The following is a 144,179-nucleotide window of genomic DNA, read 5'->3' on the forward strand; positions in this document are numbered from 1 at the left end:
ATCTTGAAGTTTATGAATTTTATTTAGTTTGTAGAAGCTTTATTTAAATTTGGTTTCTATTAGCATACTAACATTGCTCATATACACTTAGAACTCCTATAATCTCAGCTAGAGCACAAATATGAGGCCTCCTAGATAAGGCATCTACAACCACATTCTTCTTACCTTTGACAAACTCAATGTCAAAGTCATAAGCCTGCAACTTTTTTATCCACTTCTGTTCTCTATCATTCAAATCACGTTGATTCATGAAGTATTTGATGCTATTGTGATCTGTTTTGATAACAAAATTTCCCCCAACTAGGTAGGACCTAAACTTAGCCAATGCATGCATTATAGCCAACATCTCCTGATCATATATGAAATAGCTTCTCTCCACTCCACAGAGCTTCTTGCTCTCAAAAACAATGGGATGCTTCTCCTGCATCAATACTGCTCTGATCCCATCCCCTAATGCATCACAATGAAGCTCAAATGGCTTTGTGAAATTTGGTAGAGCTAGTACTGGACATGATGACATCACCTTCTTGAAATGATCAAAGCTTCTCTAAGCTGCCTCTGTCCATGTGAAGGCCCCTTTCCTAGTAAGGTCTGTTAAGGGTGTAGCGAGATGTGAAAATCTTTTAAAAAATCTCCTATAAAATCCACATAGACCAAGGAATCCTTTAAGCTGTGTAAGATTTTTTGGAGTAGGCCAATCAACAATAGCCCTAATCTTTTCAGGATCTACGTGAACTCCCTTTGCACTAATAATATGTCCAAGATATAGTAGCTCGGTCATCCCAAACTTGCACTTAGATTCCTTGGCATACAATGATTCTTTTTCCAAGGTAGACAACACCATCTCAAGATGTTGTAAATGGTCCTCCCAAGTCTTACTAAAAACTAAAATGTCATCAAAGAAAATCAAAACAAATCTCCCAAGCTGCTCCCTAAATACCTGATTCATACAACTTTGGAATGTAGTAGGGGCATTGGTTAACCCAAATGGCATAACCAAAAACTTAAAGTGGCCATAGTGACACCGAAAAGCTGTCTTCTCAATGTCCTCCTCCCTCATCTTGATCTGATGATACCCTGACTGTAGATCAATCTTTGCAAAAAAGCATGCATCATGTAACTCATCAATTAGCTCATCTATTCGTGGGATGGGATATCTGTTCTTAATGGTCTTCATGTTTAATTCCCTATAATCAATGCACATGCACATTGTCCCATCCTTCTTCTTTACCAACACTACTGCTGAAGCAAAGGCTCTCTTACTAGGCCTAATATGCCCTATTTCCAACAACTCCTTAATTGCCTTCTCTATCTCATCCTTATGTTTCTTAGGACGATGATAGGGAGTAATCATGACTAGTTTGGCTCCCTCTTCAAGCTCAATAACATGTTCTATCCCTCTGTTAGGAGGAATCCCGTGCGAAATCTTGCAAAATACCTTAGTGTGCCTGTCAAGTATCTCTTGAATCTCTAGTGGATGACTCTTCACCTGTGGCTCTTGTGAAGTTGGCATAGTGAAGCATTCTTTTGCCCACTCTATGTTACTATGCCAAAAAAAAAAATTGCATTCTCTTCAGGGAAACTACTCCGCAACTCCCATTTGAAAGTCCTCTAAGTACCACAGTTCTTCCCTCATGCTGAAACTTCATGTCCAATTTTGCTAGGTTAAGTGTGAACTCTACTAGCAAGGCCATCCATACCATGCCAGGGATGATATCATAGTCTCCCATGTCTACCACATAGAACTCATCTTCCAACTCATAGCCATCTCCAAACTTGATGTGAAGATTAGACATCTTCTAAGTGCGTAATAGTTTGTCACCATTAGCTACCATAACTCTAAATCTGACATGCTCCTCAATCTATAGGCCTCTCTTGGCTACAAATTGTGCATCTATAAAGTTATGTGTAGCCCCAGTGTCAATGAGTGAGATCACTTTTTGCCCTTGGATAGTACCTCTGACCTTAAATGTGATTGCCTTCTGAGCCCCTGTTAATCATGCTAATGACTTCTCATCCTCAGGAATGTTGCTCTCCTCTGTAGTGCTATCATCATCTGAATTTGAGTGTTGATCCTCTCTCTCTGACTGTGACTCTTCTACTGAGAAATATTCCATTTGATTTGCCTTAGCCTTGAGTGGAAACTTATGAGATAAATCCCAAGGCTCTCTACAATGAAAACATAACTTTTTCTTTCTTAAATCATTCAAGGTGTCATTATCCAACTTATCTCTTTTCGACTGAGCATCCTTGTGAAAAGGTTTTTTGCCCTTCTCCTTGTCCTTTTTCATATAAGAATCCTTTTACTGAAATCTGCTCCTAAATGAAGAAGGTGCTAAGTCAAGAGAATTTTTAGTGGCCTCCTGCAACGTACTTGGGTCATGTCCCTTGACCCAACCTCGCAAGGGTTTTGAGAGTCCATCCATAAACAAAACTACTAACCTCCTCTCTGAAATATCTGTGACCAACACAACTAACCTCTAAAACTCACTGATATATGTTTCAACTGATCCCCACTGCTTGAGTTGTGTCAGCTCCTTAAACTATAATTTAGGATCCCTAGTATCAAATCTCTCTATGAGCTTCTCAGTGAACACCTCATAAGATGTAATTTGATTATGTCCCAAGTTTATCATGCCATGGTGCCACCACTCATATGTTGGTCCATCCAAGTGAATAGCTGCATACTTTATAGCCTCCTTTTCAGGCATATGATTCAGCTGCAAGTATGTATCCATCTTCTGCACCCAAGCTCGTGCGGTCATCTTCCCTAAAGCATCATAATAAGGTAAAGAAAGTTTCCCCACTTTCTTTCTCAACTCAAAGTTTTGACTTCGTCCTCCTGATCTGGACATGTGTCTCCTCCTCAAGTCCAAGTAATCTCTAAGAGAGATATCTACCTGAAACTCTGGCCCACCGGCCTCCTAATCCCTCCTAAACTGATCCTGTAACTCTACAATCTGTGGTTCATTAATCGGTCGAACTGGTTCTCTGGGTGGAAAGGTCAGTAGAAGAGGTCTCGAGCTAGTTGTTCAAGTTTGTCGTGCAACATGTCTAAAGTTATCAGCCTCATTTCCATTGTTGTCATGTCCATTATTACCATTAATGTTGTCTCGACCTCCATTATCATTACCCCTATTATTGTTGTTTCCATTGTTGACATCACCTGGATTAATATTGATGACCATATGTCTAGCCATTAGCTATAACATCATATCCGTTTGCCTATTTTGCTCATGTTGCATCATATTCTGCTCCCATTGCATTCGTTCCCCCTCCTCTAATGTACTCAGTAACCTGAATATGACATTTTCTTGGTTGGATCTGGTATTTCTATCATCTTGGTCACCCATGCTATTGTCTCGTTCAAAGTATGTCTCCTCTATGTCTGTATGACTGGATTGTATGTCCCTCTGTAGAAACAAACTATCCTATTTGTTAAGTGAGTCTAAAATCCTACTTTGTCTTGCTCTAGTATTGAGAAAATTATAAAGCCCTTATCGCATGCTCAAACATAACTATTGAAGATCTCCATAGGATGGTAGGACTTATAGCTCTGATACCACTGTAATGGACACCTAGGAATACCCAAAAGCTGAATCAATTGCTAAAATTAGATTAATTCTAAAAATGTTGCAATCAAGTACAAAGAGATGTATTCCAAAGGCCAAACCCTAAGGGAATGACGTCTAGAATGTTACAATAGAGAATGAATGTCCTCTATTGCCAAAAAAGGAGTGTTATTCACACATCCAAGCTCTTATCAAATGCAAATCATAATCATCCAATGATCAGCAATGAGACTTTTAGCCCTATTTATCCTTTTCTTCATCCTTATGGAAGGAACTAAAACATTAATTAATTGCAAGAGCTAGAAGCTTCCTCCTTCCAATAATTAATGCATACCCTAGAAATTCCTCCCTGGAAATAATTAATTAAATCACGAGAGGCTTCCGTCCTTCTAATAATTAATACATACCCTAGAAACTATTAATACAAAGTCACCTTTTAAATTCAATTGGACTTTGGAGAACATGAAGGCATGAAGGCTAAAACATGGGAACATTACAGAACTCTAATGTGACGTTAAAATCAAGGATAAATGAGAAAATCTCTTATAATTTCAACTATCACATTCTGATTTATTTATTTTATAGTAAAATACAGTTGATTTTTCTATTTATAAAATGAACAGTCCTTTGTAAGGTGGCTAATGGTGATGGACTTCTCTACTTGGTAATTAAGTTATGCATTCTGAATATCACATGTTTGATTATTGTCTTTAATCATTAATCACACTTTTATAAAATGAACAAAGTATATAATTAAAAAATAATAGCTTCTACAATCTTTATATCATTATTATCAATGTTGTTCATCAATTGTTTTAAATTGAAGATTAATATAAATTTACAAAATGTTAAACATTTAAATTCAATTATACTCATTCTTCATTTATCAAGTTTCAGTCTATCCTATCCACCAGATAGCTAAATTCAATTTTGAGTCTCGAGTTCTTTTATATTCAAAATTAAAAGAAATCAAAAGTGAGGGTTGATCCACATAAACAAAATGTTGCAGAACAAATACAATTCATATTAACATTTTAACCAACCTTCGTTCTTAATTTCAAAAACTCTACATCAGAGTGTCCCAAAATCTAACCATCATCAAAATACTACAAACAGTCTAAACTATAATATAAACATAAACCATAATAAAAGAGAGTCCAAAGAAGCACCATAAACATAGTGCAGAGGGAATGAGTATAAAGATAACTATCATAACAAAATACTAAAACTAAAATCAGGAAGAGAGCTAACTCTAATTGCTTTTATCTTTCCCTTCTAACTTATCCTTGTAAAAGCAAAACCAATCATGTGCAAGGAACCTGTAAACGAAGCCCGTGGTGTCTACTCAGCAGAAAAAGTGAGCCCTTCTTTCTTTGCATGCAAGAGGCAAAGAGTCGACCCAACTATGTGCACCATGCCCTGACTACAAACCTAGTATTATCATCAAATCTTTGCGCAAGAATCCCATGCCTCTCATTGAGCTTCTTGAAGCTCCTGTTAATGCCCATCATCCCATCCACATTTTTTTTTTGGTTCTCACCTGGAGATGCCAGTGGGTCCTCATCAAGTGTTTGCATTCCTTTTCCTTGCTGTTAGTCTTACCTTTTTCACATCCTGTTTGTCTCAGGATTGTGTTTGCCACTACCAGTGGAGTCCAAGCTGGAGGGAGGGCTACAAAGTTCTATTATTATAATTTTTTTTATTTTTTATTTTTAATGCTTGACTGCATGACAACTTTTTTTGATGTAACATGTATGATAAATATAATTAGCACATCCAGTTTCAACACATGTCATTATTAGTCATGAATCTAGAGTTATGCCATAGAAAATAGCCCACACAACCTAGAAGAAATATGACAAATTTATGTGAATTGACAGCATGAGCAGAGTGCTGGGTAATTCGGATGTGGAAAATGAGGTGAAGCTAGTATTGCTCGATTTGAAGGATGCTGAGAAGGATATGGAGGATGGTGGTCCAGTATATGTACTCAATTAATACAAAGAAGACGAAGAAAGGGATTCAGATAGACCAAAAGGATGTCAAATAGATCATAGATAATATCAAAGCCATTCAACATAAGCGGAAAGATAAGGGGGAAGAGCTTAATTTTTCAAATTTACAAATTATTTCAATGATTCAAAATTTTGTGGATTTCATAAAACATTCAAATGATTTTCAATAATTTTAATAAAATTTTATATGTAAATACAAAAATACAATTTTATTCCCACTACAATAAGTTTGGTTGGTTAAATATATTTTAATAAATTAAAAAATACAATTTAAAATAAAATAAAATTTAATAGATTTAGAAGAACTAAATATTAAAATCCTATAAGACAAAGGCTTAGGTTATCTTTTGATATTTATTATTGCTGGTGCATTTTACATTTTGAAGATAGAGTTTTTCAAGTGTTGAACAAAATATCAGATGATCAAATTAAAAAATCGGAATGAGAAATTATGAATATTAAAAATCTATTTTCCTTTCATAATAAAAAGATTTTATTTTAGCTCCAAATTATCCAAAGCTTTACCAAAACTATTTGTGAATAATCTATTTTCTATAGATAATACCTCCAATTTTAGGCCCATCCAATCGATACACCCTATATCAGATCTTGAAAATAATCCAATATGAATTGTTTTGAGGGAGCTATGTATCTTTATTTCTGAATTAGATAGAGTTGATTTTATACTTTGTCGAGGTAATAATACGTGTTGTTTAACTTCCTTTCAGGTTCCCGTCTTTTCTAATCATCATATCTATTCATTCGCGACTTTTAACTTATGTGTATGATATATAAAGAATGGAGCACCCCGTTTGGTTGCTGGAAGATGAGGGTTAAAATCGGGTTATCAGGGGCAAAACCAGGGTTTGCAAAAAAACTTCGGTGTTTGGTTGGTTAAAATTATAACCTGGTTTTCAATTTCATCTTCCAATTTTGGTCAAAAATTGGAAGAAGTTTCTTCCAATAAAAAGATGGAATTCGAAATTAAAACCAGGTTTTGAATTTTATGATAGGTTTTTAAATAATATTGTGGGGTCCACAGTATATTCATCTTCCGAGTCAACCAAACGGACCATTGATTTTCCAAATCGCAAAACCAGGTTTTCGAAAACCTGATTATAAGATAACCTGGTTATGTCAAAAATTCATCTTCCCCAACCAAATGGCAGATCAAGGAGAAACAGATCATATGGAAACTAATGTGAGAGATGTTCTCAGGTGCCGTTTAGCTGATACAAACCATCGGATTTTGGATTTGCATACTGAAATTTTAAGACAAAAGTCTGCTTGTGAAGTAGTTTCAGATAATCAAGCTGATAAGTTTGCATATCATTTAAAAGCCTGTACAAAGGCTCTCAATTTATTAGATGTGGAGCTTAACTGTTATGAAAGTGGTCTTCGACATTTCATATGCAACATGGTTAACCTTGAATGTAGAGGAAACTGCCCCGCACTGCGTGTGGTCAATCAGAATTCGTATCGTGTGAGACGATTGATTTGGAATAGCTGGTTAAACGATCTGAAAGAACGAGAGGCAATAAAAGTGGTACAAGATCTACCTGTTTTACAAGTAACTGAGAATCATTTGAAGAAAAATGCAAAATGTGAGCTTTGTTTTCATCATCGTTTTAAAATTGCAGAGAAGGCATGTCATTTGCCCTGCAATGAAGGCCGCTTATTTCATAGGAATTGCGTTGAATATGCGTTTAAAGATAATGCCCACATATTTGATCAAGCTTGTGATTTGAGAGATGAAATTATTAGAAGGAAGGCTGCCTATGAAGCAGACAGCGACAATCAAGCTGATAACTTCGTATCTCAACTTAAAATGTTTCAAAGAATTCTCGAATATCTGGAGGCTGTCGTTATACATTACGAAGATGATATTAATACCTGTATATGTGAAAATTCGAGCCCGTTATGCAAGAGATACGATACTGTGATGCAACGAACAGTGCGGATCTTATTGTTGATGAGTTAACAATTTTGATTGAGAAAAGTTGGACAAGCGATCTAAGAGAAAGAGCGGAGAATGCTGTAGAAAGCCTTCCCGCGGTCAAAATTACAGAGAATCGTATCAATGAAGATGTTGTCTGTTCCATTTGCTTGTCTGGTCCTGAAGTTGCAAAGGGGCATATATGCCATTTGCCTTGCCATAAAGGCCACATATTTCACAGAAATTGCATTCAACAATGGTTAAATAAGAAAACCCATTGTCCCATGTGCAGGAAGCCAACATATTTGTATAGCTTAGGAAGCGAAATATATTTGTATGGTTGGAGAGAGGCTTTGATTCAATGATATAGGCTACATTTGCATGATAATAATTCATGCTGGAGTCAGTTTAGATTGGGAGAAAATGATATGTAGATATTGTGCATTTGAAAAACAAAACTTTTTAAACATAAAATCTTAATATTAAAGATTATTTTTATCTAATATATTTTAATATTTTTGAAAATATTAGTTGGCTATTTCTAGCTGATTGTTGGACTTTGATTTGAGTGGTTGAGGCTTGCCTCCTCCCCTATTTTGATACTTTACCTCTTTTTTGTTCTCTCGATTATTTAATTTTAAAACAAATATTACTTTTAAGTATTAATTAAAAAACAAGGGTTCTGAATGCCTATCAACCAATCTACCATGGTTCTATCTTAAATGCATGCAAAATACAGTGGAATTTGGTCATTGTTTGGATAATTACCATGAGTAGCAAGGACGTGTGGGTATAAAAATGCAGCTATTTGTGGATCTGTATAGTTAAGAGGAGAATATCTTTTCACATATTTTAGTGGAAAATAATGAGGGAAACATTCCCTCTTCATTGTTTCTTTGGGCACAAAGCCATGTACTTGCTACAGTGAAAAAATTGAAGAGACCTCGTGTCTCTTATTGTAGAGGAGAATCTATATAGTATGTGCAGAATATGGAGAGTATCATGAATCTCATCTCTAATATATGTGATGCTCCATAAGATGCTCTGACATGTACTACTATACGCACTACAGCATGTGCCACTAGACACATATAATACATGTAAACATGAAAGGAACATAACATACAATACTACATATGTGTTTTGTATATCCTAAATTAAAATATGATAGTTAATAAAATAAAAATTTATTGTACTTGATCACATTTAAGAAACTAGAATTTCATAAACATGAAATTAAATAATTTAGCTATTTAAATGTGAAAGAAACATATGTTATGTACATGTACATAGGCTTTTGTAAACATGAAATGAACATAACATGTTCATGTGTACATTGTGTATGTGTAGCAACTTCATAAAATAGTTTCAATTAAGTCTAGATAGATTCTAGCTCACATGGGTGGACTACTTGACACTTAACTAGGTTAAGTATAGAACTAGATTCACCATATAATTTAATAGGTATATTGTCATGACCATGGCTAAGGTTACTAAAGAAATAAGTAGGACTATGGTTATAGTTAGGGCCAGTGTTAGGTTTAGAGATAATTTTATGGTTGGCCTTAAAGTTAAAACATTAGAGTTAGGTTAAGACTTATTATTAGGGTTACAGTTAGGTTTAGAGTTATAAAATTAGTAGTATATGTTGTTCTTGTTGTATAAGCGTCGTAGCATAAATTAATTTGATTAGGGTTGGAATTCAAGGTTAATGTTATATCATGATTATGGTTTATATTATGGTTCTAGGGTTAATTTTAGGGTTAGGGTTTAGCATTAAGATTGAGTTTAGGGTCATTATTAGGGTTTAGTCATGGTAAATTTTTATTAAGTTAGGGTTAGGAAAATATTTAGGACTAGGGTTAGGAGTGTGTTCAGATATAGTGTTCTATGTTGAGTAAGCTATTATGGTTAGACTTAAGGTTAGTGTTATAATTATGTTTATATAGTTATATCATTAATGTTTAATATCAGTGTGAGACTTATGTTAGCATTACAAGTAGAATTATGATTAGGTTTAGGATTTTGCATTAAATGCTTAGCAATTTAATATAATTAGGGTTATGATTTAGTATTAGTATTAAGGTTTATGTTATGGTTATAGTTACATAGTTAGGCTTAGAGTTAGGATTGAAGTTAGTATTTAGAGCTATATCATTACAATCATGATCAATGTTAGAGTTAATATAATGTTTAGGGATCTTTAGCATTAAATGTTTAAGGTTAGTGTAAATCTAGAGTAAAGATTTTAGTTAGGATTCATATTAGGGTTTATTAGGGTTCAGAAGTGAGGATCATATCACAGCATGGTTAGGTTTAGGGATAACTTTTGGGTTAAATTATATAACTTTAAGTTGAATACCTATAACTATCAAAGTAGGCTATTTATTTTTGAAGTTTATAAAATATTCCAAATATTCAAAAAAAAATTGTGGACTTCAAAAAACATTTAAATGATTCTCAATTATTTTAATGAAAGTTTTTATTTAAATACAAAAAAATATAAATTTTATCCTACTTTAGTATATTCCATTGGTTAAATATATTTCTTTAACAAATTTTAAAGTATAATTTTAATTTTTTAAATATATTTTATTGATTAAAAAGAACTTAACATTACAATCCTATAAGATAAGAGCTTAGGTTATCTCTACCTTCTAACTCTTATTATTGCTTGTGCATTTTACATTTTATAGAATGGGCCTTTCCAAGTGTTGAATAAAATATCAAATGATCAAATTAAAAGAATCAAAGTGAAAACTTATGAATATTAAAATTTGGTTTTATTTTAGTTCCAAATTAGCTCCAAATTATCCAAAGCTTTACCAAAAATATTTGTCAATAACCTAATGTCTATAGTTAAAACCTCCAAATTTAGGCCCATCCAATTCATACACCTTGATATTAGATCCTGAAAAAAATCCAATGCGAATTGTTTCAAGGGAGATATGTATCCTTATTTTTAACTTAGATGAGTTTATTTTATCCCTTGTCAAGGTAATAATTCATGTTGTTTAACTTCCTTTTAGGTTCTTGTCTTTTTTTATCACCATGTCTATTCATTCATGACATTTTTTTTTGATGAATAGTCCCTTACTTATATTTAAAAAAATACAATAAAGTTACATATTCACAAAAAAAGGGGCTGGGGGAAACATGATCACCCCATGAGTTCATATGGTCGTAGGCTAGAAATCAATTATTCATCAAAAAAGACTTATAGAAAACATCAGAAAATAAAGAAATCCTCATGTCACCAGCACATCACCAGCTAAGGAAGGAGGATCCTTAACATTAGAGCCGCACCTGAGGGTGGGGTGAGTAGATAGCTCAAGGGGATCTCATCTGTCATTAGTAGCAGTAGAATTATCTTCATCTTTCTCTCTCATAGGCCTAGGAAGAGAAATGGCTAAGTCTAGCTTGATAAATACTCACTTGGGGTTTGAGTGAGTAGAAGGCTAATCGATAGCAAGAGCAGAAAACTAAGCCATTGGGGACCACCTCAAACTAGACCTCCAAGGAGGCAAGGCAGAGTGGTGCTGACCACCAAAACCTCTAGAAGAGAAACATCGACCAAAAGTAGGACCACTAGGACAGCAATGTGGATAAGAGCGAGGCATGTGTGAGCAACAAGTATAATTGCTATGTCCTCAATAGAGACTGCGAGGAGGAGTATGGTTGCTAGAGGCCAAATCTTACAGAGCACAAGCAACTATAAAGGGGGCATATCCCCAATGAGCCAAAAGTTTCTGTAAGTGAGCCACCTCCAAAGCCACTTTATCCATTTGTACTTGAATCTACATCATGAAATTGTTATAAATACATGCTTTAGCATGCATAGCCACATTGATGTGAAGTGTTTTTTTAGCATAAATGATTGCATTGCATTCTTTCCAAATGATAAATAAGATCTCCAATCTGAAAGCATGCCATATCTTTGTGTATTTGAAGGGTATCAGAGTATTATCACCTAGAAGAAACATATGCCAAGAAAAAAGTTCTGGGTAGAAGGGGTGAAAGAGATCATGGATCCATTGCTAGTAACACTAAACCCATCTATAGAACTAAAAAATGTGCAAAAAAGACTATGGTTGATCATAGAAAGGGCAATAGGGGTCAGCACCTCCTAGGTGTTGTATTTGGGGGCCCAAAGGAAAGCCTTGGAGAAGAATACACCAGACATAATGCACAAGTTTGGGTTTAGTAATGGCATGCCACATAGTGGAGAACCTCTGACTCCAAGTGTGATCCAATTATTGCAAATGCCAATGTTGGTCAAGAACATCAACCATTGGCAGGTGAGGAACCATGGGTAGGTGAGGAACTAGCCATTAGTATCCCAACCTAGGTTTATAGCTAGTTACCATGGTGTCTAGATATCACTTCCAATCCTTCCACCAAGGGTGAGAAGACTAGATGCCCACTTTATGTAACAAATGTGAAGGCACCACAAAAGCTAGAAGATCAAAAGTTTTTGAATCTGGATGAGTGAGCCAAAATTGCACTCTCATGTCCTCCCACAGTTTTAAGCTCATAGTAACTTTGGAAAAAGGATATTTAGGGGTCCTTATACGACATTAAAAAATACAGAGCACTAGTGCACCTTAGCTAGGCGAACACCTTGGATAGAAAATAAAGGTGACCGCCAAAGATTATGTTGGTTCATGGACAACCCATCTCTAAACCCATTTCCAACCTAATGAAGCAAGGGCTTAACTACTTCACATGCTTTGCAAATACTCTAGGCAACAAAAGTATCCTGAATTTGGATAGGTTCAAAGGTAACAAGAAGGGTTTGAAGCCTAATCCCCTTCCAAGCTAGCCAGTGAATGGAAAAGCTTGAGGAAATGCAATGTATTAAAAAAATCTTATAGGCTTCACTACCAAAAAGAGCTCAAATCACCCATTTAGCACATAAAGCATTACCTTTCTTCTGGGTGAACAACAAGCCTAGGCCTCTAGACTCCTTGGGGAGATACTAGAAATCTCGGGCAACTCTATGAAAGCCTTGGTGAGAAGTGCCTGACACCCAGAGGAAGTCATGTAAAAGGTTCTCAAGTTTGAGGTAAGAGGCCTTTAAAGAAGCCCAATATGAACAATAATAATCATGGTTGGTGGCCAACACTTTGGAGCAAATCTGGAATTTTTGCACTAGGGAGAGGGGTTTGGTGATCCAATACTCTTGCTTCTTCTCTATTCTAGCAAGAATTGCATTCCAGAGCTCAATAAATGAGGCTTAGAAGGTGAAGGGGATACCTAGAAAATGAAAGACTTTTCTATGTTGAACCCATTTCCATTGATATTACTCAAGCCAAGTAGGAAGAGGAACATAAGACTACCTATAAGAAAGGGTTTTGTGCCACTGAATGGCAGACCCTAAAGTAAGATAGAATGTGTCAAGACATTGCAAAGTAGAGGCAATATTCTCTTCATCCTCTATGAGAGCGAGGAAGGATTCATCTATGAAATGACCATTCACAAGTTGATCAAGGGAATCTAGGAGGGAAATACCCTAGGCCCTTCTTTGGGAGATAGCATTTGCAAGCAAATACCCAAAACCTTTTGCTGCCAATACATATAAAGAAGGTGCTAGTAGGAATCTCTGGTGAATTGACTGATAAAGACCAAATTCTTGAGATTGATGGCCATTAATGGAAATGTAAGTAGAGGCATCTCTAAAAAGCATTTTGACTTATTGTGAAAAATTAGGGCCAAACCCAAGAGCCTGAAGCATTGCAAGAATGAAAGGCCACTCAATCCTATCATAAGCTTTGGCAAAATCAATTTTGAGAAAGATGGCCTATTGCTTTAAATGTCAAGCCCATTCCATCCCTTTCCACACATCAATTATATTCTCCAAGATAAAACAAGACTTGATAAAACCCATTTGTTCACAGTGAATGATCTTAGTAAGAAGATGATAGATTTTAAGAGAGAGCCTTGGCAGTGATCTTAAAGGAGACATTCAATAATGTAATAGGCCTCCAATTTTAGATATCTTTAGGGTTACTACCTTAGGTATGAACTTGATATTCCATTTGTTAATATTATTGCACAGAGAAGGGGAATTGTAGGCCTCAATATAAACCTTATGTAGGTCTAGACCAATCTCATCCCAAAATGCTTTGTAACATTCACAAGGGAAGCCATAACAGCCAGGGGCCTCATCAGCTGGCATGGAGAAAATAACTTCCTTGAGGTCCTCTAGAGTGATCTTTTTCTCATAGAGCACATATTGTTTTGGAGTGAGTCTTTTAGGTGTGATAGCTAAACAAGCCTACAAGGCTTGGTCTGAGGCCATCAAGGGACCTTGCACTATGAAAACTTTTTCATAGTGGTAAATTAAAGCTTGGAGAATTTCAAGAAGCTCACATAGGGTGTGTTGACCCTACCAAATGCATTCAATCCCCACCAAAGAGTGGTGCACCCTCAACACATTGAGGAATTCCTTGGAAGCTTGATCACCAACCTCTAGCTAGTGAAAGTGGGCTTTGAGTTGAGCTCCTCATGCAGTATAATTATCTACAACTTGCTTCTGATGGCAAAGATTGGCAAGCCAAACCTAGAGATATGTATCAAACAGATTCATGGCAAGAGCTTCATTGTTCATATAGAGATCTTTGATAATGGCCTCATAGGATCTCTTATGGTACATGACCAATTGCCTCCAATAAATGTGAAGAAACCTCATAGCACGGTTGATGGAATCATTCCACCACTAAATCCACCCAAAGGAAGAGTTGTACCTAGGTTCAAGGTTCCAAGTTTGTAAAATATGAGTGGCAATGGGAAAATGGGACAGCACTAAAGTATTAAAGTAAAAACTAGGTTTTACAATTATGAGGTGGGGTAGAATGCTAGGTAATGGAGAACTAGATCAAAAAATGATCTAAAAGAGTCATGTCAGGGAGTGGAGTGATAGGTAGCAGACTCGTATGAGAAAATGAAAAAATGGATCAAGTAGAAATCATAGCATAGTCCAACCTTTTAAGGAACCTATCAGTTCCATCTTGAAAGTTGGACTGTGTGCACCAGACATCGTCAGTTTGATGAAAATGAACATTGGGATAAAAAATATCCAACTTGTTCCACATGTAGAACCAAGCTTCTAACTCATCGTCTAACCATCAAAAAGGAGAAAAGCCTACTTTCTCAACAACCAACTCAACCATATTAAAATCCCCATACAATATCTAGGTGGCAGGCAACAAAGAATCAACTAGCGAAAAGAATAATTTTGACAATGTGAAAAAAATAATTTTGAAAAGACAAAAAATGTAAACTACTCTCTCAATTGGGTCAGAACCATGGGAAATAACAAAAGGAAAAAGTGGAGGGGAGAGGAGAGTGACTATACTACCTTGACTAGCTTCATGCCAAGAAACAAAGCTAACATCATCTGACCATATCACATAGCAAGCTGAGTTGAGAAGGAACCTAGAGACTTTGAATTTTTACAAGCATAGAATATCAATATTGTCAAGCCTACACTTGGTATCATGAACAAAACACTTTCTAGGGAGGTCTATTAGCTTCGAGAAAATTCATCATAAACCAACTTACATATTCACCTCATCCTCAAGAGAGGAAAAATTGTTGTGCAAGAAAGTGAAGGATTCAAATGAGGGTGATGGCTTTTTGTTTATCCCCAGTAATAGTGACTATGTTTTTTGACCTTCAGGGCTGCAAGAGTAATGTAGATATGGAGAGGAAATCATAGAGCTGCTTGAGGTGCATGAACCCAAGAAACTTGTACCTCTAGCTTAGTTGTCCCTTGTGACATAGGGTTTGAAATGGGTGGCGACACAACCATAGGAGCCTCTAGTGCCAAGCAAACAAGAGGAGCCATACTAGAGCTAGGATGGATGGGTTCTTAAGAAATAGGGTTTGGCTTAGTAGTGCCCTTACACTTCTTGACAATTGTTATCCACTCATCTTTTCTAATGGCCAGAGCTGGCTTGGATTCCTACACCGAATAACGATTGTTCTCAAGAAGAGGACAATTATTTGTCTTGTTACTAGTAGATTAATAGTGAAAACAAGTATTTAGGAGATTCAGGTAAAGCACCCTTTGGGTAAAGGTGGTAGCACCAATCTAAATTTCCATGGACTCTTTAAGGTCCCTAGAGAGGTCAACCTCAACACAGACCCTCCGTTGAGGATGGGCATTAAAAGAATTTTCCAATTCCATGAAAATTACTTTGCCCATAGTTTGGGAAATTTTAGTGAGAAAAATCCAGCAAGGGATGGGCAGCCTAGGGAACTCTACCCAAACTAGAACCCTAAGTTTGCAGTCATCTAAGATGCAAACCTTTCAAGACCATCTTTGGAAAACAAGCTGACATGAGTGAACTTCCCATGACCCATGGCTGAAAGTACTCATAACCTGGGAGGGGTTACCAAAACAAAACTGGAAAAAAATCTTGGTAAGGTTTTGAATCCCTTCAAGGCAAATCCCCTAGGGGGACTAGGCCTTGGATACCCATTCACATAGTGTGTTTTCTGATGGAGTGCAATCCACAATATACCTAATAAGGGTTTGGGTTTGTAGCTATTGATAAGCATATTTAAAAGTAGAATTATTTAGAACCAAGTTAGGAGAGGAATTACCTCATGAAATACCTTGGGCACAAATTTGCACAGGCATTTGCTTGGTGGAGCAATTTTTGCATGCAGTAACAACTACAACACCAACAATAAATGCTAGGCTAGAGAGGGCCAAGACCATTATAATTTAAAAAAAATGATATTCTTTTATTTAATAGAATTTTCATTTTATGAAATATCAACATAGATAATATTCTTTCAATAGCCATAACTAGCTTATGTAAATATTCTATATATAAAATAAGCCAAGAGACATCCTTTGAATATATATGAGCTAGTAGCTTTTTTGATGCAATGTGTTTAGCACAATAAATTCATTTGACACTAAAACAATTTGTATCTTGTATATAGGACAAATAATTTAGAAATATCATGCAATGGAAAAATTTAAAAATATCTTATTTTCCTATAAGCTTTTTAAGATCTTCTGTAAACTTTTTAAAACTAAGATATTGAAAAATAATAAGTTGTTATATATTTTTTATTTATGTATTTACTGAAAGATTTTTTTTTTAAAATATTCGCATTAGAAAAAGAGAAAGTTTTTCACTACTTTAGAAACATTTTCAATTTCAATTTAAAAAGTAAGAAGTTTTGTTATCTATGTATCTTTCTTTATTAGTTCTAGCAAGTGACTCTTCAATATTTTTAGTTACACAATTAAATGCAAGAAAACATCCTTCTTTATAGCTATATGGACAAATGGATAGACTATAAATTATTACTAACTCTCAAAATATAAATAAGTGTGACCTGTCAACTCATCATTCTACTAGCTCACCATTTTATAAAACATTCATGTAAATATCAAATTTTATTAAAACAACAAAATGTTTACATTGATGAATGCTTCTACTATAGAAAGCCTCTCGGGGTAATTAGTTGGATTATATATCTTGTTTGGAGCATCAAGTTTAAATTTTCAATTATAGATACTGGGGGTTTTTGCTTAGCCAGGGTTTCATGCATTTTCGAAGTTTTCTTTCATATGACTCTTTGTCTGAGCTCAAAACATATTTAGTGCAAGAGTTTTTAGGCTAGGTTGTAATGACCTAGGTTAGCAATAGCCGATTTATTGCTATTGGTGTTTAGGTTGTTGCTTTATAAAGCCATGACACCTCCATTGAACAAAAATCCTCACAAATTCATCTTGAACGTCTTTCATGAGGTAATTTTAATATTGTCCATCCTTTTCAAGAATTTGATGTTGCTTGAAATTGGTTAGAACAACATACCTTGATAGGGTATTTTGTGGGTAGGACTCCTCCTAAAGCTATACATCGAGAATGGGTGAACAAGAGCTAGACTCCTCATGGTGTCCACCTTGATGCTATGCAAAACCTTAACAAAGGTTTTTTTATTTCATTTTTTCCAACTCATCTTAGGAAGACACCATTTTTTAAAATGGCCCTTGGTTAGTGCATTCCTCCCTAGTTTTTCAAACATGGTTGAGAGACTTCACTATCTCTAATGAAAAAAGCTTAGGGATCCTATCGGGGTTCTCAGATTTACCCTTGCCATGTTGGCCTTTTATTGAGTCCATTACCAATACTCTTGGAAAAGTTATTACCAAGGAACATGAAATTTTTTTCAATTCTCATCCTTAGAATTGTGTGTGGATTGATTTTGATCTCTCCAAGGATCTCAATGATTCTATGGAGATATAGATCGGTTCTCAATCCTTCTCTTAGAAGGTGCTCTATTTGAACCTACCCAAAACTTGTTATAGGTTCTAGCTAGGGGAACACAAGATTAGGTATTTCCCTTTTGTCATGCCCAGTGTTAAACCCCTTCCTAAGGAGGCCCCTATCAAACCAGTAGAAGGGAAACAAAAAGAAGAATGGACTACTATTGGGGAAAAGGGCAAGACTCCCTTAACTCCTAAATATTCATATGTGGCTATCATTTTGGTTCCTCCTATTTCAATAGGAGTGAAAATCATAGCCACTGCAGTGTTGATGATAGTTTTTTCAAAATGAAACCCTAGTGTTTCTTAGGTTTCAAACCCTAGTAGTTCATAGGGGATCAATGCAACTACAACTATCACTTCTATTATGGTTCACACTCCTTTTGTTGCTTCCTCCATTGTGCCTTAAAATGTGCAATGTTATTGCAATCCTCCTACGTGTGTTGAGAAAGTAGAGGAGTTTCCTTTTGGCTTTAACTAAGTTTCAACTTTCTTGCAAAATAGTTACTCCTCTCTCAAGGGTGAGGAAGATATGAAGAATTTTCATGAAGTTTTTATCATGGAATGTGCAAGGTCTTACAGACCTCTCCAGAAAGTACTTTGTTATGGATACCTATCATAGACTTGGTAATTTAGATTTTCATTGCATGCAAGAGGTTAAAATTTTGGGTTTCATGCTTTTCTCTACATGACATGTCATTTGGTCGAATGTCATTATGTTTTCTTCTCAGCATGAAACTAGTAGATGTGGTGTAGTTACTCTTTTGTCACCTCATTTTCATTCTGTTATTATTTCACATGGTTTTGACCCCATGCATAGAATAATTTGGCTTTTTCTCTATATTAACAATCATTCCTTTGGTGTAGTCAATGTTTATTCTTCCAATGATCTTGTGGAAAGATCTCAACTATGAGGTTGGATGGCTAACAACTTGCCTCCATCTATTTGAATTATGTGTTGTGACTTAATTATTGTTGTGTTGACCTCTAACAAAGATGACATTTTTCCTTTTCTCTGGATAGTTGGGGAAATGGAAGCTAGGTATTACATGCATAATAGATGGGGCCTTTATGATCCCACTACTAACCACCTCTAGTTTAGTGGGGTGTGGCACACTTGGTCTAACTTTTGAGCTAGCTCTTACCACATTTTAAAATGTCTCAATTGTGTCATGGTTATTGCATAATCTTTTTTCTCCTTTTCTAATAAGCAAGATTTATCTATCATTCCTTTGCTATATGTAATATTATCAAACCACTATCCCATTTATTTTTCCATTTCTTGGCACATAGTTGTCTAGTGAGTTGTCATGACATAGTTTTTCCTTAGTACATCACTGTTGATACATGCTTCCACTATTGGTCATATCTTACATGCATGAAATTTGGAGCCACATCCGCATTCTTAGAAAAGTTGAATTTAGTGGTGGAATTGTGTTGTTACTAGAAGTGCTAGATTTATGCACATCTATGGGTGGCAGTTGGTGGTTTTCAAATGATTTTCTTATGTATCCACTACTACAACTCTCAAGAAAGCTTCTGAAGCTCTCACCCTTAACCCTTTTGATTTTGATTTATAAATTCAATTTTCCAAGCTTCATCATGACATATAGGTTGTGGATAATTATGCTATTGAAGGGAGCCAAATAAAAGCTTGCCTACATTGGTTGGAGGTTGGTGATAAGGCTTCTAAAGAATTCTTCTAGACTCTTAGAGCCTATCATACCAATCTTGGGATTAAAAAGATCAGGTAGGATAGTTTTTTTCTCGCCAGTCTCCTTGACATCCTGAAAGCTTTTGTTCACCACTATAGAAATGTGTTTTCTTTGTAGGGAAATTCGATAGCTTGGGAGGAAGCTCTTAAAAAAAGTATTTTTGTTAGTCCAAACCACCTAGTAGTCAAGCAATGTGATTTCTATGAGCAACTTTTCACAATCTAAGACCTCGAGAAGGCAATCTTTTCCATGGTTGACGAAAAAGCCCCCAAGTGTGATGGATTTCCCGTGAGTTTTACAAACACCTTTGGAAGTCTATTGGTCCCAAACTGCAAAAACTTTATCTTAATATCATTGTAACATTCTAGGATTTATTATCAACAAAGGAAACATCAAATTCATACCTAAAGCTGGCGATCCCAAGGATATCTAGAACTGGAAACCCATTACTTTTCTTAATGTCTTATAAGATTATTGCTAAGGAAACTTTTCTTCAAATTTTCCATCTCCTACCTTTAATTTTGCAGCCAAAGAAAACTAGATTTATTAAGTAAAGGTATATTCTTGACAACATCATTGTTGTTTAGGAAGGCATGGAATTGGACTCCCAAATCCAATAAGCTACCTATGTTTTAGAAATTGATTTTGCTAAAGGTTATGACTAGATTGAATGGCCTTTCATCTTTGCTATGCTTCAAGCTCTTGGTTTCGGTCCCAATATTCATTAGTCTATGGAGATGTTTTTTGGAGATGTTAATGCTTGTATTACTATCAATAGCTCTCAATCTAAAGCATTTGGGCTCTTTTGCTATATCCTCTAGGGTTTCCCTCTTGCTCTAACTTGATATGTTCATGTTACTGAAGGGTTTGGTTACTTGCTAGCCCACTCCATTTCTTCTAGTTTGTTATGTGGCATTTCCTTTCCATATTCCTCCTCTTTGTTGGTCAATGGGCACTTTGCTAATGATTCCTTTCTCACTCTTTTGGAGGATGAGAAAAAAATCACTAATTCCTTGTAATGCCTAGACACCTTTTGTCAAGCCTTTGGCTTAGCTATTCAATGTCACAAAATGCTCTATTATTGAAAATCTTTTCTTGTAGCTCCATGATTACTTGACCAGTTTGAATCGAAATGGGTCATGCATGGGGAGATCTTTCACTTTCTAGGCATCCCATTTGCCTTTGATGCTTTGTTAGTTGATTTTTGGAATGTTGTGCTTATCAGGATTGAAAAGAAGCTTGACTGTTGGCTCCTGGCAGCTATGCATGTTTATTATTCTTCTTATTGGGCTCTTTTCAAAGCCTCTTATCTCAAATTAGAGAAAATTTTTTGTGACTTTATTTGGACTTCTTGTTCTAACTATCATGGCTTTCACAGAGTAGCTTGGGATTTTTACTATCTCCCTAAAGAGTCTAGAGGCCTTGGCCTTCTTTCCATGTAGAAGCAAGGCCTTTCTCTTTGTGCCAAATGGATTATACATTCCATTACTAGAGATGAAGCATGGAAAGTTTTGGTTTGGCATTACATTTATTGTGGGTTTCCTATTAATATGCTTGCATGGAAGGAGATTGGCTTTCAAACCCTTCTCATCATACGGGAATCTATTCACATATAGGGCTCTTTTTTCATCAAGAGCATATAGAAATCTTAGGAATCTAACAAGTCGTGGCTTCGCTGGTTTGCTGATGGGTTCTCTGATGGGCTCTCTTTGAATCAACAAAACATTTGGTGGCCTCTGTTATTTTCCATCTAGGTTGTTCCTTTGGACAAGACTCAAGGTGCCAGTGCTCTGAATTTTTCAAACATGGCATGAAGGCACCTAAGGACCTCTTTTCTATGGTCTCTATGAGTGTCAAATCTTAAAAGGTATGCAAGTCCAGTTTCATCTTACCTATTTAGATTGATAGACTTTTGATACATTACTTTCTACAATTCCAAATCACTTAAATAACAAGGTGTGTATTTAGTCTATTTGACCATTGTGGACACACTAGAAGTGGTATTTGACCACTCCCTTCACCAACTACAAACCATGTTTTTGGTATCAATGGCTTTCTCCCCATTTGTCAATGGTAGATACCCTAAACCATGTTGACATTTGTAGTCTTCCCTATCTCAATGGAGAAAGTGTTTCAAAACTATTTGGAGTGCCATTATAGAGCCCAAGATTGCACATTTTTCTTGGCTCCTCATTTTTTAAGGTCTTCCCTTTGGGCCTCGACTCAAGCATATTGGGGTTTTGGATGCTCGATGTCCATTTTGTGGGTAGCCAGACTCTTTTCTGCATTTTTTTTTCTTCTGTAGACATGCTCAAGACTATTGATCTGAATTAAATCTCCAGATTATAATACCTGGTGTGAAACCTGCGGTATTGAAATAATAATAATAAACAAAAAGATTGCCAACCAAAAACTGAACTCCATTCTATTCGAAATATGAGTTTATACAAAGATGGAGGATCTCAAGGGTCACTAAAATCCCCTTAGAAAACGAAAATGAAGAGTCATTAAATGTTTAATACAAAGATGGAGGATCTCAAGGGTCACTAAAATCCCCTTAGAGAATGAAAATGAAGAGTCATTAAATGTTTAATATAATTAAACTTATTCAAACAATCAAAATTATCAAAAAACTATATAAAAATTTAGGTCTACTTGGACAATGCATAACTTTCTAGTCCTAGCTCCGATTTGTAAACCGCTTACTTCGTTGGAAAGCTGGTCAAAAACTCTAGAACCAGGATGTCCCCGAGGAAGATTGTCCCAGAAATGCTCCGAAGGCCTTCAAAAATGCAATTTACTGAGACATAGAAAAAACCGAAGAATTTTATTATTTTTCTATCTTTTTACTGCCAACCTGATCACTCCTCCCCCCTTGAGAGGCAATGGGCCCCATTGCATTAATCTGCTGCAACAAGTGAGGAAATTGTGCTTCAATTTGCTCCTTCGTCACCCACTTGCCTTGATGAGGATGCTGACCAGCTCGAACCATGCGATATAGAGGAATATCTTGATTTCGCAGAGTCTTTAAAATGACTTCAGTAATATGGTCACACTGGGCTGGAACAGTAGCAGATAAGTCTGTGACTTGAATATGTTTAGTAGCTTGGGAAATGTCCAACAAAGGAGCAAAATAGGGTCTCAACAATTCCACATTGAAAACTGGGTGCAGTCCCAAAAATGATGGTAAATTAAGTTCAAAAGCATTCTCACCAACTTGCTTGATAATAGTATATGGGCCATAACGAAGAGGACGAAGTTTCTTGTTTGGTCCATGAAGGCGCTCTTTCTGAAGATGTAACCATACCTTGTCACCAATCTAAAACTGATGAGGAGTGCGATGTTTATCGTGCCTCTCTTTATACTTATGATTACTCCGCTCCAATATCTCATAAACTTGTTGCTGTAGGTGCCTAATGTTGTTAATGAATTTTTTTGCTCTATCTACCTCCTTGTCACTATTCAGTAGGCTTTCAGACTGTAGAACTGGTAGTGCAACATCCATTGGTGCCAATGGCTGATATCCAAGACAAACCTCAAATGGACTATGCCCTGTAGTACTATGTAGTGCACGGTTGTAGCTGTGTTGCACGTAGGGTAAGCTTGCATCCCATGTGCGAGGATGTTTTGAATGATACATCCGTAAGATATGAATGATCATTCGATTCACTACTTCTGTCTGCCCATCTGTTTGGGGGTGGAATGCTGTAGACTTTGTCAACTTTGTGTCCATTTTATCCCATAGTGTGGACCAAAATTTGCTGATGAATCTGCTATCCCTATCAGAAATAATGCTTTTGGGTAGCCCAAAATGAACCCAAACATGTTCAAAAAATAACTTCGCAGTCTCTTCTGCAGTAATCATCTTTCTACATGCCACCATAATAGCCATTTTAGAAAACCTGTCTACCACAACATATACACAATCATGTCCCTGCCTGGTGGTTGAAAGCCCTGACATAAAATCCATTGAAACAGATTGCCATGGTTTATCAGGGATAGGTAATGGTAAGTATAGACCCAACTTATGGTTTGTTGGCTTTGCAATTGCACAGGCTGCACAAGCTTGTATATATGAAATGATGTCCTGCTTCATTTTTGGCCAATAGAAATGTTTCTGAAGGATAGAAGTAGTCTTACTAATGCCAAAATGTCCTGCAACACGACTATAGTGGGCTTCCCATATCATTTTCTTTCGTTCCTCAGTGGGTACACATATATGACCAACATGGAAAAGCAACCCATCCTGCAAGTAAAAATCATGGATATGCTTTCCTTCAACCAAACTATTATAAGTATTAGAAAAATCAGGGTCAACACCATAGAGTTGTTCCCATGTGGATGATTGATGACCACACAAATCCAACACCATTGTCAAACCTGCAATTGGAGGCCTACTCAAGCAATCTGCCACTTTGTTACTGCTTCCTTTTTTATGACGGATGTTGAGGTGAAATTGTTGTAGATAAGTTGACCATCTTTGATGCCTGTCATTCTGCAACTTCCCTTGTGTCTGCAAGAATTGAAGAGGTTTATGGTCTGTATGTATAATTGTCTCCTTTCCTAGTATGTAGTGTTTCCATTGTTTGCAAGCCTGAACAACAGCATACAACTCCTTGTCATAAGTGGGGTACCTATGTATTGTATCAGAAAAAGTTTCACTGTGATAGGCAATAGGATGCCCATGTTGCATGAGCACTGCACCGAGAGCATAATCAGACGCATCAGTTTCTATCTCAAATGATTGTTGTAGATCTGGAAGGGCCAATACTGGTGCTGAACATAATCTTTTCTTTAACTCCTCAAATGCTTGTTGTTTTTCCTCTGTCCACTGAAATTTTGCTTGTACTCCACCCCTTAATGATTGATTGAGAGACCATGATATATGTGAAAAATTAAACACAAATCTACGATAGAAGTTTGCTAAGCCCAAGAAGCTGCGAAGTTCTGTTAAATTTTTAGGAGATGGCCAATCTCGGATTATCTGAATTTTTACTGGGTCCACATGAACACCCTCAGTATCAATTATATATCCTAAGTATTGAATACTCTGTACACCAAAAGAGCACTTCTCCATGTTGGCATAAAGTTTTTGTTGTTGCAGAGTTGAAAGGACTTGTTCAACATGCTGCAGATGCTCAGACCAAGTCTTGCTGAAAATAAGTATGTCATCCAAATAAACTACTACAAAGGAATCAATAAATGGTCTAAGCACATCATTCATCAACCTCATAAATGTGGCTGGGGCATTTGTTAGACCAAAAGGCATAACCAACCATTCGAACAAACCTTCCTTAGATTTGAATGCAATCTTCCATATATCTGTTGGATCAATTGGGACTTGGTGATATCCAGATTTCAAATCAATTTTTGTAAAAAATTTAGCCCCCCTAAGTTGGTCCAATAGATCATCAATTCGAGGGATTGGATATCTATTTTTCACAGTGATTTTATTCAATGCCCTATAATCAATACAAAGTCTCCAAGTTCCATCTTTCTTTCTAGCAAGGACAATTGGACTACCACAAGGTGAAGCACTTGGACGAATGTGTCCTTTTTGAATTAACTCTTGAATCTGTCTCTTGATCTCATCATTTTCTAGAACTGATCTCCTATATATTGGCTCATGTGGTAGTGGTGTGCCTGGGATTAAATCAATAGAGTGCTTGACTTGACAGTGTGTTGGGACTCCCACTGGTGATTTAAATACACTATGATATTCTTTCAACATCTTTTCCAGCTGATTCTGTTGGTTTTCTATTATGGTTACCTTAGCATGTGTATTAAGGACCACTGACTTTGTTTGTTCAGAACGAACCATGAGAAGAACAAAAGCCCCAGTTTGAGCAATCAAACGTTTGCATTGTTTAGCACTAACTAAAGAAGCAGTTTGTTTTGGACATACCTCTGGTATTCGATACCTCTTCTCGCCAAGCTTGATTGTAACACTTCGTGGCCTAGATTCATATATTCCATGCCTTTGATACATGTAAGGCTGCCCCAATAATATGTCACATACATCCAGTGGTGCTACATCACATATCACTTCATCCTTGAAAGGCTTGATTGAATATGACAGATGACATTGTTGAGTTATTTGAATATCTTGTCCTTCATTTACCCACCCCATAGAGTATGGTTGTGGGTGTCTGGTCACTTTCAAATTCATTCGTTTGACTGTCTCCCTGGATATCAAATTCTTTTGGCTCCCACTATCAACAATAAAATGCAGAGGTTTCCCATCAACCCACATCTGTGAATGAAAAAGTCTCTCTTCATCTTCACGATGCATTACTTTAGCAGTTCCAACTATGGCATATGGGTCTGCTTCTATGATGGAGTCATTATTCTTTTGTTCAGAATTATCTGTTGGTGATGCTTCAGCTTCAGGTTCAGCTTGCTCTCTTCTTATTTCTATAATAAGATTTTTAATATTTCGACAATCCTTTGTATTATGGGTTGGAGATTTATGCATCTCACACCACATGCCTGCATTATTCTGTGTCTTTTTTGCAGCCCACCATGTGTTCTTAGAAGAGTTTGAGTGAGGTTCCTTAGTCACATATTTTCCCCCAGATTTATTGTCACCTTCAATCTTTGGCTTATTATTTGCAAAGTAATCCTTCTTTCCTTTATTCTTCAATTTCTCCTCAATTTTTGTAGCATATTTATAAGCAGTTGCCAATGTTTCAATATTCAAAAATTCCATCTCTGTTTGAATATACCTGTGAAGTCCACTACGATATTTCAGAATTCGATGCTTCTCTGAATCCTTAATACCAAGCCTTGCTGAAAGTGCATGAAATGTATTGGTGTAGTCTTGTACAGATTGGTCCCTCTTCTGTCGAAGTAATTGCCATTCTATGTATTTCTGTTCATACTCATCCTCGGGAAGATATGCTTCTTTTATGTATTCTATGAATTCTCCCCATGTGGGTTTCTCGTCAACATATATTTCACCAGAAAATTCCCGTTGTTTATTTGCTAATTTAGTTTCCCAGGCCAATTTCACATGGGTTTCAGCTTTCAAGAGAGAAAATGTAATTTTTTCTATATCTGAGAAGTTGTGTATAGAAAAATACCTTTCTAATTTCGATAACCAATTGTCAACAGCTTCAGCATCAATTTTTCCTTCAAAATTTGGGATGTCAAAATTGACCTGTACTTTGAAAGGAGTAGTTCCATGAAATGGTGTTTCTGATCCAGAGGATTGTTGGTTCTGGAGCATGAGTGTGAATTGACTCATCATCTCCTCTCGTTGCTTATTCAAAGCCTCTTCCAACAGCTTCATTGTATCGTCTGACATCTTCGGTCGTGTACGTCTCAAAGGTGGATATATTGACAAATCCTGTGTCTGCAATCCTAATCTTTGGTAGGATGTCCTTGTGTTAATTGGCATAAAAGGAGCGTTCCTGCTCTGATACCACTGATCTGAATTAAATCTCCAGATTATAATACCTGGTGTGAAACCTGCGGTATTGAAATAATAATAATAAACAACAAGATTGCCAACCAAAAACTGAACTCCATTCTATTCGAAATATGAGTTTATACAAAGATGGAGGATCTCAAGGGTCACTAAAATCCCCTTAGAAAACGAAAATGAAGAGTCATTAAATGTTTAATACAAAGATGGAGGATCTCAAGGGTCACTAAAATCCCCTTAGAGAATGAAAATGAAGAGTCATTAAATGTTTAATATAATTAAACTTATTCAAACAATCAAAATTATCAAAAAAACTATATAAAAATTTAGGTCTACTTGGACAATGCATAACTTTCTAGTCCTAGCTCCGATTTGTAAACCGCTTACTTCGTTGGAAAGCTGGTCAAAAACTCTAGAACCAGGATGTCCTCGAGGAAGATTGTCCCAGAAATGCTCTGAAGGCCTTCAAAAATGCAATTTACTGAGACATAGAAAAAACCGAAGAATTTTATTATTTTTCTATCTTTTTACTGCCAACCTGATCAACTATTCACACTAGATTCATTTTTTTTCAAGGTGTTTTCACCTAAACATTTCTCTTAGCATATGGTTATTTTGGGTCATTCCCCTAGGTTCCCTATACAATTTACCCAGATCTGGCATACTTTTAGGATGGAAATTTTGTTTACTTTGTGGAAATGTAGGAATTGTGTTCTTTTCGCTCATAATTTTCTTGATATAAATATTTCTATGTACACTAAAGCATGCATTTGTAATAATGTAATGATGTAGATTCAAGTCCTAGCCAATAAGGTGGCCCTAGAGGTGGCTCACCTTCAGGAGCTACTCAATCATTGGGTAATGCTCCTTGTATGATTGCCAAAGTGCCTCTTGACATGTCTGCAAATCACACTCCACCCAGGGGCTACCGGCAGGGGCACAACTCATCTGCCTATTGCTCTCACACACCATGCTTGCAAGCTTTGCACCATTGCTCTCCTAGTGGTGGAGATGGTGGTTGGAATCATCACTTGGCTTCTCTACCTTATCATGGCCTTATTTATTTACTCATACAACCATATTCATTATTTTCTTCTTTATTGTTATTCTATATGAGCAATGTTAGTATGCTAATAGAAACCAAATTTAAATAAAGCTTCTACAAACTAAACAAAATTCATAAACTTCAAGATAGACTAAGATGAGCTCTCAATTGAGAATATGAGCCATTAATGGACTCTCTCAATAAGAAGCTCTCTTGTTGAGTAGCTTTATCTAAATGGATAGGATGTATGCTCAATATGCTTCCAAAGGCTTCAATAGATGATTGTGGATTTTTGGTGTGGATAGATGGCTTTAGTATGGATTTGGCTCTCAAAATAGCATTATAACTTTACTTCATGGATTGTGTTATTTTGCAAAGGGGAAGGATCCAATTTATAGGCAAGAGGATTGAGGGATTGAGGGCTAAGATGCAAGGATGGGAAAAAGCTCATGGAGGGCTTAGATTACATGAGAGGAGAGCACATGGATTGTGCTTCCTTACAACCAATCAAGGAGTGACACATGTCACATGGTGAGAGGATGGAGGAAAGGGGAAGGATGAGTCAACAAAGGAGGCTCAAGGGATAAAATCTTCATAAAGACCCTTCATAAGTGCTTTGTAAGAACATTTATGACTTTGTGGGCTTTATAAAGTTTTGTGGTTGAAGATATTTGTGAGAGATACCATGAAATTCGAATTTGAGGGTTTAGGGAGGTTTTAAGCTTGCTTAGGGTTGTAAAAATGATTAGAGGAAGGGTTAGAGATGGCTTAGGACTAGACAAGTGGATGGAAAGTGGATTGCAATTAATGAGGGTGGGTGAAGGAGGAGATATTTGTTAACTTTGCCTTGAGTTAGCAAGTCTTAACCCATGTTTAGGGAATGTGACAAGGTTAGGAGGGGATTAGGATTAGGGTTAAAGAAATCTTCTAGAAGAGTCTAGGCTTTGGATGAGGATGAAGACTTTCTAGAAGAGTCTAGAACTTCCTAGGATAAGATTTTATGAAATAAATAAAGTTTTATTTATTTCAAGGGTTTGGGTTGAGGAGATATTTATTAAAATATTTTTAATAAACATGAGGATTAATATTTAATCTTGATTAAATATTTTGAGTTGGGATTAGGGGTAGGAAATGATGAGATTAGCCTTTAATCGAAATTAAAGAAAGATTAGAAGATTTTGGAAGAGGTTATTGGTCTTAAGGAAATTGACCAACTTTTGGGAAAAAAATAAATAAATTATTTATTTTGGGATTTTTGGTCAATTTATTAATTAAATAATTAATAAATAAGGAAATAATGTTTAAATAAGATTTAAACATTTTTGGGAGGGATTCCTTAATTAAATATTTTTAATTAAGATAAAGGGATTTAATGGCATAAAAATTAATTAATTAATTAATTAATGATGATGTCATCAGAGATTTTTTCAGAAAATAAAAATACTTTATTTTCTAAAGGTTTTTAGGTGTCTACAGTTATCAGTAAATGACCAAAGTCTTTGTATTATATTATATGAATAAATAATAAATTATAGATTACTCCATTCAAATGAGCACTAGTAAGAAAGAACAAAGAAAGAAAACCTACAGTCTATCCTGGGACCAAAGTCTTATATTATATAGATTTAAAAGGGGCTTTCCCTAATATATATGAAGCTCTCTTCATCAGATTTATACATGGGGTTAAAACCATTGATTACAAAGAAAATTCTATTAAAAAGTAAAACTAGTACTTGCAAGGTCAAGGTTTCAAGCATGCTCACTTGAAGTGCCGCAAGGAAAAAATATTGTACTGAGTATTTGCATTACAAAAAAAAACCACTAACTTCCAGTAGGAGATTAGTAATCAAAACTGTGAGAAAGGGAATAGAGGGAAGGATTAATACAAAACAACTAATTATAAAACTCTTCATAACAAAGCTCTTAGTAAATGATTATTATACGAACCTAGTTTAATTTAACCACTTTTCCAAGCATATTTCAAAGCTAAAACATTAAGCATATACAGGTAAATTTCATATAGTCCCAATCATCAGTTTACTAAACATTAGTAAATAAGTTTTATCATCTATTCCAAGATTTAATAGGGTATCATGATATTATGTTGTAACAATATTCTTATCCTCAACCTTCTCAGATCGTTGTTTTACCATTACAATGTATTCAAAATTTAGAGTCTATACTTAGCTTAACTAAGGATGTAATCTTAGTAAAATTAACTAGATTAATAGGCTAAAATACCCATTATTTCATTTTTTCTTTATCAACTAAAGTTACAATGAAAGAAAAATAGTAACCTATCAAAATTCCTAGAAACCACATGGGCATTAAAAGAGCTTCTCATTTTGGATGTATTTCTAATAATTGCTTCTTAAAATGAAACAATATTTTTTCTTAAGACTATACTTTAATTTGAGCCTAAATATTAACCTATCATAATTTGTTTCAATTCTATTATGAGTATAAAGTTATTGCCTTCCATTCCTTGATTCACCAACTAATACTATCAATATATCATAGGTAAGCCCAATGATCATTTGCAAGGAAATTCCTAAATGTTAAACCAATACAATGTCTCAGAACCATCAATACCTTTACTGGCAAGATCATTCACTAAGGTGTTTCCTTCCCTATATATGTGGTTAATAGTGATCCTTTCAAGTTTTGAAATAAGGTCCAAGCCAAGGTTAAGAAAGCTACTCAACTTCCAATTAGGGTTAGATCTATTATGCAAGGCATTGATAAATATTGCATAGTCTCCTTCAATGGCCACATTTTTTAAATTGAGTTGGGAACAAAGTGAGAAGCTATCTATTAAATCTTTCAATTATGCAACATTGTTTATGGTCAACTCGATTTTCATCGATCTTTACACTAATGTTCTTCCTAAACTATTCCTAATGTAGCAACTAATTCTAGCTAGACTGGGATTGCCTCTAGAGGCCCCATCAAAATTAAGTTTAACCCACCCATCATTCGGGGGGGGGGGGGGGGGGGTCCAAACACAAGTTCTTCTTAATATTTGACTAGAATTGCCACCTTTTCCATTAAAGGGAAGGATCTTGAAGCCTATCCAACTATTTCTCATAGATCAATCCTATGATGTCATACTATCACTAGTTTCATTTAATTTGCTATTCAAAGTTTCAATTATTTAAGTTCAATTTTAAGGATAACTATATCAGTTGACATAGCCTAATTCTTAAAAATTCATCTATTTCTCTCTTTCCATATTTACCAAAATGTGATTGAAGGTGAGATTATCCAAAATCCTTTGAAAATATTATTGTAGTGGAATTTTGACCATGTTAAGAAGTGTTTTAAGATAGATTCATGTAGAACCATAGATAAGTTTTTTTTTTTAATAAAACCAAGTCAAGATGGCATGGGAGAAATTGCAATGTAAGAGGACATTGTTAGGATCCTCTTTGGCCATATTGCATAATGGAAATTTAGATGGTCCTTCAGAAACCATCCTTTTTAATTTATTAGCAGTAAGAATTTTATTTTGTATTTCTAGCCATGAAAAGGTTCTTGCTTTAAGTAGGCATAAAGAATTCTAGCATAGATCTGTTGGTAAGAGTTTCAAGGTATTTGATTTGATTTTGGATAAATACTTGTATCCATATTTAGATTTATATTCTCCTATATAAGATTTGGTACATACAAGTTTATCCTTGGATGATGAAAGGGTAAAGGATCTCAGTGATAAGGGAGCTTTTAAAATGGAGAGTTCTTCAATTAGAATGTCATAAATGTCCAAGTTATTACATTTTCATCCTTTAGTTATGGATAAATCTTCTTCCCAATAATCTACTAAGAAGATTTCAATTGTTTGTAATAGAAGAGTTATAGCCTTGGTTAATTTTTCAATTTTTCATAGGGGTTGAAATCCTTCCCAAGAATCTATCCAAAATCTAACCTCCTTATGATTTTTTACTTCCCATGTTACTTTGTTGAAAATAATATGTTAGTATTTCAACATGAAATTCCATACAATTGAGCCTTGAGAGGGGGGTATAGTTCTAAGGATACTTAGAGGGTCAGAGGAGTTCAAATATTTGTCTGAGAGAGACCTCACCCAAGAAAGTTTAGGGTTTTAGATCATCCTTCAAATCAATTTAGCTCCTAAACCAAGAGCTTGGAGTTTTATATTTTGAATTCCAAAGCCAGCTTCCTCCTTATCTTGGAAAATTTTATTCCAAGCCATTAGGTTGAATTTCTTTTTGTTATTAGCTACTTGTGAGAAACAATCTTTAAGGGATTTGTTCAATAAATTTTCTAAGTAGGTAGGGGGGTTTTGTAGTGATAATTGATAAATAGGTATGCTAGATAGTACTAATTTTAGCATAGTAATTCTTTCTTCTAGAGATTCATTTCCCTTTCCATGATTGAATCTTCTTTTTAATTTTACCTAATAAGAGTTCCCATAATTTAGCTTTATTACAGGAATCACTTAATTAGAAACCTAGATATTTGTAAGGAAGGGAGCTCATTGAAATATTAAGGATGGACCTAATCCTCTTTTGAGTTACTTCCTCTGCATTAAAAAAGAAAATTTTAGATTGCACTCTATTGATTTCTTTTCCAGATACCTTTGTATAATCTATAAGTGTAGAATTAATTATATCAAACTCCTTTTCACTTGCTTCACTGTAGAGTAAGGTGTCATGAAATTTTTTTTGATGAGTTTTTGACTTCTTACTATTGGCAATCTTGAGCCCTTTAAGGGAAGATTCCAACATTTTTTTGTTTAAGAGACCTAACAAGTGTTTCTGAAAGTAAAACAAAAAGAAAGGGGGAGATAGGATCCCCCTATCTAATTACACTAGAAGGAGAGAAGAAGCCCTCTAGGGTAGCGCTATTGGGAACCAAGAATTTTGGTTTAGAAATACATTCAAAACTTAAGTTAATCCTAGACTTTGTAAACCCAAAGGCCTAAAGGCATTTACACAAAAATCTCTAGTTTACTTTCTCATAAGCCTTACTAATGTCAAGTTTGATAAGCATTCCTAGCTTTTTACTTAATTTTAGCAAGTGATTTGTTTCTTGGGAAATGATCATACCATCACAGATCAATCTACCTTGGACAAGTCTAGATTGTTTCTCATTTATGAGCAAAGGGAGGATCATTTAGAGTCTTGATGCTAAAGTTTTGGTTAAGATTTTGTAGAGGGTATTGTAGAGGTCAATAGGTCTAAAGTCACTAAAGTCCTTACAATGGTGAAATTTTGGAATGAGCACTAGGAAGGTATGGTTGATTTCTTTGATTATACCTCCATAATTCCTCATACTTTCTAAAGCCTCTATGATTTCCTCCCCCATGAAATGCCAACATTTCTAAAAAATGAAAGTTGAAAAGCCATCTGGTCTTGGGACTTTGTCTAGATTCATATTAAAAAGGACCTTTGTTACTTCATCTTCAGAGATTTTATTCATTAGAAACTTTTTTTCCTTATCACTTATAATCTTGGGAATGGTTTTCAGAAATTTTGATCGGTCTTTATAAGATGAGTATTCATTTAAAATGATTTTAAAATAATCAAGGGTTTCTCTAGATATTTCCTCTTTTGCCTCCAAGAATTGGCCCCCTTTTGAATGGATTTTGGTTATACTACTGATCGATCTTTTGACCTTGGTGTAGTTATGAAAAAATTTGGTATTCTTGTCCCCTTCTCTAATCCAATCTTTGCTTGATTTTTGTCATTAGTATATTTTGTCTTTTTCCAAAATATCTTCCAATTTTAGTCTTATGTTTATTTCTTGGGTATATATATTTCATCCATACCATTTTTCATTACTTCCTGGTTGATGTTTTCTAAATATTCTTCAGTATCTCATTTTAGTTCAAAGATGTTTCCAAAATGATGTTTGTTCCATTGTATTAAGTTAAGTTTGATCATTTTAAGTTTTTTGACTACTTTAAACATCCTAGATCCCTCAACTTTAGTATTGTTCCACCAAAGTTCTAATTGGTCCAAAATATTTTCATCTTTGAACCATATTTGTTCCACTCTAAAAGGAATCATTTTAGGTGTATCTCCATATTCCAATCTTAGGAAAATAGGGACGTGATTAGAACTTGAAAAAGGGATGCTTTTCAAGGTTATTTTGGAGATATTTGTTGAAGGTGGCCACTATAGAAGAATCTATCAAGTTTTTATGCTACTTGGTAACATTCTTGTCTTTTGTTGTTCTAGGTCAATGCATTATCTTTAGATGGGATTTCAATCAATGCATTGGTTTGGATCTAATAATTGAAGTCAGTTGCTACTTGTGCTGGTTTACGCTGTTGGAAATAATCAAGACTAGCTAGGTTACTCAGATGAGAAGGGTGAATTAGTAACCTCAAAAACTTTAAATCAATTCAGTACTTAATCCATTCATCATTCATTCATCTAATCTACTATATGCATGAGAAAGATAAACATTTATAACACATGAACACAAAATTTTGGTGACCCAGAAACCTTCCAAATTGAAAGTAAAACTGGGGTGGGGATGATACACACAAAAAATTGCTGCTACAATATAAGGTGGGCCTATTAGGGCTTACATTGATCACTTCTAATGATTTTCCCTATTAAGAGAAAATAGGACTGCTAGGTCCACTTTGTTAGAAGATTTATAAACATTCAATGAAGTATGCACTCTGTTAGGAGATTTATACATAGACTGTTAAGTCTACCCTGTTAAAGGATTTACAAAATTGATTCACCTATTAGGATGAAATAGTGGATCTACTTACAACTTGATTTTTTATTAGATCCTTGGAGTAAAGATAACCTCTTATGGCTAATGAATCTTTACTACTCCTTGTAGACCTTGTTGAATACTCTACTCTACTGCTAATTTGCATTTACTCTTCTTCAAAGCATAACATGTCCATTTCTTGGTACACACACATTGAAAATTATATAATACATTACATATATACCATTCCAATAATTATAATGACAAGGTTAGCCAAAACACAAGTGAACAAAATATTACTAAGTTAGCCAAATAGTAGAAAACTCAAGTTCTTCAAGTTGACTTGGTGACCTTCTGATACTCAAGATCCACTACATTACTTGACATCATCATGCACTTGGTATAAGTAGAAGCTCGGTCCATAATAATCACACAATGTAGCTCGGAACTTAGTAACCATTGGAGACTCAGTAGATACAGTGTCACTTGGTAAAAAAATGAATCCTTCATTTACCTTGATTTCACTTGGTAAACACTACACATCCATCACTTGGTAAACACTGGCTTCCATCACATAAAATGATGACTTGGTAGACACTGTGAAGCTTGGTGAACATTTTAGGCTCGGTAGACACTGCTGGACTACACACTCACTCGGTAGCTTCACGAATGCTCAGTGTGAACTACTTAAGTGATGAACCTACAAGGTAACCATTGAGTGCTTGATATACAATGTAGACTGAGTGCTGAGCTCAGTAATCATTTAGAATTGAATAAGTATTTTCACTAATGACAAATACAATATAATGCCAACAATCTCCTCCTTTGGCATTAGTGAAAAAAGCACTTATTAGCCATAACTTATGTACACTGACATGCTGATATTGATTTTTGATTTTTTTTTTTCAAAATTTTTCTTTGTAGATCTATTGTGAATACATTTGTACAAATCTCCCCCATACAATGTACATATCATATTACGCATAATAACATACTGAGTGTATATAGAAATATTACATGTCTTTCTCATAGATATCTCTATCTCCTCCTTTTTGACAATAATGCCAATGGTAATCATACTTATACAAATACACCAAAATGTGAGAGAAACTCATAATGTACCTTAAGAATAAGAGGTAATGTCTTATCCTAGTTCTTTTGCAAAATTATACAGATATGAAGTGCAACCTGGACTTCTATTGAGAGTTCAATCTTATGATCTGCAACTGCAAAATTGTTATCATGGATCAATGTTTTGGAATAAGCAATGTGCTTCTGCATTGTGTCCATGATAGGAAGGATCATGCTCTGGATGTCTGTTAGTGTAGACCGGATCCTTGCTTCCTCTCTAAATAGTTCTGACTACATGTCTAATAGGAATCTGATCTTTATGTGATGTGCAGAGCTTGAAATAGTTTCAAGTTGCAACTTTTGAGCACTGGCCTTCAGATCCTCATCAATTTTATTCAATTTTACCTTTGTTTCCTTTTTTTACTCGGTAACATCACATAGCTTGGTAAAAATGGATGTTACATTTGTAAAAGAATTTTCAAGATTAGCCAAAATTGTAGAAAGTTCTATCTACTTAATGGCTATTTGCTAAGCAATATGCTCAAGCACTTTATTGTCAAACTTTTTCTTTGACTTTTCTATAAGCTTCTCTTGGCCAGAAGTGTCCTCATTGAACTTATGTATGACCTCTTCTAATTGTAAAAAAATGTGTTGAGATGAATCCACATCAACACCTATTGCCTTAGCAATTATATTTTTAGCACTTTCAATTATAGTGAATTCTCTATCTCTCTCATCTTTGAGTTGTTTCTACCTTGCTCTTTGCTCTAAAAGTTGACTGACTAGTCTCATTTCATCAACTATGGTAGTATCTAGATCTATCTTAGGTATAAAAATTTCCTTGTCCAAGTCTATATCCTCATCAATTGCCTTGCCTATAAGAAGAAGTTTTAGTGGAGTCTTTGGTTTTACTTTAGTGCTTACTTCATTGGATTTAGAAACAAAAATAATAGTTGATGAAGTTGGACTAGCAGAAAAAACTTGAACTAGTCAAACTAGAGAAAAACTAAGAGAGGTGCTAACTATATCCAAAATTGATGTGCCTCCCAAAAATGATGTACCAATAGGTAATGTACAAGCTGGAATATTTACAATTGAAGAACTAGCTAGAACAAAAATTGATTCAATTGGAGCTACAGAAGAAAAGATTGTAGAACATGCTAATGATGTAGGAGTAGAGGGAGCTAACTCAGGAGCTGAAGAGGTAATAGACAGCTCGGTAGATGAAGTGCTTGATACTTCTATTGTAGATACCTTGAGCTAGGAGGAGACTGGTGAAGATTGAGTAATTGATGTTGCTATTGTGCTTACAATCTCACTAGTAGAAGCTATCTCCGCAGATGTGACAGTATTTGGTGGAGAGTGAGGAAGAGATGCAATTGCTTCTACTACTATCCTAACTAGATCATCCTCATCCTTTTCTTCCTCCACTGATTCTTCCTCCTTCTCCTCTTCTTCCTTATCCTTCATCAATTCTTGCATATCTTCATTAGTTACTGTGACCAAGGGAGTATTATCATCTTCCTCATCCTCTTTGTCACTTTCATCATCCTTAATTTCTACAAGATCATCACTGGGCTTATGCAGATGATAAATTCCCTTCCACATGTTTGTTGCAACATTAACAACATGCTCAATATCTTTGATTAAAATCAAACATGTATGGAATCTAATCATCATTCTTCCTTCATTGATCTTCATTACTGCCTTTACTTCTGTATCTGTAAGATTTGGCAATAACTTCTTCAAAGTTTGTTCATAAATATCTTTAGTTATTTGTACAAATGATTCCCATCTTGGTTTCAATCTTTCTAATAGTTCTTTTGAAATCTGAGGGACTATCTAGTCTGGAGAATACTTCCATTTTCCCATTTTGTTGAGTACAAGTTCCTCAATCTGCATCTTCTCGACATCAATTCTAGTTTAATACTTTAAAGCCTTCAAGTTTGAGATGCCTACACCTTCTTCCATTTGTTTCAATCTGTCTTGGAAGGTGAGAGGGGGCTTACTGAATATAACTTAACTACCTCCTTTCTTCTTTGATCTTCTAGTAAACATAGCTATGGAGGCTTTGGGTGGCTTGGTAATGATTACCTTGCCCTACTTCTTGACTGGATCTACCTCTTTCTCATATTTATCTTCATTTTCTAATTCTTCTTCATCTTCTCTTTTTCCTTGGGTAAGCATGAGAAGGCCAGTTGCAGTTTTCAATTTGGCTACCTTCCTCTTGCCTTTGTTGATAGCCTGAGGTAGCTTGATTTCAAGGTCAATTCTAGCCTTTGACTCATCATAAGTTCAAAAAGTGGATTGCTTTGGATCTACTAGCTCATTCACCAGTGCTTCAATAATATCCCTAGTTTCATCAATATTGACTTCATAGGGAAGAGGTTTCACCCATGCAACTTGGGGCCTGACTGCCTGAATGTATACTCTATCATAGTCAACCATAAAGAATACATCATCTTTGTAGTCTTCAACCAATTTTGGTGGAATTTGAAACCTATTATTCATCCTTTCCTTGAAATCTTCAAAATAATTATCCATGATACTATCAAAGTTTACACCCATTTTTGCTACAAACTCATTTATCTGATATATAGAATAGGAATATCTTTTCTCCACATAATGGATCCTTTGGATGGAAAGACTTTTTGTACATAGAAGAAAAGACATGTTAATAAAGAACCAAATTTTCAAGGGTTTTCTTTGATGTCCTAATGCTTTCCATATTCTCATTCAGTTGTTTTAACAATAACTTGGATAGATAAAATTCCAAATTTTTCTTCACAATCTTGAATGCCAAATCCACGGCCTCACAAGGCACACTATTTAAATGACTAGAGCTATAAATATTGTGAGCAATGATGTGAATGCAAAGCCTTAATTCAATGTTAGAAATAGTTCTAACCTTGAAACCTCTACTATCCCATTCGGCTAGGGTTTTGGTAGTTTTTTCTTTACTTAGCATGGGGAGACCAGTAATCTTATGAATCATCTTCTTGGTGATTAATATTGGCTGCTCTAACCATAGTTAACCATTGTGTACATGAATGAGGATGTACCTAATCCACTTAATCTATAAATTCCTTGGCATATGCGAGATATGGGTTGATCCTTTGGTCTCTAGATGCTTATGCTCAAGTTTTAGTGAACCATCAACACACATTTCTTCTATGGCATTGTCCATCTCTAGGTTTCCAATCTCTTGAACGTAACATTTGAAATTTTTATGAATATCATTGATAAAGAGTACTTTTGGTGGAATTTTTGATTGAGCTCCATTGGGGTTGAGTAACTCTGTAATTGTTGGAACTAGCTTGAAATTTGGTGCTTTCCACTCCACACCCTTAACCAACATTTTTGAGCCTCTTTTCTCCTTGCTACTACTACTACTCCTAGATGCCATTGATGCTCAGTAGAAGATAGAAATCTTTTGAACAAATCCTTCACTCTAAAATTGCTTGAAATCACCTAGATGCACCTAAAATCACTTAGCTCTAAGAATTTTGAAAATGCGGTGAGAAATGAAATCAAATTCTGCCCTTTTTGATGAAAGTTCTACCATTAATGCTTGGTACAAAAGTAGTTGTGATGACATAGTGCTTGACAGGCTATCATTCACTCACTTGCTCAGTAGAAACTTATGACTCAGTGATCAAACAAAACTTTTGTTACTCTAGATCTAGCTCGGTTGAGTCTATGATTGATCTTGCTCAGTACGACCTGATTTCTTATGACCCTTTGTATCTGAAATACTGATTGGATCTTTTTCTTTCTTTCATTTGGAACTACTCTAGATATAGCTTGATGATACAATTCCAGATCCTCCTTCATGAATCTAATTGGAAATGGTGGAGTCACCCATTTCTTGAGTGACATGGCCATCATTTGAACTGTTCTGCTTGGTAGATTTAGAAATCCACTATTGTCTCATCTACTTTTGAATGTTATCAACTTTAGCTTTCTTTTCATCTTCAATTCTTCATATATTCATGCAATTCTTGGTGATATGACCAAGTTTAGTGCATGTATAACATCTTATAGTTGTATCTATTTTTCTCAAGTGATGCCTTGAGCAGTCTTTGCCAATGTGTCCATATTCTCCACAATAATAACATTTGCACCATGTATTGTAATCCCATCCAAATATTGCTTTAACAAGTTGTTCAACTGGATTGAATGATTTGGATCTACATTGGAATTCCTTGTAACCATGCTTCTTTCATTTGTGACATTTACCTTCAAATTTTGGTTTTTCCTTGCATTCATTAGCTTTGCGACCATGCTAGTTGTAGTTGTAGTATTTTCCATTGAATATTGCTTTTCCATTGCTCCAACATTTGTTTGATGTATGACCTAACTTACCACAGTGATTGCAAGTAGGTCTTTGATTCCTTTGGGCACCTTGTTTTGAAGATTCACCTTCTTCATTATATCCAAGTCCTGCTTTACCTTTTTGTCTATGAAGATTCTGCTCATTTTGTTCATATAATTGATTCATATCTTGTTGAGACTTCATCATTCTCTCATTGATTCTCTTTTCAGCATTTAGGTCATTTTCTAAACTTTCACTAGTTTGTCTTTCAGTGATTGAATCAATCTTTAGGCTTTCATTTTCAGATCTTAGATTCATGATTTCTTCATTTGCATTGGATAGTTGATTGATAAGACTTTGATTTTCATAGATCCTTTCATTTGTCTCATTGTCCAATTTGTTTCTTTGTTCCAAGATTTCACATAGCCTTGCTAACTGAATTTCTTGTTCTCTTCTTAGCATTTTTACTTCTTTTTATAGAGATCCATTCTTTTCTAGGAGTTCTTTGATGACTTTTTTTGCTTCATTTCATCTGCATGAGGGGGAAAAGTCTTCAATCTTTTCTTCAACATACTTGAGATCATTCATCTGATTTGCAAGTTTCTTTCTTCTTTTTAGGGATTGTGAAAAGTGTTCCTTTGCTTCCTTGAGTTGAACTATGGTCATCTCCAGATCTAGCTTTTCATTTTGAATTGCTTTGTCAAGTTTGAATCTCTCCATTTTCCTTTGGATCTTTACTCAGGCTGTCAAACTTTATCCTAAGAACTACAATGCTCTAATACCAATTTTTGGAAATAATCAAGACTAGCTAGGTTATTGAGAGGGGAGGGGTGAATTAGTAACCTCAAAAACTTTAAATCAATTCAGTACTTAATCCATTCATCATTCATTCATCTAATCTACTGTATGCATGAGAAAGATAAACATTTATAACACATGAACATAGAATTTTGGTAACCCAAAAACCTTCCAAATAGAAAGTAAAAATGGGGTGGGGATGATACCCACAAAACTTTACTACTGCAGTATAAAGTTGGCCTATTAGGGCTTACATTGATCACTTCTGATGATCTACCCTGTTAGGAGCAAATAGGACTGCTAGGTCCACCTTGTTAGAGGATTTACAAACATGCAATGAAGTATGCACTCAGTTAGAAGATTTATACAGAGACTGTTAAGTCTACCCTATTAAAGGATTCACAAAACTGATTCACTTGTTATGATGAAATAGTGGATCTACTTACAACTTGATTATTGATTAGATCCTTGAAGTACAGATCACCTCTTGTGATTGATGAATCTTTAATACTCCTTGTAGACCTTGTTGAATACTCTGCTCTGCTACTAATTTTCATTTACTCTTCTTCAAAGCATAACATGTCCATTTCTTGATACACACACATTGAAAATGATATAATACATTACATATGTACCATTCCAATAATTACAATTACAAGGTTAGCCAAAAAACAAGTGAAAAAAATAATACTGAGTTAGCCAAATAGTAGAAAACTCAGGTTCATCAAGCTAACTTGGTGACCTTCTGATACTCGACATCCACTACATTACTCAACATCATCATGCACTCAGTAGAAGTAGAAGCTTGGTCCATACTAATCGCACAATGTAGCTTGGGACTCAGTAACCATTGGGGATTTACTAGATATAGTGTCACTCGATAAAAAATGAATTCTTCATTTACCTTGATTTCACTTGGTAAACATTGGCTTCCATCACACAAACTGATGACTTGGTAGACATTGTGAAGTTAAGTGAACATTGTAGGCTTAGTAGACACTGCTAGACTGAACACTCACTCAGTAGCTTTAGGAATGATCATTTTGAACTACTAGACTGCACACTCACTTGGTAGCTTTAGGAATGATTGTTTTGAATTGCTAGAATACACACTCACTTGGTAGCTTCAGGAATGCTCGGTGTGAACTGCTTAAGTGATGAACCTACAAGGTAACCACTAAATGCTCGGTATACACTATAGACTGAGTGATGAGCTCAGTAATCATTTAGAATCGAATAAGTGTTGTCACTAATGACAAATAAAATATAATACCAACATACCCAACCCTATTATTTTCTCTTTTAGGGATGTAATAGCATTGAAGTCACCTCCTAGAAAGTAGAAGGTTCTATCTTGCTAAATATGCAGACTAATGTCATCCCATACCATTTTCTTTTCAAAATTAGTTATAGGGTCATAGATATTAACTAGTTTAAAGGTCAAAGAATTATTCCAATCAACTACTTTAAGACTTAACCAATTATTTTCATTCCTTAAGGTTTCAACTTGTTAAGATTTTGAGTTCCAAATGATAGCTAACCCTCTGGAGGCCCCTTCTGAAGAAACAACTTTTAATTTCCCATAGCCAAATTTTTCTTTGAACTTATCTAATTCTAAGTTACTTAATTTATTCTCTTGGATAAATGAAAAATTAGGTTTATATTTATTAATACATTTTAAAAAAATTTGTTGCTTGCTAGAGGCATTAAGGTCCCTAACATTTCAGGATAGAATCTTCATACCTGTTTGGGAAGGATCTTCCCCTTCCCAGCATTGAAAATGTTAGTAAGCTTTGTTTGCTCCTCTAGTGTTGCACTCTATTTTGAATTTCCTTGTGTAATTTTCTCTCTCTAAATTCTTATGGATCTTTGTAATATTTGGGATATTAAGGGCCGAATATGATTGTCCTATGTCTCAAGTATTTGATTCTAGATTGAAAGCATCAACATTTCTTCTAATGTCCTCAAAGGTGTAGTTCTCACCCCCAGGGTCTAAAAGTTTTGTCCTAGCACTGCTTTGTGTTCTTTCATTCCTTCCTTAGTTATTTCCTCATAGAGTGCTTCATTGATTTCTTTTGTCTATTGTTCTAAGTATTCCATCTTATCTTTTGCTTTCTCTAAGATCTCATCTTCCTGTGGATAGACATCTCTTGCTACCTCCATCAACTCATTTTCCTTCCAAATATTATTGTTGTCCTCTATTATTCTTTCCTTTAATGTCCTCTACTATTGTGTTTGCCAATTTTTTTAAAAGTTTTTTTTATCTTCTTTTGTTGGGATTACCTCATCCTTATTAACCTCTACCACTGTTGGTTCTTTATTTAGACTCTTGTTTAGTAACCACTTTTCATTAACTTCTAGAACTACTACTGAATAAAGTCTTGCACTCTCAATTTCTTCAATAGTGGTTACTAATGCCTCAATGTTATTTTGAGTAATTTTTGTCTTGGTTTTCAAATCCTAATTGCATGAGATAACAAGATGGATACTCTCCTTATGATTCTTTTTCTTTTTATGGCATTTTTTTTTGATGGATATCTTCCTTGGGTTTGTTAGTTTTATTCTTTTCTTGAGTTTTCTGATGAGCTAATACTATTTGGTCAATAGTATCACTAAGTTTTAGTTTTATTTCCTCATTTAGAAATTTAATACTTGATATGTTCTTTGTAATTTCCAATATCTCTTGAGCTATTTCCATATTACCTTCTTTTAAGAGTGAGGCTTGTTGATCCAGGACCTTCAAGAATTATATATCTTCATTTTATCTTATCTAGATGAATTGGTTAAAATCAACTATATGTGTGATTTCTGGCCACTTCCTCATATTTTTGTGATAACTATGTAGGATTGCAAATTCAATCACTCCTCCTTCCTCTGGTGCTTCCTTAATAATAGTTGAACTTAGGGATCTTGTAGTTTCTTTCTTTGGAAATTCTTCAAACCTTCTATGGGATGGTGCTTGTTCTTCAGTTATCATTTCTAAATATTGTTTCTCCATTTTAGTATCCACATCAACTTCTTTGAAGTGAGAGGTGTTAATTGCTTCTATCTATCTCTCTTTAATGAGCATTATCTTTCTAGTTATTCCTTTGTAGATTGAATAATTAACTCTATAAAAAGATTTGTTAGAAATAACTTTCATTACCTTTTGATAATATAGATTTGGTTTGAGACAAACTGGGAGCTTTATTGTATTAGTTTCATCATTATGAGGTTCATAACCCAATAGTCCTCCCAGAGCTTCACCAGCTTAAATAAATAATTTCATGTCAAGGGATATTATCTAATGTAATCCAAACTAGTAAATTTAGGGTAGTTATCGATTCTTCATTACAATTTGGAAACCATTTAAAGAAATTTAAGCTATGTCCTCTAGAAAAACAAAGAGGATTTTCTAATAAAGATTTTTTATACTTATCTTCCTTGCTTTCTAAGTGGGTTAAACCATTAGAGAGAAAGGTCATACTTACCTATTTATTGAGGAGGGTTTTGAGCCTTTTAGACAGACCTGATTGAGCATATTTTGGTCCAGTCATAACAACATAAATCCCCTTTTTTCATAGTCAAACCAGAGCTTCTTGCTTACCTTATTACTGAAGATAATCATGGGTGGCTTGATTTGTTCCTTCTATTTTTATTACCCTAATTTGAAATTGTCATGTTAGGTTTTTGTTTTGGGAAATTGCCAAATTGAAAAATGGGTTTTGATGATGGAATAAATTTTGGATGAAGCATTGAAAAGGATTTTGTGACACCACATATAATCAAAATATTGTTACCTTCTAAGATAAAGGGGGCTTTAGGGTAGAGAGGGGAGCCAAATCACCATTTTTTTGGAATGTATAGTTGTCAATTTTGCACCTTTTTTTGGAGAAGCCCTAACATCCTTTTAACCTCTGTAAACCATTGGTTATGACCTAGTGGTAATTGGTTTACTTCTAAGATTATGTTAGGATTTATTATCTTATTAGCGCTAACTGCTTCAGATTATCCTACCTTTTGTAGGTACCTGTCAATGTAATCTCAGATTTTTGCAGATTGAGTTTTGCTAAAGAATATCTTTTGTTTATAGGTTGAATCCAATGCTTTTGATATTTCACAAGGCTTTAGTATGGTATTATGTTTCAAATTTCAAATTTTCTTCTTATTTATGACCTACTACCAGTCCTCTTCTTCCTTGTTGGGTGTTGCCACAATCCTTACTGATCTGGCTAATTCCTTTTGTCTTGCTTTATGTGCTTTAATTGTAGATTCAAAATTATTTTGTATTCTTTCACTTTCTTTTCCTTCACCAATACAACAAATTTGTTTCTCACCGATAGAGGAGGAGGTCTTGATTGTTTGTGAGGGTTTGATGTTCCCAAAATACCGTTCACCGACTTTTTGAAGGATGAGATATTCACATATCTAGTCTTTTGTGTTTTAATCATCAAGATTGTTTTTTTCACAATTTTCATTTCAATCATCGTATTTCATTAAAAAATTTGTTGTAATATTATATTCATTATTTTCTTATTTTATCACTAATCTATTAAAAAATAGAGTGTGCTTATATGAAATATTTGAAATATTTAAAGCTATTAAAAATTGATTAAATCAAATTTAATTTTAAATTTTTAAAATCAATAAGAAAATTGATAGTATTTTTATTATAAATTAAAAAATAAATAGCTAATAAATAATTAATAATCAATGACTAATATTATCTTTTTATTTATTTGATATTAATAAGACTTTTGATGATTTAAATTTAATTATAATGTTAAATAATACACTTAACAAGTGTCAATTTTTAGATTGAAGTATCTCAAAGAAATGCAATGTCATAAAATGACACCATATTACTACACAAGATAGCATAATAGAAACATCAAATTGTGAGAAAGCAATTGTACCACTTACCAAATAAATGACTTTTCCTACTATACATCATATTTAATTGGTATTAATTTTTTCAACATATTATAGTTTGTTGTGAAATGTCACTTTTGAAATCTATCACATTGAAATGTTAAAAAATGAATCTCAAATATATCATCCCTTTCTGTTTGTCTACAAAATACATTTTAGGACTTTTACTTATCTTTAAAAAATAATATAAAAAATGTCTTAAATAAAATAATAAATATTTAATATAACAAAAATGATTAAGTTTGAAGTCAATTAAAGTATTTCAATACCATTCATTGAGAAGAAATTTTCCTAGAAAAGGTTAAATATAGTTTAAAAATCATGTTTATAAATAAATATAATTTTCTCATTAATGACTCCTTCATCCAAAATCCTTTTTCCCTCTCTTTCTACTTATTTAAGTTCTTAAGCCTCTATCTTCCTCATTAATTACTATTCTTGTGTCTTCATTAAGCCTATATATTTTGAGGTCTCTACCCCTTACTACTATGGCTTCTACCCTCTCATGTCACTAATATCTTGCATGGAACTTTCCTTACACTTTTTTTCGTCAACAACTATCTTTAGCTCTAAATAAGATAAAATGGTGGCACAATGATAAATACTCTAGCCTCCCATTCTTGGTCTACAGAGATAATAGTTCCCAATATAAGTAAGATGAGTGTGTTGGAAATAGAGATGGAGTAATTGAGAGGGGAGGGGTGAATCAATTACCACAAAAATAAATCCACATATTCTTAGATGTCTTAAAATATAGTTGTTGCTGACACTCGGTAACCACACAAATAAATGCTAAAACTTGATAGATGTTATGTTAACTTATTAAGCATTTAAAGTGATTAACATGCATGCATAAAGGAAATAACATGAAAACAAGAGACACCAGATTTAACATGGAAACCCAATATGGGAAAAACCACCAAGTAACTAGTCACCAATTTTCACTCTTCTGAAGTGAGCCCTGTTAGGAGCCAACCCTGTTAAAGGTTACAAAACAAACTGTTAGGTGTGACCCTCTTAGAGAATTTAATCACCCTATAAGGAGTGTCCTAGTTAGAGGTCTTAAGAACAATTCAACTGAATTGTCACCTTGTTAGAGGATTTACAAAATGGCTATTAAACCAACTTTGTTAAGAGATTTTGAATCACTGTTACAATGATTAGAAAGCAAAAATGAAGTGATCTAAAATATATGCAACTTATCTTTTCTGAATACACATCTATGTTCTACTTCACTAGATCCTCACTGATCGAATACAACTTTGCAACTCCATAAGGATATGTAATCCTTCCAAAAAATTTGCTCATATATTCAATGTTCGCTCATTCCATTTACATCCATACACTCGCACTCTTATGGATCCACACTCTTACATATTCATGAATTCACAACTTAACCTTTCATATATACCTTACAGATTGTCAAGTCAACTCAATTACAAGTTACAACAACTGAAATACATTAAATCAGCTGGCTGCAAACATTGCACAAAACAATTAAACTTAATTCTTTAGAACAATAAAATTCTTTGCTGCCTGACCCAGCTTGGTGACCACTTCTCTAGAATGGTTTCCCCACTGTTAATCAGGTAAAGCTTGGTAAACACTACAAACCTTGCAACTTCCTTCGAAGATCAAGTTAACTCGGTAAACACTGACCTTCCTTCACTTACCGAGTGAGCTCGATAAAAGCTAACTTTCTCTTCGATGACCGAGTGAACTTGGTAGACATTGAATTTCCCTTTGTTAACCTTGGGAGATCAGTTAACATTAACTTTCTGCTACAAAATCCTTTGATGCCTGAGTGAGCTCGGTAAGAGCTAACTTTCCTTTGTGCTATTTGAGAACGTTTGGTAGACACTATAAATTGCTTTGCTAACCGTTTGACCTCTATACAATCTATTTGATAGATGATAAGACATTTGTGTAACATCAAAGACAATACACAATTAAGAATTGTATCCAACAATCTCCCTCTTTGGCATTGATGGCAACACAACATGTCAGAGCAGAATGAAATTTGAAAACAAGTCTTTCTCTTATATGGCAACACAACATGTCAACATAACAATTCTCCCTCTAAGATAGAAAACTCTCCTTCTTACAGTAATCTCCCTCTGTGAAGGAATTACATAGCAAACTCTTTATCTTAATCAAATTTCAGAGAGATATGATAGTAAAACTCTCCTTCTTTGACAACACATGCCAAAGACAACTCAACTCAAATGAATTTTAGTGTACCTTTAGTACTGATTCATATGCAATATTTCCTAATTATGTTGCATCAACTGATAGATCTTCAACCTGGTATGAGTTGATGCATCACTAAAACTTCATTTTAGTGAACTTCAGATAGGGGAGTGACCCCTAGCTTACCTCTTAGATACAAGAATGCATCCTTAGGTAATGGTTTTGTGAATATGTCAGCAATTTGTTCTTTTGTATGAACATATTCCAATCTGATCTCCAATTCTTTGACAAAATGATATTTTATTGCAATGTGCTTGGTTTTGGAATGCATCACTGGATTCTTAGATATGTTGATTGCACTTGTATTATCACAGAACATAACAACTGGTTCTTTGATTTCCACCTTCATGCCTTCCAACAACTATTTAAACCAAACAATATTAGAACAATTTGCTGCTGCAGCAACATACTCTGCCTCTGCTGTAGATTAGGATGTACAATTTTACTTTTTGCTTGTCCAAGAAACCAACCTCTTTCCAAGAAAGAATGCACCTCCACTTGTACTTTTTTTTTCATCAAGGTTTCTTGCCCAATCGGCATCAATAAACACTTTCAAATCTAGATTACCTTCAAATTTGTACCATAAACCATAATCCTCAGTTCCTTTCAAATATCTTATTATTCTTTTGATTTCCATTATGCGATTTTCTCTTGGTTTTGCTGAAAATCTTGCTACAATACCAACTGCAAGGGCAATATCTGGCCTAGTATGAACTACATTCTACAACTTTCCAATCATAGATCTATACAATATTTGATCTATTTCTTTTGATTCATCTTCCTTGGTAAGTTTTAATCCAGTACACATAGGAATCCCAACTAGTTTACAATCTTCCATTCCAAACTTTTTCAATATCTCCTTGATGTATTTTGATTGAGTGATGTAGATACCATTTTTATTCAGTTGAATTTGAAGACCAACAAAGAATTTGATCTCTCCAAACATAGACATTTCAAATTCCTTGTTCATTTTTTTTGAGAATTCTTTCCAAAGATCATCATTCCTCCTTTTCTACTCTGGCCAAATACCATTTGAACTTTTCAAATGCTTCTGATTTGTTCTTAGATACATGACTGTCATCATTCTTGAGTAATCATCAATAAGAAGAATGAATAACTTTTCTCCAGTGTAGCTTTCAATTCCAATGGGTCCACATAAATCACTATGCACAATTTCTAATATATCTTCAGACTGATAGTTTTTACCTTTAAAACTAGTCTTTCCCATTTTACCAATCTGATAATTTTTGCATAGACTGACCTCAGGTTTCTTTATGTTAGGAGTGCCTCTTACTTTCTTGAATTTTCTTATCTTTACCAAATTATCAAAATTTACATGACACAACCTTTAATGCCATATCCAATTTTCTTCAACTTGAGCAATAAAACATGAACATTCACCTAGTTCAAGATAAAACAAGTTACCTTTAGTTTGAGTACCTGATCCAATCAGCTTTCCTTTGCCATCCAGCAGTCTTGCTTTACCATGCATGAATTCTACCTTGAATCCATTATTGAGTAGTTGTGCCACACTTAAAAAATTATGCTTTAGTCCTTCTACCCAATAGGCATTATCACATATAAGTTCTTTGGTTAGAAAGATTCTCCCTCTTCCTTTTATACAATAGGGTTCATTGTTACCAAATCTTACACTGCCACCATCATAGTCTTCAAAGTATTCAAACTTAGTTTTTTCACCAGTCATGTGATGAGAACAACTACTGTCTATAATCCATATATCATTTTTACTTACATGAAAAATGAGTGCCATTTTCTCATCATTATTAGATTCATCTTTCACAGCAATATAGACAATTTCATCTTCTTCTTCATCATTAGAATCATTAGAATCTTTAGCCATGAAACTTGTTTTCTTACCTTTATCCTTGAATGATTTGAAGTCTTTCTTTCCATTGTACTTGTAGCCTTTCTTCTCATCTTTTTTTTTCTTGTTTGGGCACCTAGCAACAATATGACCAACTTCTTGACAAGAAAAAAAAATTAGAGGTACTTTACCTTTGTATTTTCCTCTGCCTCTAGAATATTTCATTGCTAGAAGGGCTTCAATTACTTCAAGATCACTGTCTGAACTTTGGTTTGATTCATCTTCATTTTTTGACTAAGATTCCTTTTTCTTTTTAGTGTTCTCCTTGAATGAAAGCTTGGCTTCAAATGCTGACTCAATGTTCTTGGAAGCTAGAACATAGTTGTCAAAGTTGTCTAGTTCAAATGCAGTTAATCTTCCAACTATGGCCTCTAGGTTTATCTTATGATTTGCTTCACATCTTCTTTCTTGAATTGCAGAAACTCTGATTGCATAAATGGGAAGTAGAGTTATGAGAACTTTACTTATAACTATCTCTTCCTCGATATCTCCTCCAGATGCTTTGATTGCACTGACATATGTTTTGACTCTTTCAACATATTTTGCAATGTTTTCATCTTCTCTCATTTTCATTTGATCAAATTGTCCTCTCAGACTTTCTGCTTTGGCTCTTCTAACATTACCATCTCCTCCATAGATCTCTTTTATCTTTTTCCACATTTCAAAAGAAGATTTACAATCCTTGATATCATCAAATTCTTCATAACTCAGATTAGATGCTATATCTATCATCATAATGTTGTGGGTCTTCTTTTCAGCAATATCATTGACAGATAGTGTACCAGCTAGTTCTGCATATTTTTCATCGAGGTATTTTAGTCTTGTGTCTCCAACAGAAGCTAGATGAAGTCTCATCAACCCTTGCCATGCTGAGAAGTTGTTCTTGTTAAGTCTTGGAATTTCCCTCTTGTAAGACATCTTGATCTTTAGCTTAGATCCTTGAAATCTTTCCTACAAGCACCAAAAACTCTGAAACCAATTGTTGGAAATAGAGATGGAGTAACTGAGAGGGGGGGGGTGAATCAATTACCACAAAAATAAATTCACAGATCCTTAGATGTCTTAAAATATAGTTGTTGCTGACACTCGATAACCATACAAACAAATGCTGAAACTTGATAGATGTTCTGTTAAATTATTAAGCATTTAAAGTGATTAACATGCATGCATAAAGGAAATAACATGAACACAAGAGACACCAGATTTAACGTGGAAACCCAATATGAGAAAAACCACCAAGTAAGTAGTCACCAATTTTCACTCTTCTAAAGTGAGCCCTGTTAGAAGCCAACCTTGTTAAAGGTTACAAAACACACTATTAGTTGTGACCCTGTTAGAGGATTTAATCACCCTGTAAGGAGTGGCCTAGTTGGAGGCCTTAAGAACAATTCAACTGAATTGTCACCTTCTTAGAGGATTTACAAAATGGCTATCAAACCAACTCCGTTAAGAGATTTTGAATCACTATTACAATGATTAGAAAGCAACAATGAAGTGATTTGAAATATATGCAACTTATCTTTGCTGAATACAGATCTCTGTTCTATTTCACTAGATCCTCACTGATCGAATCCAACTTTGTAGCTCCATAAGGATATCTAATCCTTCCACAACATTCACTCATATATTTAATATTTGCTCATTCCATTTACATCCATACATTTGCACTCTTATGCATCCACACTCTTACATATTCATGAATTCACAACTTGATCTTTCAAATATACCTTACAGATTGTCAAGTTGGCTCAATTACAAGTTACAACAACTGAAAAACATTAAATCAGTCAGCTGCAAACATTTCACTAAACAATTAAACTTAATTCTTTAGAACAATAAAATTCGTCCCTGCCCGACCCAGCTCGGTGACCACTGCTCCAGAATGGTTTCCCCAGTGTTAACCAAGTGAAGCTCAGTAAACACTGAAAACCTTGCAACTTCCTTCAGAGACTGATTTAACCCGATAAACACTGACCTTCCTTCACTTACCGAGTGAGCTCGGTAAAAGCTAACTTTCTCTTCAATGAGTGACTGAACTCAGTAGACATTGACTTTCTTTTGTTAACCTTGGGAGCTCGGTTAACATTAACTTTCTGCTACAAAATCCTTTGATGCCTGAGTGAGCTTGGTAAGAGCTAACTTTCCTTGATGCTGTTCAGGAACATTCGGTAGACACTATAAATTGATTTGCTGACCATCTAAGCTTGGTAGACTTTGTCTGATGGCTGATATGACATTTGTGTAACATCAAAGACTATACACATTTAACAATTGTATCCAATAGAGTGGTGGAATAACTTTTTTACTTTCTCCCTCTTCAAAATAATTTCATATAGGAGATTTCATATTATCAAAGCCTTCCATTTTAATATTAAAGATAACTTTCATTTCTAAAGGAGGCTGAGAAAAATAAGGGATTCTATTTAGGATCAAAGAAGTTGATGTTGGGTCCTCTATGAAAGCATCTTCTGAAAATATCATTTCTATCAGGAGTGTTCTTTTCATAATGGAAATCTTTAAAGCATTAGTTTTACATATATTGACATTCAAACTAAATACGATGTTGGAAATACAATATGAAAGTAAACTTTGAGAGTGGAGAAGTGGGGGTGAATCAGCACTTAAAAATTTTAACCTCTAAAACTTTTCACCACACATCCATCTGACAGTCTGTGTATATACAATTAAATATCAAATTAAGCATATACATTCATAGCATGAAATTAAATATTCAATACATGTATGAGACAAGATATTTGGTTACCGAGAAAGCCTCCAAGGAGAAGGTAAAACTAGGGTGGGGATGACACCCAAAAATCTTCACTACTATAGTAATAAAGTGTATGCAATTAAGGTTACATTGTTTGACCATGAAACGTGATCTACCCTATAAAAGGTATGCCCTATTAAAGGCTTACAAGATTGTTAGATCTTACCCTATTAAACGATTTAAACACTCTGATAAAAGTATAACTAGTCAGAGGACTTTAACTTAAAATGAAGTAAGCACCATGTTAAAGGATTTGCAACAACCTATTAAGACTACTTTGTTAAGAGATTTAACTAATTCACATGTTAAAGTGTTTTAGCAATGTTCCTTCAGTTAGCTCTTTGTTGCTTGATGTCAGATCACCTCTATATTGATGTCTACTTGATCCTTTTTGGTCAAATGCACCTCTGTTGTCCTCTCATTTCTTTCCTCTATTCTCCTTTAACTGATTCTACAAGGTAACTCAATTTATAACACCTTAATCACCATGAATTCTCAATTTTTGCATACAAACTCTCTTCAATTCTCCTTAGCATTCATGTTTCTCATACATAGGGTTTAGGGTTTATGTTCCTCAAGAAGACTTAGGTGATTTAGGGTTAGGTATGAATCAACGGTAGTGATTCACCCATATTGCTACTTAAACCTTCCCTTTATCTAATTGGATGCATGTAATGCATAGGGATTCACAATTAAGATTTATCCTTATCAAAAAAAGATAGTAAAACAATACTTAAGTTGGCTCAAAAATGGTTTCCATAGTAGTTTGTGCCAATACAAACAACTATGTCAAAATTGTATTACTCTAAATTTGAAGTCCCTGGTGCTCGACACTAATTGTAACTTTAATGTTGTCACTTGGCATCTAAATGACTTGGTATGCACTGCTTGCTCGACACTTGAATCACGTGGCACATACTATCTACTTGGCACTTGAATGGGTCAGTACAAACTATTTACTCGATATGCTCTATCTTATTTGTTGTGCTCAGAACATGGTGCTTGTTTGGCATGAACTAAGTAAATGACTTAAGTGTATGGACAATTAGTTGTCAAAACCAATCTAAGATCAACATATGATAATCAGATTAAAGAGCCTCAATTCAGATTCTACAAAAGCTACATATTTTACTATATGTTACATATCAATTTAAGAGTCTCTTTTGTTTGTAGTTCAATATGTTGTTTAGGAAAAAATTTAGCATGATCAATCAAGATGGATCCTAAGTTATTTAGGTCAAAGAAAAATTGTGAGTTAATAACTATAAAATATTTTTCTTTAAAAATTTAAAAATTTAAAAATATATATTTTTTAAACTAGAGCTAAAAAAATAAATATAAAGAAAATCATTTTCTAAGATACTTGGTCCTAATTTTTTACCATAAGAATCTTTCACTAATCCCATAATAGATTCTACATCTAAACCTATTCATATCCATCTAGAATAAATTATGTACTTCTTACATTATTGTTGGGTGTATTCCACTCTGTAAACTTTGAAGATCTAGAGTGAGGATTTCCTCCCTATTTATTCTCATTAGATTAGTGACATACTCTTCTAGGTAATCAAGTTGGAATTGATTTATAGTAAAAGGGGAGGCCATATTTAGTATGCAAAAAGTTAAAACATTGTTTATCAATTTTTTCCTAGATGCATGATTAGCATAGATAAAATTAAATGAATATTTTACAGAATTCATTTTCTACTAACGATTATCATTTTTTTATTTTAAGACAAATTTTATCCTAAGTATATAAACACCTATATTTTAAACTTTAACTATAAATTTATAATTAATACTTTTTTCAATCAATAATTTAGAATAGTTATTATCCAAATGTAGAAATATATATATTTTTAAATAAAATCATTTGTTATAATGAAGAAGTGTTAATATTTAGGTCACTTGTTTGCTAAAGCTTGAAAGCAACTTGATTTGTTCCACTTAAATTAGAGGATTCTTGGATAAGGGCTTCAAATTACTTGTTTGCTAAAAATATTTACTTTTATTTTTTATTTTTCCAAACTTTTGATCACCCATTTGCATTCTAGTTTTCCCTTTGTAATCTAAATATTATCCTCTATGATAATATCTTTAAATATGCTCCCTATGACCATAATATCTGCTTCTACCATATATATATATATATATATATATATATATATATATATATATATATATATATATATATATATATATATATATATATATATATATATATATATATATATATATATATCTCCTTCCATATATGAAATAATGTTTTCTCTCCATAGCAAATGTTTGATAAAATGTTATTGATTTATATTATTTTCTTAGAACAATACATTTTGCTATTATTTATTTTCTCACTTTAAATATTTACTACTTGTTTTTCTTAATTTTCACTTCTTATTCATTATTAGTTGTAATCCTTTTTTCTTTATGAAGTGATAATTTTGAACTCTTCTAGACCCTATCTTTGTATATATATGATTGCTCACAATTCCAACTATAATTATTAATTTTGATCTTCAAAATTAATCAATCTACAATATCCTTACTTTCACATTTTTTTATTATACTTTTTGAAGAATCTTTTTATGAATGATTTGTTGTTTCCTAAATCATCTATTATTTGTTGTCTTAAATTCAAATATAAGTTTATTTGTGTTTTATGGAAAATTATTTATTTATTTATAAATACTATAAAATTTATTTAATAAGAATTATAGTAGTTTTAATTGTTTACTATAAAAAATGTCACATCATTTGTTATGTGAGCTACTTAAATTCAACATCAATCAATTAGTAAATTTACAAATGCTTAGAGGTAATTGGTAGAAAAGTTTATTGCTTGGGTTGAGGATTTTGAGAGTTAATAGATATCTAATGCCTTCATGATGATTATCTAAATGATTGTAGCCACTTGCATCAAGCCACACTACCAAACTAAGTTCAAAAAACCTTGAAGCAAATTGTATTATTATTATTATTATTATTATTATTATTATGCCTTGTTTTCAAAAAAATTGAGACTTTGGAATCTTTCCAACATTACTAGGAAGCTTGACTACTCTAGGATAGTCATTTGTATATAATTTCTCCACATGAACAAGATCTTCTAAATCATCTAGTAAATAATCTACACTACTATATTTGTTCATTTCAAGATATTGCAAATAAGTGATTTTTTCTAAGTGGAGGGGTTTTCCCAACAAAGGTAACTCCAAAATAAAGTCTAAAAATCACATATTAAAATTCTCTTAACTTATCAATATCTCTAATTGAATTATGTATCACCATAGTTGACAAGCAACCAATTAGAAATGGATTTCAAAAATAATCATCTTGCATTAGTAAGATTTCACAAGAAGAAGTGTTTCTTATGAGAATAATTAGAATCCTTATAACTCATTGCATCTAGTTGATACTCATAAAGAGGACAAGTCATGTTTCTTTGAGTAAGGTCACTTCTATCATATATAGTCCACCTCGAGTATGCTTGACAAATTTTGACATTACAAATTTTAAAGAATCTATGAAAAATAATTTTCAAATGTTAGAATTCAGTTTCTTGAGGCATTTTCTAGGCATAGGAGTAAAAAAAGTGCATTATTATTTTTTAAATATAAATAAATTCAAATAAAATTTTGGGGAATTTTAGAATGGAAAAATAGAAATACAACCTCAATACTAAAAATTATAGTTTTGAGAGTTGAGAAGCAAATATTTCAAGAACAATGTGAATGAAACAATGATGAATAATTTAATTGATAGTTTAATTAATTTGATAACATCTCGACTTGATATAATACATGTTGTATGTTTTATTTTGTAGTTTATAAAAAAATTAAAGGAATTTCATTGTCTGATATGTATATTAATTGTACAAAAGAATATGGTATTTACGAAAATATAAAATAAAATTAGGCTAGTTGGTTACATAGATAGTGGTTGGGAAGAAAAATTCTAATTATAGAAAGATAACTTCTAATTATGTCTTTCATATGGGTCTGGGTCCAACCTCATATGATTCTTGAACTAACCAATAATTACTCAATCTATAATAGACATATTGACATTATGTATCATTTAACAAAAGAACTGACTAAGAATGGTGAAATAGAAATGGAATATTTTAGGTATGAAAAATAGTTAGTAAGATATTTACCAAGCCATTGGGCATAACATGATTTGACCTTTGAGGTGGGGAAGAACCATGCTTGGTTGATGGCTTTGACTATTGTTGGAAAATCCAAGGAACCTATGATGGTTCCCGTATTAGTGTGGTTATGTTATGTTTTATTTTTTTTTGTTTTGTTTTATCCTTGGACTGATCATAGGGCTAATATTCATCTTATGGCCATTGTTCATCTGATAGCCATTATTTTTTTTTTATTTAAGACTCTTGATGTTTATGGTAGTATTTACTTTACTATTATGGGTATGGGTATTTTTTCATTAATTTTGAAAGGGGATGGCCATTATTTTTTATATTTTTAAAACTCTTGATGTTTATGGTAGTATTTACTTTACTATTACGGGTATGGGTATTTTTTTTGAAATTTTAGAAGGCATGATCTTGTGGTAATTAATACAAACTGATCTTGGATATATAGAATTTTTTCTTTATTGGATCAACCCTCATTTTGGCTGCTTTTTAATTTCAAAAGCCTAGTTTGACCTCCTAAGAAAAACATGAGCATTGTTGATTTGAAACAGATGTGATCCATATTAGCTAGCATAGAACAAAGTCAAAGTAATATAATTTTAAATTATTTAATTGTAAATAAATTTGTTCCTTGAAGATGTCATTTCCACCTACCTATCAAGAGTTCCAATCAGCCAACAAAAATTGTTTAGTGTTGCTCATATTCAGCAACTCTCTTTGGAGAATGAATTTCCTAGCCCACTCTTGTATTTCCTAGCCCTCTTTTAAAAAAATCTTGTTATTTGGTTTTCGCTAAGTGAATTTTAAGTTTTTGATATATACACACATACACAAATATTTGTATTATTCTTTTAATTAGAGTATGAAGAACTACCTATAAAAAATATTTTTAATATATTTGTTCTATATATTATTCATAGATTTAATGCCAATAAATACGTGTTTCATATATTGAACATTTTATTTGTTGAACATTGAATTGTGATTTATTACTTTGTAGGCGACTCTAAATTGTTGAAGTTTAATTTGTAATGAGTATTTGAAATCATTAGATATATTTTCCTAGTTTGTAGGGAAAAAATTTAGATTTGTAATAATTTGTTTGAGACTTAGCAAAAATAAAGACAAATTTTCACAAGCTATCATAATTTTTTTATTGTGTTGTACATTATGAATGATTGAAAAAATAAAAGTTACAATCTATATAACAGTCTCATTTAAAAGAATATTATACATTATATTATTTTTTATCATATTGAAATCATTAAAATAAATAAAGTCATATCATAAATATTAAAAAGTCTTGAACAAAAAGATAAATATTAATAAAAGATTCAACTATCAAAATTTATTTCAAATATATCCTACACCAAATTCATTTCCTTTATAATTCCACATTGAATATATTGTTTATCTATTATTACCGGCACACATCTTTTCAAGTGTAAAATAGTTACCATTTAATAATTAATTAATTTAAATAACTGATCTATAAGAGGTTTCAACTAATTTTTCTCAGTGTTATTAATTTTGACCGAGTTTTCAGAAGTCTTGTAAGTAGATGTTACTACACTTCTAAGGAGTGTAGGTGTCTATTCGTTCCCAATTCATAATTATTGGTAGGATACATATATAGGAGGGTACATTCAACATCGTTTTCTTTCAATTAATAAACAACTATTTGGAGAGGCAGGTCAGTAAATAGGTTGGGAAAATGTCACAGACAGGAGAGGCAGGTCAGATTAGGGAAGTGATTGCCGGCCTAGAAGCTCGTCTTGAACAATTGAAATGTCATGTTATCACTGAAATAGAAACGTACCACAGAGACCCAATAAATCGAGTTACTAACTTCAGATTTCATCTTCGCGTGATGTTAGATGTAGTGAATTCAATACAAGAAGAGTATTTATTATACAACAAAAATTGCTGCATCTGCGCCAATCCCAGTCTTTATTGTGATTTAAATTGTAATCCAAGGAAATAGTTCCATTCTGTTAAAGCAGAAGTGAGAGAACTAATTTGGAATGGCTTCTTGGGCTATTTGGAACAAAGATCAGAAAGACAAAGGGAGGGAAAAGTAAGAAAACTAATGAAAGATCTCCTAACCATTAAAATGCAACAGAACCATTGGAATGAAAATGTCATGTGTCCGATCTGTTTGAATGATTTTGAAGCGGACGAAGAGGCGTGTCATTTGTTGTGCAATGAAAACCACATATTTCACAGGCATTGCATACAACAATGGCTTGGAATGAGAAATAAGTGTCCCATGTGCAGGGTGCCAGCATATTCCCTCTCGGATTGAAATATTGATTTATTGATATATGTTGATAAGCTTCAACGTTTTTTAAATCACGATCTCTTAGAATGATGGGATAATTTTTATTAACAAGAATTAGAGACATTTTGTTAATACTAATCTCCTTTCTTGGGTTTAGCAGTGTAACTTTAAGTCATGCTTTTCTGTATCAATTATTATATAAGATAGCATATTTTATCTAAGCTTAAATGATTTTTAATGTAACTAGCATTAAAGATAATTAGTTTCTTAAATAGTTAGTTATAAAACTCATATATTTTTCTAATAAAATTATAGTTGGTTGTAAAACAATTCTCAGTTTATTTTGAAATTTTTTAATTATTTAATTTTATCAAGGAAGGTTCATATAAGAGATTCAACTGGACTCTTTATTAATAAATTCATTTAAATTAAATAGATTTTAAATTAATAAAACTAAAATTAATTTATAAAGATTGTTTCATGTTAATCTTAGATTTTTTTTTTATATGGTAAATAAATCATAATACTGCAGTATTTATAAATGAATTGGTCAAATTAGAAGTTTGACTTAAAAATTATAATGTGAAATTCTCATAGTAATATTATAAATTAGAAGTCTATTTCAAATTTCAAATTTTAGTAACACCATTCATATTACAAAACTTTTAGCATTAAAATGAGGTTATTGATGATTTTGTTAATATGTGATTATTGAGCTGTAATGACTAGCTGTGTGCTAGTTAGTTGATTGGTGTAATGGCCCTTCTCACTAAAAGCTTGTAGTGGTTGTTTTTCTGTTCTTTGAGTTCAAGAGTCTTCTTAATCAACACATTAAGAAAAGGCTGAAACAACTTAAGAAAGAAGAAAAATGATCCATAGTATGCTTAGATTAACTTGTTCAGTGAGCCTTACATATAACAACTTAATTATGATAGGATCCCTATTTCTTCATTTAAAAATACAGACATTAAATTTGTCAGTTTTTATAATGATTAATAGATACTTGGATAGGGTCAACACTCTTTATATGACTCGAAGAAGATAGGTACAACATAATTGACCAATATAAACACCACTAGACAAAGAACAAACATCTAACACTATCATTATTCCTATCTAATACTATCATTAGTCCTATCCCAATAAAACAGAAAACTTCTCATGCTCATATTAAATAGTATAAAATTATTGACTAACTATACATATAGCAACATATAATTAATATAAAAGATATCCTTAAAATATAAAACCTAAATTTTTTTAAAAAACCATAACTTCAGCACTATAGATAATAGCCCACACAACCTAGAAGAACTATGACAAAGTTATGTGAATTGACAGCATGAACAGAGTGCTGGGTAATTTGGATGTGGAAAAGGAGGTGAAGCTGGTGTTCCATTAGAAGGAAGCTGAGGACGATATGGAGGATGCTGGTCTGGGTATATGTACTTAATCAAAGATGAAGAAGAAGATGAAGAAGAAGAAGAAAAGGACTTGGATAGACAAAAAAGGATATAAAGAGGTCACAGAAAATATAAAGCCATTCAACAAGAGCTGAAGGATAAGGTGGAAGAATAAGTCTAGCTTCTTTCACCTGTGCGTTATTTTTTTTCCTCTATTTTTGTTGGGATGTTAGTATATTTATTTGATTTGGTTTTTGATATCAGTTTTGGCCGTGAATGTCTCTGAAGGTGTGGACACTGTTTCACGTTGGGACTTTCATGCTTATTTTTTATTTAAGACTTTTGAGATCTCAGGTCCCAGTAATAAACTGTTTTATCTTTAATCCAAAACAGGATGGACGATTTTATCGTCATTAACAAGATTGTATATCCCTGAGACCATTCACCTATCGAACCATACAATAAGTGAATTATTTATATTCTTGTTAGCGTCCTCTCTCAAGTGGACTTGAAAATGAAACTGAAAACAGAAAATAGAAGAAAATAATAAAATGAAACCAAAGAGTAATGAACGCAAACATTTATAGTGTTTCAGCTAGTATTGGCTACATCCATTCTTAAAAGCAGGGAATCTTTACTAATCCCTTTTAAGTCTGAGCATACGCTACAATACGATTGAATGAACTGGCTGAGATATTCTATATAAATAAAAAAACCATTATCTGGAAGGTCAACAGACCACCGTTGCAAAGGAAAAATGGTTGTTCTTCATACACTAATAATCTCTGTGCTTTGTACAGTCTTAAGTCACCCCTTTTATGGACTATTTAACACTTTTAATCGAACAATTTAAAGATAGTGTCTGTGATGTTTAATCTCTCCTACTATAATGAGATTGGGTTGATTTCCCATGGCCGACTATAATACGCAGATCGTCAAGGATGTCGCAGATCTTTTCCAATGGTTCAATCAATTTATGCTTTGTACGGTCAGATATGGAGGTATGCTCAGTTATGCACTCACGCAAACGGTGACATTCAACTTCTAATTTGCTCGTCTCTTCTTTCAAACGATGCGCACGAACCCTAAGAATTCCAAAAGACTCCTGAATTGATTGCACAGTGGCATCGTCTTCCTGCCGCCTTCGCTCCATTTCATATAATATTTCTTCATCGACCATTCTTCGCCTGCCTTGGTGCTTGTACGGTAATGATGCTGTTTGTAGCTCAATAAAGATGAATTGTCTCAGAAAAATTGGCAACCACGAAATAAAGTTTAAAGAGACAATGTTTAATGTGGTTTGCCCATTTGGTTACATTTATAGAGAGGAGCAATCCTTTTTGAGTTGCTGTAGCTTAATTACATAAGTTTTTGCGTTCATATATATATATATATATATATGAATTTCTAAGAGAAGATGAAGGGACGAGTAAGTCAAACGTTATATATATATATATATATATAAAATAAGAGAAGATGAAGGGACAAGTAAGTCAAATCTTTAAAAAATTAATAAAAGACTTTTCATACAACAAAATAATCTGTTTATCTACCTTTGGAAACATTGATTGGAGAATGAAATTGGGCTTGCCGTTTTAGCATTTGGATTATATAAAAATAAATCAAATGGATCTTTAAACAACAAAAATTATAGTTAGTGTTGTCCATATTGTCCTATAAGAATAAGTATTCTATATTATATCACACACTAAAGTTTAATTCTTAGACAAAAAGTGCTGAATAGTCAAAGTTGACTTATTTTTAGTAAGCTTAATTTATTTGTTAGTGTGTCATATTTAAGAGTGGCCATAAATATGCATGCCTTGTCTTACTAATGTCTATTTAAAAATAAAACATATTTATCATGTCTTTTAAAACTATTTAAAATCAATTAGTTATTGGCATTAGTAGGTAGTTTATATGCTAAGGTGTTTACTATCTACTTGTGCAATTGTTAACTTATACATAAGCATTAAAATATTGTATAATAATAGTGAAAACTTTATATTTCTTTTTTAATTGGACTTTCTCAATAATCATTTTATGTTGAATGATGTATGTTTTTCAAAAGAAACGATAATTAATGGAAAAGCTTACATGAGAGGTCCTTTGATAATGCACATTTGTTACAAAGATTTCCATTTTTTTTTGCTATTCTAAAATTTTAGACTACTTAATATTATATTACAATTTTCATGTACATCTATACCATATTTGAGGTAGATTAGTTGTACTCTAATTATGCACTGATATTCAATATGATTAAGAAGACTAGGAAAAACAATTTGATATGATATGGATATTTTTTATTTCGTACAAGCTTTTTAGTGGATAGTAAAATAAAGAAGAATAGGATAGATGTCCCACAAATATTATTTGCATAGTGTTCAAACTCAAGTAAGTTCTGAATAACTAAATTAATGCTATAATATTGTCTCTCCTCCTCATCTAAGGAAAAATATCACCCTTAATAGATGAAATATTAAAATTTAAAAAAATTTGTGTAAGGAAAGGCTTTAAATAAATATAATACTTGAGATATAATTATCAATAATTAGTTTTATAGAAAAATTCAACCAATGGATTTTTTTACAAAATAATAAATTTTTGTTACACATTAATAATTCTTGTATAAAATATTCTCAATTACATGAACAAAATATTAAAAATATAATATTAAAGGATTATTTTTAAGCTTACTATTAGAATGTTTGACTCTCAATCTCTCTTTCTACATCTCGCTTTCAAATTTGGTAGTACCACACAAGAGAAAAAAGTTTAATGTCTCTGAAGCATACAAGATTTTTGTGGACATATTCAATATGATCTTAATGTTCCCTGAAACTAATAGTTTCTACTTCCAAGTTTTTATTATGAGTATTATTGGAGTATACTCTTTATTGAAAAAGTAATAAGTACTAGGTTCTATTGTTGGATCTAATGATTGTCTACTTCCACCTTGTTTATTCTTAAGGTGTCTCTAAATCAATAGGTAGTCTAATCAAATCCTACTTTAAAAGAAGTTACTAATTTATTTTCTTGTAGCTATATGATTATCAAAAGCCTTTCTTATTTTATAGTGTTGATATTTAACCATTTATTTTGATTTATGCATATTGTACTTTGATTATGGACTAATTCTTGATTACCTTTTACCCCTTCTTGTCTATGAATGTGATCATGCACTCTATTACTTCAATCCTAGTAACTCTCTTCAAATTCCTTTCTTAAATACCTTTCTTTTACAAATTTAGATAATGCTACCATACATAATCCTATATTTCTTGCACAATGTTTTTGAAATTAAGACACGACCAAACTGGGGGCTAACACATAACAGAGATTTTTATTTTACTGGAGATCAATTCAAAGTCATTATAGTGAGATTACCTAACTCTCTTTCTAAATATCAAAAACCCACCCATAAGCAGGATAATAAAATAAGTACTACAAAAAAATATGAAAGTTTTGATACTATACCTAAAATTGGTCATCGTATACTTGTTGGCCAACATAAAGAATTGAAAAGAGCCCAAAGGCCAAGAAAGTAACTATTTAACATAAGAAAAAACTAAACAAGAAACACACAAGCAAGAGGTAACTAATTACTAGGTCCTTCAGTTCTCCAAGAGTAGGGGAAGCCAATCATCAATTAGGAAGCAATATACAGAGCGAGTAGTTTCCACCTTGTTGTCATCAGTTGCACCATCCTTGTTAGTCTACATGAGATAAAGGGTAGTGGCTGCTAAGATCATAACACACACCTAGAAGTTAGCAACCCTATCAAACTTATCCTCCAGGTCTATGTTCTTTTTGATTTGGTCGGTAATGAACCTCTTTAGCATCTCCACCTCTAGATTTTCCTACATGTTCAATAGGAAATATATGTTCATGTCTCTTAGTTTAGTAAAATAAAACTACATAGTGGATAGAATGATGACATGTGAAGATATATGGCTTTGGAAGTTGGTAGTAGTATTTTTTGATCAAAAATTTAAGACTGTTGTGATACACTACAAACATTAGAGTTACATCAAGTTATTTGAGAACTAGTGTTATATGATACATCTAAACATATAGACATCATATATCACTTCATCAGAGGTTTTCTAGAACATAGGATTGTTCACTTCTAGTACATACCTATAGATGAGAAGGGTGCAACCATTATGACTATGACATTGGGAATAAAAATTCATCTTCTTTAGTGATAAGTTGGATGTCATGCAAAATAGTTTCCTTACTAAGAGGGGGTGTTAATTGGTGTAGCTCTAATAGATCTTGGTCCATAATTATTCAGAAATAAAATTTTCACTAAAAAATTTGTTAGATTAGGGATAATTATTTGTTAAATAATTGACCTCTTTTAGAAACAACTAGAAACTATTTTTGTTATTGGTTGCTAAGTTTTTTTAATCTTAGCCATTGATTGTGAATAAATCTCAACTATTAGTTTTTTTATAGAAATACTATAAAAGGGAATCAGGTAGAATTTGGAGAACTAGAAGATCGAGAAGTATGTGTAGTATTATAAAATGTGTTTGTAATGATAGAAAATAGTTGTTCAGTGTTAGCAAGGGCATAATGGTAGTCTTCGGGATAGAAGTTGTGTAATATCAAAAATAAAATTGTGAGATTATTTAAGCTCTAGTAGTAAAAGGAAAGGACTTTTGTATCTCTTAATTTTATGAAGTTTAATATAATTCCACATCTATAAAATTGGTTTTCAACTTTGGGGTTTTCCCAGGGATAATTTATGCCAAAATATTGTGTTTATTGTGCTACAAATTTATTGATATATCTTATGGTGAAGTTACAATTTTTTTATCTTTAAATTTTACTTTTTGATTGATTTTGGATAGTTATTTAATCTTCAAGGATAAGAGATTAATAATAAATAGTTTCCATAGTAATTTTCATATCATGTGGCTATAGTGGCAACATATCCTCTTATTTGTAGTAGAATTTGAGCCACCTTCCCTCTCCCTATTAGATTCAGATGGTTTGTATGATTTTCTAGTTTATGCATTCAAATAGCACACTTGAATATATACTTTACATGTATCATCTCTATGGCTATAGTGACTAGATATTTTCTTTTTCTTAGAACCCTTGATTCACCTCTTCCACAACTACAAGATTTAGACCTGATACACAAAATATTAATGTTTCTTTGTTAGGATAACTCCTATTGATCTATATTTCATAGTATTTCTCATTTTCATTGAAAGTAAAAGAGATCCTCTCTTTTGTACTATGCAATCAACCACATATATTATACCTACCAGATTGACTTCATATGCATGATCTTTGACCTTTTCATTAGGATAATTCCTCTTAATATATTGATCATTTGGATATTCACATTTATTACCTCAACAAATTGACAAATCATACTCACCATTATCAGAATAATCTCTACAGTTCAAGTGATAGGAGATCTTATGGTTTTCAATAAGTCTTAATCCTCCTTTTCCATCCCTACAAGATTGAGGTCATTGGAATGAACTATATTTCACATTAGAACACTTTTTTCTGACATATTAATCTTTTGGATTCTCCCATTCATTAGAATAAAGCATTTGTGAGACCCCCCCTCTCAAAACAACCACCCAAACTAGGTGATGTTGATATTATACACATTGATTTTGAACATTTTTGATTCCTCAATAAAATAAGTATATCATCAAGGGTTTTGTAGATTTTTTCTAATGGTTCACTCAACATAGGAGTACCAAGGTGAGATATTGAGTGAGTTTCAACTATGTACTTGATGGATAACAATGTTGTTAACTCCATGTTCACCAATTTTTGAAGGTGTGGACTACTACATTCTTATATGCACTAAATAAAAATAAGAGTAGCCAAAACCAACCACAGATGATGATGGAAAAACATATACAATTGGTTAAGCTTTTATCAAAGCACCTATTATTAGCAAACAAAGATTGACAAAAAAAGAGTTTTAGCTTGTTGAATATATTTGTGGAAAAAATATTCTATATTACATTCATCTAGCTATAGCAACAAAACATGAATTTGATACAATTCCAATAAGAGGACATGACAAGAAAAAGTGGAAGTTCCCTATTCAAGATCATGAAAGACTTTTAGAGATCATAGGAGATAGGGAGGTCCGAGACTATACCTATCAAGAACTTTAGAGTATCTATTTATTTTTGTATCTTCAAATTACATTAAAATTTGAAGTAGAATTTGAAAGTGAATCTACATATCTATGATGGCTCAATGACTATACTATTTTGTGATGGCTTATTTATTTAGAAATGACTCTACATTTTTTTGAAGTATATTAAGATCAAAATATATTATCTACATGTGCATGACATGAGTGAGTCCATGTGGATTTCATTGTTCAATTAGTATATTATTTCTTGATGATTTAGTTTATTTTTAATGAGTTTAAATTTTTTTGAGAGTCATATTGAAATCTAGATATATTATACATATATAAATGAGAGAATCTATGTTGCTTTGATGGTTTTGCACATTGTCCTCTATTTTAAATATATTTCAAGTTTTTTACTGTATGTAATGTATATAAGTGATTAGTTCAATGGTCATGTATTAAATTTATTGGTGAATTTGTTGTTCCTCAATGAATTTATGTATTATTGAATTCTATATAGAAATAAATTCTAGTAGGTCTAATATATTAGAATGCCTATCTGGTATAGGTCCTAATGTATATGTGTTATTTGGTTTATATGTGAAATTTAGTAACATAAGACTCTTTATTACTTAATTACATTTAAGATTTTGTATAAATATGTATTAGGACCTATTTGAACTTGTAACACACGCAATGACCTTGTAGGATTTCCTTGTATCCTAATTATCTATATGTGTACCATATTGGGTCCAAATGTGGTGTTCAATAATATAAGACTCATTATTACCGAATGACACATATTACTCACTACAAAGATATACTAGGACCTATTATGTAAGGTATATGCACATTATGATGTAATATGACTCAATAGGTCCCTATAAGACAAACATTTATCCTAATTACTCTATGTATACCTAGAAGTGTACCATAAGACGTTTTTATGTTTTATTGACTATTTGTTATCTAATAACACCTATTAAATCCTAGTAGGAGTTACTATGTTCCCTTAAGATAAACATGTATCCTAAATACCTATGTGTACCTAATGCATGGGTAGGATATATTCAAGAAGAAACACTTGAACTTAAACATACAACAAGCCCTACTCAAAGTTACACAAAGAAGAAATATAAAATACACATGCAACGATGGTAACAATATCCATATAAGGCTAGGTAATTGGTAGAGCCACTAATGTAATAATTAAAAGAAGTCTTTTAACATGCAAGACTATGAGGCCTTTCAGGGTTTGGCCTTATACAATAAAATTATGAAGTGGAATCCAAATTTTATTTTTATCCTTCTCACTATCTCCTATTATCCTTAATTTCCTATTTTATCTCTAATCAACCATTTGAAATAGCTAGTTATGGCTCAAGTTGGAATTTTGGACTCATAGGATAATCCACACATGTCTTAGGAGTCCACTCCTAATTTTAAAAAATGTCACATTAACATAAGAAACAATGCAAAAAGAAACAACACCTCACTAGAAGGAAACATGCCAAAAAGAGACTACAAAAAACTATTCACAACTTGAGAAATATAAATAGTCAAGGATTCTTCTCTTAGGAGGAGGATCAAGGATAGGTCCTCATAAAAATATTAACCACACATAACATGATAACAAAAGAACCAATGACTACTTAATAGACAATATTCTAGTACAAAAAACAAGAAATGTTTTTAGTTGATCCAAGATTGCTCAAAGACAAAAGTGCTCCTGCATTAGACACCTAGAGTTAATAAAGAGATGATGTCCACATTAGGCATTTCTTGTATTCTAACTTGAATCATAAAGATCCTACTCAATTTTTGTAATCCATGAATTATTTCCAACTCCTTTTTATTTCCATTAAACTAGGAATTCCATGTAGTCTTTCTCTCTAGTACTCTTACTTACTTTGCCATTCAAAATCCTTTGAATGTATTCTTTCTACTTTATATAATAATTTAGGTTCTTGTAATTTTCATCTTTTAGTTCATAGTACTCAAATATATCTACAATTTTGAATATAGGTGTCGTATACATATCCTCTGGTAATTCCACTCCATAGGCAATTCCACCATCAAACTTTTTCAAAATCTTACATGGTCCAAACTTATTCGTTTTCAGCTTACAATAGGTACAACCTAGAAATATATTATTCTTTAAATGAATCATAGCCTCATCACAAACTTCAAAATATTTGTGTCTCTTTTATTTATCAACTCTTTGTTTATACTTCTAATTATTTGTCTTCCAAATTTTTTTAAACTTCTTCATGTAAAGTCTTCATAAAAACTAGAAATTCCTCATCTTCAACACTCCTTGTCTCAGCAACAAATTCTAACAACTCTATGGTTCCTTTAGGATGAACTCTAGTAATAATCTCAAAAGGTGTCCTTTTAGTACTTCTATTCACATAATTATTGTATGCAAAATCTTCTTGTACCAAGATTAAATCACAACTGGTAGGCTTATATCCGACTAAATATCTTGGTAAGTTACCCAAAAAAAATTTCACCACTTTAGTTTGTCCATATGTCTGAGTGTGAATTGTAAAACTAATATTTGATGCTTTATTCATCTTCTTCCAAAGTGTTCTTCAAAAATAACAAGTAAACTTAATGTCTCTATTTGAAACAATAGTCTTAGGTAAACCAAGTAATCTTGCCACTTGCATGAAAAATAACACATCTACATGCAATGCACTAGAGCTCTTCTTACAAGGTATAAAATGTGCCATTTTTGAGATCTATCAACCACTACATAACTAGAACCATTACCTCTGTGAGTTATCTACCAATTGAAGAAAAAAAATCCATGCTCACATCTTCCTAGGGTTTATCATGTATAGGTAAAGGTGAATAAAATCCCACATTCTAACTAGTTCCTTTAAATACTTGACAAATTTTGCAACATCTAACCATTCAGTGTACATACCTATAAATTTGTGGCCAAAAGTATCTCTCAAAAATTTGTTTAATAGTCTTATTCATTCCAAAATGTCGATTAAGTACACCACTATTTTTATCTTTTATTATGTTCCCTCTCATAGATGCTCTAGGTATGCACAACTAAATTCCTTTGAAAAACATATACTATTGAATGAAATAATCAGTACAATTATCACTCATTTTCTATTCCTTACAAAATGTCCAAGGTTCTGCAAAATTTAGACTAGTCTCTGAAAAACATGTTCAAGTCATCAAAACCAACTACCTCAACTCTCATCTCTATCAACAAATTTCTTTTTTAGTCTCAATGCATCATCAACTTTGTTTTACTGTCCACTTTTATACATCAATAATTTTTTGTTTTGCAAAAACTCAACCCATTTCATATGTCTCTAATTCAACTTATTTTGGCTTCCCAAATACTACAAATCTTAATGGTTTGTGTACATGATACAAAATCCTTAGCCATGACATAATGTATCCATTTCTTCAAAGCTTGAACAATAGCATATAATTCTTATCATAAACTAAATATTCTATCTTCGTCATTCAACATTTCACTAAAGAAAGTTATAGCCCAAGAAAGTGAAGGAAATTATGAAATCTTTTGCTTCAATATTTCAAAATGATTTTGTGCCCCATGTGCTCATTTATAATCCCTTATATCTCCTTGTTGGTCAAAAGAATAGTCTTGACATTTTAGTGTCAACACACTTAACCATTTTCATTATATATGTTGAGTACACAATGTATGTCGAGCTAGAATTTCAATAAGTGCCAAGCCATATTGGGTGTCGAGCAAGTCAGAATGTAGTACATGTTGAGTGATCCAAGAAATGTTCATGTGTCGAGTAATCCAAAAATGTTCAGATGCCAAGCAATATAGAACATACATGTACTATTCAATATAGAGTTTGACAGATGTTGAGCAATCCAAGAATCAATACATGCTGAGCATCAATAATGTAATGAGTGCCAAGTAACTTAGGATCAACATAAGAGTTTGTGCCATCACAAACTAATATGTAAAAACATTTTTGCATGACTCATGGAGGGATAAAAAGATAAGATCAAATCCTTACAATTATCTATGAAATCAACATCCAGTGAATCAAAAAATTGGAGACAACATTAAACCAATAGTTGAAAACAAAGGATTTGACTGGGAAATTGAGATTTAATATAGATCATAGATTCATACCTAACCCTAAGTCTTCACATCCTTTAAAAGGAGGTTGAAAACCCATTGTATATGTGGATGAGAATAATGTGTGGGGAAATTATAGTGAAATTTAAATGAGAAGAAGGAAAGACTTAGAGGAACAGAGTAGTAATTTCATATCAAGTTGATCAGAATAGTTCAAGGGACAAGGAACACATATAAAGATCAGACCAAGCAAGGATCAGAACAAGAAGACTAGATCTAGTACCTAAATCTAGCAATTTGAGATTGCACTCAATCAAGTCAAATGTTCTAATACTTTCTCAAAATTGTATTCAATAGTAAAATCCTATAGTGATAGGTTAGCTTAATATCTAGGTAGGAGAACCTTTGGAGAAGGTGATTGAAAATCTTATGTATTAGGTGGGTTGAAAAACCTATTGTAAATCCTCTAATAGGGTGACACTTCATGTAAGTGTCTATAAATCCTCTAACTAGGTCACTATTGACACAATGTAAAGCCTTTAATAGGGAAGACCATCTAAAGTGGTTGAACATTGATTGCTGCAATGATTTTTGTGGGTATCATCCCCACCCTAGTTTTACCTTCTTATTCCTGGAGGATTTATGGGTTACCAAATATTTGCATTATGTGTTGATGCATGAATTCATTTCATGATTTCTCATATGTTTACATGCATGTACATTTTTTGATTATGTGTTAATAAAGGTTTAAAATAATGAAAACTGGTTACTTTTGATTCACACCCCCGCCCCCCCAGAAGTACTCTTCACATTTTGAATATTCCAACAATTGGTATTAGAGCACTAGTTCTCACAAGGAGAAGCCTAATATCTTGGAGAAAAAGGTTAGAAGATGGAACTCTTCAAACTTGGGAAGATCATTGGTAGTTAGGTGATTGATGTGCAACTAGCTCTACACAAAGTAGAGGAAGATAGGGAGGAACTAAGAAGGAAGGAGATAGCCATAGCTGAAAACAAAATACACTACAAGGAGATTGATAGCACAAAAGTGTTTTCCAATGGAGATTCCAAGGAATTTGATGTAGCAATAGCAAAATTAATGGAGCAAAATAGAGCACAAGTTGAAGAAATTAGATTACTCAAGCTTGAACAAGAATCACAAGCCAAAATGGTTTATGAAGTGACAAAAAAAAACAAAAGAGCTATTGAAGATAAGGAAATGATAGAATATTTGAAGAGAAATCTCATCAATAGGCTAGAAGAGAAGACAATTGAATTTGAAAAGATCGCAAACATGCAATTGGACACCTTACGCCAGATGATGAATGTTCATCATGAGCTAAACATGAAGGACATTGAGATATCCACCTTGAAGATACAAAATGAATAATTACACAGTGAATTGAAGAGAGAAAAGGAAATAGTAGAAAGTTACAACAAACCCAATGAGGCCATCAAGTACTTTGAGCAATTTCTAAAATCACCAAGGGCTAGTAATGATACTTCAGGACATGGCTACATCAGCACTGATTATTGAGAATCATCCAAGGTTGCAGAAGAAATAATAAACAAAGTTAAGAACACTAAACCTACTTGTCATTTCTGTGGTAAAAAGGGACATACCTCTAATGTGTATAGAAGCAAGAATATTCATTAGCATGATAAGCCTACAAATGCAAATTTTTGTTAGAAGTGCAAAAAGCAAGGACATTCAACACAAGACTATGAGACAATAAGATTTGAGGTCACTACTACAATTGCAAAAAGTATGGACATAGAGCATTTGAATGTATATCAAAGCCTATGTGAACAACTAATCAGCCTACAAGAGGAATCAATCATGCACATCACTACAATTGGGATTACAATACTAGGTATAGCTATCATTATTGTCAAGAGTATGGACAGATTCCTAAAAATTGCATAAGGACACATTTCAAGGGAAGTTATAGTAGGTGGCTAAACCAAACTACATTTTTTAGTTGCTTGAAGATTGGTCATATTAGCAAAAACTATCCTACAAAGTCAAAAGCACTAAAGACTAAAGTCAACAAAGGAAAAGATAAGATTGATGTTGAAGAAATAAGAGGACAAACAAATAGGACATCAAAGAAGAAAGGTGAAGGCAACACATCAAATGGAGAGATCACTTCATCCAAGAGGTCAAGTGATTACACCTCATCCAATTAAGCACAAGATAGATACATGGGGCTAATACATATAAAGATGTATCATACATCAGTCCAAGAAAACATAGAAGTATTGAAAAGGAGAAATATGCATGAGAAAAGATGCAAAGTTAAAAATTAGAAGATGATGCCGAGCTACCTTTGGTTGTTAAGTGAAACTCCAGTATATGCCAAGTTGAATAGTCTACTAGATGTCAAGTAAGACATGTTAGTGGCTGACAAGCAATTGACAATTTTAGTTGATGCTAAATAAGATGTGATAGTGGAAGTCGAATGTACAACTGTAATCACAAGTGCAATAAATGCTAGGTTTTTGAACCTAATAAAGTTGAAAATTGTTTATTTTTGAATCATTCAAACAAAAAGTGAAGTTGAGCAGAGTGAAGAGGTGATTCTATAGTGATCAAATAGCAATTTGTAGTGATTCCAGATTCAAGTCAATTTCATCAATTCACAGGTATTTCATTCAAGTACCAAGCTACACAAAGTTTGAAAGCTTATTTAATTTTAAACCCTAGTTTGGTAAACAATGGCATCTGGTTCAAAGTCTACCAAAGGAAAGGAAGGTCTTGAAATTCAACTAGTTATTAATGAAGTCAAACAACCAAAGTTTAGGCCCATTCCTGAAGTTGCCTATAAGAATGATCATGTTGGTGCCCTGTCCATAATACCTGATAAAATTGTTATGGTTCAAGACATTTGAAAGTGTTATAACTATAAAGTTGGAGCCATAGGAGATTTGGAGATTTTTAATGCATTTGATAAACTATGTGATAATGGAAATCCTAAAGATGAATTCTCCATAGTTGAGAAGAAGGGTCTGACCCAAGCCCTAGTTTTCCCTATTGTTTTCAAAATAGAATGGATACACATAGTGTTGAGTAGAATCCAAAATGGAGCCTTTTGGTTAGAGTTAGGGCTAGTGAAGTTTACAAAGAAAACTATCCATAAGGTTACTGGTATTCCAACCCTAGATTAGCCAAAGACCCTAAGAAGCAACAAAATGGAAGCCATAGAGAAGAATACAGGTGCAAAATGAAATAATAAGGGAATGACAATAGACACCATTATAGAATCCCTACTAGATTTTGCTATGAGAGTCATATCCCACAAATTCTACCAATCAAGCAAACTAAATAGTGTACCATGTATTACAATGTATGTAGCTTATAAATTGGTGAAGAGAGATCATACATATGATCTTGTAGAGCTCATGTTACAGCAGATCAATGAGAATCTAAGAGCTATAATGAAGTCTAAGGGAGCTTAATGCAAATTTGGCTCAGTTTTGGTTTGTATGTTTTTCTATATTATGAAAGGATTCCCTTGATTAGGCATGGTGAAATGGGATTAGAATAAGACCATTGTTGAGCAAATAAATGTATTCATTGAGTAGATGGGTGAGAATTTTGATGCCCAAATGACTAGCTATTTTAAGGACTTTAAGAAGTCCATGAAATAAAGGATGAGTATACTAGTTTCACTTGTTGAGTAGCATGAAAAGGATATTTTCTTTGTTTTGGATATTGATTACACTTATTTACAAGTAGTCATACCTAGAGTCAGATGGCTTAGGGCACTAGGTTATGACCTTGATGTTGATCAAGCCTTAGTAGCAATAACAACTCTACTTGCAGAGAAAATTTACAAGGTTGCAAAATTTTTTTGAACCTATGACACTATCAAATCAAGGGTGGTCATAGACCTTAAGAAAACCATAGAAATGAAAAAGAAGGACAAATTGATCAAGAAGATTAAGAAGAGATTTGGTGTTGAACCAGCAAGCACAATAGAGGAAGAGGAAGCAGAGGAAGAAGAGGATGGAAGCAAATGAAGAAGAGGATGACAATGAAAATGAAGAAGATGAGCCTCTACAATTAACATAAGGTCTAGGTGAGGACAAGGAAGAAGGTATAGAAGAAAAAGAAGCCAAGGAAGCACCTATTAGAACTAAAGTCACCAAGAGGAAGGCTAAAACTCCACCTGCTCCTCAACCCAAAGCAAAGAAAGTGGCAAAACCTATACCAAAGAATCCTACTACCAGAGCCACCACCAGAGCTACAACACAAAAGGCCAAAGAAGAGGCAAAGAAGAGGAAGAAAACTACCAAGAAGTCTAATGAGGAGCTGAGGAAGAGAAGAAAATATGTAGCTCAACCTGATTTAGATGAAGAAAAGATAGAGACAGATGATAATAGTCAGCTCAAGGTGGTAAGTCATCCACCTAAGTCTTCAATTGATAAATTATGTGCAAAAATTAGGAATGGAGACTTAAAAGATTTGAAGAATTTAGATTTTTATAAGCTCACAAAGGAAGAGAAATATAAAATAGAGAAATTTGTGTATGCTATGATGGCTGAGTACAAGCATACACCTCTAGAGCTAGATGGCTCAATGCCCAAAGAATTGCTTAAAATAGTAGAAGACAAATGGCATTTTTTCTTACAAATGGAAAAGGAAATAAGGGAATCTACTTTAGCTAGATTGTTCCCTAATTTGAGTAAGGGTCAAATAATTAATTCAGCCAAGAGGCACAATAGTAGATTTACTCCAAAGCATAGGGCATTTAGTATTTTGTAGAATAAAATTGAACATGTTGTGAGTAAATCCACACAGTTGTGGAAAATAATTTATAAGAAAATTGATGATGTTTTTGATGAGGAATACAAGGCAGAAGGAAGTGCCAAGATAAAGGAAATAAAAATAATAGGAAAGAAGGGAGAAGAAAAGAAGGAAGAAGAGAAGAAGTTTGAGGAAGAGAAGAAAGTGGAATAAGAAAAGAAAGATGAAGAGGAGAATAAAGAGGAGAAGGAGGAAGAAAAGTGTATAGATGAGCAACAAGAACAAAGTGTGCAAGATGCATAGCTATCACCTCCTAGCCCTCCTCATGTCACCATCACACCTGCAGAGATTATCAAGATTAAGGATATTATTGACACTAATTGTCAAAACACTAATCCTTTGACTACAGAGGATCTTACAAAGATCCTTGACCAATCAACACAAGAAACTAGATTATGTTCAAGCCCAATACTAGTCAGTGTTGATGAATTACAAAAGGTAGTAGTAAAATCAAAGGAAATCAAGGTGCAAACACAAAAGCCACCCTCAACCACCCAAACTACTAAAATCCTATTCCTTCCTCCACCATCTCCACCAAAAGTACTCACAGAGGCAGTTCAAGTGCCAAGTGTAGTAGCAGGGGAAGACAAAGAAAAATTAGTACAATTAGCAAGTACACCCCCAACCATTGATAGTGAAAATTAGAAAAGAGCTAAAGAGAAGAAAGAGAAAAGAAACAAGGAGGAATCTACAATACAAACTTTGGTTGAATTACCAATAATAGGTACCCCCACTCAAACTCTTCTTTAGCCAAGCACTAAAATTCTAGCATTGCAAGTTAGAACACCAGACTCAAGCACAATAAAAGTAGCTAGGAAACTTTAGTATGGAATTCTTTAGCTTGATGAGGAAATCACAATACCTTACTATGAATCCAACACCCTCACTAAAGAAAAGATTAACAAGATACATAGTGCATTGGATAGAAGAAGATGACAAGAGGTATTGAGAAAAGAATATAAATGTAGACAAGCACTGAATGAGATAGAGGACATCTTTATGGATGCCTTCAGCTTGCAGACACTTGATGAGTCAACACAAATAGTAGAGCAACTACCTGACATAGTTGACCAGGTGACAAATGAAGTGTAAGGAAACTTGGCAAGAAAAAATATAACCGTTTCCACATAACCCATAATAGATCTAAAATAAACATGGAATTAAAATCCACATGCAAGAGAATAGACAACATACCCACAAAATTGTGACACAAGATATACCCTGGGAAACCTTCATTGAGGGAAAAACCCAACCTCCAAAAGCATCCATCACCATATATTATTTAACAAAAATACCATTGCCATACAACCATGGAAGCCTTCATGGCCATAGCCACAACCGAGAAAACTATGTGAACAAGCATGAATCCACACATCCCATGCCATGCTTCTAACCTTCACAAAATGCTCCCTTGGCTAACTTGTCAAGCCTTGTCCTGCTTGACTCTTTCCTTTCTCACCCTTACTCTCTTTACAACAACTACCCTTGTGGTTGCTTATATAGTAGCAAGTCCCACAAAACCACTAAGTGGTATTACATAAACCATGTGCTAAAACCATGTGCTACCTAACCCACTGACCCCACATTTAATATTGGGCATTTAATTCTTTTCCCCGATATTAAATAATTACATGAAATATTTTCACAATGTTACAATACAACTCATCAAGTATATCCCATGGGAATCTTTACATTTTGCACGTCCATCTAGGCACAACATTACATAATAAAAATAAAATAATAAAATAACAATATTATGCAATGTGTGCAACACCCATTATCTCAACATGAAGACCATTATACAAATGCAAAATTAATATAATGGTCAAAAAGGAAGTTCCAAGGAAAGGTAAATGAGAAAATATCTAGTGATATATCACTATCTCAAACTGAGCTGGCTAAGAAATTGCATAGAGTAAAAATTATACTTGGGAATATATTCTCCCTATACAACAAGTTGTGTGATTTTTCTAATTTCACATAGGAGTCTAGCTAGAGGATATTGAGTTTGGAGAGAAATTTAAAGATTTCTAGTATGCAACTCCCAACCAATCCAACTCAAAGTGAGAAGCATTTTTCTCGAATGCTTCACACTTGAAGAGACTTAGCTATATTGAAGTAGATGAGGCAAATACAAAAGCTAGGTTGATGCAAATTCGGTCCTCTATAACCCCTCACTTGAAGGTACTCCATAAGGAGAAAATGTACACAAAAATAGTCCTCAAGAAAGATTCAAATCTTTCTACCTTAGATGGACTCATACATCTAGCAGTAGAGATTGCCATCTAGCATAAGTCATTGGCCATTGCACTAGCAAATTGGGATGTAGCTCTAAAAATACTCTTGGAGGTAAATAACACTTTTTTGGCTAAGCATGGTATTACTCCATAGAACCATTTGACATCAGTGTCAAGAAGGGGCAGATAAAGTAAGGAGGAGATATATGTATAAAGGAAGATAAGTATATATCTAGATACTATGGGAGAATACCAAAATTTGAACCATTTTTTATTACATTTTTTCATTCATTTTGAAAATAAAGTGAAAGTTTGTAAATAGCCAAAAAGGGAGATGTCAAGTAATAAAGGAGGAAGGAGGAGATGCAAAATTTTGAACTTCACATAGATTAGATACAACACATAGGCTTAGAATGTAGAAATAGGACAAAGGACAGAGAGAATCAGGCACATTAGCATAGAATTTTAGTCTCAAGAATTGACAAGGCATAATCAACTTAGGGGGAGTCATAAGGTATATTGTTACTCACAATATTTTTGAAATTTTGCATGAATGCCAAGCAAATAAAGAATGTACTCAATAAGGGTAAGTTCATAAATGCTTAGTTAAGTGTTTTTGACACTCACGTCAAAGAGGGAGATTGTTGGTCAAAAGAATAGTCTTGACAATTGAGTGTCAAAACACTTAACCATTTTCACTATATATGTTGAGTACACAATGTATGGCGAGCAAGAATTTCAATAGGTACCAAGCCACAGTTGGTGTCAAGCAATTCGAAATGTAGTATGTGTTGAGTGATCCAAGAAATATTCATGTGCTAAGTAATCCAAAAATGTTCAGATGTTGAGCAATACAGAACATACATGTGTCGAGCAATATACAGTTTAACAGATGCCAAGAAATCTAAGAATCAGTTCATGCCAAGCATTAGTAATGTAATGAGTGGCAAGTAACTCAAGATCAACATAAGAGTTTGTTCCATCACAAACTAAGTTGTAAAATAGTTTTTTCATGACTCACGAATGGATAAGAAGATAAGATCAAATCCTTACAATTACCTATGAAATCAACATATAGCCAATCAGAAAATTGGATATAGTATGCAACCAATAGGTGAAAAAAAGGATTTGAGTGGGAATTTGAGATTTAATATGGATCATAGACCCATACCTAACCCTAAGTCTTTTTATTCTTTAAAAGGAGGTCAAAAACCCATTGCATATGTGGATCAGAATAGTGTATGGGGAGATTATAGTGAAATTTCAGTGAGAAGAAGGAAAGACTTAGAGGAATAAAGTAGTAATTTCATATGAAGTTGATCAAAACAGTACAAGGGACAAGGAACACATACAGAGATTAGATCAAGCAAGGATTAGAATGAGATGAGTAGATCTAGTACCTAAATCTAGCAATTTGAGATTGCATTCAATTAGGTCAAATGTTCAAATACTTTCTCACAATTGTATTAGATATTGAAATCCTATATTGTTAGGTTAGCTGAATAGCTAGGTAGGAGAATCTTTGGAAAAGGTGATTGAAAATCCTATCTATTAGGTGGGTTTAATAGCGTATTGTAAATCCTTTAATAGGGTGACACTTCATGTAGGTGTTTCTAAATCCTCTAACCAGGTCACTATTGGCATAGTGTAAAGCCTTTAATAGGGCAGGCCTTTCACAGGAAGACCATCAGAAGTGGTTGAATATTGATTGTTGTAGTGATTTTTGTGGGTATCATCCCCACCCTAGTTTTACCTTCTTATTCCTAGAGGGTTTTTGGGTTACCAATTCTTTGTATTATGTGTTGATGCATGCTTTCATTTCATGATTGCTCATATGTTTACATGCATGTACATTGTTTTTAGTTATGTGTTAATAAGGGTTTAAAAGAATGAAAACTAGTTACTTTTGATCCACCTCTGCCCTCTCAAAAGTACTCTTCTCATTTTGAATATTCCAACACTCCTCTCATAGTCTTAGTCCTAGTATTTGGAATAGAACTGAAGTTCCTAATAAACTTGTTGTCACTTAGGTTTGCACCCTTGTCCAAGGCCTATGCGCGAAGACAACCTAGTGAAACATGGAAACAACCTCCAAGCTATGGGACTTGAACTACGAGGTTGAGTCTCCAGAGAAGGATGGCTTCCTCTTACTATCAGGGTGCACCTATCTACTCTTGGAGAGGAAAAGGGAGAAGGAGAGCATGAAAGCAAATCTACCTAGTCTAATCTAAGGAGGTGATGCACCAAAATAGAGTGTCCAGACCAATTCTCTGCCCATACATGTGCTACTGAACCAGAATGAAACTAAGGATATTACACATCCAGACTTGCTTTAATCAAATAACCACATACAAATAAAAAAACCAAGACGAATGACACAAGGAACAAATTCACTTATATATCATTCACAGGCCAGTAGAGATATAGTTATGCGAATTATAGATTTCCACAAAACAATGGCACAGGCAAAGAATTCTTGTACTTAATACCAATGGCTGAAGGAGATAAATAGAGAATTAGATAGTCGAGAGGCACAGGGGAGTTCACACTAGAATTGTAGAGAAAAAATAGAGGAAAATCAGAGAGAAGGTCCCTTACAAAAAACTACAAAATCTGCCTTTATAGTTCAGGCATAACTGAGACCTTTTGCTGTTGAAATGACCCTGCAGCTACTTTCCATTAAGTCTTGCGGAGGACAATCATGGAAATCTGAGAAAAATTTGATTTGTGTTGCAACAGGTGTTCTGAGAGGACTAAAAATGGTGCCATAACTGCGCTCTGACTTGGTAGATGGATCGACTGAGATGGTGGAGTGTCTCTCTATATTTTGCATTCATTTCTGGTGGTTTTGGATCGATCATGAAGATCAGATCGCACAACAAAATAGATCACCTTCATTTTTTGGTTCATGAATCAGCGGGGGGTCAGAGAGTCAACCTAGTTTCACAAGCCAACTAGGCGACGCGGGCCAATCGCTTCTTTTCATTCTGCCACCTAGGAAGTCCTCTGTGGTTGACCTCTTTTTATTGAACCACGCCACCCTTCAAATTTTTATTCTTAACTGTAGCGGTCACACTAACTGCCAGTCGTCAACCGCCAACTTTAGCCGAGCCAGCGAGACACGTGTCAACAAGGTGTTGTGTCGCCATGGTATTCACCGTGCAACTTTGGAAGGCAAGATAGTGCCGACCATCGATCTGCCTTAAATCTGATGATCATGGAGACTCATTGTATCACTATACTGTTCTTACCCCAAGCCCATCATATTTGGCACCACCTTAGCAACCGCACCACACTCGAATGACACTTGGCAATACTTGACTGACGTACCCTAGCGAGACTTGGCCTCGCTGAAATGTGGCAAAAGGGTGCCATGTCGCTATGGTAAAGATCATGCAACTTCAACATAGTGACATGGCATCTTTTGTCGATCTGACTTAATCGGACGGCAAGCAAGATATACTGCTCCTCAGTGCATCAATCAATAGAAACCGGCCACGTATCGCTATCTGCATTTCCTGCACCTCTGACCCTGTACCCATGAGGACACATGTTAATCAAGCACCATGTTGCTAACATAAAATTCATGTGGCTTATCCATAGCGCGAAGGCACCTATCGTTGATCTCTGCAGATTCGACGGTGGAGATCTTAACCCTTTATTGCACTGGCCGCGTTGAAGATCTGGTCCCATGCATTGACTGTATTCTGACTTGGCATATGTGGTTGTTCCCCATTGGCCTAAAAAAGCACCACCTAGCTCTAACAAGGCACCAACTTGGAGGGTCCGTATTGCTTTGACCCTACTGAGGGACACATGGTGCCCAGGCGCTATGTCGCTGTTGTAAATCTCGTGCAGCTTTTTCATAGCGCGATGGCGCCCATCGTAGATCAACTTCAATCTGACGATCAGAACCACCTCATACTCTGCACATCCTTCCCTCTAAAAATCACTGGGCCCATGAACCACATATGCCCTGACTCATACACCCGGCACCTCTCTATTGGCCTTCGAAGCATCAACTTGGCAGACTCTGGTACTGTTTAATCCTACCACGCCACGTGTCAACTGTTGTCACTTAGGTTTGCACCCTTGTCCAAGGCCTATGCGCGAGGACAACCTAGTGAAACATGGAAACAACCTCCAAGCTATGGGACTTAAACTACGAGGTTGAGTCACCGGAGAAGGCTGGATTCCTCTTACTGTCAGGGCGCACCGATCTATTCTGAGAAGGGAAAGGGAGAAAGAGAGCATTAAAGCAAATCTACCTAGTCTAATCTAAGGCGGTGATGCACCAAAACAGAGTGTTCAAACTCATTCCTGCCCATATATACACTACAAAACCAGAATAACATACAAAAGTCATACACGTCCAGACTTATATCGATCAATAATCACATACAGATCAAAAAAAACCAAACGAATGACACTAGGAAAAGGAGATTTCACTTGTGTATTATCCAATAGGCCAAAGATAGATACAGTAGGCAGATCACTGATCTCAAAAATACACCAATGGGAGGCAAAGTGATGCACATTCACACTAATGGCTGAAAGAGATGATACAGGCTATTACATGGCTCAAGACAAAGGGATTTTACACTGCAAGTCTGCAAGTAGTAGCAGAGAAAATCAGGAAGAGTCGACCTTGAGAACAGATCACAAAATTGCCTTTATAGATTAGGCATAACTAAAGATTTCCGCGTTGCATTCACTTCTTACCTACTGGCATTAACTTCCCATCTTGAGAATCTAATCGGGGATCTAATTGAAATCCTGGCTTGCATACCAAGAAATCTCATTTCTTTCTGAGAAGAGCCTAGAGAAGATAGAAATGGCGCCACAACATTCCCTGACATGGTAGATGGATCAACCAGATGGGTGGAGTGTCCTTATGTCTTTCATTCATTCCTGGTAGGTCGGATATGATCACGAAGATCAGATCGTGAGATAACGTCGATCGTCTCTGCTTCTTGGTTCATGAATCATCCTAGCCTATCAGTCGACCCGATTTCTTATATGCCGACTAGGCCACATGGGCCAATCATAATCCTTTGTTTTTCCACCTGGAGAGTCCTTTCGTGGTTGACCGCCTTCATCGAACTAACCACGCCACCTTTACCATCTAACCGCTGGCTGTTAGCTAATCGCCACGTCGAAAACTGGACCCGCGAGGACACGTGTCTTCCGAGCGCTAACTCGCCATTGTAAAATTTGCGCAGTTCCTCCATGGCGAGATAGAACTGACCCTAGATCTCTATAGATCTGATGGTGGAGAATCCACCCCTTAATGCGATGGTCGTATCAAGAAATTTGGCCCCTCGACATATCTGTGTTCTGACTCGGCACACGTGCTTATTTCTGATTCGCCGTGGACTCTCTTTCCTGCGACTGGGCCCCATCCGAATCGGTGCCACCTCAGTGATGCACGCGGTGAGACCTGACCCCACCGACACGTGTTAATTGGGCGCGATGTCGCCATGGTAAAAATCTTGCAGCTTCACTAAGGCGACATGGTGCCTACCGTTGATCTTTTCTTATTTGACGGTCACAGATCTAACTTCTCGCGACCTTCCTTTTCTTGTGATTCATCAGGCTCGCAGATACGTGGCATCTGTCCCTTGGTTGGTCGGTCATCCCACCCTAACTGCTTCTGGCAGCATGAAGTGCAACCCTGCCAGGACACGATCAGAGCGACATCGTACTTCACTCGCCATCCCTTCTGAAAACTACTGGGTCCGTGGTACAATGTGTCTTGACATATACACATAGCATCATCTGATTGGTTTGATGAACACCAATTGGCAAACTCGAGACTTGATCCATAGAATGGCCACGCGGCGGATGGGAGCTATGTCGCCATGATAAAATTTGCGCATCTCCACCATAGCGAGATGGTACCATCCGTTGATGCAATCAAATCCGACAGTGGAGATCATAAACCTTGACTGTGCCAACTGTACTGATAGAGACTGCAGCCTGGTTACACGCGGCTATTTCTGATTTGTCACTGCGACGCTGGGTTGACAAACTATACATGCGGAGTACCGTCGGGACCCACCTGTCTGGTCATTCCTTGTCGTGATGAACTTTTTCGTTTGGGTGCTATGTTACCATCAGAAAATGCGTTGGTTTTCCGTTGGCCCCATGGCGCCTCGCCGGTCTTTGGAACTTTCAGCCTGCAAAAACCCGTTGCCTGCCGATGTGAGCGTCTCCGCCGGGCGCTATGTCGCCATGGAGATTTTCCGGTCGGCATGCGATAGCGCCATAGCGCCTGCAGCGCCGAAAAACTTTCCCGACCCACCCTTCGTTGTAGCCCACTCGTCGAGCCCACCAAACACGTGTCAATTGGGTGCGATGTCGCTGATACTATCTCCCATGCAACTTCCGATGATGAGATCGCGCCGACCGTCGATCCATCTAAAATCTGACGGAAGAGAAAATTTGGCGGGTCAGGGCATTAAAATAATAATTTTTTAGGCTAACCGTTGAACAAGCCGTGGATTTGAATTTAAATCTTTGGCAGTAAAACCAGAGGTAACACTTCTGGTGACTCGCAGGGGGCATGAGCCTGCTCAATGCATGACCAGTGCCTGAGAATGATCCATTGGGCTATGGAGTCGAAAAGAGGACCAGGAGGCACAAAACTGAGAGCTGCAAGAACCCTTAACCCTTCTCAGCAGCGTGAGACACGTCAAAAATGACTCAAGAAGAGAGTCATGCGCTCATGCACTTATTGCAAAATAGAAACAAGCAGGAAGCAACTAGATTAACTATGTACATGGATTCACAACCCTTCAGAAATAGGGCTTTAGATAGATCCCATTGACTGGAATGGGTAGAATTTCACCACTTGGCCTGCTTAGTTGGAATGCGTTGGCCTGTTTGCAACTGGAAATCAGATAAGGGCCACTCCATAATGGGTCAAATTTGGAGTGCCTTCCCAATTTTGCTCTGTCTGAGTCCCACTTGAGAACTAAATCTCCCTCTCTGAAGATTCTGGCCCTTGCCTTCTTGTCAAAACTCTTCTTCATCTGTTGCTAGTGAATCTCTAGAGTTTTCATGGCTTTGTTTCTCTTTTCTTCCAACTCAATTAGTTCTGCCATTCTTACTGACATGGCATCATCTTCAACTAGTTCCAGCTGATGAGCCAACTCCAAGGATGGGAACTCCAATGAGATTGGGAGTCTAGCTTCCCTACCATATACTTGCACAAAAGGTGAATTCCCAATAGATCTCTTGGGTGTTATCCTATCAGCCCACAGAGTAGTCCTTAATTTCTTGTGCCAGGTCCTCTGATTGTCTTCTATTGTCCTCTTCATAATTTTGATTAGATTCTTGTTGGAAGATTCAGCCAAACCATTACCTTGAGGATAGTAGTTCGATGATGTGCTCAGGTAAATATTGTGATTCATGGCCCATGCACAAATTTGGGTTCCAAAAAAAGACTTGGCATTATCTGAGATGATAGTAGAAGGAGCACCAAATCTAGATACAATTCCATCAAGGAATTCAACAACTAATGGCTCTGTGGCATCCTTCAAGGCAACTGCCTCTGTCCACCTAGTGAAATAATCAGTAGCAGCCAAGATCCATTTATGACCTGCACTAGATGGAGGATTAATGGGGCCTATAAAATCCAACCCCCACTGAGTGAAGGGCTGATCCACCTGAATAGGATGAAGAGGAAGAGCTGCAAGTCTCTGTTTGCCTGAGAAAAAAGCACATTTCTCACATTTCCTCACATACCTGTAACAATCATGGAACAGAGATGGCCAATAATATCCAGCCCTCATGATCTTCATAGCGGTTGTTCTCGCAGAGAAGTGGACGCCATCAGGGCCATCATGGAGATCTTTAATCACCCTTTTAGCCTGATCCTCTTCAACACATCTCAACAGGGTCCCATTAAAATCCCTCCTAAATAGGATATCATCAATCACAACATAGGGAATAGATTGTAGTCTATATTGTCTTCTTTTAGCTGTGTCCAATCCTTGAGGGTATCCATTCCCTAATAAGAAATTCTTCATGTCATTTATCCAACTCCTTGGACCGTCAGCATACCTTTCCTCCTGCTGCTCTGCTATCACCATGGCAACTTCTTCATCTGAGTTCTGATCTGATAACATTTTTTTACATAATCCTCTTCCTCTTACTAATTTGGTAATCTGAATGTCAACATCATATTCCATTACCCTAGTGATCCATCCAGCTCTCTTCTCACTGACATCTTTGTTTAACAGGAAGTCTTTTACACTTGCATGGGGCACCAACAAATGGATCCTATTATGGGATAAGAGGTGTCTAAACTTCCTCAAGGCTCTAATGACTGCAAGGGCTTTCTTCTCAACAAAGCTATACTTATCTTCATATTCCTTAAGCCCTTCACTAAAGAAGGCTATGGGTTGCTCCTCATTCTTGTCATTTGTTTGGGTCAAGATAGCAGAGATACTTGACTCACCACCTAAAGTGTAGAGGATGAAATCTTTCTCAAATTTTGGGTTCATGAGGGTAGGGGCCGAAGCTATGGCTGCCTTGATCTTTTCAAAACTCTCCTTCCCCTCCTTGGTCCATGAGAAGACCATATCTTTCTTGAGCATGGCTGTAAGGGGTTTCACCATGGTGGCAAGATTAGGAATAAACCTTCTTACAAAATTTATCCTACCAAGGAAAATTTGTAGCCCTTTCTTGTGTTTAGGGAGAGGAAGGGCAAGTATTGCTTTTGTTCTTTCTAGATCAACGGTCAATCCATCCTTAGATACAATGTGTCCCAATAGTTTTCCCTGGTTTGTAGCAAAGACACATTTGGTTGGGTTGAGAGATACCCCAAACTCTCTACATCTTAGAAATACCTATCTCAAATGATCAAGATGATCTTCCACATTCTTGGAATATACAGTTATGTCATCAAGGTATACCAAGACAAACTTGTCAATTAATCTTTTGAAAGCTACCTCCATTGCCTTTTGGAATGTGGCACCTGCATTTGTTAATCCAAATGGAATTTTGCAATAATCATAGGTGCCCCATTTAGTAGTAAATGTTGTCTTGTATCTATCAGACTCTTTAACCAGCACTTGGTTATAACCAGAAAACCCATCAAGAAAAGAGAATCTCCTTGACGCACTGACCTTGGACAAAATTTTCTCCATAGAAGGGAGAGGATGGTGATCTTTAAGGGAAGCCTGATTGAGATCCCTAAAGTCCACACACAATCTGATTTCTCCATTCTTCTTCCTCACAGGGACAAGGTTAGCTACCCATGATGAGTGTTTTATAGGAAAAATTATGTTAGCCTCAATCAGTTTGGATAGTTCTTTCCTCATTAAAGGTTCAATCGTGGGATTCACTGGCCTTTGTTTTTGCCTTACTAGTTTGACCCTATCAACTAAATCTATGGTATGCTGAAACAAACTAGGGTCAAACCCTTTTAAATCATCATATGTCCAAGAAAATACACCACTAAATTCTTGACATAGGTGAATGAAATCTTCTTGCTCAGCTTTAGAACATACCTTCCCCATGTTAAGAGTTTTTCCATCAGCAATAGTAACTGGGGCATGGTCATCCTTTTCTGCAGCTAGATTCATCCCTTTGCCTCTTGTTTGATCATCAGGATTAAAGACGCTCTCCAAGGTAATGAGACCCTTGGGCAACTTGTTGGAACTGAGATGAATGATCTGATCACCATATTGATCTTGTAGTCTTAGCTAATTTCTCTCTGAAAATTTTGCTTCATTCTGCAAGAAGCTCACAATTTTCTCATCAGACTCGAACACTTGCCAATGAGTATTATTATCAGGAACAGCAGGCCTCACCACTACCCTTATTTGTTGTTTCTTTTCTTCCTCAAGATTCCCTGGCACATCATAAGATGCACCCACTGCTGCAAGTCTATCAGCATGTTTATTTTCTTTCCTAGGAATGCTCTGAATGTTAAATGCATTGAAACCCTCAAGAAAATCCCAGACTCTACGTTTATAAGACTTGAGCAGGCTATTTTTGGTGATATTCTGATTTCTCACTTGGTTCACTACCAACTCGTTGTCCCCATATACTTTCAAGGCTTGAATTCCCCTCTTTTGGGCAAGTAGGAGACCTTGGATCAAGGATTCATACTCGGCCACATTATTGGTACAATTGAATTGGAATCTAAAAGAGAAGTAGTATCTTATTTGTGCAGGAGAGATCAACATAACACCAGCCCCTGATCCATTTCTATTCCTTGATCCATCAAAGTACATACTCCATACTCCATTTATGTCATCATTAGTCCTAACAAGGTCAGGAACTTGAACCTCTTTCTCTATTATGCAATATGTACTAAGGCCTGTCTCAAGGGTTTTCGACATAGGTTCAAACTGACATGTATTTGCCCACTCATCCAAGAAGAAATTAGGAATCTCTGCTATGGAAGTGACCGGCTCGTTTACTATTTTATTTTCGTCCACCTCTAGGATAGGGAAATTCATATTGATGAAGTTGGGAGTGTAGGGTTCAGTGTGATGAAGGGCTTGAGGTTCTGCTCTTATTGAAGCATTGGCCCCATATCTGATCTTAAATGACATGTAAGACCAATCAGAAGATATGAATCCACCAATTTGAGCAGTGAAGTCTCTTGAAAGACAGATGGCAAAATAGGGATTAACCTCAGCAAAAGATATGTCTTGAATCACAGTACAACCAGGGCATGCATGTAGGGCCATTTCCACACTTCTAAGGATGCCTACGGTTTTGACAGTACTCCCATCTAGTTGTAACACATCCCTAAAAATGGGCTCATATTTCATCCCTAAAGCATCAGCAACACACCTAGGCATTACTGAGCTACTAGCCCCCGAATCTATCATGCAATTATGGACTAATTTGCCCCCTATAATTAGAGAAACATAAAATGGAGGAGGTCTAACCTTTTTATTTGCCTCCACATCTCCTACTGGTTGTACTAAACTAGTGGCACTCTCCATGGTAGATGACTGATCCTTGGGCTCAATCCTTTCCAATTCTTGCTGCAGCATCTTCCTCTGCATTGGTATGGTAGCAACAGCATCCCACATGGAAATGTTTACATTGGTCTTCTTCATTTTCTCTACCACACTCAATGGTGCACTAGGAATTTTGGTAGAAACTTTGGGGGTTGCACTTATAAGAGGTTGAGGTGGGGCAACAAAAGGATCACTTGCATCCCCATTTCTTGGACCTTGCTTTTGTTGTTGTGAAGTGTTTGTCTACTCATTTTTTGTTTGTGTGTTAGGTATAACACTTGAAGTTGAGGCCTGCTTAGGAGAAGGAGGAGTAACATGTTCCATAGCTCTCTTCTTGCTTCTTGTGTTATGAGCAATGGAGTCCTGGTTTACATTACAATGTTCCTCCATCTGGTGATTCATAAAAGAGCAATCACCCTGCCTCTGAACATATGAGGCCTCCTTGGGATGATCTTCTTTGTGTGATTGCTTTACTGTGGACTCCTGGACAGTTAGGGCCAAATAAGATTCTGCTTTCTGACATAGGCAGTAGGTATAAGAATAGTTACACGAGGGACAAAAATCTTGATCTTGGGCCAAGTTATTTTGAGGGACTATAGCTCTGTTTTGATTTGAGCTTGAAGCAGAAGCATGACTATTCTGCCTATTCTGATCAAAAGAGCTATTCCACTAATTAGGAGGCCTACCACCACTTGGAGCCTGATATTGCAATTGGGGAGGCTTGCCACCTTGGGCCTACTGCCTTTCTAAGGCCACCACCTTGTTACTCATCTTTTGTATTAGAGAAAAACTATCCTCTAGTCTCTTCCCTTGGTCCTTCAACTCCCTCCCCTGCTCTTGTAATTTTTTATCCAGGGTCTTTTCTCTTTTATCTGCGTTCAATACTAGACCCTGGAGCATTTCCTTGAGTTCATCTATTCCGTTTGAGGATGTGGAAGCTTGGGGGACTGGAGTAAGGGCTTGCGATGTAGAAATTGTAGGGAGAGGGGCTATTGTTGGTTGGTGGTTGGGAACATCAGGAAAGAAAGTCATAGGAGGCCTTGGAGCCAACTTTCCTCCTTGTATTAGAATGTTCTTAGCTTTTATGGCTGCCTCATAAGCATTAGGTAATGTATCTCCTCCCATAGTTTGGATTGTAGTGGCAATATCACTATTAAAAGCTCTAAGGTAATGCAAGAAGGCATTACCAGGGGTAGGTTTCACTATAGTAGGTATTCTATCCAATGTCTTTTGGAATCTGTAATTAAAATCAGTCATACATTCATGGGGGGCTCTTTTTATTGTAGTTAGCTACTCTAATAGTGACAAATGGTCACTCTTATCCTCAAAATGTTTGCATAATCTTGCCCCTAGTCCATCCCAATCAGTTATGGAACCATGAGCTAAGCCTCTATACAACTGTAATGCTTTTCCTTTTAAAGATCAGGCTAGAAGTCTGATGGCAACATCATCTTCTGTAATACCATAAATATTGCAGACATTCGCTACCTCTTGGATATGCTGTAGGGGGGAAATAGAAGTTTCACCAGTAAAATCAGGTATGCTTTTTAGTGCAGCTACTGGTATATCATGTCTTTGGGCTAACAATAGAGGACTTCCACCATTAAAGGTGGAAAAAGGATGAACTCTTGACTATGCCATATAAACAAGTGTTCTATTGATGAGTGTTGATGGCAATCTAGGCTGACTTCGGACAGTAGGAGGAGTAGAGACAGATCTCACAGGTATATTAACTGTTATTCCACCTCTAACTAGTGATAATGAAGCTCTAGCCCTCCTTCTTCTAGGACTTGAAAGTGAGAGTTCTTGATATTGAAAATTACCTCTAGAAGATGCCCTTGTTTCAGCTCTGGGCATGAATTTCTGCAACTTTGGCCTGAAACCAGATTTGTTGATGCTCAGAGTCACCAAGTACTTGATGAATCAGCCTCTTGAAGGCTTGAATACTGAAGACAGCACTACTTCTTCAGTATTAATCTCAGAAACTCTTTCTTCTTTTGACACCAGTAGACATGAAATCTTCTGATATAGGTCCCACCAGGCGTGCCAAAAACTGTTGTCACTTAGGTTTGCACCCTTGTCCAAGGTCTATGCGTGAGGACAACCTAGTGAAACATGGAAACAACCTCCAAGCTGTGGGACTTGAACTATGAGGTTGAGTCTCTGGAGAAGGCCGGATTCCTCTTACTATCAGGGCACACCGATCTATTCTGAGAAGGGAAAGGGAGAAAGAGAGCATTAAAGCAAATCTACCTAGTCTAATCTAAGGTGGTGATGCACCAAAATAGAGTGTTCAGACTCATTCCTGCCCATATATACACTACAAAACCAAAATAACATACAAAAGTCATACACGTCCAGACTTATATCGATCAATAATCACATACAGATCAAAAAAACCAACCAAATGACACTAGGAAAAGGAGATTTCACTTGTGTATTATCCAATAGGCCAAAGATAGATACAGTAGGCAGATCACTAATCTCAACAATACACCAATGGGAGGAAAAGTGATGCACATTCACACTGATGGTTGAAAGAGATGATACAGGCTATTACATGGCTCAAAGACAAAGGGATTTTACACTGCAAGTCTGCAAGCAGTAGCAGAGAAAATCAGGAAGAGTCGACCTTGAGAACAGATCACAAAATTGCCTTTATAGATCAGGCATAACTAAAGATTTCCACGTTACATTCACTTCTTACCTACTGGCATTAACTTCCCATCTTGAGAATCTAATCGGGGATCTGATTGAAATCCTAGCTTGCATACCAAGAAATCTCATTTCTTTCTGAGAAGAGCCTGGAGAAGATAGAAATGGCGCCACAACATTCCCTGACATGGTAGATGGATTGACCGGATGGGTGGAGTGTCCTTATGTCTTTCATTCATTCCTGGTAGGTCAGAAATGATCGCGAAGATCAGATCGCGAGATAACATCGATCGTCTCTGCTTCTTGGTTCATGAATCATCCTAGCCTATCAGTCGACCCAATTTCTTATATGCCGACTAGGCCACGCGGGCCAATCGTAATCCTTTGTTTTGCCACCTGGAGTGTCTTTCCGCGGTTGGCCACCTTCATCGAACTAACTGCACCACCTTTACCATCTAACCACTGCCCGTTAGCTAATCGCTACGTCGAAAACCAGACCCACGAGGACACGTTTCTTCCGAGCGCTAACTCGCCATTGTAAAATCTGCGCAGTTCCTCCATGGCGAGATAGCGCCGACCCTAGATCTCTACAGATCTGATGGTGGAGAATCCACCCCTTAATGCGCTGGTCGTATCAAGAAATTTGGGCCCTCAACATATCTGTGTTCTGACTCGGCACACGTGGTTGTTTCTGATTCGCTGTGGACTCTCTTTCCTATGACTGGGCCCCATCCGAATCGGCGCCACCTCAGTGATGCACCCGGTGAGACCTGACCCCACTGACACATGTCAATTGGGTGCGATGTCGCCATGGTAAAAATCTTGCAGCTTCACTAAGGCGACATGGCACCTACTGTTGATCTTTTCTTATCTAACGGTCACAGATCTGACTTCTCGCAACCTTCCTTTTCTTGTGATTCGTCGGGCCCACAGATACGTGGCATCTATCCATTGGTTGGTCGATCATCCCACCCTAACTGCTTTTGGTGGCATGAAGTGCAGCCCTACCAGGACACATGGCGCACGGGCGCTATGTCGCTGATGCTAAAGTTTGAGCAGTTCCCGATGGCGAGATAGCGCCAGCCGTAGATCCTTGCAGATCTGACGATCATAGCAACATCGTACTTCACTCACCATCCCTTCTAAAAAATACTGGGCCCGTGGTATGTCGTGTCCTGACATATACACATGGCATCATCTGATTGGTTCGATGAACACCAACTGGCAAACCCGAGACTTGATCCATAGAATGGCCACGCGACGGATGGGCGCTATGTCGCCATGATAAAATCTGCACATCTCCGCCATAGCGAGATGGCGCTATCCGTTGATGCAATCAAATTCGACGGTGGAGATCATAAACCTTGACTATGCCAACCGTACTGATAGAGACTCCAGCCTAGTTACACGCAGCTATTTCTGATTTGTCACTGCGACGCTGGGCTGACAAACTATACATGCGGAGTACCGTCGGGACCCACCTGTCTGGTCATTCCTTGTCGTGATGAACTTTTCCATTTGGGTGCTATGTCGCCATCGGAAAATGCGTTGGTTTTCCGTTGGCGCCATGGCGCCTCGCCGATCTTTGGAACTTTTGGCCTGCGAAAACCTGTTGCCCGCTGACGTGAGTGTCTCCGTCGGGCGCTATGTCACCATGGAGATTTTCCAGTTGGCATGCAATAGCACCATAGCGCCTGCGGCACCGAAAAACTTTCCTAACCCGCCCTCCATTGTAGCGCACTCGCTGAGCCCACCAAACACGTGTCAATTGGGCACAATGTTGCTGACACTATCTCCCGTGCAACTTCTGATCACGAGATCGCACCGACCATCGATCCATCTAAAATCTGACGCAAGAGAAACTTTGGCAGGTCGGGGCATTAAAATAATATTTTTTTAGGCTAACCGTTGAACAAGCCGCGGATTTGAATTTAAATCTTTGGCGGTAAAACCAGAGGTAACATCGACCAGGCGCTATGTCGCTAACCAAAAACTCGTGAGTTTTTCGTTGGCACCATGGTGCCTTGCCGCCCTTTTGAAACTTTCCAGCTTGTGAAGCTGACCGTTTGTTGTGAATATTCCCGGTGACGCAACCTACCCACCGCTAACTTTCTCTGTCGGGCGCTATGTCGCTATGAAGATTTTTTGGCTAACACACGATAGCGACATAGAACCCATGGTGCCATGGGACCTTTTCAACCCACCGTGAAACCTTTTTCGTCCTACCAAAGAGTCTTGGATGACTTACAAACTGGACCCACTAGACACACGTCAAAAGGGTGCGATGTCACTAACATAAATCTCGCACAACTTCACCATAGCGAGACAGCGCCCTCTGTAGATCTTCCTCAGATCTGACGACAAAGAACTTGCGGGCCGCAAAATATATCATAAGGTTTAAAACTTTGGTATTTTTTCATATTTCATGGGTATTTGACTATGGATATTTCAAAGGCGAGAAGGGCAATATGATTTATGAATTTTGGCGGGAAAGTTAAAATACAACATTTTTGGTGACTCGCAGGGGGCATGAGCCTGCTCGATGCATGACCAATGCCTGTAAACAATCCATTAGGCCACAGGGTCTAAAAGTGGGTCTGTGTATATTGTGAAACCCTAATCTTACTTGTGAGGAGATAAAAACATTGAAAACGCTAGCTCTGCAACTGCAACTAGAAACAAAAAACAAAACTTCCTCTGCAACCTGAGACACCTCAAAATCTGCTACCTCACAGGGAGGCGGTTGTGCCCGTGCACTTCTTAAAAAGAAAGAACCAATAGAAAAGAAACTAAACTACTTATGTACATGAATTCTCAAAATTTCAAAAATAGGGCTTCAGATAGATCCCATTGACTGGAATGGGCAAAATTTCACCATTTGGCCTACTCAGCTAGAATGCATTAGCCTGTTTGCAATTGGCAATCAGATAGGGGCCACTCCATAGTGCATCAAATTTGGAATGTCTTCCTAGTTTTACCCTATCTGCATCCCACTTTAGAACTAAATCTCCTTCTCTGAAGGTTCTGGCCCTAGCTTTCTTATCAAAACTCCTTTTCATTTGATGTTGATGTGTCTCTAGGGTTTGCATAGCCTTATTTCTCTTTTCTTCTAGTTCAATCAGCTTTGCCATTCTTACTGTCATGGCATTATCTTCAATCAATTCCAGCTAATGAGCCAATTCCAAGGATGGGAACTCCAATAAAACTGGGACTCTAGCCTCCCTACCATATACCAGCATAAAAGGTGAATTCCCAACAGATCTCTTGGGTGTTATCCTATCAGCCCAAAGAGCAGTTCTTAATTTCTTATGCCAGAGCCTTTGATTATCTTCTATTGTCCTCTTCATGATTCTGATCAGATTCTTGTTGGAAGACTTAGCCAAACCATTACCCTAGGGATAGTAATTTGATGATGTTCTCAGGTAGATATTGTGATTCATTGCCCATGCACAAATTTGGGTTCCAACAAAAGACTTGGCATTTTCCGAGATGATAGTAGAAGGAGCACCAAATCTAGATACAATTCCATCAAGGAATTCAACAACTGACGGTTTTGTGGCATCCATCAAGGCAACTGCCTCTGTCCATCTAGTGAAATAATCAGTAGCAGCCAAAATCCATTTATGACCTACACTAGATGGAGGATTAATGGGGCCTATAAAATCCAACCTCCACTAGGTAAAGGGCTTATCCACCTGAATAGGACGAAGGGGGAGAGCTGCAAGCCTCTATTTGCCTGAAAAGAAAGCACACTTCTTAGATTTTCTCACATATCCATAGCAATCATGAAACAGAGATGGCCAATAATAACCAGCCCTCATGATCTTCATGGCAATTTTTTTTGCAAAGAAATGGCCACCATCAGGGCCATCATGAAGTTCCTTTATCATCCTCTCAGCCTGATCCTCTTCAATGCATCTCAACAAGGTCCCATTAAAATCCCTCCTGAATAGGATACTGAAATTTCCCTTTTCTAATTTTACATGATATTTCAAGCCTCAAATCAGATCTTTAAAATCAAACAACTAATATCCCAAAGATCCACCAAATTTCTCAAGAAACCCCAAATCGGGTATGCTGAAAATAGTGCCAAAAGCTTCACAACTTCACAAATTATTAATAAATCTGAAAATGGACATTTTTACAGAAATTTCAGCAGCATAACTGCCTACAAATTGACATTTCCATATCCATATAGCCTTTACACAACAGCTCAAAAATGTAGGACAAAAATTGTGCTCATCGGGCTCCCGAAATAGCACAAAATATGCTCGGAAACACCACAAAAACACTAATAATCTATCTCAGAAGTTTAATCACATCCCAATACATATATTTAGCTCTATTTTAACATTTAAAAGTTTGATATACAGTAGCAACCCAAAATGATATGAAATACTCAACTGAAAACACCAAACTCATACAAAAAACACACCCAAAAACCCACAAATCTGCACTGTTCAGCACAAAGGCAAACTCTGTATGAGCATGCACATGGAATGGCTTCAAACTCCCATTCTTAGCCTTCCTAGAAACCTTCAAACTCCCATTCTTGGGTCTCCTTCTCCATAGGTTTGGCAGCCTCTGAAGAACAACAAAGAAATGAGAAAAAATCAAGTTCACGAATGAGCCCAAAAATGCCTCCAAACCCCTTAAAAGAGGGCATAAACCTAACTCACATCCAAGAGGGGTTAATAAAATATAATTTAATAATAATTTTTATTTATTAGTCCATTGGTTTCCAAAGATTAGCCCGTTTTTCCGAAACTTCACCTTTTTGGAGCCTGCCTGCCTTAGCAAAGTTTATTATTTTTTTAATTATTTGAAAAGGGGACATGACAAGTCCTCCCCTCCCAAATATTTCTTGTCCTCAAGAAATGAAGGTTTGAATTCTCAAGAATATTTTTTCCTTCCCAAGTTGTATCCTCTAGTGGTAATCCTTTCCATTTGACCAAATGCTCTATGGCGCTCCTGTTTCTCAATCTTTTCTCTCTTGTATCCAAAATCTCTTCTGGCATCAAAACTAATTTCCCTTCATCATCAAGAGGTGGTAATTCTATAGATACTATGGTTTTATGGCCTAGAACCTTTTTTAGTCAAGATACATGGAAAATATTATGTATTTTGTTGTTTGGTGGGAGCTCCAATTCATAAGCTACCTCTCCTACCTTCTTGATGATTTTATAAGGCCCATAGAACCTTGGCTTGAGTTTCTCTGCCCCACTCCTCTTCAAGATGCTTTGCTTATATGGATGCAACCTAAAAAATACCAAATCTCCCACCTCAAAAGATCTTTCAATCCTTTTCCTATCAGCATATATCTTTTGTTGGTTCTATGCATGTTGTAGGTTATCCTTGAGGGACCTTATTATGTCTTGGCTTTGCTTGACAAAATCACTTGCTGTGGGTACTCTGCTATCGGAAAGTATTAGATCAACAAAGGAAAGGGCATCATAACCATAAAGAGCATGAAAAGGAGGCATACCAATAGACATGTGATGAGATGTATTGTAACAATACTCCCCTAGGTGTAACCATTTCACCCAAGCATGTTGTTGATTTGAAACATAGTTCCTCAAATATCCCTCTATCCATTTATTAACTATCTCTATTTTTCCATCTGTTTGAGGGTGATAGCTAGTACTGGGAGTGAGTTCATTTCCTACCAAATGAAAGAGCTCCTTCCAAAAAGAGATGAGGAATCTACTATCCCGGTCACTAACAATGTTTCTAGGCAAACCATGTAATCTAAAAATTTCCTTGAAGAACAATTCGGCCACTTGTGATGCCTTGAAATTAGATGTGATAGGAAATAAATGTGCATAATTAGTTAGTCTATCTACCACCACATATATGCAATCCTTACCTTGAACCTTGGGCAACCCAGTGATGAAGTCCATGGAAATACTTTCCCATTTTTGTTCGGGAATAGGAAGTGGCTGCAACAACCCTGCAGGAAAATTTTGCTCACTCTTGCTTTGTTGGCATACCATACATTCTTTAATGTGTTTAAGGACATCCTCCTTCATACCCTTCCATGAAAACCGCTCTCAAATTTTCATGTATGTCTTGAAGTATCCCTGATGACCAGCCAAAGGTGTGTCATGAAAGGCCCTCAATATCCTCTCCTTAGTTTTTGACCTTGGCACTAGGAAGATCCTGTTCTTGTAATAAATCAATTCATCAACAACCTTGTACCTATTATCATCCACTAACTTATCCAAAATCTTTGTGGCAAAGGAATCTTTAGCATACTCTAAAATTATGGAGACTTTCCAATCAGCAGAGATAGATGATAAGGAACACAAAGTGGGCTTTCTTGAGAGAGCATCAGCAACCACATTATTCTTTCCTTTCATGTATTCAATATCAAAATCATAAGCTTTCAATTTTCTTACACATTTTTGTTGACGATCATTCAAATCCCTTTGGTTCAAGAAGAACCTGAGGCTATTATGGTCTGTCTTTACAATGAATCTCCCACATACCAAATATTGTCTAAACTTATGAAGTGGATGCATGATTGCCAACATTTCCTTATCATAGACGGAGTAACCTTTCTCTGATTGATTTAGTTTTCTACTCTCAAATGCTATTGGATGTCCCCTTTGAGTTAGGACAGCCCCTATACCTTCTCCAGAAGCATCACATTCAACAACAAAAGGTAAAGAGAAATCTAGAATTGCAAGCACAGGGCATGAACTCATTACCTCCTTAAGCTTATCAAATGTTTTTTGTGCCTCTTCTATCCAAACAAAAGCTCCTTTCTTTGTCAAATCAGTCAAGGGGGCAGCAAGCTGATAAAATCCCTTGGTAAATATCCTATAGTAGCTACACAACCCAAAGAAACCTCTCAACTGTGTAAGATTAGTGGGTGGAGGCCAATCCAAAATTGCCTAATTTTTTGTTGATCAACCTATACTTCTTTAGAACTTATAATATGTCCCAAATATAGGATCTCTGTCAAACCAAACTCAGATTTAGATAGCTTAGCATAGAAGGATTGCTGCTCCAAGATTCCCAAAATAGTGTCTATGTGCTTTAGATGCTCTTCACATGTTTTACTGTATATCAAGATATCATCAAAAAATACCAAAAAAAAATTTCGAAGATGCTGGCTAAATACATTATTCATACAAGATTGGAATGTTGCAGGTGTATTAGTGAGTCCAAATGGCATAACAAGAAATTCAAAGTGCCCATAGTGACATCTGAAAGTAGTCTTTTCCACATCTTCACTCCTCATTCGGATTTGATGGTACCCTGATCTTAAGTCAATTTTTGAGAAGTATATAGCACCATGTAACTCATCAATGAGTTCATCTATGCGTGGTATAGGATACCTATTTTTTATGGTCTTCTTGTTTAGAGCCCTGTAGTCTATACACATTCTTATTGTACCATCCTTTTTCTTGACAAGTACCACAGATGATGCAAATGGACTAGAGCTAGGCCTTATGAATCCCATGTCCAGGAGTTCTTTAATAGTTTTTTCAATTTCTTCCTTATAACCTCTTGGATGGCGATATGGGGTCATTATAACTGGTTTGGCACCCTGTTCTAATTCTATAACATGCTCAAAACCTCTATCTGGTGGTAATCCTAGAGGAAAATCATTGAAAACTATACTATTCTTATCAAGAATATTTTGAATTTCAAAATGGAAATTACCTTGATTCTTTGGAGAGCTTGTTGGTTGGATTATGACTCCTACTGCCCATGTTACTTGTCCTCTTCGAAAAGTCCTCTCCATCCTCTTTGCAGAGACCGCCTTAGGTGCTCCATTCGATAAACCTCTCAATATGACTTCTTTCCCATTGGAATGAAATTTAAACTCCATAGTTTGATGGTTCATGTAATAGCCTCCGATAGAGTGCAACCATTGAACACCCAATACAAGATCTGTCTCCCCAATACCAACCACATAGAAGTCATCACATAACTCATAATCTTCTAAGGTCATCTTGAGTTGTTTTACCACCCGTGTGCAAGGCATAGTGAATCCATCAACTACTGTAACATTGAATCCCTCAAAATCTTCTGCTTTAAGCCCTCTTTTGATGACAAATCCCTCATCAATAAAATTGTGAGTTGGCCCACTATCAAGAAGAACTGTCAACCTTTGCCCTGCTAGTACCCCTCGAATTCGAAAGGGATGGTATCTTAGGACTCCCGATAATGCTGCTAAAGTGCCATCCTTTCTGATTTCTTTTTCTTTCTCTTCTTCTACCTCCTCCTTAGTATCATGAAATTCCTCATGCTCATCTGAATCAGATTCTGAAGCAACTTCAATATAGTACACTTGACCTTTCCCCAAACATCTGTGTCCTAGAGCCCATGGTTCTCTACAAGTAAAACAAAGCTTTTTCCTTCGTAATTCACTCCTAGTCTCTTCATCTACCTTCTTTTTTGCCACATTTATCACATCTTTTGGTGGTAGTGTTGGGAAATTCTTTTTCTGAAAATTTCCCTTATGTTGCCAAAGATTTGGGGGTTTGTGATTAGTGATTGATTTCATAGGCACGCAAGTTTCAAGTTGCAAGCTTCTTTTGATAGCTTCCTGTAAGGTTGAGGGTGAGAAAGCCTTAACCAAACCCTTAACAGAATCTTCTAAACCATCAAGAAAAAGATAAACAATCCTCTTTTACTCATATCAGGTACCATAACAGCCACTTTTTGAAACTCTTCTATATACTCATTAACTGATTTGGTTTGCTTCAACTTTGACAATTCTTTAAAGTACTCTTCATCATCCTTGAGGTCAAATTTGTCTATCACTCTTTGACTGAAATCATCAAATGTAGTTACCTGATCATGACCTTGAGTAGTCATTCCATGATACCACCAATAATAGGCTACATCTTCCAAGTGTAGACTTGCAAATTGAACAACATCACTCTCCTTCATGGGGTTAAGTGTGAAGAAAGTCTGTAATTTTTGTAGCCATGCTCTAGCTGAAATTTTGTTTGTTCCATCAAAAGTAGGTGTTGTAAACTTACTTATTTTATTTTTGAGCTCTCTTCCACTTATGTCATTCTCCCTCCTATTCTCTTTCTTGGGCATCAAATTGTTCATCATATCCACATATTCTCTAAAAAGAACCGAACTACGAAAGTCATCATCTAAGCCATTATAAGTAGCTCTTAATGCAATCAAGTTACCTGTAACCTCTTCCACGAGATTAATGGTTGGATTTGGTACTGGTGGCTCATCTATAGGCAAGAAAATAGTTTTAGTTGATTTAGATGGTGTGGATTTCAGATTTCTTGGCTCCTCTGAAGTGCTCCCTTTCTCATTAATAGATGCAACTCCTTGTAGTTTTTTTGTCAATATTCGCAAAACCTCTCTAGTTTCAGCCAAACTATCTGCTGTTTGTTTCTGAGTATTTTGGATCTCTTGGAAAAATTTCTTTGCCATCTCATCTGGATCAGCCATACTTTTCCCTTCCTTGGATTTTGTACTTTTACTTTCAACTGGAGGTTTGATCAAAATTTCTTTATTCTTTTCTCGCTGCAAATATCTTTTTTCTCTTTCACTTAGTTGCATGTGACCATAAATTTTGACATGCAACTGATTAGAAGAAACATGCAACCATAGAATATGGCATGCAAGATCTAGGTAGTTGTCAAAACTGACATGCAAGATCTGGGTAGTTGTCAAAACTGACATGCAAGATCTGGGTAGTTGTTAAAACTGACATGCAAACTTCTACAAACCCTCAGGGTGGCAAGATCATGCCTCTGATACCACTGAAATGTCCCTTTTCTGATTTTACATAATATTTCAAGCCTCAAATCATATCTTTAAAATCAAACAACTAATATCCCAAAGATCCACCAAATTTCTCAAGAAACCCCAAATCGGGTATGCTGAAAATAGTGCCAAAAGCTTCACAACTTCACAAATTATTAATAAATCTTAAAATGGAAATTTTTACAAAAAATTCAGCAGCATAAAATCTTACAAATTGACATTTCCAGATCCGTATAGTCTTTACACAACAGCTCAAAAGTGTAGGACAAAAACTATGCTCATCGGGCTCCCGAAATAGCACAAAATATGCCTGGAAACACCACAAAAACACTAATAATCTATCTCAAAAGTTTAATCCCATCCCAATACATATATTCAACTCTATTTTAACATTTAAAAGTTTGATATACAGCAGCAACCCAAACTGATATGAAATACTCAACTGAAAACACCAAACTCATACAAAAAACACACCCAAAAACTCACAAATTTGCACTGTTCAGCACAAAGGCAAACTCTGTATGAGCATGCACATGGAATGGCTTCAAAATACCATTCTTAGCCTTCCTAGAAACCTACAAACTCCCATTCTTGGATCTCCTTCTCCACAAGTTTGGCAGCCTCTGAAGAACAACAAAGAAATGAGCAAAAATCAAGTTCTCGAATGAGCCCAAAAATGCCTCCAAACCCCTTAAAAGAGGGCATAACCCTAACTCACATCCAAGAGGGGTTAATAAAATACAATTTAATAATAATTTTTATTTATTAGTCCATTGGTTTCCAAAGATTAGCCCCTTTTTCCGAAACTTCACCTTTTTGGAGCCTGCCTGCCTTAGCAAAGTTTATTATTTTTTTAATTATTTGAAAAGGGGACATGACAGATACCATCAATTACAGCATAGGGAATGGGCTGTAGTCTATATTGTCTTCTTTTAGCTCTGTCCAATCCCTAAGGATATCCATTCCCTGATAAGAAGCTCTTCATATCATTTATTCAGCTCCTTGGACCATTAGCATTTTTTACCTCCTACTACTCTGTTATTACCATAGTAGCCTCTTCATCTAAATCCTGGCCTGATAACATTTCTTTGCACAACCCTTTCCCTCTTACCAACTTGGTAATCTGAATGTCAACATCATACTCCATTACCTTAGTGATGCATCCAGCTCTCTTTTCACTGATATCTTTGCTTAACAGGAAGTCTTTTACAATGGCATGGGTCACCAACAAATGGATCCTATTGTGGGATAAGAGGTGCTTGAATTTTTTCAAGGCTCTGATGACCGCAAGGGTCTGCTTCTCAAGAAAGTTGTACTTATCTTCATATTCCTTGAGCCCTTCACTAAAGAAGGCTATGGGCTGCTCCTCATCCTTGTCATTTGTTTGAGTCAAGACAATAGAGATACTTGACTCACCACCTAGAGTGTAGAGGATGAAATCTTTCTCAAAATTTGGATTCATGAGAGTAGGGGCTGAGGCTATGGCTACCTTGATTTCTTCAAAACTCTCCTTCCCTTCCTTGGTCCAAGAGAATACCATACCTTTCTTAAGCATAGTTGTAAGAGGTTTCACCATGGTAGCAAGATTAGGAATAAACCTTCTTACAAAATTTATTCTACCAAGGAAACTTTGCAGCCCTTTCTTGTGTTTAGGAAGAGGAAGGGAAAGTATTTCCTTTGTTCTTTCTAGATCAATGGTCAACCCATCCTTAGATACAATGTGTCCTAATAATTTTCCTTGGTTTGTAGCAAAGAAACACTTGGCTGGGTTAAGGGAAACCCTAAACTCTCTACATCTTAGAAATACCTATCTTAGATTATCAAAATGATCTTCTACATTCTTTGAATATACAGTTACATCATCAAGGTATACTAAGACAAATTTGTCAATTAATTTTTTAAAAGCCATCTCCATTGCCTTTTGAAATGTGGCACCTGCATCTGTTAGTCCAAATGGCATCTTGGAATAAGCATAGGTGCCCCATTTAGTAGTAAATGTTGTTTTGTGTATGTTAGATTCTTTAACCAGCATTTGATTATAACCAAAGAATCCATCAAGAAAAGAGAATCTCCTTCAACCACTGACCTTGGACAGGATCTGCTCCATGGAAGGGAGAGGATGGTGATCTTTAAGGGAAGCCTGATTAAGATCCCTAAAGTCCACACACAGTCTGATTTCTCCATTCTTCTTTCTTACAAGGACAAGGTTAGCTACCCATGATGAGTGTTTGATAGGAAATATTATATTAGCCTCTATCAACTTGGATAGTTCTTTTCTCATTAGAGGTTCAATCTTAGGATTCACTGGCCTCTGTTTTTGCCTTATTGGATTGGCCTTATCAATTAAATCTATGGTATGCTGAAACAAACTAGGGTCAAACCCTTTTAAATCATCATATGTCCAAGCAAATACATCATTAAATTCTTGACATAGATGAATGAAGTTTTCTTGCTCAGTTTCAGAACATACCTTCCCCATATTCAAAGATTTTCCATCAGCAATTGTAACTGGGGCATGATCATCCTTTTCTGCAGGTAGATTCATTCCTTTGCCTCTTGTTTGATCATCAAGATTAAAGACACTCTCCAAGGTAATGAGACCCTTGGGAAACTTGTTAGAACTGAGATGGATGATCTGATCACCATACTGATCTTGCAGTCTGAAATGGTTTCTATCTGAGAATTTTGCCTCATTCTGCAAGAAACTCACAATTTGCTCATCAGAATCAAACACCTGCCAATGAGTGTTGTTGTCAGGGATGGAAAGCCTCACTACCATCCTTATTTGTTGTTTCCTTTCTTCCTCAAGATTTCCTGGTACATCATAAGCTGCACCCACTGCTGCAAGTCTATCAACATGTCTATTTTCCTTCCTAGGAATGCTCTGAATATTAAATGCATTGAAGCCCTCAAGAAAATCCCAGACTCTGTGTTTGTAAGACTTGAGCAGGCCATTTTTGGTGATATTTTTGTTTCTCACTTGGTTAAATACCAACTCACTATCCCCATATACTCTCAAAACTTGAATTCCTCTCTTTTGGGCAAGTAAGAGACCTTGAATCAAAGATTCATACTCGGCCACATTATTGGTGCAACTGAATTGGAGCCTAAAGGAGAAGTAGTATCTTATTTGTGCAGGAGAGATCAACATAACACCAGCCCCTGATCCATTTCTATTCCTTGAGCCATCAAAGTACATACTCCATGTTCCATTTATATCATCATTAATCCCAACAAGATCAGGAACTTGAGCATCTTTTTCTATTATGCAATATGTACTAAGGCCTGTCTCAAGAGTCTCTAACATAGGCTCAAGCTGATATGCATTTGCCCACTCATCCAAGAAGAAATCAAAAATCTTTGCTATGGAAGTGGCAGGCTCATTTACTATGTCATTTTCATCCATCTCTAGAATAGGGCAATTCATGTTGATGGGATTGGGGTTGTAAGATTTAGTGTGATGAAGGGCTTGAGGTTCTGCTCTAATTGATGCATTGGCTCCATATCTGGTTTTAAATGACATATATGACCAATCAACGGATATGAATCCACCAATTTGAGCAGTGAAGTCTCTTGAGAGACAGATAGGAAAATAGGGCTTGACTTTAGTAATAGATATGTCTTGAATCACAGTGTAACCAGGGCATGCATGTAGGGCCATCTCTACATTCCTAAGGATACCTATTATTTTGATAGTACTACCATCTAATTGTAACACATCCCTAACAATGGGCTCATATTTCATTCCTAAAGCATCAACAACACACCTAGGCATTACTAAGCTACTAGCCCCTAAATCTATCATGTAATTATGGACTAATTTTCCCCCTATAATCAGAGAAACATAGAATGGAGGAGGTCTAACCTTTTTATTTGTCTCGACATCCCCTGCTGGTTGTACTAGACTTGTGGCACTCTCCATGATAGATAGCTGATCCTTGGGTTCAATCTTCTCTAACTCTTGTTGCAACATCCTCTTCTGCATTGGTATGGTAGCAACAGCATCCCACATAGAAATATTCACATTTGTCTTCTTCATTTTCTCTACCACACTGAATGGTATGTTATGAACTTTGGTAGGAACTTTGGGAGATGCACTTATAAGATGTTGAGATGGGGAAACATAAGGATCACTTGCATCTTTCTTTCTAGAATCTTGCTTTTGTTGTTGTGAAGTACTTGTTTGTTCATTTTCTGCATGTATATGAGGTGTAGTAATTGAAGTTGAGGCCTGCTTAGGAGAAGGAGGGGCAGCATGTTCTATAGCTCTCCTTTTGCTTCTAGTGTTATGAGCAATGGAATCCTGGTTTACATTACAATGCTCCCCAATCTGATGATTCATGAAAGAGCAATCATCATGTCCTTGAATATATGAGGCCTCCTTTGGATGATCCTCCTTGTATGGTTGCTTTGCTGTAGGTTCTTGGTCAGTCAGGGCCAAATAAGATTCTACCTTCTGGCACATGCAATAGGTATAAGAATAGTTGCAGGAAGGACATAAATCTTGATCTTGGGCCAAGTTATTTTGAGGGACTATAGCTCTGTTCTGATTTGAGCTTGAAGTAGAAGCATGACTATTTTGCCTACCCTGATCAAAAGAGTTATTCCACTAATTAGGAGGCCTACCACCATTTGGAGCTTGATATTGCAATTGGGGAGGCTTGCCACCTTGTTACTCATTTTTTGTATCATGGAGAAACTATCCTCTAATCTCTTCCCTTGGTCCTTCAACTCCCTCCCCTGTTCTTGCAATTTTTATCCAGGGTCTTCTCTATTTTATCTATATTCAGCACTAGACCTTGGAGCATTTCTTTGAGTTCATCTATCCCATTTGAGGATGTGGAAGCTTGAGGGACTGGAGTAACGGCTTGTGATGTAGAAGTCGTAGGAAGAGGGGTCATTGCTGGTTGGTGGTTGCGAACATCAGGAAAGAAAGACATAGGGGTCCTTGGAGCCAACTTTCCTCCTTGTATTAGGATGTTCTCAGCTTTTATGGCTATCTCATAGGCATTAGGCAAGGTATCTCCTCCCATAGTTTGGATTGTAGTGGCAATATCACTGTTAAAAGCTCTAAGGTAATGCAAGAAGGCATTACTAGGGGTAGGTTTCACTATAGTAGGTATTCTATCCCATGTCTTTTGAAATCTATAATTAAAATCAGTCATACATTCATGGGAGACCTTTTTATAGTAGTCAACTACTCTAAAATTGATAGATGGTCACTTCTATCCTCAAAATGTTTGCATAATCCTGCTCCTAGTCCATCCCAATCAGTTATAGAACCATGAGCTAAGCCTCTATACCACTGTAATGATTTTCCTTTTAAAGATGAGGCTAGAAGTCTGACAGCAACATCATCCTCTGTGATACCATGAATGTTATAGACATTTGCTACTTCTTGGATATGCTCTAAAGGGGAGATGGAAGTTTCACCAGTAAAATCACATATACTTTTTAGTGCAGATACTGGTATATCATGTCTTTGGGCTAACAGTAGAGGACTTCCACCATTAAAGGTGGCAAAAGCATGAACTCTTGGCTGTGCCATGTAAATGAGTGTTTTATTGATGAGTGTTGATGGCAATCTAGGCTGAGCTCAAGCAACAAGAGGAGTAGAGATAGATCTTAGAGGTATATTAACTATTATTACACCCCTAATTGGTGATAATGAAGTTCTAGTCCTCCTTCTTCTAGGATTTGAAAGAGAAAGCTCTTGATATTGAAATTTACCTCTAGAAGATGCCCTTGTTTCAGCTCTGGGCATGAATCATTGCAAATTTGGCCTGGAACTAGATTTGTTGATGTTTAGAGTTGCCAAGTACTTTGAAGAATCAGCCTCTTGAACACTTGAATACTGAAGCCAGCACTACCTCTTCAGCATCAATCTCTGAAACTCTTTCTTCTTGACACTAGTAGACTTTAAATTTGTTTGAAAAGAGTCTCACCGGGCATGCCAAAAACTATTGTCACTTAGGTTTGCACCCTTGTCCAGGGCCTATGCGTGAAGACAGCCCAGTGAAACATGGAAACAACCTCCAAGCTGTGGGACTTGAACTGCGAGGTTGAGTCTCCAAAGAAGGCTGGCTTCCTCTTACTATCAGGGCACACCTATCTACTCTTAGAGAGGAAAATGGAGAAGGAGAGCATGAAAGAAAATCTACCTAGTCTAATCTAAGGAGGTGATGCACCAAAATAGAGTGTTCAGACCAATTCTCTGCCCATACATGCGCTACTGAACCAGAATGAAACTAAGGATATTACACATCCAGACTTGCTTTAATCAAATAACCACATACAGTTTAGAAAACCAAGATGAATGACACAAGGAAGAAATTCACTTATATATCGTTCACAAGCCAACAGAGATACAGTTATGCGAATTATAGATTTCCACAAAATAATGGCATAGGCAAAGAATTCTTGCACTTAATACCAATGGCTGAAGGAGATAAATATAGAATCAAACAATTCAGAGGCATAGGGGAGTTCACAATAGAATTGCAGAGCAAAAATAGAGGAAAATTAGAGAGAAGGTCCCTTAAAAAAAACTATAAAATCTGCCTTTATAGTTCAGGCATAACTGAGATCTTTTGCTGTTGAAATGACCCTGCACCTACTTGCCATTAAGTCCTGCGAAGTAAAATCATGGAAATCTAAGCAAATTTTGATTTTTTTTGCAACAGGTGTTCTGAGAGGACTAAAAATGGTGCCATAACTGTGCTCTAACCTGGTAGATGGATCAATTGAGACGGTGGAGTGTCTCTTTATATTTTGCATTTATTTCTGGTGGTTTTGGATTGATCATGAAGATTAGATTGCACAACAAAATAGATCACCTTCATCTTTTGGTTCATGAATTAGTGGGGGGTCAGAGAGTCAACCTAGTTTCACAAGCCAACTGGGCCACATGGGCCAATCGCTTCTTTTCATTTTGCCACCTGGGAAGTCCTCTGTGGTTGACCTCCTTTTATTGAACTAACTGCACCACCCTTCAAACTGTTATCATTAACTGTAGCAGTCACACTAACTGCTAGTCGTCAACTGCCAACTTTAGCCAAGCCAGCAAGACACATGTCAACAAGGCGTTGTGTCGCCATGGTATCTGCCATGCAACTTTGGGAGGCAAGATAGTGCCAACCATCGATCTACCTTAAATCTGACAATCGTGGAGACTCGTCGTATCACTATACTGTTCTTACCCCAGGCCCATCATATCTGGCACCACCTCAGCAACTGCACCACACTCGAATGACACATGGCAGTACTTGACTGATGTACCCTAGCGAGACCTAGCCCCGCTAACACATGGTGAAAGGGTGCCATGTCGCTATGGTAAAGATCATGCAACTTCAACATAGCGACATGGCATCTTCCGTCGATCTGACTTAATCTGACGGCAAGCAAGATATACTGCTCCTCAGTGCATCGATCACTAGAAATCGGCCACATATCGCTATCTGCATTTCCTGCGCCTTTGACCCTGGACCCACAAGGACATGTGTCAATCAAGCGCCATGTTGCTAACATAAAATTCATGCGGCTTATCCATAGTACGATGGTGCCTGCCATTGATCTCTATAGATCCAATGATGGAGATCTTAACCCTTTACTGCACTGGCCGCATTAAAGATCTGGTCCCATGTGCTGACTGTATTCTGACCTGGCATACGTGGTTGTTCCCTATTGGCCTAACGAAGCACCACCTTGGTCTAACAAGGCACCAGCTTGGAGGGTCCGTATTGCTTTGACCCTACTGAGGGACACGTGGTGCCCAGGCGCTATGTTGTTGTTGTAAATCTCGCGCAGCATTTTCATAGTGCGATGGCGCCCATCGTAGATCAACTTCAATCTGACGATTAGAACCACCTCGTACTCTACACATCCTTCCCTCTGAAAATTGCTAGGCCCATGAACCACGTATGCCCTGACTCATACACCTAGCACCTCGCTATTGGCCTTTGAAGCATCAACCTGGCAGACTCTGGTACTGTTTAATCCTGCCACGCCACGTGTCGACCATGCGCTATGTGGCTAACAAAAAAATTGTGAGTTTTCCGTTGGCGCCATGGTGCCTTGCTACCCTTTTGAAACTTTTCAGCCTATGAAGCTGACCGTTTGCCATGAACATTCCCGGTGATGCAACCTGCCCGCTGGTAACTTTCTCCGTCGGGTGCTATATCGCTATGAAGATTTTTCAGCCAACACACGATAGCGACATAGCACCCACAGTGCCGCGGGATCTTTCTGACCTGCCATGAAACCTTTTTCATCCCACCAAAGAGTCTTGGATGACCTTCAAACTGGACCCACCAGACATGCATCAATAGGGTGCGATGTCGCTAACGTAAATCTCTCACAATTTCACCATAGCGAGATAGTGCCCTCCGTAGATCTTTCTTAGATCTGATGACACAGAACTTGCAGGCCGCAAAATATATCATAAGGTTTAAAACTTTGGTATTTTTTAATATTTCATGGGTATTTGACTATGGACATTTCAAAGGCAGGAAGGGCAATATGAATTATGAATTTTGGCAGGAAAGTTAAAATACAACAAAACTTACTATAAAAACTTACTAATCCATGAAATGATTCACCTCTCCAATGTTATCAGGTGTAAGCCAATAAAGAATTCCTCTCACCCTTTTAGTGTCCATCTTCAAACCATTAGCTTAAATTCCAAAACTAATGTCCATTATCTCCTCTTTCATAAATGAACATTAATGAGAAACTTTTTCTCTTTCAATCTCTGCAATAATTTTTTGACATATTCAAAGTGTTGTCTCTTATTTTACTAAATATCAAAATGCCATCAAGGTATAGAATCAAAAACTTACCTAAGAAACTTTTCAAAACTTCATTCATTAGTCTCATACTAGGTGAATTAGTCATATAAATGGCATAACCAACTGTTCAAAAAATCCTTCAATTCATCTCCTTCTCTTATTCAAATATGGTGATATCTAATTTTCAAATCAATCTTTGTAAAATATTTTTCTCCACTTAAACTATCCATTATGTCATCCATCCTAGAGAAAGGAAAATTATATTTCACTATTATCTTATTTATGGCTCTAGAATCAATGCATATTCTCTATCGTCAATTCTTCCTAGGTGCCAATACCATAGGTACAACACATGGACTCAAAATTTCTTTAATCAATCCCTTCTCCAATAATTCTTGGACTTTTCTAGTCAACTTAATCTTCTCATCAAGTGTTAAACTATGTGGTGAGTTATTAGGAATACTAGTTCTAGTTATCAAATCTATACAATGACTTATACTTGTCGTAGGAGGAAATCCATAAGGTACACCATCATAAATGATATCATGAAATTTTTTCAACAAAGGTTCAATTTCATGTGCACATTCTAATTCATCTTTTTTCTTAGATTTCCTTGGCATCAAAGCATAACAATCATTCTATTCTTTCATCTCTCTTGAAAACTTATTACCCTCAACTAAACATACTTTGACTATGGTACAATGACTTTCTCTCACATTTTCCATGAAAGGTAACAATATTTGTTTGTTTCAAATCACCTAAATATTATACTGGTATAACAACAATCCATTGGCATAATATAACAAAAGACATTATCATGATAATTCCTAATTTTAAATTTGACAAGGCATTGTTCACTTAAAAATAGTTGATGCTCCTTCTAGATCTAAGAAACATGGTAAGGCATATGGTGTCTAACTTATACAAATACAATTTGTTAACCAACTCTTCAAATGCCAAATTATTACAAACTTCACTATCAATGATTACCTTGCAATAATATTAAGAAATCTTACATCTAGTCTTGAAAAAGCTTCTTCTTAGAACATGTTCTTTATCAATTTCTTCATTCCACAAGACTCTTCTCAAAATCAAGATTTCATGCTTGTTCATCTTGTTCAACATTAGGTTTAGGATTAGGGTTAGATACTACATCTTTCTCATCACTAACATCTTCAAGGTGTACTCTTATTCTCTCGGTTATCTCCATAACTTCAAGTTTGGTTTCAATCTGCCTCAATATATCCATTATAGAATAGTCAACATGTTCTCTACCATAGACCATATTTACAATAGCTCTTTCAAGTTCATAACCTTCTACAAGTTATATGTTAGATCTCATATTTATTACCCTACAACTAGTCTAATAAGGTTATGTTATAATGCATAGTCCACCAATATAACTGAGAGGGGCCTTGAATCAGTTATACAATAATTATCACAATTATCAACCTTATTAAATATTAACCATATGAGAAATATAATTCATTATAAAAACCAAAAAAAATACTCATGCACAATAATAGTAGATATCTTAACTAAGAAACCCTTCATCAAAGGGAAAACCCTGTTGGGATGGTACCCAAAAGATGATGTACAAATATAAATACTCCTTGGTAGAGGATGGACCCTGTAGGGAGTCTATAATAATATTTAGTCACATTAGTCCCTACTAGGAGACTTTGAATCCTTGTTAGGAGATTCCTAACTGTTAGCAATTTTTCCAAACCTATTAGCAGTGGTAGAAGGCAAATGGACCCACTATCCAAAAAACTTAGGGGGAAGACCAATGAACCTAGTATCCAAGTGATATATATATTATTCCTTCTAGAATAATAGAATTGATTTTTTCTTCTCCTTCCTCTTTTTCTATCCTATCAACTAGACTTCTTCTCATTTTGATCTTGGTACTAGATCACAAACTTTTCATCCAATAATTCATTGGATCCCTTACTCATATTTACCAAACACTATTCTCCATTTCACACTTTCTTGAACACTTCACATCTAATAAAAATTTACAATCAAGGAAAACACTTTCCTTAATACCAAGTCCTCCAAACTATTCCTTGTGTTTGCCTTGAGGTTTTTGAATTAGTTATAAGAGGACCACATTAAGATAATTATTTATATCTTTGTTTGGAGATACAATACAATCATTAAAATCTACTTAACAAGTACTCCATTTCTACACTACTCTCTATAATCAAGTATTTCTTTTGTATCTCTTTGACTTATGTTGCACACACTTAAACTCATTGTTAGGACACAATGTGGAACATGTCCTTAACAATGCATCACCTAACCATTAAAATGATGTTTGTATGACCATGATCTATGTCTGTTACTCTTCTTGCCTCTAGAGAATTACTATAATGTTAATATCAATGAAAATCATAGTCAAGAATGCAACATGTGAATACTAACACATGCTCTCCAATGCTTAGGATACTTTCCCAAAGGAATACCATTAGTATTAATGCTAAAAATCTCCTTCTTTGGTATTGATGGAAACATAGATGAAAAACATCTAGGTTCTAAGAATACCAAACAATACTCTATTGCAACTATCGTTGTTCTCATTTTCCCAAATCCTCTTCATCAATCATATCAAAAATCCTCTAGAAAATGGTCTATTTGTATTAAACTTAGGATTTTCATTAGTTCTTCAAACATTAAACAAATCTCAACTTCTCTCCCATACATCATAACTCTCACGTTTTACATCTCCCTCATAGAGATATTAATTCTCCTTACTTACATGAAACTTTCTAAATCTCCCTAAAAAAGATATGATCATCCATCTCTCCCCCATTCATTTAGAGGATGTTGTTAAATATCTCTCTCCATATTTCATACTTTTCTCCCCCATATTTCACACTTCTATTCTCCCTCATTCATACTTAGGAGATGCCTTTTATGTATTCTCTCCCCCATTGACATCAATCAATAGGGCCTCATTATGTCACTCTTCTTCTCCAAGTCTTCAACTAGCTTAAGTGTCCAAAGACACAATTCAAGACTAGTTACAATGAGTCCTTAGTAACCCTTCCCATCACATATACTAACCCATGTAGGAAGCATTAACATTCAGTCCAGTCAAACAAAAGTGTTATGTACCATTAGACTCATGCAATCTTTGCATCATGTACTCTAAAGTAGGAAGGTGCATAACCCCAAGCATACCTCTCAAGTACTCAAATATATCTCTAGGTAAGGGCTTCTGAAACATATATGTAATAAAATCTTTAGTACTGACATACTCCAATCTGATCTCTTTCTTTGTTTCCTTCTCTCCCATAAAATAATATTAAATAGACATATGATTAGTCTTATAATTCAATACATGATTATTAGACATAATTACTATTTTTTTTCATCACAATATATGATAAAATATTGTGAAAATTATATCCAAATATCTATCAATATCTGTTTCATCTACATGACTTGATTACAATTATTTTTGGATGTCACATACTTTGTCCCAAATATGCTCTTTGAAATATAATCTTGTTTCGTTCTTAGCCAAAAAACCAATCTTCCTCCTACAAAGAATGCTCCACACTTGTGCTTTTCCTGCCATCCATAATTCCTACCCAATCTGCATTGATATAAGCACATATAGTGAAATCATTTGATCTATCTTACTATATCCCATAATCAAATATTCCCTTCAAATATCTAAATCTCCTCTTTATTGTTGCATAATGATACTCATTAGGATAAACTTGAAGTATAGCTACAATTGCAACTACATTTTCTCTATTTCTTCTAGTGTGAGTCAGATATTACGAATCTCCAATCATTGATCTATACTTCTTTTGTTGAATAGTAGGTGTCACATCTTTGCTAGATAAGTTATGACTAGTTATCATTGTTTTACCAAAATGCTTACAATTTTCCAAGCCAATTCTGTTGATCAAGTCTTTCAAATACTTAGATTTTGAAATGAAAATGTCATCAATGTTTTGCACAATCTGCAAACATAAAAAAAACTTCATCTCTCCTATCATACTCATTTAAAATTCATTCTTCATTTGTTTAGAAAACTTATCACTTGCTTCATCATCACCTCCAAAATTAAGTCATCAAAAAATGTTACTATTATCAACAAATCATTTTCAATTTCTTTCAAGTACAAGTTACTATTTCTCATACCTTTAGCAAATCCAAAATTTTTGAAATACTTGTCCAACCTTGTATACCAAGTTCTAGGTGTTTTCTTTAGGTTATATAGATCTTTCTTCAATATTCATACCATATCTTTTTCTTCTATCAAAGTGAAACCTTTAGGATGCTCAACGTACACCTTTTATGGAAGTTCTTCATTCAGGAAGGTTGATTTGACATCCATCTGATACACTTTGAAATTTTTATTTTCAACATAGGCCAAGAAAATTCTTACTACTTTTATTGTAGCTACAAGGGAATATGTTTCCTCATAGTGTATTCCTTCTTGCTATGAATTGCCTTTGCATACTAGTTTGGCTTTGTTTTTTCACAAGTTTTCCTTGTTCATTCATCTTGTTTATGAATACTAGTTTAGTCCTTATAAAATTCTTGTCTTTAGATCTACTAACTAATTCCAATTTTTCATTCTTCACAATATGATCTAATTGTTCCTTCATTGCTTGAATCCAACGATCATCTGTGGATGCTTTGTCTGCACTTTTAGGTTCAACTTTAGAAATTGAACATAATTACTCATTTACTATGTTTCTAGTCTTCACTCCTTTGTCTTTTCTTCTAATTATTTTCTTTGTACATCATTCTGTAGATCATTGTTAGTATCAAGGAAAAATTCTACATTCTCTTGGTTAGCCTTTGGATCAACAATAGTTACCAAAGCTATCTCTTCTAATACTTTATCTTTCTTAACCAATTCAAGCTCATTATCTTTATCATCACAGTCATTTAAGAATCTTTCCATGCTTTCTTTAAATTCTCCATCTTCATTAGAAAGGAAAATCTTTCTATTTTTTCTTACTCTCTTAGGACATCTAGATGAAAAATGACCCAAACTCATTACATGTCCAACAAACAAAAAAGTTCATACCTTCTCATACCCTTTTCAAAAGAAGATCAATACCTTATTTGATCTTCTTATCTTCTTTGGACTTGGATTTTTTTTTATTTGTTCTTTTATTCTATTGTATACAACAAAAGGATTCTAGATCTCGAAACTCAATACTTAGTTCTATACACAATTCTAATATCTCACCAAGAAGCTTCATCTTCTGAGTGTCAAAAATTTCCCTTATCCAACTTAGGACTTTCTTGTCCAAATTTACTTGCCATTGATCTCAAGTACTTGTTTAGCTCTCCATTCAAGAACATGATGCTCTAATACTAATAGGTAGAATATATAGTACACCAATATAACTAGGTACAAGGAATAAGTTATCTAAGGGTAAAAGCACAAACCTGTGTCACCTTTTGTGATATCTTGTACCATTCTTGCCGTAACAGTTTTGGCCATAACAATTTCGACCATAACGGATCCGGCCATACACACGTGGCGGTTTCGCACGCCTACATGGCGTGTACCATTTCGGCCGAAACCGGTTCAGCCGAAAGGGTTACGGTTGAAACCCCAACACGGAATAAAACTCGACGCAAACCTCTAGCGGCTATCATTGTTACTGTTGTGGTTCCTGAATGTTTGGAGAGCGGGTTAAGGGTTTCGGCCGTAACTGATTGGTGGTTTTTCCCTCCCCATTTTTTAATAGTTTTTAAATGTACTTTTTGATTAGTAGATGTTAATCGTACTTAAAATAGTTGTTTTTTACGTATTTTGTGAGTGGAATGCTTTAAATTATTTATTTTTTGATATGTTTAAATTATTTTAATTATTTTAGATTATTTAAGAATGGCATTTAAATTAATTTTTTAGCAAAAATGTAGTTAAACATGAGATAAAAACGTAGAAAAACATTAATTAACAGTGTAGAAAAATATTAGGAAAAACATTAGGGTAAAATATAGAAAAAAATTAGTTAAAAGTGTAGAAAAACATTAGGTTAAAATATAAAAAAACATTAGGTTAAAATATACAAAAATATACCTTCTAACATAACCTTATATTGACTACAATCATAACCCATACCACATTCTAACCATAACATAGGCCCTCTACTAACCGAATGAACCACACTTAGATATTGATGATGTTCATTTTAACAACTAGTTATTGTTAGGTAATAATGATTCTTACATTACCAAATGACACATAATGACCTCATGATACATTTCTAAGTATTTTTATCCATATATATGTTAAGGGGACCTAGGGACTCCTACTAGGTCATTACGTCTGTTATAGGTTGTAATAGGTATTCATATGTTTACTAGCACATAATAGGTATTGTCAGGTAATAATGAGTCTTACATTACCAAACAACACATTACTTGATCACTTATGTCAACTGCGTTTTTCAATACGTTATCCATACATGTGTGTCTTAAGCGGACATAGGAGTCGTAATAGGTCATACTATTTTTTGTAGGTTAGATAATAAATCTTAATATGTATTATTAGGATATAATATGTCTTATTAGGTAATGATGATTCTTACATTACCATATGACACATAACGACCTCATGATACATTTTTAGGTATTTTTATCCATATATATGTTAAGGGGACCTAGGGACTCCTACTAGGTCATTAAGTCTGTTATAGGTTGTAATAGGTACATTCATATGTTTACTAGCACATAATACGTATTGTCAGATAATAATAAGTCCTACATTACCAAACAACACATTACTTGATCACTTATGTCAACTGCATTTTTCAATACCTTATCCATACATGTATGTCTTAAGGGGACATAGGAGTCGTAATAGCTCATACTATTTTTTATAGGTTCTAATAAATCTTAATATGTATTATTAGGATATAATAGGTCTTATTAGGTAATAATGATTCTTAAATTACCATATGACACATAATGACCTCATGATACATTTTTAGGTATTTTTATCCATATATATGTTAAGGGGACCTAGGGACTCCTACTAGGTCATTACATCTGTTATAGGTTGTAATAGGTATTCATATGTTTACTAGCACATAATATGTATTGTCAGGTAATAATGAGTCTTACATTACCAAACAACACATTACTTGATCACTTATGTCAACTACGTTTTTCAATATGTTATCCATACATGTGTGTCTTAAGGGGACATAGGAGTCGTAATAGATCATACTATTTTTTATAGGTTCTAATAAATCTTAATATGTATTATTAGGATATAATAGGTCTTATTAGGTAATTATGATTCTTACATTACCATATGACACATAACAACCTCATGATACATTTCTAGGTATTTTTATCCATATATATGTTAAGGGGGCCTAGGGACTCCTACTAGGTCATTACGTCTGTTATAGGTTGTAATAGGTATTCATATGTTTACTAGCACATAATAGGTATTGTCAGGTAATAATGAATCTTACATTACCAAAAAACACATTACTTGATCACTTATGTCAATTGCATTTTTCAATACGTTATCCATACAGTGTGTCTTAAGGGGACATAGGAGTCGTAATAGGTCATACTATTTTTTATAGGTTAGATAATAAATCTTAATATGTATTATTAGGATATAATAGGTCTTATTAGGTAATGATGATTCTTACATTACCATATGACACATAACGACCTCATGATACATTTTTAGGTATTATTATACATATATATGTTAAGGGGACCTAGGGACTCCTACTAGGTCATTACGTCTGTTATAGGCTGTAATAGGTATTCATATGTTTACTAGCACATAATAGGTATTGTCAGGTAATAATGAGTCTTACATTACCAAACAACACATTACTTGATCACTTACATCAACCGCATTTCTCAATACGTTATCCATACATGTGTGTCTTAAGGGGACATAGGAGTCGTAATAGGTCATACTATTTTTTATAGGTTCTAATAAATCTTAATATGTATTATTAGGATATAATAGGTCTTATTAGGTAATGATGATTCGTACATTACCATATGACACATAACGACCTCATGATACATTTTTAGGTATTTTTATCCATATATATGTTAAGGGGACCTAGGGACTTCTACTAGGTCATTACATCTGTTATAGGTTGTAATAGGTATTCATATGTTTACCAGCACATAATAGGTATTTTCAGGTAATAATGAGTCTTACATTACCAAACAACACATTACTTGATCACTTACGTCAACTGCGTTTTTCAATACGTTATCCATACATGTGTGTCTTAAGGGGACATAGGAGTCATAATAGATCATACTATTTTTTATAGGTTCTAATAAATCTTAATATGTATTATTAGGATATAATAGGTCTTATTAGGTAATGATGATTCTTACATTACCATATGACACATAACGACCTCATGATACATTTTTAGTTATTTTTATCCATATATATGTTAAGGGGACCTAGGGACTCCTACTAGGTCATTACGTCTGTTATAGGTTGTAATAGGTATTCATATGTTTACTAGCACATAATAGGTATTGTCAGGTAATAATGAGTCTTACATTACCAAACAACACATTACTTGATCACTTATGTCAACTGCGTTTTTCAATACGTTATCCATACATGTGTGTCTTAAGGGGACATAGGAGTCGTAATAGGACCTCATGATACATTTCTAGGTATTTTTATCCATATATATGTTAAGGGGACCTAGGGACTCCTACTAGGTCATTACGTCTGTTATAGGTTGTAATAGGTATTCATATGTTTAAACTAGCACATAATAGACTGACCTTACTATCAACCTTGATAAAACTATATCCCATTTACTTTATTAACATTCTTAACTCTAATTCAAACTGGTAAATTAAGTCATGAGTTCTAAATTGTAAATTAACATTTGCTAACTAAACTCATTTACTTATCTAGTAACAAATTTTTCTATCCCTATGTCCTAACTCTCATCTACACTCCCCATAATAATCAAAGCATTTACATCAAAATTTAGATTTTAGTCAAGAATTATATTTTTTTATTGCATGTATGTACATGTGTGCACTTAGTTATCATTTAATCAAGAAATTTTATTTTATTTTTATTGCATATACATGTACATGTACGAATATTTATTTTTCACATTTGCATTAGCATGTTACAATGTACATTAGATATGGTCTCTAAGATAATTTGTTTTAAAATACATATGTATGTTACATGATTGTTCATTTAGCACCATACATTTAATGTTGTGTATTTATATGTACATGTGTTTCAAATTAAATTTAACTTTTAATTATTTTAATTTAAATAGACTTGTATGTTTATATTTGTATATATATGCATGTGCAGATCTCTAGATATTTATCACTCAGATTGTAGCTTCACATTCATATTCTCATATTTATTTTTATATATACACTATGGCATCTGGTTCTGGGGATCATGCTCCTGCATCCTCAAGGGATTCCAGTGTTCGTGGTGGGGGTTAGAGTGTTGAGTTTGGTACAGCACATAGAGTGACCTCCACCCATGATAGATAGTAGTTATTTAGAGATACAGTGGTGAGATTATCTTGTGCTATGCAGGTTTTGGATAGCTCACTTTCCTCTTCTACCACCCTCCCTAATAGGGAGAAGGTTAATCCAATGCAAGAGCAGTTATTTCATATGATTCAGACAGTTGAATCATACAACCCTTTTGATGATATGAGCATTGAGACATTTTATTCTTCTTTATCTCACAGTGTCACTGGCACTGTGAAGTACACAGAGATTGATACTGAGGTTTCCACCGGCATGGTGAAAACCATGTTTCCATCTTATGCACATCGTCACAAAGTCAGAGGCTACTCTACGACGAAGTGTACTGATCCACTCGTTGCACCATTGATGTATCCTTGTTGGTTGGCTACTCATCATAGATGGCCACAGAAGGATGAGTTCCCCCTATATTTCTGCAAACAATTGTTTGCAGAATTTCATTTACACTATGATGTTGACTATACAGATTATTCACGGCATGTTGGGCAGGGTCAGGGGAGACTTTCTGATAGATTTAGACCCGCAGACACTCCTGCGCCCGTTAACAAACGGGCAATGGTGGGTCCAAACCTTTTGGTTATGCTGAGAGGTCCACAGATGGCTACTGCAGGTGAGAGTGTTCCTGATGACACAATTAGGACACAAATTTTTTTGAGCATCGCCACCATCGCCACACAGTTACACGAGATTTCTTCAGATCGATGTAGTCGATATATGCTATGGTCTCGAGGTACCGCTCCCACAGCTGCATCATCTAGCACACCTATTGATGATGATTATGGAGTTGCAGACATACCTTCTCCTGTAGACACTTCTGCAGTCTTAGAGGTGGATGCATTGCATCGTTTGACATCATATTTAGCATCTGATCTTTTAGATGCATATTGAGCATTATCTACAATCTTAGGTATTCCACTTCGTGACATGAGCTCTCAGATTAGACATATTTTGTCACGTACAACAGTCCCAAAGGATTCACAGAGGCAGGAGGACATTCCTGCACCTTCTACTACTCCTACTGCTACACAGGCCTAGGCTACAGCACCAGCCCCAGCTACTCAGGACCCTACGACACCCCCCCTACTCAGGATCTCAGTCGCACCATACAGCCTGGTCTATTTACTTCCATGCTTTCAGATCAGGGCCGCACTATTGACTTGGATGCTGATATTATTTTTTCATTACATGATTCAGATATCAGTCAGATCGGCAGAGCATTACATAATGCTACGGTAAATATCTCTATATGTTTAGATTTATTTTTATTATAGTAAATAATATGTCTATATGTTTAAATTAATGTATATGTGTTTGTTTTTGTATGTGTTATAGGGTTTGACTGACAGTATGTTACGTTTTTCTTATCTGCAGACAGTGCCGACAGATCCTACACGTCGTGAGTCCCAGGTATGTTACAATATATATATATATATATATATATATATATATATATATATTTGATTTATATACATGTAGATCTTGATATAATTTGTTTGTACACATAATTAAATGGCTCACTTGTTATCATTTGACACAGGGTTTAGATGCAGCTGATAGACCCTTTTGGGGACAAGGCCCAGGATCAGGAGGGGGGATGTAGCTGATTAGATCATATGTGGCCTTTTATTTTACTACACACATGTTATGTCTAGATACATATTTATATGCACAGTTTGATGTTCTATATGTTATTTCCATATGCATACATTTTATATCCAGACACTTTGATGTCTTATATGTTATTTTCGGATACATGGTTTATATGGACACTTTGATGTTTTATATGTTATTTCTAGATACGTGTTTATATCATGGACACTAAATGATGTTTTATATGTTATTTCAAGATACATGCTTATATGGAGATTTTGATGTTTTATATATGTTATTTCCAGACATTTGATCTAAATGATATATTTTTATACATTTAATATGGGTACATTATATTCTCCAGATATATGCACATGTATGTTATTGATCTTTTAATGTAGACGTCTATTTTATTGATCTTTTGATGTCTTCATCTTTTATGTAACTTATGTATGTGTTATGCACATGTTTCTATATGTTATTCATATTTTCAATATTCAAGTTTACATGTATATGTATAGTTATTCATCTTAATGCCTTAATCTAAGTGTAATTAACTATATAATTTTAATGGTCAATGTACATAACAATATAACATATATTTAATGACATGTCTTAATTAACTGTATAATTAACTATATTTAGTCTAATTATATTTAATGTAGATCATGTATTAACTATATTTAATGAAATACCTTAATTAACTATATTAAATCTAATTATATTTAATGTCTTAATAATTAAGTCTATTTAATGACTTAATTAACTCTATTTAATGACTTAATTAGTTACTCTATTTAATGACATGTCTTAATTAACTATAATTAACTATATTTAACCTAATTAACTATAACTAACTATATTTAATCTAATTATATTTAATGCCTTAATAATTAACTCTATTTAATGACTTAATTAACTCTATTTAATAACTTAATTAACTATATTTAATGACATACATTCTTAATTAACTATAATTAACAACATTTAATTAATAAAATATAATGTACATGTAATTATATGTAACATAGTTCATATAACATATACATGTAATGTTAACATAATGATTATATACAAACATAAAGAATGTATCATATAAGAACATATAAAGATTATATGTACATACAAATACATACAAATACTAAAAGGTTGTCTTAAGGGGAGGTCCTAAGAGACCTAGTCTTAAATGAGATATCCATGTCGAATTTAAATAAAAATAACAATACATGTCTAATTTTGCATATGCAAGATAAATGATCCAATGTACAAAAATTTATATAAAACAAATATCCTATCAATATTAAATATGAAAGTATAAGAGCTATACAGGCATAACTCAACTAGAGCTCCACAATAAGTACATAGGTAAACTAGAGCTCCACAAACAATGTATTGTTAGGATCCTTTCTACTTTTTATTATCTCTAGAAGTTTTTCATGTTCTTCAATAGGAAATTTCCACTTTTGATTTCCACGACGTCCTTTTCTTTGTACTTCTTCAAATTGTAATTTGGTTGCTATAACATGGTTGCTATAGTGTAAAACCTTTTCTCCAGGCTTGTATTCAATAAATTCAATACCACTACCAATTACCCTTGTTTTTTGATAATATGTTCCTTCAATAACAACTGATCCAATTGGATATGACTGTTCATTAGCATCTATAGTTCCTTCTAGCAACTTGTGTTTTGCTTTTGTGCATCTTAAAAGATAATAGTCCACATTTTCTGCATTATCTGGTAAGGCTTGAACTGCAAAAATATCTCTTGCATGTATATAAAAAGAGAAATATAAATTAATTTTTAAAAAATATACATGTATATTAATTTATATATATATGTATATATGCACACAAACCTACCACAACTAAATTAGAAATGCACTCATAATCAGCTGAATATACAGGATCATGAATGTCAATGTCAATGTCAACATCTTCAAAAGGAGGCTTTCTAACTATCTCCTTCAAATCCCAATGTGAAACATATCCATTCTCAATATTTTCACATGCACTCACTACATTGTCCTTAATGCAATCATCACAAAAACATGTTTTCTCTCTTACTTTAAGTACTAGAGGTTTATGGTTTCCTGTAGTCATCACTTGATGTAAACTTCTAATTCTAGGAATCGTTTGACAATTGTAAGGATTAGATCAATCTATATCTATTACAAATACAAAAACTAATTGTCATATTTCAAAATAAATATTTAATTAAAAACTCAACTTGACTTGAAAAAGACATTAAAAATAAATATAACTTAGTTCACCTTTCACCTCCCAAAAGTAACGCTTATTGTATTCAGTATCTCGAGTAGCAAAATGAACTTTGCACCATTCAACAATTTGATTTGCGCTCTCTATCATATTCCCTATATGTACATAAAATATGCATGTATATATAAAATTTAAAATATATGCTATTAGAGTATTAAACATGTACATTTAAAAAATGCATATATTTAACTGCAAGTTCATGTTGTCGAAGTGCACGTTTTATACATGCTCCTGCTCCATCATGCTCCCCTTTTCCGTGTCCACTTTCAAAGAAATTCCATAAAAACTTAACATTGGTTCTAGCATGTTGCATTGCTAACCAATTAAATGCTTTTGCAGATTTGAATTGTCCTGTGAACGTGAAACATGATAAGTATCTACAATTATCCAAGTACATATATTAAATAGAAATAGACATGTCCAAATAAATACAAGTTAAAATAAAGTTAAATAAATGTGTAATTATTTCGTGTATACTAACCTGCACATCCATCAGACCAAATCCAGTGCTCTGAAACATTTATTCCACGATTTCTGAGATCTTCAGAGAACATTGCAAAACAATGAGCCACATAACTCCTGTCATGAACTTTATCATCGCTAATATAGAAATGAACCTCTTTGATGATGATGTGTTCATTTTCATCCAATCTTTCTATCTGATCCACCTCAAATTGTGCATGTCTATAGGTCACTTGCACAAATATTGCAACTTGTTCAGAATGATAATATTGGCTTTGGAGCTCTGTATGAGGTGCAAATGTATAATTCTTAGAAAAGTCTACAATTGAAAGTATACAACCAGGTGGAAAACAATTTTTGGAATCACGAAACTGTTTAGCTTGCCATCGTGCACCATGACAATGTTGGATATGTCGATATATCAATGGACGAAACTTGGCCATGAACTCATCATAATGCAATTCACTCTCCTTCAATACAATTTTTCTGGATTCATCCCCTCTATTATTTTGGTATGTCTCATATTCATATCTCATCCATGAAACTGGTATGGATTCATTAATATTCTCAACTTGCATAATTTGAGAAAATTTGTGTAAATCTGCACAAACTTCACACTGATTTTTGATGCATTGCACTTTGAATTCATCTGAATCTTCTAATTTATCACATAATATGGACCTCACAAATTGTGTTGTACTGCTAGGGATGACCAAATTAGGATCAAGTATTGCCATAACTTTTTTAAATGATTGCATGTGTAGACCAAATTCAACATGATTTCTACAACAACAAGTTTCTCACATCTTATTTATGCGTACAAAGGAAGGACGTAAACTCTCAAACATTCTTTGACATATTTTGACATTTGAAAATTCTTGTTTGAATTCTTCAAAAAGTTCACTTTGAGTTATATCTATGAAATGTTTTGGATGTTCAATTTTGGCCCCTGTTTCTTGATCTTTAATTTGTATAGTATCAGGCCTGTTGGAAGAAACACGAGAATGTGTGGTCCAAAATTCAATAACTTGTCTTTTTACTTCTTCAAAAATCCTGTCTTTTCGAGGAACTCTACAAATAGTCACCCAGTTATTCTCAATGTTATCATCTAGCATATTTCTCCTCTTGATTTATCTCTGGATAGTTCTTCTAGATATATGTAGTACATCAGAAATTGCATGTACCTATTTTCTATGTGTCAATTTTCTACTAGATATAGTAGTCATCAATGCTCTATGTGCATTACTCAAATCACCTCCTCAAGTTGTGTTTTCAATTTTGTTATAAGCATTTTGCAAATTTTCAACTATTGTTTTATTAATATTATGAGCATGGCTTTTCCTGTTATCAACACCCAACAACTCTAAGACATTTCTCATATCTCTTCTCCTAAATAACTTGACAAATAATTGTGCTTGTCCAAATATACTTTTATCCTTGAAATATTCATCCCACATGTTCTGACAATGCTTTTTGATAGTGTTATCATTTATCATATCTTTAGATGGAATTTGGTTAAAAAGTAGTTCTTCATCCAAATCCATCAAATTTTTTATGCTTTCTAATTTGTCTCTATCAATAGAACTGCCAATTTCTTCCTCTTCATTACTTTCATTTTCTTCATGAATCTCATCATGTTCAGGAATTTCAGTAGGTTGGTTTTGAGCATGTTTTGTATGGCCTTTCATTTTGTCATCTCTTTTTCTATCATATTTCCTTGATCTTTTCCTTTTACTACCCATTGAATAATTCAACCTATAGAAAATAAAATAAAAAAATTAGATTTCACTAAATATCAGCTAATGGTTCAATATATAATACATAAAAATAGAAATAATTAGAAGAGAAAAAAAGCACCTTCAAATTATTCGATTCTTTGCAATATTGATTAAATCCGCAAAACAATTGTTGAAAATTGCTTCAAAATTAATTGTTTTTTGCAAATCTTCTTTCAATTTTTGTTCTCCCTGTATATTTAATTATTTAAAAAAGAGAAAACAATATTTTTTTATATCAAAAAGTCACACTAACTGCTAGCGGTTTCTCAAGCCGACTAGGGGTTTCGGCCATAACTGTTCCGGTCGAAATGGTTACGGCTGAAACTGTTCTGGCTGTAACTGTCTATGTGGCAGCCAAATAAGCAAAAATCAGAACTTCTGTAAACATCTCACTTTGAAGGCCAATTTGACCTACTAAATTGAAGTATTTTTTAAAACTAAAAATATACTTTAGTAGTTCTCGGAGTCACGATTATGATTGTATAATTTTTTTAAAGTTTTGATTATGAATAATATGTTATAATTTAAAAATATTACAAGTAGGTATCTTAAGATTCAGGAAGATGTCTATTCAAAAATAAGAAAAAAATTGTAAATCATGTTAATTTTTTTTTTTTTAATGGTGCACTAGAGGAGAGAGTCTTCTTCAAGAATATGTAATTTTTAAAAAAAAAATATGTAGATTTGATGGAAAATGTTTGACGGGAGAAAAAAACTGTCTATTTCTGATAACTTTGACTTTGACCAGTTATAACTTCAAAAATATTAGCCGAATTTCAATTTTTCTTTTTTGGTACACCAGGTATACATGTTAACTCTAACATATTCCAAAATCAAACCAAAATATGAAGATTTACATATATTTTTTTGACGGGAAAAAACTCTATATTTTTAGTATTTTTAAAAAATTCAAAAATACACTTTAAAAATTCAAAAATAAATAAAATTTTCACTCATTTAAAAAAAAAAAAATTATAGACATAAACTTCATCCAATTTTACACATTTCATTAGTTTACATCATCTTCAAATTCTAAGCACAAATGCCACTTTTATTTCGTTAAAGTTGAAGACTTTAAATTCTGATATCACTTCTCCTTTATAAAAGGTGACACAGGTTTGTGCTTTTACCCCTAATAATTATCACAATTATCAACCTTATTAAATATTAATCATATGAAAACATAAGAAAGAACCACAACAAGATACTCTTGAATAGTAACACCAGATATGTTAACAAGGAAAACCTTTGATTAGAGGGAAATCCACAATTGGGATGCTACCCTCAAGAAGATATACTAATATAAATATTCCTTGTTAGAGGATGGACACTACTAGGAGTCTATAAAAATAATCAATACATATCAGTCCCTATTAAGAGAATTTGAATCCTTTTTAGGATATTCCAACCTTGTTAGGAGTTGTAGAAGGTATATGGACCCACTGTCAAAACATCTTTAGGGATAAGAGAAATGAAACAAATTTCCAAATGATATTTGTAATATTTCTTGCTGAATAATAGAATTAAACTTTTCTTCTTCTTCCTCTTCCTTTTCATGTCAATTGACTTTTGATCCTTTTGATCTTGATATTAGATCACAAAATTTGCATCCAATAATCCCTTGGATTGCCTACTAAAATTTACCAAAAAATTTTCCCTTATTTGCAGTTACTTGAAAACTTCACATCTAATAATAGGGTATGTGTTGGATCATGGTGTGCCAAAAACTAACTATTTGAAAAATATGTAGTTCTAAAATACATCAAAGCATTTCAAAATGTATTCCAACATTTTTACCACCTAGCTTGATACTCAAAAAATAATTAATAGCTTTATCAGGCCTATTAGATCTTTTGATACCAACCCTATATGGTCAACTTCAAAAAATGTCCTAAAAATGTGATTTTGGCCTACTCTTGTGTGTTTTTTTACTTCAAACATGTAACTAACAACTTTTTTCCACAAAAAATTGATAATATGTAAAAAGAGTTTCTTAAGAATTATCTTAGCTTCCCATAAACGCAATTTTTATCAAAGTATGATTTTAGTAACTAATTATTACTTATTTTCTAATGGAGTTATGAATAAAATATTGATTGAAACACTTCTTAAAATACAATTGATTGTATGAATTTTCACTTGCCTAATTTTTTTTTCAAAATGTATGAAAATTAGGAAAAAGTTGTGTTTATCCTTGATTAGGGGTTTTTGAAGTTTGTGTAAGCCTCATAGAAAATCCCTAAGGAAAAAATCTTGTTTCTTGTTTCGATGGAGTTCATTAAAAATTTGATTCACAATTGTTAAATTAGGGATATGGTAATTTGTCTGGCTATTATCGTTATCTCTAAGTTTTTAAGTCAATATTGTTTCATATTTGATTGACATTTTTATCCTTTAAGTTGCAACATTATGAAATCTCTTCAATCACAATATTGCATTAATTTTCTCACTAACCATCTTGAAGGTTGCAAGGAAGTGCAAATGGCTTATGTTCAACTTAGCGCACGTTCATAGTAGTTATTCTCAACATCCATGTTAGAGGTGTAGATAAGAGAAACAAGGAAATGTGCAAGATCACAAGCTAATGAAGACTTAAACATTTTAAATGGAAATGTTGTACGATGAAAGGAAATAGTTAGCATCAAAAGGCAATCTCAAGGTCATAGGCTAGAAGGTAGTAAACACATTTTGAGTAGCTACCATGCAAAATGGAGAAGAAACAAATAAAATATGACTTATCCAATACTCATAATGAGTTAACTAAAAACCAAGATTAATGTAGTAAAATTATGAAAGCCAAGATCACACCTTCATAGGGTCAATGGTTGAGTTAAGAGTTTGAGTCATGAAGCAATGATAAAGAACAAATAGTCAAGATGAAAAGAAATCACATAATTGCATAGTTGAAAAAGAATTAGAGGTTATAAGCTACAAGATTGTGAAAGCTCATGATCATATCTTTGTAGGTCAAGAGATTTTGTTAAGAAGTTAAGTTGTGACCTTGTGAATAATGGAGAATATTACAGTTGAAACAAGAATAGCATCTTCACATGGTCCAATTGGCTATTAACATGATAAGCCATGAAGTAGAGAAAAGAATGTTGATCACACTTTTACAAGCTACAAATGACAATTAGAATATTTAGTTGTGATGTTGTGAAGGATGAAGTAGATATCATAAGAAATTCTTTGTGTAACATTGCATAGTTAAATGTTTTTTTATCACTGGTAGTTACAAGGGAGAAATAAGGGAAACATATAAAGCATCACAATATTGAAAAGATAAAATATGTTAGGATCTAAACTACAGTGAGGATACATAATGTTGAATAAAGTAGTCATCACTAGATCGCAATAGTTAGAAAGGAAAAGTGAAAACAAGTTCTAAAGAAGTGAATAAAGGGAAATCACACCATCATAAGCCAAAATTGATAGTTAGAGAAGTAAGATGCAAAATTGTGAGAGTAAAAAATAACCTTGTTCACATAGTCATAGATGTTAGTTTTAAGGCATAAAAGCTATTTTAATGACATGTTTGAGCTAGAAAAAAGGAATGGAAGTACAAAATGTGGAGAAGTGTAGATTTTGCCTATTTTTGATGGTTGATAGGTTTCCAAATTTGTTGATCTTAAATACCATTAATACCACACTCCCATTGTAGAAATAGATAAATTCTAAGGGATACAAAGATTTCCTTTACTAGTTTCAGTTTTCCACAAAAAATTGAGTTGTGGAGTGATTTTGAGTAAGTTTTCAGCATTTAGTATATAGAGTTGATTGAACTATTTGTACAAATAGCTCAAAAAGAAGGAGGGTTGATTATGCAAGTATTATTTGAAGAACCAACATCACCAACAAAAAGCCCTAGCTCATTCATAGAGGAATAGATACACATTTTTCTAGGTTCTACAAGTACACAAGATGCAAATGATCATGCTTTCAGGGATGCATATGCATTCTCTAGAGGATATAGAGGTACTGAATAGAAATTGCTATGAATTATTCTTGTATTTAAAAAAAAAAAAAAAATAGAGAAGGTATCAATCTGCAATCCTTAGGTGAGAAAATTAGGCAAGTTCATCATGCCAAAAGTATTTTTGGATTTTGACCTAATAAAGGCTTTAATCAAATGTTACAATCTAGAAAGCAAGTCATTACATGAGAGAGATAGAAGAATCTTCATCACCCTCGATAAGGAAACATTCATAGAGGAGTTTGATCTAAGAGGCCCTATATCACTACCTATAAATGTTGATGACCTAACAGAGAACTTCAAGAAGTGTAGGAGTTTTTATATGGGTAGGGAAATCACAAGGCACATCCCTCAATCTGATAAAGAAAAGGAATATATTCCAAAGAAGAAAGAAGTGAAGAAAATTATGCCTCTTGAATTCTTTTAGAGGTATTTTGAGAATACTATCTATGGATTGAACAAGGTCCTAGGTTCAGATAGAACCATGAATGCCTTGGGTAGAAATTATGTCATGGCTCTAAATTTTCAAGATACATGAGGAGATCACTACTGCTCAACAAGGTCAACTAGAGAATTTCATATTTTAACATTACTCAATTATTATGCATTTGATCTTGTTCAAGAATAGTGATGTGTTTGATCAAATCTTCTTCGAGTCCAAGTAGGACTCGGGAGAAAGGTTACAAGTGCAAAGGTGGAAAAGAGTATGGTAAAGGTTTTAGCCATATTCCAATTTTATTTAATTTTATAATCATTTTGTTCATCCTATCTTAAAAATGATAGGGTTAGCTAATGAAAGAATCCCTAGGAGTATTAGAAAGGTTGTTATACCTAAAATGTTCTTTGCTTGTGGTAAAAAATTAACACATTACTGGGGAAGTGTATTTTTGTTTGAAGAGTATACTTGAGCATTAGAATCTTTGGATTCCCTCAGCCATTCCATATTTTACCTAGATTTGTCCTTGAGAGGATAGGAACTGAAGAAGTTCTTTGGTAGTTAATTTCATTGAATATAGAGTAATTAGGGAAATTTGTCAAGAGAGGAACTTTCCTGTGTAGATGCACTAAGGTGGAAAATTTTGAAATAGGTAAGAATTTCGTAGAAGAGACTGATGCTTACCTCAAAAATTACAAGTTTCCAACTGGACCAAGTAGAACCTATGACCCTTGTAATGTAATTCAACATGCATTAAAGATGTGAAAGGATATAACTTTCTCCCTACAAAACCCATGTGCAAAGAAGATGTCATTGCTGATAGGTTGAATCAATATGTTTGTAGGGAAAGGATGATACATTATATAGACATTATTAGTTTTGAATAGGACATGAGAAAAGAGGATTCATCCTTCAAGGGATTCTATCCTAAGGAAGACTGCAAGTATAAATTGGACAAGGCTATAGAGAATTATGATGAGTTTGCATCACATGTCCTTGAAGAAATTAGAAATAAGATAGACCTTGGATATTTAGATGATTACATTTTTCTTGAGGTCATTCATGATGTGGATCAACCTGAAGAAGATCAACTTGAAGAGGATAGTCTTCAGAGCTCTAAATGGGTAGAGAAAAGAAATAAAAGACAAAAGATAGTGGAAGTGCCACATAAAGTTCAACAAAAGGGTCCTCCAAATTATGCCAAGGGGAAATAGATATTTTGATAATATTAGAAGAAGATTTGTGGCATCTCAAGCATTAGATGATGAAGAAAGGGCCAGGAATTTGCAGCTGCAAGCTCAGATGATTGATGATATAATCATAAAAGCAACATAATTCATGAGTGATGAAAACTTCATTAAGACAAAGGAGTTCAATTTTTATTTCCAAATTGAATAAAAATGAGTTGTCTTTGTAGATGAAGCTAGGGGCCTCTAATGAGGTAGTTGTTGAACTTATTTAGAAATTACAAGAGTATGACACTACATCTAAAACCCTTACTGTAGAAGAAGTAAGGGACCTAGTAAGAAGAAGTGGAATGATTATTGTCCCTTAATCGGATATAATCTTTTCTTTCCTAATAGACTAGATGAGAAGATAAGATAAGTCTATCTAATTTGAGGATGAAAAATAAATATGTTGAGCTAAGAGAGTCTGGATATAATATATATGCCCAAACAATGGAAAATATGGAGTCTAGCTCTAGAAGACCTGAAGCTAGGTCTAATGGAAATCAAGGAATCCACAAGAGGGAATCTTATCTTCTAGAATGTACACTCTACTTCTAGTGTTCTGATTTATGGAATGTATACTTTAGTGGCCCTATTGGGAAAAAGTAAAATAGATACTTTGAAAGCACAACTAGAAGGAACTTATGAAAGATACATAAAAATGAGGATGAGTTATGAGGAGGAAATGAAAAAGACATAAATCTTGGAATAAAAGACTTTTAGGCTAGAAAATGAGGTAGCAACATTGAAGAATACTATTAGAACTTCTATAGAGATCCATGAGAGAGGTGTACAAACAAAAGGCCAAGCACTTGAAACTGGGGAAGCATCAAGCAATGCAATGGAAATTAATGGAGATTTGGAACAAAACAAGGAGATAGAAATTAGAAACATAAAAAATATGCTAGTTCAAAAAATAAATGCACTAGAAGTAGTCTCTCAAAATGCGGATAGGAGTTATCTTGCATTACAGGGAACAGAATATAAGCTTTGAAAGGCTATTGGTCTATTGTCTCCACTTTTCACTACATGGGGACCATATACTCTATTTTTTGATATCTTGGTGTGCACGCTGGAAAAAAGGAAATATTTGCCAAAGAAAACCATTGTAAACACTAGAAAAATGATAAATAAAGTGAAGGATATAAATGGTTTCTTTGGTGGCAAAATGCAGCTGATCTAAAATAAGATGAAGACAATTACTGTAAGTACACCTAGTTTTGTGCCTACAATTCTAGATAGTAATGGCAATATTAAAGACTAGGTAGAGTGGGCATCTTATCTTGATAATATTCTTGACATTCCATAGTTTTAGCTTATTGTAATAATGAGGCAAGTGTTATAGTAGTATATGATATGATTGATGTTCTTTACACAATAAAGGTGGAAATGTCAAAAGTAATTGCTAAGGTTGAGGCAATAATAGATGCTGAGTGGGTCCAATGCCTAGATGAGTTAGATAGAATTAGAAATACCACCTAGCTGGAAGTAGATACAAATATTTCTGTCGAAAGTCATTGTAGAAATGAAAGCCCTACCATCTGGTGATAGTGAATAGTATAACAAAAATGTGTAGTTAAGATGTATTTTAAGGCATAAGGAATAAAGAAATGGCATGGATAATGATAGAAGCTAAAGACAAACAAAATTTGCTAAGAGATATTTGGTAATAGTGCCACCTTCCATTTTTGCAACTACATCCAAATACAAAGAATGTTTGAGCATAACTAAAAATAAATATCTTTGTGTTTCCTTTCCAATTGAATTTTGACCTGCATCCTCCTATCTTATCACAATCCTTCCTATAAAAGGATTTCCAATATTTTTAGTTGAAGTCCAAAATCCATGTAATTTTTAGTATTACCCTATTTTGCATTCGGTCTAGTCAGTCATTGTGTAATTTTTTTGAAGTATTTTGTCATGTCTTGAAGTGTTTATGAGTTGATACCAATATTGTATGACAATTAATACAAAAGGGATATTCTATGATATTGATTTTCTCTAAATTCTATCTCCACTTCCATGTACTGGTTATGATGGGATTGAATGAGCAAGGCTCATTCAATTAAATGCAACTAGGGTATGTTGTATATCAATTTGTTGTTACTTTTAATTCAAGGATTTAAGTAAGTGCTTCAATAATTGGTAGGATTTCCAATCATATAAGAAGGATATTCATAAGAATGTCATTTAGGGTTAATTGATGTTAGAATTAATTGTAAGGCAATTACTTAGGTCAAAGTTTTACTTGGTAGACTTTGAATACCAATGGATACAACACTGATTATTCATTCAGTTGCATATTGAAAGAATCATTACATTTCATAAAGCATAAAATTAAAATCAAATGAACTTTTACTTTACTATTTAAAGATTAAAATGTTGATCAATACTAATTTGGAATAGTTCTTTGTGTATCATGGTTAGCTACTCTAATCAAGAGCTATTTGAAAATTTAAGAAGAATTGTGACCATTTCTTCTATAAGGGATAGATTTGAAAAAAAGAATCTTAGTAAATAAATTGTGAAGAAAGGGTATCAAGCCATTTCATTCCTAAGCTACACCTGCCTAAGCCCTACAAAGCTTGAAGTATAGAGAATCCCTATGATTCTATTAATGTTAGTCTAGATATGAAGAGAATCTTGCTAAATATGGGACTTAGCTAACCATTTCACATGGTTTTTTCTTCTAAACCCTGGCATTAGTCTTTTACTGCTTAGTAGTTTTGAAACATCAAAGACAACTCTAAGTTTAAAATGGTACAACATTTTTAAAATCTAAAAGATGCATCACATTCTATGCTTCTTCTAATATAAGGGAAAAAAAAAAAAAAAAAACTTGAAGAGTTTTGAATTAGTTAAAGTGGTCAGACATGAGATTTTTTTATTCCGAAAATACTAAAGTAATAAATTAATAATTAATAATTTATTTATAACAAAAATACCCAAAAATATGTATCACATCCGAGTATGAATTTACTTCTTCTATCTAGAATATTATTAAAAAATATCGTTATTTGATTTTGATTATGGTGGTCAAACATATGTCTACTTCATATAGTTGTCTTGATTTTTTTCTACTATTACATTAAAATTCAAAACTTTGACCAATCAATTGTTTTTAAAGATAAGCCATAAGAGTTTAGAAAATAAATTCAATTTATAAAATATTTCTTGTCTCAAATTTTTGGCATAAGGTTTATAACAGATAGAAAATTTTATCTCAAGTTGACATAACCCTAATTTACTAATTTTTTATTGCCACTTAAGAGAATAGTTTGGTTGACCGTGATGCTAAAAATACCCAATGTTTTACAAAAGAGGAAAATACTTTTCTTTATGCCAATTCCTCAAAAAGAGTCCTTGCCTCAGCCTTGAGGCTTTTCGAATTAATTATAATAGGACAACATTACTATAAATAAATAATTTATAATTACACAACACTTTTGGCTCATAATCTATACAAATTCTGACATGTGCAACTCTAGATTTTGCGCACCCCCTAACATCATTATCAGTTGTCTTCTATCATTGTATAGCTTCACATACCCTAATTATATCTTGGTTAGGGGATATAATTCAATCATAAAAAATTTCTTAATAAGTACTTTATTTTTGTACTACTCTCTAGAAATCACATTTATCTTCCATATCTCTTCAACTTATGTTACACACACTTAACCTTGTCATCAGGACAATGTGTGGAACATATGATTAACTGCATATCACTTGACTATAAAAATGATATCTCTATGACCGTGGTCTATATCTACTATTCTGCCAATCTTAATAGAATTTCTGCTATGTTGATGTCAATGATAAACATAGTCATGAATGTAACATGTCAATGATACCACATGCTCTCCAATAGTTAAGATATTCATCCAAAGGAGTAACATTAGAATTCATGCCAAAAAGTTCCCCTAAATCCAATCCACGAGGAGTGAGGCTCTAATACCTCCTAACACATGGGTTGTGTATATTCAAGCCAAAACACACAAACCTAAATATTCAAGAAGCCCTTCTCAGAGTTAAACATCAAAGAAATATAAAAGGAACATACAACAATGGTAACAATATCCATATAAGGCTAGTAATTTACAACCGCGATGATGTAATAATTAAAAGAAGTTTGTCAACCTTCCCAATAGTGAGGCCTTACAAGTTTCAACCTTATCATGAATTTATGAAGTGGAATCCAAATTTGCATCCTATCCTTCTTCTCACTATCTCTTATTATCCTCTAGTTCCTCTTCTATCTCCATCCAAGCTTCTTATATAGCCATCTAGGCCACAAGTTGTCTAGTCAAGCATTTAATTACATTATAGTTACAACCTAGGAAGATTAAACCAAAATGAACAATGAATGAAACATAAGACATTGTTCACTCAAAGGAAAAGTGACATGATTCCTAGGAGTAGCCCCTAACTATTCAATATGTCACATTAACATAAAAAATTGCTCTAAAAGAAACAACGTGCCTTACTAGAAGGAAACACACAAAAATAGAGACTATAAAGAGTGGTTTGCAACTCGAGAAATACAAATGATCAAAGCTTGTGCTCTTAGGAGGAGGATCAAGAATAGGTCCTCAAAAACATGTTAACTACACATAATATGACACCAAAAATAGTAATTACTACTTCACAAATAATAGACTAGTATAGAAAGTAAGAAATGCTTTTGGTTGTTGGAAGATTGCCCAAAGGCCCAAGATGCTCCTCCATTAGTATCATAAGAGGTCCTTGTGTTTCATTGAGTAATATAAGACTCATTAATACCTACCAACATACATTACATTGTATTAAGACACATTAGGATCTCATAGAATTTCTAACACACATTATGACCTAGTAAGACTCACTAGGTCCCCTTAAGACAAACATGTATCCTAATTACCCTATGTGTACATAGAAGTGTACCATAAGGGGTAACTATGGATTTTTAAGTAATTCAATACTCATTATTACCTAATGACACATATTACATCCTATTATAACATGGTTTTTACCTATTAAAACCTATAACACACATAATGACCTAGTACGACTCATTAGGTCCCCTCAAAACAAATATATATATCTTAATTACCTATATGTGTACCGCACATTCTCCCTAGGCATTATTGAGTAATATAAGACGTATTATTAACTAGTAACACCTATTAAATCTTATTAAGATATATTAGGACTTATTAAAATTTATGACACATGTTATGACTTTGGAGGACTCATAAGATCCCATGACAAACATATTTCCCAATTACTTATATGTGTACCATAGCCTAAGTCCCTATGTAATTTTGAGTAAAATTTAACATGAAAACTTTAATCTCATGTAGCTTTTCTATCTCATCTTGTATAAGAGGATCATAACAAATGTATGGATCATAAAGTAAATGTGATGGATCAACACATGGTGTTGTGCAAGATTATAGAATATACCTACAAGCATGATTAGATGACAACTTGTCAACCTGATTTATGATGGATGCAATGATTGAGTACAACTCCACAAATGCATTCTTAGCTAAAACCTCTCCTTCCCTATTATATGTATCTAGACCTTTTAGAATAACCAAATTATTTTAATCCACCAAAGCCCTCTTATCAGGGGGTTGTGATAGGTCACGTGATTTGACCTTAACCCCCAAATTGACCCTTCTCTTAGCCTACATAGCTCATATAGTCTTAATAATTTACAACATAGTCAAAATAAAATTTTTCATACAAATGATTACAAAAATTAAAGGGCACCTCATAAATTTGTGGTAATTTATGATGTACAACCAACCATTTAGTATATATGAAAGAGGGAAGAAGATCATCCTAAGATTTTATTACTCTATGGGATATCACTACATGCATGTTTAAGTAATCGGGGAATAATGTGATCTTAACAATGTACATCAAAACATCTACATTTCCTCTCCCAAGAAAACCTACATTTCCTTTCTCAAAAGCATGATTCATATATAAGAAGATTCACATGAATAAGACATAAGGTAATGATAATTGTAGTCTGGGCAAATTAATCTTCAAAAAATTATAATATTAATATGGATGGTGAGGTACTATGCTAAATCATTCATAAAGTATAATACTAATAGGAATAAAAATAAAGGTGTCAAACTAACCATGTGTTTTTATTTAATAGAATTTATTAAGAAATTTTTTGATACATATTTTGTCACCACGTTATCTATCATATATAAAGAAAAGAAAAATGTAAGACTTAATTAATAATCATATGTTGCATGGACCATATCAATATTTTAAGACAAATTAGTATTGCATCAAAGTAAGGATCGCTAATGGGAGTATGAAATTTGTTTCCTAAGCTAGATCAAACGACATAATATAAAGTAATTGATAAATGACTTTGGAGTAAATAGATAGATAAAAATTTTCAATTAAGTCTATATTTATTAGTAAAAAAATTTTAATTGAAAGTACAATATAAAATTGTAATTAACACAATATTATTAAGGATATGAAGCGTAAATACTTTTAAATTACTTACATTGAAACATACTATTAAACTTTAAGATGGGTAACTAAAAAATAATTGTATAAAATAAGAAAATTTTAATGTAAATATATATTTCATGAAGATAAGAATAGTTGTGAAAAGCTTGAATGTTTAGTATATAAGAAAATAGATTAAAAGCTTAAGAAAACAGAAAAATCATAGAAACAATATAGTAATAAGTAAATGTATGAAATAAAAGTTAATATCAAATTGCCAAATCAAAAGTTATTCCAAGAATACAAGTATTCTTCCATAATGCAAACGCAGAATGTAGCAACACTAACATTTGAAAGAAGAATTGAAAAACTATGCATATCTTGATAGTAATCTTATTGAATATTTAATATATAAGCAAATACAATCAAATCTCAAGACAATAATGAAATCATAGAAACAATATAGTATAAAGTAATATACATAATAAAAACTAATATCTATGATATCAAGTTGCCAAATCAAATGTTATTCCAAAAATACTAAGTATTGTTCCATAATACAAAAGTAGAATGTAGCAACACTAACATTTGAAGGAAGAATTGAAAAACCAAGCGTATTTTGATAGTAATCTTATTTACCAAAACAGAATTGATTTCAGAAATGCAAAAACAATAAATATTAAGATCCACGGACTTCAAATCATGGACTATTTCTGTTAGATTATTCTGAATGTTATCTATAACTATAAACCATTAGACAAAAGAGTCCCACATGTAAGGCCTTACGTCATCTATTTTAAATATGAAAGGTTAATCGAAGAAGAAGAGTGAGGACTAAACACGTCCTTTTCAGTTTACTTGAACCATTTAGCTTTTAGCAATGACATTCTCCTGTTATCTTCTTTTCATAAACATAATTGATTATTTGTCTAGACTATATTCACCGCTAGAACCCAACAATGAAACGAACTGTCTAAAATTTTCATAAGATTCTTTGTATGCAGGTGACTGCAGTGACAAAAGATCCTCTTCTTTGCCCTACAATATGATTGATTTCTTCACGCCCACGAGACTGTGAAGTGAGGCACATCTTCTACTTTTGTATTTGGATAGTTCCTGTTAACATATATCTCTGCGGTTGCCGTCAAGCTACAGAGTCTTGATCCACGTTTCTTCACATGGATAATTCAGTTTAATATTTACTCTATAGATATTCTCTCCTTGGCTGTAGTGACTGGAAATGTTCTGTTTTGTCTTCAGTCTTGATTGAGATCTTCTATGCCTACAAGAACGAGACGGCACGCATGCTCTTCGAGTTTCTCCATTACGATCTCTGTGTCTGGAGTGAGATGAGATTGTATTTATGGCAGTTGGTCTTGCTTTATATCTTGTACGCCCACGAGATTCATGCGGTGCAGACGATCTACTCTCTGTCTCAGAATGACTCCTATTAATATGTTGATCTTCCCTTTCATTACCAGAACCTTTTGGGTCGTTAAACTCTTGCCTATTAACGTACCCATTACAAACTGGGGCAGCCTTTTTCGATTTGCCATGCCACACTATAATACGCACATCGTCCAGCATGTCGCAGATATATTCTAATGGTTCAACCAACCTATGCTTTGTACGGTCAGATATGGAGGTATGCTCAGCTATGCACTTGCGCAAACGGTGATATTCAACTTCTAATTTGCTTGTCTCTTCTTTCAAACGATGCGCACGGGCCCTAAGATTACCAACAGACGCCTGAATTGATTGCGCACTGCCATGCTCTTCCTGCTCCCTTCCCTCCATTTGCTCATCCGCCATTTTTTGATTGTGCTTGTACACTGATGATATTAAAGTACGAAGTACAAATATGAGTTTTCTCTGGCGTTCTCTACCCTCTTTATATATGTTTCCAAGGGGTGTATTGGAGATTGAACAGGTACGTTGGGTTTGCCGCTTCGTGTATTGTAACTGTGAAACCGATCAGGATTATGGTAACGGTTGCCGTGCCTATCGCGCTAAAATAATTGCTCAATCTTTGCAAATACGTGGCTTGTTTATCTTCGGAACTTTTTTAGGTTATGGTTGTTCAAAATTAAGAAACATATCAGGTGGTTTGGCTGGTTTTCTGAGTCTTCCAAAGTAGGTAAAACATTCTTCGATTTATAATCTGATATAGTTTACCGTTGATTGATTTGTAACTTCGGGGCAGGGGAACTATATCGAAGGTAGCGTTTAAATAATAATTAGTCAATTTTTTTACCAACCGATCATTATTTAGATATGTCTCAACCTTTTTACAGTTACATGCTATCATCAGCTAAACTCGTTGATTTTTGCTTTATGATACAACTAGCTTATATATATTCTATATATATAAAATGAGTCGAGAGATATCCTTCTGAGGCATCTATTGCACTGAGACAATTTATGAAAATAGGTGCCTCGAGAAGGATATCTGTAGGATTATTTTATATATGTAAAATATATATAAGCTAGTAGCGCTCCCAACGAAAGAATGAAAGACATTATTGTCATTAATGTAAAAGAATAACTATTAATTATTATATATATTATATTTTATGATACATCATATTTTATATGTTCATTTCAAAAATATACTTAATACAACATATTCCCTTTGAAAATTTTTAAAATAAAAATAAATCATCACCAACATAATAATTAATATGATCAAAATGTATATTTCTTATTCAAGTAATTGGAATTAACCTTTGGATTGAAATTAGAGTTTTCATTTGCATCAGTGTTAGCATAAGTTTTATGCTTAAAGCTAGATTATTATTTACAATAGAGCAAAGGTCATAGTGGGACTTCTTTAAAGAAATCAAGAGTTAGAGAGTTATTAAGGCTTCAACTTTTATAATATATGGTTTTTTTAATAATCATTAATTTAAAGTCTCAACAACTCTCTCATGTTTCTTTATCTCTCATCCTTCACACTATGTCAAGCTCACCTCTCTCTCTCTCTCTCTCTCTCTCTCTCACACACACACACACACACACACACACACACACACCCAAATCTAATTGTTTATTTAAATTAAAATCTGGGAAAATCATGACATAAATTCAATCCAAAGAGTATACTTCTAACAGTTTCCAATAAAAAATAGTGCAAAGATTTGAAAATTATGAGTTGAGATGAATCATTTCTTGGAATCTAACATAACTCGAGGGAACTGTAATGGCCATTTTTATTTTTATTTTTCCGATTTCTTCATCCATAGAGATGTAAAGATTGATAAAAACCCCAGATTAATCCTTAATAAGGATTCAAACAATCAGCTAGCAACATAATAGCCATCACCATTTGTATCCATCTTTTTTCTTCAAAAATATTGGAATAAACTATTGTACACATCATTCACAAGAATCTAATAATTAAGGTAATAAATTTTTAGAATGTTGTTTTGCACTGAAGTGAGCAATCTTTAAAAACTATGTTGATGCATTGTGACTTTTGTTTCATCAAAAATCATATATGTTTGTCAAATCTTTGATTATAATGGAAAGAAAGGAAATATTCCACAAATAAATAAATCCTTTATTTTAAGTTCTTCAACAGTCAGAAATATTTGGAAATGATGAAAGCTTTGAGAAAATTTATGATGAAAAAACATTTATATTACACTCTTTAGAAATTCAAACATCTGAAAAGAGGAATTTTGCATCAAAATTCATAATCCCCAAAGAAATAAATACATAAATAAAAAAACATGCAACATTGGATTAGATACATAAGCATAGTACCAAACTAGGACAAATTGAAATTAGCATGCAAAATTTACACCATTCAATTTGGTAAATCTTATGCAATTTTAATTTCAATAATCTTGGTTTTTTTCATCTCATGAGGAGGGAGCTTTGGAATAGTAATATTCAAACACTCCATCCTAACATGAATGGTTTCCATTTTGCACTCATTAAGAAAATAAAATTTGTACATGAATGTACTAAATTTGCACTCCATCTAAATGAATTTGACATCCTACTCTTCCTCTCTCTTTCACTCTTCGTTGATTGTATCCTTTTGAATCTGCTTGTCCACAAACAAAAGATTAAGCTTTAGTAAGATGAAAATTTTAAGTCTTTGAGTGTAAAAGAAATCAAATAAATGATGAATTTGCAGAGGAAATAACTTGATATTGTAAGATTAGACACCTTGACGATAAAAACATAGTAGTTCAGGCAATGGTTTTCATGCCATGAAAGTATGTGCAAGTTGAGGCATTAAGATGCTTCTCTAGTTTATTGGCAAACCCCAACACCTATTGTAGAATGTTCATTTGATGATCGATTACTTCTCAAACCCTGCAACAATGCCCAATATGGAGATCTTTAAGAAAATTAGGAGAACTGAAAAACAAATGATATTAACTAAAAATTCTGTAAAGAAAAAGGTGTGCTAAAAACAAGAAACATTAGCTTCAGTCCATATGTAAGGATAAAATGTTGATTGCTTACCAGAATGAAATAATCGCTATGAAATCAAATTGAAGGCAAAAAAACTCTAATTTTTAGAATCCATGAGGATGAAGGATTTAAATGGAGCATAACCTTCACTTTGCATGTTGCATGTTGAGGAACCCATTTTTTCTTTTTTGATAGAAATGAATCAATTAGTTGACTATAAAGTAGAAATGATCAATTACAACATTGCTTTAGTTACCTCTAGCTATGCAAAATGTAGGAATAGCTCTAGTTACATGAAACATACAATAGGTTATTAAAATCTAAATTTAATGACATATTAAAGTGGACTCAACATACACTTTTTATTGAACATCAATTTTTTTCAAATGCCAAATTGTTTACAACGAAAGCTACTTCCATTGTAGAAGCCTCTTGGCCTAAATAGAGAAACTTAGCTTTTTCGATTAATTTTGGCACTTGAGAGATGTTGCTGCTAAGGCTAATGGCTCCTGCAAGAAAATGTCCTCGTAAGCTTATCTTCAAAGTCTTCTATGAGATAATTCTTCTTTGGATAGTGTTGTTAACATTAATTTTTTTGGTAATGCCTATGTATGGCTTGGAAAACATATGTTGATAGAGTATTATCTAGGTTGTACTACTTTTGAAAGCATGCTCAAAGAGTGGGTTGCCCAAGATTGGACTCCTTGTGGATTGCCTTACTAAAGATTTATTTTTCTATTTTGTTTTACTACTACTAGTTAGACCAACCAAGTTTTCTCTCATCGTCCTTTGCCAATTAGGCCATTCTTCTTAGTTTTTAGATACAGTCTAAAGATTTTATAGTCTTGAATGATAAGAAACTTTAAGTCCATGTGTGGGATGAGTTTCCATATCTCCATGTTACCATTGGTCTTTCATGTAGCCTATTGCACAAACCCTACACAAAGTGGTTCATATTGATGGTTGTAAATTTTATAACACATCCTCAAAGAGGATATGCATTGACATCAACCTTTCATGAGATCTAAAGGAAACTGTTGAAATCAAGATTGGTAGCACCATCTTTACACAGAAGGTGTTTTGTTAGAATCTAACCAAAATTTGTTATTGGTGTCAATCTACTAAGCACAAAATCAAATATTGTCTATTGATTAAGCAAAATAAACAACCTCCCAAGGAGGTCCACCTAGTTGTAACTCTAAAAAGGGATGAATGCACCATGGTTACCCTCAATGGGGAAAGATCTAGTGGCTTCAAAGAAAACTCCTACTACTACTACTCAAGCTTGTTCAAAACCCACTCTGGAGGTGTCAACTCTAGGTCCCACATTCAAGCCTTTTTCCTTGTTGTTTCCATCTAATTCAAACCTTTCTTCTTAGGAAAATGAAAAAGCTTATACGAGTGCTCCCCAACCCACTTGGATTTGCACTCCATAGGTTAGTTCTATCATTGCAATTCAATCTTTCCATTGCTCTCATAGTCGAGATGGATGGTCATAAGATATAGATGGCTTAGAGAAACAAAGGTCATTTTATGCTCGATACTCTTCTCCCCCTTTCAAATCAAGTGCAACCTTCTTGGTTAATAGTTTTCCCACCCTTGGGGATGTGGATGAAATGCAAGAGTTTTTTTCATGAATTTTGTTTCATGGAATGTGTAGGGTTTTACAAACCTTCCCAACAAATACTAGGTTTATGATACTAGAAAATGGTCAAGTTACCTTGATATTCTCTGTCTTCACGAAATTATATTTTCTTATGTTTCTTCTTAACTCAACTTGTCTTGTTATTTTTTTGGATAGTGTCGTATTTTCTTCTTAGCATGATGTCAGTCAAGGTGATTTGGTTACCCTTCTCTCTCCTCGTTAGTTTCTTTTGTTAGTTTGCATGGTTCTAACCCCATACAAAGAATAATTTGGATTTTGTTATTTTTTCATATCATTCTTTTGGAAATATCTAACCTTTGGCATTTGATGACATATCAACTAACACCTGCCACCTAGGTCATATGTGGGTATTT

General features: G+C 34.6%; 1 protein-coding gene across 1 annotated transcript; it reads right to left on the reverse strand.

Annotated features, from left to right (window-relative positions):
- Window positions 1–7,600: 7,600 nt before the first annotated feature.
- LOC149579546 (uncharacterized) lies at window positions 7,601–61,716 on the reverse strand. Its single transcript, XM_089802110.1, has 7 exons — window positions 61,464–61,716; window positions 26,215–27,002; window positions 23,356–26,169; window positions 22,981–23,253; window positions 22,494–22,821; window positions 22,239–22,314; window positions 7,601–7,736 (listed from the first exon to the last, which is right to left on the reverse strand). Exons 1-7 carry the CDS (start codon window positions 61,714–61,716, stop codon window positions 7,601–7,603), a joined length of 4,668 nt encoding a protein of 1,555 aa, XP_089658236.1.
- Window positions 61,717–144,179: the final 82,463 nt, after the last annotated feature.

Source organism: Cupressus sempervirens, chromosome 1 (genome assembly GCF_028749045.1).
Source record: "Cupressus sempervirens isolate cs-2001-9-10 chromosome 1, ASM2874904v1, whole genome shotgun sequence".
NCBI lineage: Eukaryota > Viridiplantae > Streptophyta > Pinopsida > Cupressales > Cupressaceae > Cupressus > Cupressus sempervirens.

What these genes read in the sequence shown, in the direction of transcription:
- LOC149579546 (XM_089802110.1), bottom strand. Translation starts at nt 61,716, where the DNA reads ATGGTCGATGAAGAAATATTATATGAAATGGAGCGAAGGCGGCAGGAA. An exon ending in TACTGAATAGTGACAAGGAG is followed by an intron (nt 22,822 to 22,980) that starts GTAGATAGAGCA and finishes TTACATCTTCAG; the next exon opens with AAAGAGCGCCTTCATGGACC. An exon ending in TGGTCAGCATCCTCATCAAG is followed by an intron (nt 22,315 to 22,493) that starts GCAAGTGGGTGA and finishes GCATTTTTGAAG; the next exon opens with GCCTTCGGAGCATTTCTGGG.